This window comes from Falco biarmicus, chromosome 10 (genome assembly GCF_023638135.1).
Source record: "Falco biarmicus isolate bFalBia1 chromosome 10, bFalBia1.pri, whole genome shotgun sequence".
Classification (NCBI taxonomy): Eukaryota; Metazoa; Chordata; class Aves; order Falconiformes; family Falconidae; genus Falco; species Falco biarmicus.
In genome coordinates, this window is record NC_079297.1 from 22,816,716 (window position 1) to 22,947,997 (window position 131,282).

The 131,282-nt window shown below is 39.5% G+C and overlaps 2 protein-coding genes across 7 annotated transcripts; one reads left to right on the top strand and one right to left on the bottom strand.

The window, feature by feature from the left end:
* Positions 1-12,461: 12,461 nt before the first annotated feature.
* On the top strand, positions 12,462-110,726 carry GAS2 (growth arrest specific 2). 6 transcript variants are annotated; one of them, XM_056354550.1, is made up of 8 exons: positions 12,462-12,745; positions 22,539-22,707; positions 30,776-30,900; positions 51,032-51,173; positions 61,303-61,366; positions 66,041-66,185; positions 69,515-69,622; positions 71,523-73,006. In XM_056354550.1, exons 2-8 carry the CDS (start codon positions 22,566-22,568, stop codon positions 71,613-71,615), a joined length of 819 nt encoding a protein of 272 aa, XP_056210525.1. In that variant the 5' UTR covers positions 12,462-12,745; positions 22,539-22,565; the 3' UTR covers positions 71,616-73,006. The 6 variants fall into 6 exon arrangements, with proteins under 6 accessions (XP_056210525.1, XP_056210523.1, XP_056210520.1 ...); XM_056354548.1 differs by lacking the exon at positions 71,523-73,006 and adding an exon at positions 109,328-110,726 and having other exon boundaries at positions 12,467-12,745; positions 22,546-22,707; XM_056354545.1 differs by lacking the exon at positions 71,523-73,006 and adding an exon at positions 109,328-110,726 and having other exon boundaries at positions 12,468-12,745.
* A 4,621-nt stretch (positions 110,727-115,347) lies between these two features.
* On the bottom strand, positions 115,348-120,876 carry SVIP (small VCP interacting protein). Its single transcript, XM_056354770.1, has 4 exons — positions 120,716-120,876; positions 119,949-119,999; positions 117,368-117,481; positions 115,348-116,546 (listed from the first exon to the last, which is right to left on the bottom strand). The coding sequence occupies exons 1-4, from the start codon at positions 120,776-120,778 to the stop codon at positions 116,532-116,534; spliced, it is 243 nt and encodes an 80-aa protein (XP_056210745.1). The 5' UTR covers positions 120,779-120,876; the 3' UTR covers positions 115,348-116,531.
* Between the last annotated feature and the right edge of the window lie 10,406 nt (positions 120,877-131,282).

Below are 131,282 nucleotides of genomic sequence, written 5' to 3' on the forward strand. Positions count from 1 at the left end.
AAAAAAAATCAGATAAATGGCTGAATCAAGCAAATGTTAATACACAACTTTAAAGGAATTTTTCTTCCTTTAAAAAAAAAATTAAGGGTTTTTTTGCTTGTTTATTTATGTAAACACATGTAAAAACACTAGTTTGTTATCTACAGTCATAACATCCCCTGAAAGGAGATAATTAAAACTGCTATACCTGCTTATAGGATCAATAGCACAGTAAAATAATTTCAGTTTCTATTGAAGGCTGCTTGATAGTCAGTTGTGTACCTGTCTCTGGGAAATGCTTCTGGCAGGTTTTGGTAGGACCTTCCTGACAGTAAGCTTCTCGTATCACAGAAACCACTACCATAACTGTGATACTGTCCTGATATTGATAATTTCTGCAGAAGGGACAGGCCAAGTAAATGCAGACTTAATCTTTTTTCCTATCTCCATAGTTTCTAACTTGATGGTGTTCTTTAAGAGGTTTTCCCCACATTTTATAGAAAATACGGGTATTTAATTAGACAAATGGCCAGAAAACAAAATATTTTGATCTACTGTTGCAGTTTTCCACAGCAGTTGGGATTTGTGTATTTCGTATCAATTCCATGTTATTTTGGTTGTCTAACTTTGTTCCTGGCCCAGTGCTGAACTATTTGTATAATGGCAAAGGTTGGAGAATTTGTGTATATCCAAAAGGCATCACAATATGGGTGATATATGGATTAGAATATGCTATTTCATACCTGAACCTGAGACGTTGCCACTGGTTTTCTCAATAAGACAGGAAAATAGCAGTACTAAACCAATGAATTGTATTTGCAGAAAAGTATAGCAATTTTATTTTATTTTTTTTAAAAAGCAACAGATATGAGATTCTAGCACAAAGGATATTTGCATAAATCTAAAAGCCAGCAGGAAAAAAATTCTTTATAATTCATATGTTTGGATGGGATGAAGGTGATGGGTCAAGATGAATTCCTAGAATTAAGGCAAAAGTCTGAAAGGCAGGTCTTCTTTAGTAAAGGTCCCTTTTCTTTTCTTTTTCTTTTTTTTTTCTTTTTTTTTTTTTTTTTTTGGTAAGAAGAAGGTAATGAACACCCAGTATTAAACCTGGAAATAATCAATTTCATATTAATTTTTTTTCAGCAAAACCACTGTTCTTAGCTGAAACCACTGCTGCAAACATCCTCATATTTATTGATATTACAATAGATACCCTTAGTTTGAGAGAAATACATTTGTAACTGCATCAAGGAATAATTATGCTCTAATGAATGTATTGGAGTTTTGTGCTCTGCATGGAGAAAATAACACTTGTGAAACAATGGAAATTTATTGTTTGTGTTTGTTTTTCTTTCTGTGAAATGCTGATTCTCACCAGCATTAGAAAATATGTGAAGATCTGTTAACTGATAACTTATGACCCTTGAGGTCTGGAGTTTGTTCCCTTGCTTTTTGTAGGAAGAGTTGGATCTAACAGTTCTTAGAAGAGGGACAATACAGATCAAATCTTCCACACAAAACTTGCCTATGATTGACTGTTCAAAAACACCTAAGGGAGTTAGGCGCCTTGCCACAATAGCAAGTCAATGGGAACCAGATGCCTAAGGGTCTTAAGAGCTCTCAAAAATCTGTGTATTTGCAGAGATGATTGTGTCCAAGTTAGGGATCCTCATCCATCTAGCAAAAGCATTCTGTGCATCTGGCAATAGTCATGATTGAAGGTTTACACTGGAAACTTAACAGTTTATAATCTGGGTGTAACTTGCTTAAATACTGCAGTCCTAGTGGATAGCTGCTCTGAACTATAGTATAGAAATTGTTTATCCAAGAGAATAGTCCAGAGAATTTCCATGGGAGTAATCAGAGCCATTTTTAAAATCTTGAAATTAAATTTGCTTCTATTTTTTTTGATCTTTGCTATCAGTGATTTCACTATGAATGAGGGGTTAGAATTTTATACTGAATTAAGTTTCAAATAAAATGACTTGGGATAATTAAAAATGTTACTTTAGATAAAATCTGTATGGTTTGTATATTTTGACTCAAGTGAATATTTTTGAATTAAATTATTTTAAAAATTAAAAAATGAAACATTTGTTTAAAAAAAATGTTGAGGAAGGGGAGTTTCTTTCACCCCGACAGGTTATTACTCTAAGCGGAGAATTTCTTTGGGAGGTTTGACTTCAAGGGTCTTTCCAGCCTTCCATTGAAATATTTTGAACCTTCTCTTACTAGTTTGAATGGATGTTCACTGGTTTGCGCTGCTTTTCCCAGACTGGATCTATTCAAAGCACTTGGAAAAAAAGAAAGGGTCTTGTGAGTCTCTGTCCTATTGACAAGATAGAGATACATGGCCTGGTTCAAAATTACCCTTTCTCTTGTTGGTGTGGGAAGAGCTGCAGGAGACAAAGAACTGGAAATGTAGTGGCTGCCTGGTAGGATGCAGTTGTTTCTCAAACAGTAGGCTTAACATGATGGGTCGATATCCAAATGGAAATCTTTCTGCTTTTGCTTACATTATATTGTTTTCTTGTTTGTTTCTCTGAATATATAACTGTTTCTCGTAGCATTTAATTCTTCCTGGTTTCCAAGTCCTTTTCTTTTACATTTTTTGCAAAGTTTTCACATTGGCATGATTTCAGCATGTGTGTTTGTTTCATAGTAAACATGTAAAGTTCATAGTTATGCAGAGTGCATTGGCTCCAGGTGATTTGTCCTGCAAATAGGCACCTTTTACCAAACTTGCTACTATGGCTAATCCATCGCTATCTCAGGTAATCTGGATTAACTAGTTTAGTGGGAGGTACTGACTTAGATATTGGTCAAAAATCATGTTATTTCAAATGATGTTATTTCAAGAATTATGCTTTTTCAATTTTTTTTATTTTTACATGTTGTTTTAATTAGTAAATTGCAAACAGTGACTTTGGTCCCATTTTGAGTATTCCTCCAGTTACAATACTAGCAGACATAATAGTAGTTTAGTCCATCAGTTTTGGTCACAGATTGCCCATTACATTGGTCCCCAAAGTGATTCAGCATCCCAGTTCTTAACAGCTCACTGAATTTTCCTGCTCAGTTGTAACTGGTCTGTATACGAATTACTGCCATGTTCAGCAAAATCCATGGAATTTTTCCAGATTGTTGGGGAGAATTTTGTTAAACTTTGCAAAACCGGGAGTTTTGTGAGATTTTATTTTATTTTTCAAGGAGACATATTTCAGACTTTTTTTTCCTAAAACGTACCCTTTGTGGGCCTGGCGTTCTTTGTACTTGCTCCACTTACACAGTAGTGTAAAACTCTTGGCTTAGTTAGTGTTTCTCCTGATTTCTGTCTTGTATAGCATTTCATGAAAAAGCAGCCAGTGAACTCTGTTTACCCACATGATGTGAAGTATGACTATCTGTTCTACTTAGGCTACCATATTTATTATTAGGTTAATAATCTAAGTTTTATTACTAGAGTAATAAAATTTACAGTTACCCAAATAAAGTTATAATTTTTATCTACGTCCAGTAAGGCTTAGTGTATGCTACAGCAGCAGATGTGTATCACCATTTACGCCTTGGTAGATCACTACGTATTTTTGTTGACTTTTTTTTTTTCCTACAAAGCAAAATTTCACATGCATAGCTACTGGAAATAATAAGTTCCTTATGATGGATTTAGACCCTAACTCTGGCATATATTAAAACTGAAATATTTCATATTACTGTCTTTCTCATCTTGTTTTTTGTTGAATGAAGCCTGAGGGCCACAGATAGACAGTACAGTATTTGGTAGTGAATTCCATATAAAATTACTAGCATCCAAATATCTCGTGCTATCATGTTATTCAGATAACTGATCTGAATATTCAGTCTTAGTTCCTTGGCCTACTTTGTTCCTAATTCTTCTCACTTATCAGGCCTATGATATTTTGCAAAAGAATTTTTTCAGATTTGTTGAATTATTTCTTAATTTCACTGTCCTGTGGGCTCTTGTGACTTGTGACAGATGAGGAAAAAGCAGCATACTAAATTAAAGGTCACAGAAAATTATTTTTAATACTGGAATTCTGACTTTGCTTTTATAGCAAGCATGGCTATAATGTTCACAAGGTTAAAAAACTAGCTTTCTATCTATAGCTTTCTCTCTTCATTGTTGGTTTTGGGCATCTGGTTTCAAGGTTGGTCTGAAATTTGATCTTACTCAAATTCTCTCAATGCCTTTCAGCAACATATGTCATTAACGAAGGGAGCTGGGTCTCACCATTGTTTGCAATTTAGCCTATGACAGGCAGCAGGAAAGCAGAACAGTTTTGGCCAGCCCCAATTAGCAAAACATGCCCAAGGCATAGGCTATAGCATAAACAGAGGTATGTCAGGCTTCTCCCTAGAAGGAAACCAATGGTGTACACTTGGCAATGATGCTTTGTTTTTATTCTGAACAAGAAACCTGTTGGACAAAATCAACTCCTTATTTTGACATTGGTATGGTTAACAGCAAGGATAAAGAATCATTCCCAATGAAGAAGGAAGATAAACGAAAAGGATGATCTGTGGGTTGCAGGTGCTGAAGAAACATTTACACAAAATAATCACTTTCTAAATAAAAAATGTACAGAACTACAGAAGCATTTTTTAGTCTGAAAAAAACATACTAAAAAAATAAAGACTTTGTCTTTTGCCAGCAATTAGATATTACTTTATCGTGTTTCAGATTGTAATGCTATGAACTGGGAAGATTCTTCTGAAGGAAACTGCCATTCCACAACATGCCTTTGCATGAAGAATTATGTCACAGAGATGATTCTGGAATTGAGCAACTTCTTCACAGCAAGAGGAATGCTTGCAAAAGAGGTAATACATTAAAGTAATATTTATCATTTCTGTTGACTCCTCAGTCTGTGACATCAAAATGTTTAATAGCTGCCTCTTACTTCACAACCCTCATGAGATACACTTAATAATCATCTTATGTATTGGAAGTCTGAAGCATCTAGAAGATTAAGTAACTTTCCCAAGATCACACACAGATTTCTTGTTTTGTTATGACAGCAAGTGATAACCAGAGCCAAGAATATTCCCAAAACACCTTACTTCCCCTCTCTAATAGCATATTACCAGATATGTGGTTTGCAGGATAAGGAAGAAGGAAAGAGAGAGAAGGGAAGTATATGCAGGACTGTTCTATAAATTGAATTATTAAACCAAGCCCATCTTTATATAGTTCTCGCTGCCCACTAACGTCAGAATACTTTACAAGACAAAGTTTTTATGAATATGCCTATTCTACAGATGGGAAATCTGAAATAAAAAGTGATTCGACAAAACTCATGTGACAGATACATTTGCAGGGCTGGGAAAAGGAATGGAGTCTCCCAACCCCCTCGAGACAGGAATAACTTATAGTCATTAAATGTGCTGGCATTCATCCTGTTTCATTTGGCAGTGTAATACAGTGTGAAGGGAATGGTGTTCTTTCCATTAGGAATGCTTCGATGATGCCACTTTAGTAGAAGAATGAAAAGGAATGCTGGACTTGAAGCATTCCCTAAGGTGTAAGACTGACTGTTTGAACTAAGCAGCTGGAGAAAGAAACCCAGGAAAATAGAAATAGAAATAGTATCTCAACTATACCTTCGGAGGAAAATTAATTTGTAAAGTCAGTGGAGGGTAAGGTTGATGCATAAATGCTGAAGAGTGGTGTCAGAAACACCAGGACAGAGGCTGGGAGAAATGTGAGGGTAGTGTGGAAAGAAAATTAAACTCACAGAAATGCAAATGAACACCTAGTTTTTCCTGTAAGGACCCATCTATGTCACTTCCATTATGTTGCTGGCCAGGCAGTGAAGCTCTTGAATTTCATTGTTACAAAGGCAGGTTTATTACAAGTTACTTGTTTTGTAAACGTGCGTCACTTCAAATGGTGTAGAATTAATTATCTGCCATTTTTTACTACATGGACAGAGAACGTGAGAAAAGAAGTGAACTTGTGAGACAGCCAAAGAATCTGCTGCTTTATGGAGTTTTCATATGGAAACAGGGTCCTAAATTGCCGTGCAGAAGTTGTTCCAGTGACTAGGCTGGAGTATCTCTATGAAATGGCTATATTTTCACTAGGTAGCCAGTAGGGAAGTAAGAAGACGTATTTGTCTTCCAGAGGCCTGTACAGAGATACCTCTGTATGTTTCAAACCAGACTTGCTTCTGATTTGAGCTTAGCATTTCCATTTAGGTGTATCAGATCGTTAGCTAGCCTTTTGAAATACATTTTTCCCCATTCAATAAAATATAGTGATAATGTCTTTAAGAAGTATGGACCGGGGTAGTGTGGGAAAGTATTGGTGCGGATATGATGAGCTTATGAAGACCTGGAGAGGGGTCCATAGGGCTGTTAAGAAAAGATTCAAAGCTATATGTATCTACAGTTCTCTCACATTTGGAATCACTGCTGATAATTTAGTTCTTATAAACTAGGTACAAAAACCACCTCATCTGATTTCATTAACATTAAAAGGAATTTTACTGTAGGTAATATTAGGGACAGAATTGGGCCTTGGTTTATGCTAAATAGGAAGTCAACAAAATATTTTCATACAAAGGCCACTAACAAAGGGAATAAGTTAATAGGAAGGGAAATTCAAACAAAGAATATTAAGGATTTTAAGAGAAACCTAGGTATGTGTCAGGAGAAGGACTGCATTGAAAGACAAAAAGAGGGAAGGCAGGATGGTTTTGACCAGCCAACGTGGTCAGATGTCACTACACTGTTAGAACATTTTCTTGTTTAAAAGAATTTTTCAGTTCTTGAATAATGAATTGGTCTGCTCGTATTCATGGTCTGGAAAATTTGTGACTTGTGAGAAACTGTGACGTGGACATCTGGACTGCTTGTAAATTGCCTCCCAAAGCCAGTGTTCATCTGTTTATTCCTATGAAAATTAGTTTGTGTATTTGAGTCAGCTGCTACAAGAAGCTGATAAAATGATTCCAGAACACCTGTGATACAAGAAGACAATGTTGCTGTGGTAGGTGTTGGCCTCCTTAGATACTCTTTTTCTCATTGCTGTTTTTGTGCCTTTGGTACTTACAATCTGATGCTTCTATGTGACCTTAGCACCTTATTTTTAGTGACTTTTCCATCCCAAGTAGGAACCAACCACAAAATCTGGCTTTCTTGTAAAATATAAGGAACAGAGATCAAATGAGCATTTCCCCATCACTTCATTTACCTGTGAGCTAGTTCTGATAGGAATTTGAGTTGGTTTCAGTCGCTATATTGTCTCCTGAGTCACTTCCAATTGCTACGTTGTCTGGTAGGGATCACAGTGCAGTATGAGCTGTAGTTGGACAACGTTTCAGTTCTGTATGTGAGTTGCTTTCACTTCAAGGAAGGTGTTAGGAGGCCTGTCTAATCTATCTAGTCATTTAAATGATCTCTATCCATTTAGTATCTGAGATCCTTGTATTTAAGAAGGAAAAAATAATAACAGTCTGTCTTGTTAATGTTTAACTCGCTGGTTTAGAGACAGATCGTTGCACTTTAGTTGTCAGACACAACACAGAATCTGGCCTGGTAATCACTGTGTTAACCCCAGTGGTTTTTTGGCACATCAACTGCATGCTCGGTACCCATGAATAAACTATTATGACACTTGGCTGAAAACCAGCTTTCTATATAAATGTGAATTGTGATGTCTTCATGACAGTGGTGCATATTCCACAATGTATGTTGCAGTGATGCATGTATTATACACCTGTAGCTTTTGAGCAGTTTATATATGCTGGTCATATGTCACAGTATGTCAATTCAAGTATGTGCACTCCATGATGACAGAAAACTGTCTGTTATTGGGTCAAATTTCATTGAGGTGTTTTCCTTAACATTGGTGAATATTATTCTGAAAGATTAGAAGCAGGTGTGTTGTAGTAAATATGATGCAGAGGAGACAGTAAACTTGATTTTAGGCTTACAATGACCAAAACTTGTTCTTACATTACAGCAGTCAGTTGCGCATTTAAGATTTAAAAAAAAAAAAAAAAAAAAAAAAAGAAAGAAAATTGTAATTAAGTCACGTATAATAAATAGAAAGTACATCTCTTGCAGAGTAAGTTTGTGAGATGGAAGAATAGAACATACTATATTTATGGTGAAGGAATTTTTTTGCAGTTTATTCGTAGACCTTTAAAATGAATATTCTACCACAGGTTTGAAGAAAGTTCAATTGATTACAAAGTCTGTGTGTGTTGAACTGAATTATCAGAGGATGAAATTAACTTACAGCATGCCTTATTTTCATGATAATTAAAATGAAAAATCATGTGTAACTGAATTAATATTAAGTTTTACCTATTCATGTTTTCTCCACATGTTCTTCAAATTGCCAAATACTAAATACATTTTAAGTAGGACTTACATAATATAATCCAACAGTTTTAGGAAAAAATGTAAAATTAAAAGGTACCTGGTACCAGTTAGTACAATATATTTCAGTGAGTTCCACAAGGAGATATTTATTGATCACAGGCCAGCAAGGTCACTGACTACTCTGCCTTTTTTAAAAGTCAATTCTTTTAATTTTTTTTTTTTATTTTTTTTTTTGCCAAGCACTATAACATTGGGACAATGCTTGGTCGTTTATGAAACATTCTGTGCTCATTGTGGCTGCTCATACTCTAGCAAGCTGACTCAAGTATTGGCAGTTTTGAATCACCTCTGACTCCACATCTTTTGAATTTTAATTTCTGTGGTATATAATGAAAGAAAGAACAGAGTAAATATATTTCTGTCTTCCAGATCTGCGTGAATTTCAGTTAAATAGTTTAATTGTTCAGTCCCTTTAGCAGCAAGAAATCAACAGGTATTACATTCTCTACTCAATATACATTTTATTCATAGTTTCTGCTACTCACCCCAGTTGCTGTCTCCCATCCATGTCTTCTTAGCTGACCAAGGCATGTCCTGTTTAATGGCTGTGTGTGCTTTAAGAGTTGATACAGAATTGGGATGCCGATCATAAATTACATAGTAATCATTATATTTGACTGACATTACACTGGTCAGTTAGGACACTAAGTACATAATGAAGCAGGAGTATTTGGGAAATTTGCAAGGTCACTAGGAAAGCGTGATCTAGAGATATGCCAAACCAGATGCCTGTATGTCTTCTCCTACTAAGAACTACATCCTTCTCTCTACATTCTCTCTCTCCTGCTCTGTTTTCTTCCTCCTGCTCAGTGGCTACTCCTTCAGCCCCCTGTGCATTGATAACCCTTTGATCTAGGTAATTTTCCCATTTATAAGTGACCTGCAAGGTACATTCTTAAGAAAATCCGCACGATGATATAACATCCACAGGTCACCAGAGATGGTTATTATAAGTCAGTTTTAGAAAAGGGCTGAGGAATTTAATGGCTTAAAATGGGCCATTGTGATCATCTTTGCTGACCTCATATTCCCAAATTTGATCTCTAATTATCTATGCATCAAGATTTATAATGTGCAACCAAATTAGATTAAATACTGCAGAATCTTTAATCCTGAATTTTTGTCCCAAATCATAGAAAGTTTATGACATCTTTAGATAGAATTTGCTGCAACTCAGCCAATTATCCACATCTTCTATCTCTTTTGAGAGTTAATATTCCCTTTCTACTGTTAAAATTATCTAAATGACAATGTGTAGAACCATTTTGTCTTAGTCATGGTGGTAATTTTGCTCAGATTTCCTTCATGTGCATATGACTACCAAATGAGCTTTACCTTCCACAGTCAATGCACGTTCTCCTGCTCCCTCTCTCCCCTCTCTTTCCTATGTCTGTCTTCAAATGATCATTTATTCATATGCCTGATCATTGTGTTGTCTGTTTGGAAGAAGACTGTGTCAAAAATATTGTTGGAACCTGTAGACACTGTAAGTTGCAAGTGTGGGGAGCTAAGATTGTTCATGTAGAGAAGCGGCGAAGAAAATAATAGCATTTCAGAAGGAAACTTTGAGTTCTTCCTCAAAGGTTAGTGAGTATATTATTGAAATAGCCTTATGTAGAAAATAGAAGTGTACTGTGGCTTCAAAGTTATTGTGCCAAATTTGAAAACTAAATTCTAATGCTTAAGTGCAAAACAGAGAAGTTGTAGTCCTTGCGTTCGTAGCTGCGGTGTCACTGCTGGAACTTCCATACTTCTATACATTTCAGATGATATTTGGCATTGTGCTCCTCTCAGTCTTGCTTGTATAAGACTTGATCTGACCTTCAGGTTTTTTTATTTTGCTTAACTGCTGTACTGGGTGTTGCACATTGCTCGTTCAGATACATTCTTTATGAAACGATGGTAAGAAACTAATAACTGAAATAAAAAGAGGTAGGAGAAGATCCATAGGTTGTGTATCTATGAATGTATGCGATTTTACTACCACCTGATTTTAGATTATTCTTTGGTACAAACTGACCATATCAGGAAGCGCATAACCAATTTTGGCTTCAAAATCTTACAACTGCTTTTTCAGCCCTTCCCACTGGTACATATGCAAATTCACACACAAGATTTATTGCATGACGTCTGGAAAAGCCTTGGCTTAACTCCCTGCATAGAATTGCTCCTAAAATTGATAGAAATCTTGTAACTTCAGAGTACACATGAACCTTGAGAAGCTTTTACTGGCGACACAACTGCTGCTTAGGGGAGGGGAGCATTTTCCAACTTCTCTATAAAGTGACAGGATTTTTAAGTATAGAGGACACCTTAACAGAATTGGTCTCATCTCAAGCTGGTTTTTATATTGAGGTGACACATAAATTGGATTTAAATTGTTGCTAATTATTTAGAAAAAATCTTTCTGAAGGTCAGATAAAACCTCTGTAAGATAATTAAGTGCATACAGGAATCTGCTCATCAGCTCAACATCTGTTCCACCCCAGTGCATTTTTGGGATGTCTGAGGACATTTTTCTTACCTCTGCGCACAACCCCCCCCCACCCCCCCACCCCCCTTCTTTCCCTGACCAAGAAATTGGATGAGCCAAAGAAAACAGTCATGGCCAGGGACATCCAGATTTATCTAAACAAAACAAAACTAGGATTTCATTTAATTCTGGGCTGTTACGCACATAGTACCTGGCTAGAGCTCACCATAGCTAAATACATCAGCACACTGATGAATGCTCTCATTTAAGTAGCACTCATCACAGCAGTTAATAGTCCATCAGAACGGCATCATACGAGTATAGGAATATAATAAATAACGAAAGATGTGTGTATTCTGATTGGCTAGCAATGAACATCTGCTGCTCAGAGAAAAGGAATTTGCTTACAGTGCAATTATTGAAAAATAGCCCGGCATTAATTGTGCAAATCATGTTTTCCCAGCAGATCAGAGTACAAAGAAATGAATGTAACTAAAAATTAAGGGTCAGCTTGATGTGCTTTTCAGCAATCAGGTTAAAACAATTCTTTGAGTATAATTATACGTAATGTGCTTTTCCTAGAACAACTTAATTATTTTAATTTATATATATTGATAAAATAAGTGGGTATACCACTGTGAAAGAAAAATAAATGTGCTGTTTGACTGGAGCACTCCTATGGAAAGTGATAACATGATACCATGAGGAAACTGAACAAGACAATCTACATCCATGCATTAAGAGATGCAGGAGTCTGAACATCTGTTTCCCGCTATTGAATTCACAAAAGGGGCTTCTCTGGGCAGGGAATGAGTGAATAAACAGCAGTTGGAGAAGGTTATCCCTGACATTTAACAAAATGTTGAAATTTCACGAAAATGATATAAGGTGAGAACGAAATGACTGAAATAAAGGTGTGCTAAGAGTTAGCTTGGCAATCAAAGCGCAGGCATACAAGAAGAAGCAAAACCCTTACCCATCACTGTGCTTAAAGTGTAATTTAAGAATGATTGATGTATGAACGGCATACGTTTTTTGTTCAAAAGAGACTACCAGGTAGCATGTAATTGTTTTGGTGAAATGTACAATGAAACAGTTCCCCAAGATGTTCCTTTAGCTGGGGGTGGAGGAGTGACAATTAAAAGAGGTGCTACTAAGTGTTAAAAAATTCCAGACACAACCAGTAAAATTAAAGAAAAGGAGAGTTTTATTTTGGATGTGAAATTTTCCTTTCTCCTTCCACCCTTCATTCTTTTTCCACAATAAATAGTCTTGGAAAGAGAGTAATAATAATAATAAAAGAGAAACGGACCCAAGCACCAACTCACTGCCAAAGGCTGTAATAGAATATCTCAGCATTTCAAGGGTAAAATCAGTGTGAACTGCGTTTGCCGTCCGTCTGAAAAAAAGTAAGTTTGTAACTTCCGTTCAGTCTGTGTGGACTGCTGGAGTATAGGAAATCGGTTTCGGAGAGGGAAAAAAAAAAAAAAAACCAACAAAAAACAAAAAGGGGGAAGGGAGAAAAAAAAAAAAAAAAAAAAAAAAAAAGGTTTCCCAACGAGAGCGCGGAGCGGACAGAAGTATGAAGAGCGGCAGCGCGGCTGTTGCCGGTCTGCGCTGCTCAGCTCGGGGGCACGGCGGCGGCTGGAGGCGGGGGGCAGCGAGTGCAGCCCCGGGGGCGGCGGGGGGAGCCCTGCCTGCCCGCCAGCCCGCCCGCCCCGGCAGCGAGCACCGTGTCTGCCCCGGCGGCGGGGGCTCGCCCGGCCGGCCCCACAGCTGAGCCCGCAGCCCAGGTTCCTTTAAATCGAGGGCGTTTCGTGCACTTCGCCGGCTGCCTTCGAGTTTAAGGAGCAAGGGCCCGGGGAACCAGGCGGCAAGGTGAGCTTCGCCTGGCGGTTGTGGAGTAGGTGCTGTCGTTTCTTTGTCACCCGCCGCGTCCCGGGCTGGCCGCGGGGGTCCGCTGGGGAAGTGGCAGGGCTCGGCGCCGGGCCCCGCACGGCCTGCGCGCTGGGGGCTTCCTTCTGTTTGGGGGGTCTGTGGTTTTGCTGTAGGTTTGGGGTTTTAGTTTGTTGTTGGTTTTGTTTTGGTGGTTGGGGGGTTTTTGTTATTGTTACTGTTTTTCCCGCTCTCTGGCTGTCCGGCGTTTGAACGCATTGCGGGGGTGGAATGAGAGCGGCCGTGGGCGTCGCGGGGAGCCCGGAGCGGCTCAGCCGGGGCTGGCTGCGGCTGGCCCGGGGGCTGCTGGCGGGCCGCCCCGGGCATCCCGCGGAGGGTCGGGGGCTGCGGCGGGTTTGCTTGGTCCTGCCCCCGAGGGGCAGAGCTGGAAGCAGCGCTTCTAGCACTCATGGCAAAGCCATTAGCTCAACCTTACTGCGGAGGGGCCCCGAGGAGGACAAACGCATCCCGGCGCGGCGCGGAGCCGGGCTCCCCAGCGGGTGAGCGCGGGGGGGCGGCCGCCGGGCGAAACGCGCGGGCGGCGATGGGGTCTTCGCGTCTCGGCTGGCTGTCGCCCGCCGTGCGCGCCCCTCCGCGCCCCATGGTGGGTCTTTGGGGAGGCTCCGGGTAACCCCGGGTTGCTGGTGGCGCGGGGAGGGGGTGCGGGAGGACGGGGAACGCGAGCCCCGGGGTTGCGGCAAGTGTCGGGTGGGAGGCGGCCAAGTCCGGCTGCGGTGCGGGTGGCTGCGCCCGGCCGGCCCCCTCCGCTGCCCCGAAGGCCAGGCGGGATGAGACCCTTCTCATGCCGACAGCCGGCCTTCCAGCTTCTGGCTTGCCTCCTCAGCTTCTGCATTCAAACCTCGAGAGGGCAGAGACTGACTTTAAGAGGGCTGTGTTTTTCGCTGGTGCTTAATGTGTAAGAAACGAAGGTTGCTGGTTGCCTTACCTAGGGTTGCCATCAGCATCCCACTGCTTTGGTGTGTGCCAGCCGAGCCCGCTGGCTTGCTTTTGGGGTGCTGGGAAGGATGCATTGCAGTCTCCCCAGCGCACTTCCAGCACGCTTCTGACATTGCTTTGAAATTAAAATGGAACAGAAAAAATATTCTTTGCTTTCCATCTACATTAAATTATGAACGGTTCCTTCATGGTGGAGTAGAAGCTGTTCCAAGTGTAGTGGTTTTATGATGGTTTTGTGATGTGGATTGTGATTTAATAGGAAATTAGCTGACAGTCACAAATTCGTATCATATGGCACCATAGGCCATCTGATCAGCATTATAGCGTGGTACCCGTGTTGGAACCACAGCCAAACCTAGATGGAGGTGGTGAGGTGAGGAAGAGTCAGTACTGTCCTTAAGTTCTAGATCTTACTTATTTTAAGCTACTAACCTATTTGGTTATTTCATGTATTTTACTTACAGCCTTATTTAAATTTGCACGCTCACTATGCTAAGTACAACTTCAGCTCCCCTTTACACTTCTTAGTTAGGCTTCACACTAATTGTAGGATGGGATTTAGAAATAGAACTTCATAATTAAAACCAAAGCTGATAATTGAGACACAGCTTGTAATACTGTCTGCATGGTGTGCTTGCAGCAAGAGTCATGTTTATACTCCTTGGAAGATGTGATATGTCTGTTTAAAAGTGTACTTCCTTTTCTAGTTGGTGGTGCTTGAAACTTCTTTTGTACTAATTTTTAATGGCTGTTTTGCTTCGATGAGCAGAAAAACGTAATCGTAAGAGCCAGGCAAAGAGAAGTCAACTTGAGAGTTTTTGGACCATGTTAGGAATCGGGCTCAGTGTCCAGAAGTTGTAATTTTATGAGCAAGTAGATATTGAACATTCTTTAAGTTTTGTTTTGGTCTATGTGAGAAGGACTTTTTGCTTTCCTTTTGGTAGAGGAGACATTATCAAGGCAACAAAGTTGTTTCTACTAGGCATAGTCCTGAAAACATTTAGGCTTCCAATGATTAGCTCAGATTTTTAAGTGCGGTTAACTTCATTTTGGTCTGGCTTCAGACCAAAGGCCTTACAGGTCCAAAATATTGGTAAGCTGTTGTGCCAGGTTCCTCATCCTCGGCTCAAAGCACTGCACACATTTGTAACACATATATTCATAATGTAAAGGACAAAGGCTTCTTGTGATTAAAGTTTACTTTATCAGTGTAGATCACATTTTGATGTAAGCCCTTAAAAATTCTAATTGATTAATGAGTTTCAGATGGTGGTTCCCCTCCAGTGCCCCTCCCCCTGCTCCTAACATGTACAGTATGCTCCAAGTTAATCTGGGAAAGCTCCAGAAACCTTGGGCTAAATTGGTTGTGGTATAGTTTATAAGGATAATAAAATAACTAGAAAAATTGCATTTCCTTACAAAATATGCTTGCTGCATTTGTGAGCTTATGTTTTATCTGCTTGTTTATGGTAGTGAGAAAAGTAAGGTTACACATATATGTATTTAGGATGATGTAGACAGTGACTTGTGTCTTACAGAAGGGAAAGCTCTGCAGCAGCTCTTGAAGAGGAGCTATGCGATGTAGTAGCAGAATCACTTTAAAACTGACTCTGCTTGCTTTTACGTTTGTAAAAGGACACAGTGAGAGTGATTACTATTCTGTAGTAAACTGGAAATTGCAGGTGGTAAAGATCGACTGAGTAACATCTATCAGTGAGTGACAGGTCTCTGTGCTTTTCCCTACTGCTTCTTTTAGTCCATTTCAAGGATTTCAAGTGGGGGAGCTTTTAACTTTTCACTTAGGGAAATTATTCCACTGTCTAGCAGATCTCACCATAGGGAACAGTTTCCTAACATTAAAAATATCAATTACAGAAGCTGTTAGTTACCTCTGTGGCTCTCAAAGGAAGGCATTCATGTATCTTCCCCCCTGCCCTTTCTGCATATATGTGTGTGTATACACATAGGTATGTATATGGGTGAGAGGGTGGAAAAGCAAGAGCAGCCTTTAGTTTGTGGACTGATGATCTACTCTCCAAATGTGAAAAATATGCCAACATTGAGACAGAAAAACTGAAACAGTTCTCAAGTGTGAACGCCTTTATGCTTGGATGTGCTGCATGTGTAAAACTGGCACTTGTTTATGTGAAAGCGGTGACTGCAACTGTGGGTCCCAAATCGTGGGCAGCCTCGTTTCTGCTTGCACAAATGTGCGCTGCAACTTCATCTGTTTATGAACATGGAATCTCTTTATTTAAGCCTCTTTTGTACCCAGCTTGCAGTTACAGTAAGTGCATGCTTCACACAGTCCACTTAAGCACTAGCAAAGTTTCAAAAGTTCTGTTCTTTTCCATCTGTTTGAGGTGATTAGAACTAGCAGGGAGATCCAGCAGAAACCCTTGCCAGATACTCATGAGCTCTGTTCTGGCTTTTGATCGCCTGTCTCCTCTCTTTCCAGGATGGCAGCTTTCCAATAGCATTACCTTCTCTCTAAGACAGCAGGAGATTGTCTGCAGTTATAGCCGATACCCCTCTGTCAAAGCCAATGTGCAGTCTAGTGCTCAAGTTCCAGTTCCTTCAGAGAAAAACTGTTGCTGCTCTTGTCTAGGTTGCTGTCTGCTTTCTCAGCCACTGACTGTAAAGCTATTGCACAGTTGCATGCATGATGTTTTGTTTCTTCTACAACTGATAGCTACTGCGCTTCCTCAATCATATTACAACAGACCTTATTTCACAAACTTAAAGCCTGCAAATATAATTCTATGAAGACTTTTTAATTGCTTCTTTGAACCCAGCGTCCGAGTAGAGTCATGCCATCTCCTGTTCCAGTTGTTCCGGCTTTGTCGAGTTACTAGGCCACTGAATTGGCGTATGTGCCAATCTTTGGTCCTGGATAAGTCTGGTTTAGCTGTCAACTAAACAGAGCCAGTCGATTGGCTTGCCTGCTAGGTGGTAGTGCCGGGGTGGGCCAAAACAACATCTGTGGCACAGTGTCTCAGTCACGCTGGTATGGTGCAACGGGCACATCATGTAGGGCCTTTGCGTAGGGCCTTTGCATCAGAGATGATTGGATCGATCTCTATACAGAGTTCTACATTTGCTTTATGACTTATTTCTGCCTTCCCCCCCCCCCCCCCCCCCCCCGGTGTAACTTGTAAAATCTTTTTATTCTTTTCTAACTGAATAGAGATACAAAGAAAAATGCTTGTTTTGCTGGATACTTAATTTCTATGCTAATGCTTAAACCAAGTCGTAAAGATCAAGTGGTTCGGCAAGACTTCATCCCTCACCTGGAAGATTTGTGCCTACTAGGAAGTGAAAAGGAGTGATTCAAGCTTCCTTTTGTTTGGGGACTAATGCGCATGTTGCAATTAGGAACCAGGCTGAGGCAACAGTGAAACTCACTCAATACAGAGAGCACACCATGTAGCCAGCAGCTACTTAGTGTAAGCCATTATGTGTGTATGATGCAGATAGATGGGTAATTTGGAGTAAAAACTTATTGTGTTGTATGATTAACTCACAGCATGGACAACATGTATTTTCTCTGTATGTATATCTATGCATACATGCACACATATATATACATTTTCACTATGCAGAATAATTCCCCCCCCCCCCCCCCCCCCAATTGTACAGTTGAAGAGTACTATTATTACCACAATTTTGCAGGTAAGGAAAGTGGTTGGAATAGGAGATGTAAGTGAATCCAGGGATCTGCAACGGTGAGTGCCTAACTGTGCAGCCAATTTTACTTTTTGAATTAAACAGTCTTTGCCTCCTGTGTGTTTTGAGTAGAGTGTATCATTCTTGAATCCTTTTGTTCTACCGGTTAACCCCAACAAAAGCCAGTGGAATTACAGAAGATTACTCATTTGATTCTCATTGCTTTGACTTGATGATCACTGACAATAATCAGCAGATAGTGTAAGTTACACTGCTGGCAAAATACAGTGAGCTGCAATACACAGAAAACTAAATGTACTACTGTAAAGCAAAATAAAAACTTCACTGTGTGGTAGAAGCAACTGGAGCGAAGTATAACCTTTCAGTGTGTTGAATCTGTTACATGTCACTGGGTGTACTGTAAACTATCCCACACTGAATTCTTCAGCTAGACAATAAGTCTTAAGAATTTGAGATGTCCTCCTCTTATTGACAGAGGTGGAAAAAAAGGCTATGCTGCATAAATATAACGTGTAACAAAACAGAATGAAGAGTAGTTGAAGACCTTTCCTTGTCTGCTTTCAGAATAGTAGGGGGAAGAAGTTGCTTTTTGAGGAACAAAGCAGTTAAGAGGTGAGTTTTGAAAAATGCTTCTACATATCACATCAGCCTCAACAGTTCATAAAGAAGTGTTACATTCTGTAAAATATTTGATGTGTTTGTGTTGGCTAGTATTAGAGAGCTGTATATATGACTATTTGATGTTGTTGTTAGAAAGTAGTGAGATTAGGAAAACCAATATTTTTTGGCTACTTTGTTCACACCTTATGTCTGCCAAAACAAAAGATGAAGTAGTTGTTGGAGCCCAAGAGGCTTGCCTCAGCTTTGGTGATCTATCCTTGCGTGCTACTGTCTACCTCTGTGGCAAGTTGGTCCATTTCTTTGACCAGACTGCTCACTATTAAATTGCCCATCAACTTTTCTCCAGTTCACAAGAAAACAAGTATGTTAAGATGTTTTAAGGAGGTGATGTGGTGGTACCCGAGTGAAGAATCAAGAGCCTGGCCTTGGCTGCAGATAGAGTCTTCAAAGGGGTCTTGAAGGAGCTCAGGACCCCCTGCTGTCACCTTCACCTGACTCACTCAGTTGAGTGGCTTCACATATCCTAGCTAGCATGTGATGAAGTTTTAATAGTTAATGTATGGGCTATTACAGTTGATGAAGCAGATGAACATTTTAATGGAGCACTTAAGTATTGTGGAGGCTTAAGTTAAACTTAGTTCTAAGTTCAGTAGTAATCAGTGTTTGCATAAAGAATAATTAAGGGTCTGATAGGTTCTGATGCTTGCAGTTTGATAACTGACCCACAATATCACTTGTGACCACACAGAATATGTGACAAGAGTTACAAGGGACAAATTGCACTTTGCTCCTTGAAGGCTGATTTTTATTTACTTTAAAAATCCAAAGTAGGAGTTTTGTTGTTTTGATTCTAACAAGAAGGTATTTTATTGAAGGATATGGTAGGCTTTCAGACAAGTAGCTGGAAGGGGAAAATTCATTTTTTTTCAGAAATGGAATTAAGGAAAACTTACACAGAGGTAAGGTCGGTTTGTGATTCATCTGTGATTCTTCAGGGTTCTTCTCAGTGGATACTCTTCATTAGTGTTCCTTGCTTTGCATGCCTGCTTTCATGTATTAACATTATTGTGAATTCAGGGCCACTACGTCAAGCAGAACTAGTCCCAGTACAGAGATGCCTGAATCATTTTCAGCTTCTAGAGGATTTTGTCATCTGCCTTTTGTCATCTCTCCTAGTTTCCTGCCCTGAGAACCCATGTCCCATTAAAACAACCTTAAACTCAGAATACCCTTCTTGTCTCTGGATCTTCTCTCTTCTTACTACCACAGTGACTATGAAGCTCAAGCACCCGAGACTCCTCTGAAATCAGAGCTTTTTGTTCTCCTGCTCTTCTTCCTTCAGTGAGTCTCAAAAGTTCCTTGAGACCTTTACACAGCCTGGTTGCTGGGTTTTATGAAATCAGAGGTAGGTCAGCATGAGATAGATTTGAAGACTGCCCTGTATTTTAGAGACAAACTGAAGTAACATCTCAAATTCCATGCTCTGCATCTCTGCAGAGGTCAGCCTGAAGCATAAACAGACTGCAGTGCTTGTTTTACAGGCTGATGGCAAAACCCAAACTGCCTCCATGTAGCTGCTCCAGAATCCTTCCCTGTCTTTTTTTCTAGTCTTAAAGAATTGCAGCTTTCAGACCTTAGAATTACTTCAGCCCCACCAGTGGCAACAGCCTGTATTGTATCTGGCTGGCTGTCAGGTATATTATCATGATGTTGGTTATTAATTAGCTCCAGATTTCACAGGGTACTTATGCATGGTCTTGCAAGTGATAAGGTAGGTGGACCTTTCATGAGATGAAGGAAAAGGATCTTGCCTCTATAGTTTTCTTCTTAAGACAGTCCAACTCGGCATGTGTGTCATGTGTTATACTCCTAGCAGGGCAGACCCTGCCTCAGGTTCCATGATGAATATTGCTGTGTGCATCCTTGAAATACAATATTTTAGAATAATTTAGGTTGGAAGGGACCTCCAGGAGTCACAGAGTTTAGCCCTCTCCTCAAAGTATATAGGAACTGGGAAATTGTTTCCAGTGAAGAGGTGCAGTGTCTTACTGGCTCCTTTAGTACAATGATGCTTCTTTTTTTCAGGTGTATTTTCCTATCTGTATGTCAAAAGAAACAAATTGCAGGAGTTTGTTTCCTAAACATTTAGACACGTAGGTGTTAATAAACTGAAGAAATTGTGCCAAAAATGAGGTGTTTTTATTTGGCTGTATTTGTGTATTGTATATGAAGTGAACATTCAGGAATGAGAAAAAATTTTAATTACTTTTTACTGATAACATTTCAGAGGTGATTCAAGAGAATAAACTAGTTTCAGTTCTGGTTCTCACAGTATCAATGGAGTTTGTAGACTCCAGAAGTCAGTAAAAAGAAATTATTTTAAGACTTTTTTTTTTTTTTTTTTCTGGAAAGAAAGTATATGGCAGAAGTATTTACACTTGTCTTCAAAGGTTATATGGGAAAAATCAAGGTGGTGCCAGTTACTCATCTTGCCTCTGTGTCCATCCAAAATGAAGCAGTGATTTGAAGCACTAAATTGTGTAGTCCTGAGTGACAAAGAACAACTTTAAATATACTGTCATCATAGTTTGTTAGCTGTTAGTATCATCTAGTCTGAAGGAATCTGAGAGTGATTTTCTGCAGAGCTAACAGGCTGAATCTTATCCCTCCGCTCCCTTGCACCCCACCCCAAATGAGCAGGTATGATTTGCATTTAACCAGGAAACCATAAATCCAAGCGGACATTTTTACACAGTCAGTTTTCAGAGTGGAGCTTTGCTTAAATTATATACCTCAGTCTGCCTTAAACTCTGCTTTCAAAGGAACTTTGATGTATATGGTATTTTTGTTAGAAAAAACTTAAAATCTACTGATAATTCAAAATGTGTATTTATACAGGGGAATAAAGACTTTGTAATGTTTATTTCGCCCCCTACCCAACTGAGAAAATTGTCTAATTTCAGTAAGGAATATCTTCATAGTGAAAGTTGCATCTATCTCAAGGGCAAGCCAGGCTTCAAGATTTGGGGTGAGGTACCCTCAACAAGAGCTTAAGTAGAGGTTGTTGTGAACAAGTAGTTTAGTTAACCAGGGTATGGTTTAAAAATGCTGGAGTATTTTAATGTAAGCATTAAAATACGCCACATAGCATTTCATGTATTTGGAAATGTCGGTTACAACACAGTTTTATGGAAAGGCGTTTGCTTTTTACATTCAGTAAACGTTTTCCTTCTTTTGGCAAAATAATTATTTTCAGTATTGTTATTCCAGGCCCCAATGAAATAGTATAATAAATGTTCTTTTTTGTTGTTGTTTTTGAAGTCGCAGATACCTCTTACCTGACTCCAAAGGTATGCAAAGGGCAGACAGAAGCTATTTGCAGAGTATCATAAGCTGAAGCCAGCTGAGTTGTGCAATCACAGTGGGCACAGATCAGCCAGGTGACAGTAGGCAAAGAACTAGTCCTTGTGGACCTCCCACCCCCATTAATGTCTGTCTAGTGCCACCTGTTTAACACCTTGTGACTGCTAGCTGGTGGGACTGGGCTTTCAGCAGGCTACAGCCTACCAGGCAAGGCACTATCTCAGGTCACTGCTCTGAGCATCAGGGTCCAGGTCTGAGTTTCTTTTTAGAGAGAAAAATAACCTTGTTCCCTTAGCACGCTTCTGCCGCAGGTGAGGGAATTAGTCTTTCAGGAGCAGAGGTACAGGTCCAGTGGGTCTAATGTCTCTGGCTGCTGCAAGCCTTGCAACACCTAACTAATATTTATCGCATGACGTAATGCCTTACCTGGAAGTGAAGTTTCAGTAAGTTGTCAGTGAAGCCGAGGAGCACATGTATAAAAAGTGGAAGTGAGAGGCATGGGTGGCCAGCACTAGCTGTTGTGCTGCTTTCTGATGGAATTACGCTGTTCACTAACTGTCTTTGGTGTGGGGTTTGTTTTTCAATTCTTCTGAAGCTGTGGAACAGACTGATTCCTTTTGGTTACAGCATTTGTTAATTGTTAATAACTTTGCTGTAGTAGTGTAACTCAGTTGTTCCCATGTTTTTGTTGGGTCTGATCCAAAAAGTCTCTGAAGCTTTCCATTTATTTTGAATGGATATTGGATCAGGCACCATAGTGAGTTGTTAGCTTTGTGTAAAATGTTTATTTTGATTTGACTTTAATCATTCCTTGCAGACTATTTGGTTATGTCTTGGCAACGTGTGTAGCTTGGTGAGTACAAATGAAGTTGATGTTTATCTGTGTGGTTTAATCACTTGCCATGTGATAGATTAACAAAACAAAACTTCAGTCATCGGTATTGTATTTATGTGTTAGATCCACATCTGTCTGTCTGATATCTAATTTCTTAGAATTATAGCTACTGTTACAGAGTACAATTCTAAAAACAGAACCCACAAAACTTTAGTTGGTATAATAAAGTACTTTCCCCCCCCCCCCCTTCTTTTTTTTTTTCTTTAATATAAGAAAACAGGTACAGCAAGTGGATAAGCAATGTGCACTGCTCTGAGCCCGAAGGCACGTGGCCCTGGCCTCTCAGATATGCATCAATACAGTCAGTGGCTTGCAAGTCGACATGAGGCCAACTTGTTGCCAATGAAAGAGGATTTGGCCCTGTGGCTCACAAACCTACTGGGTAAGATACAATAAGGTGGAATGCGGATACTGGGCAGTAAGAGAACTCTACATCCTGTTAACTGGGAAGTCAGTCCTTCACACTGTTGCATTTCAAAAATAAATGTAGTTCGGATGAGGTAGCTACCTCCACACAGTACAACTGTTAACAAGCTAAAAAAAAAAAATAATAAAGCTGATGAGTTATTTACCTCCACGGTGTTTCTGTGAGTAGCATAACAGAACTGTATTATTAATTTCATCTTTATTTTTCCTCAAATTTCCTTTCAAATGTTCTTTTGCACGTGTTTTCTGTATTAATATCATTAAGCTGAAGGGTGCTAACTACTGCCATCACCATCTTCCATTTTTTTTGGTAGGCCTCCTAAAGAGTATGGGTGTACTGATTGTATTGAACAGAAAGAGCCATTAAATAGTTCTTTGCTGACCAAGCAGTCCAGTGATTGATAACTGCAGCCCAAGGCAATGCATGCTAAGACTTGTGGAAGCTTGTGTGTAGAGGGGTCTGACCTAGTGGCTGCAGCTGGGACCTGGGTATTTACTGGTTGCAGCTGTACATTGTAGTGTGTGAAGCCAAATGATGAAAGAGGATGCAAAAGCCAAGAAAAAAATCAGGTACACATGAGGAGAAGCAAATGAGAATATGTCCCTGGCAGGAAGGAGAGAGACAGCTCTTTGGGATATACGACTCATTCAAGAAGGTGGAATTTAACAGCTATGAGCCAGGAAATAGCTTGTTGTTTGTTAGAATGTTCAGGGGAAAGTGGCTTTTGTGTGATGACTTGCACAATACCCTATCCTAAGGGAAACGTGCCAGCAGTTCCTCTCATTTGAACAAAGAGGAGAAAATATTTCAGAGGAGATGATGTTTACATGAAGCTTTCTTTGACGTTATTTTGGAGGAGAGGTTGGATGAGCATTTTTAAACTATTGTGTATGGTTTTGGGGGTTTTTGGTTTTGTGGTTTTTTTTTGTTTGTTTGTTTTTTTGCTGGTTTTTATAGTGTGGTGTGTTTTGTTTTTTTTTTTTTCCTTGGAAGTCTGTTCTGGTGAGACATCGGCAGTGTCTTGTCTTGGCAAATGCCGTAGCTGAACCGCCTCAGTGATATACAATAATAGAGTATGCCTAGCACCTTTCATTGTATGTTCCACATGGCTGTATTTCCTCTTTTTAAGAGGAAGGGAAATATCACTATGTTATGAGAGGTGTAGTCAGTAAATACAGTGTTAGTAGAATGCAAGAACGTGGTATTTTGCAGGTAGGAGCTACCCTTCTTAGAGCTGGAATAGTTAATTCAGAACTTCAGTAGTGGACTTGTTTTAAATTACGTCTTTGTGTGGTACTTGCATTTAAATTAATGAGTTTTGAGGATGAAATTGTCTAGGCAATGCCAGAACAAAATCTAGAAATCCTGACTTTCGTTCCAATTGCCACAAGACAGCAATCCAAAAGGCTGTTTTTTGAATTAGAAAAACCACATTCCATTAAGGTTTTAATGTATTGTTTAAACGATTTAGACAATGAAGTTTTAGTGAACCATGCTAAAACAAATAGAAGCTTGTTTGCAGTTCATAACAGAGTTCTCACAGTGACATGTTTAGGAATGGGGTCACTTTTTTTAGCAAGAAAGTAGCAACCAGCAGGAGGTTCCGAAGTGCCAACTATAATTAAAAATCTGATTTTTCATATGGAAACGAAATTTGGCACTGCAGAACTAAATGGGCACAACCTTCTCTTAATTAAGCAGCATACAGAGTTCATTCGCTTAATGCGTTCTCCTGCACCTTCTCCCACCAAGCCCTTCTTTTCTCAGAGTTTGTCCTGAAGAACTGAAATTATAGCGATTTGTTAAAATGCTTTGAATTCCTGTATAGACATTGTTATTCAAATTAATAATTCAATTAGGTTAAAATTCATATTCAAAATAAATTAAGTGTAACTGAATTAAAGTAATTAATATTCATATAGATATATTAACTCAGAATTTAAATTTGGTTTAATTACTGTATAATTTAGGTTAACTATAATGAGAGGAAGGACGCATGAGCACGTTGCTGTACGATAAAATAGGTACAAATTTATAGCATGCCATTGCCTAGTGGTAAAAACTTGTTTATACTCTGTCGCTTTCAAGCATTCAAAAGGATAAAATGATAAAGAAGATTTTGGTTTGTTCTGGTTTTTATTTCCTCCGTGGGAGAAATAATGTAATTTGCGTTAATGGTCAGTAGATTTTTCACATGCATGGATATGCAGGTAATATTCTGTGTATCCACACCCTAGTTTGCTCTGCACTGTAACTTGTGTGGCCTCAATGTGTCTTTATGCCAGTTTTAATGCAGTAGGATTTCTCAGTTCATAAAGAAAATGAATAGACATTTCAATTAGTCTTTGCCATGTTGATTCACGTTTCATCTCTATTTGGTTCAGTCATTGGTACTGTGACTCAACAAGGACACATAATCTTTTCAAATAAATGTAGATTAAAAAAAAAAAGTACTTTAGGCAGGAGTAGGGCTGAACCTCTGAGGTAGTTTGATCAGTTGGTGGTATTTTTGGAAATTTTTGTGGAGAGGCAAATAGGTTCTACATAGTGTTTCTGGAAGCTAAAATGGTGACAGTTTTGCAGCAGCAAAGCCTGGTGTGGATTTGAAATTGCAAACTGGAAAACGCTAGAAGGATATTGCACTTAACGATACAAATGCAAGGTTTTGCTATTAGATGGAAATTATGCATAGCTGGAATTTGATCTAGCCTGAGTGATAAACTGGAAGACTGAGATACATGGCGCAGCTCAAAAATAACACTGTAAGAATTCTTAACCCTGAGACTTTGGACGTTTTATTTTCATTTAGCATGGACACTGTTGTGGATTTATTTAGTAATTGTTAGTACTTTTGTACACATTTTGCTAATTATTTTTGGAACCATGTCAGAGAAACTCAGAGCTTCTGAGAGGATCGTTTGTCATTAAAGCTCCATTGCTGAATAGATTTTAGCTGTCTGTACTCTGGGGGCTGGAAAAAGGACATTGCAGTTGAAATCAATGTGTCAGATGGGATTAACTCATGCAATATTGTACGTTACGGTGTTCTCAAAGCAGGGCATGCCAGTGTTGCAGGGCTTGGGGTTTGCAGGCTGGGGAAGAAGACTGGAGCTGTGGATGTTGTGCCTCTTAATTTCCTTTCCCTTTGCTGAGAGCTGGTGGCTCAGTAGAGAGATTCTTGCAGTGACAAAGTTATGGAGATGTGTCTACCCAACCATCTTGAAAATCATGATTATCTCTCAGCCTTGTTTTTATTAGGTTTAGAGCTTGTGAAGCACTCGGCAATGCTTTCACTGCTGACACAGTCCAAATCTGTTACGCGATGTAAATATTGATTAGAATGCTCTTGTGGATACTGAAAACTACTGTTCCACCTTGAGCAAGCTTCATGTGGGAATTAACACAGTTGGGCCATGGTAATCTAGCAGAGGCAAGATGGTAATTTGAAAGCAAACTGGGTTTGCTTGCCTGCTGTACTCTCCGGTACTGTCTTGTTTTGTCTTGTGTGTCTGCAGAAGTGAAAGGGCTGACATCAGGGGCAGTGAGCCTCATCACCAGTCTGTAGTTGGGGACAGGTACAGAGGAATAGTTTCTGTTTCCCCTTTGGCTGTTGTGTAGAGCTCTGATAGTTTTTCCCATTCCCAGAGTCCATTTACCAGCTGCAGAGGGTTATATTGTCACTTAATCCATCCAGTTTCATTTAGCACATGGGACCATGAAACAGACCTGTACGATGCGCTCTGGGCACATGCCTGGCCTCCAAGGTTTCAGTACTGAGGCCTCTTCCTCGGAGACCTTTCTGGGCTTCAGGACCTCATAGGTAATGCTGAGGAATTGGACATGTAAATGTTGGATGTTGTATGAGGCATATAAAGGTTGCTTGCGTGCAAAGTGAAGTCGGCATGGAGAAAAGGAACAGAGAGGTGAGGATGCTGGGAGAGGCACTGAGCTGTAGACCAGGCTTGGAATTTAAAGGTGTGTTGAAGGAGGCAGAAAGTTTGGAGTATAAAGCATGCTAAGTCTTCTGCAAGAAAACTGTCTTTTGATTCTTAATAAAAGCAAAACCAACTTCATCTCGGTGATCTTGCTTGGTTTTTTTATCTTAAGAGGATGCTGTAGCAGTACCTTAATTTTCAACATTGGCAGGTTCAGCTCAAGGCAGTGGGAAATGCAGGTTTTGAATATCTGAATGTCAAGACATATCATAATACTGATACTGCATCAGTGCCAGCAGAACTACTACAAGTTTATTTAGTTGAGTAACTTTACAATTTTCTTGAATATCAACATGCCTTAGGGATTGTTTATATGTCCCATTTCAGGTAATGCTGCAGTGCTATCAAGACTGTTCCTCCTGCTGTCAGCTATTGTACGAAACAGAGTAGCGTTGTCAGAAGAGAACCAGTTTTGCATGTGCATAAAATTATTTGCCTTTGTTTTCTTTATTTTTATTGTTTTCTGCTATGTTGGGTTCAAATGCCACAGAATTGAGAGGGTCAGGAGGAGCTGTTCCACTGATCTTCAGTATCGTAGAAGCTCTTCCTACCAATGCGTTTCAGAGATTCACCCAAGTGAAACATTACTATTTGTAAACTACTGGTTTTGTCTTACCACGGAAGCATAGGATTGAAAAAGTCAATCAGCTAGTTGTGAGGCTGGAGTCAGTGTCTTGCATTATAGCTGTTAAACTAAGGTATTACACCAACCGACTAGATTTTGGTACTTTGTTCTAGTCTTTGAGTCCCTCCACCTTCTTCTGAAAGCTCTGGTTGTCTGAGATGGCCCTTAGGGAATGTTTGATTTTCGACCTCTTGGGCACACGCCTTTGGCGTGGGCTCTTCTTAGTTATTCTTTCACAGACCTCCCAGTCTGGTTGCATTAGGACCCCCAGGACTGGGTGGCCTTACAGATAGCTGCCCACTGTTTCCAAGTGGTAGGTGTTCAGGTGTAACAGTTCGTCTTTTTACAGGGGCATCTGGTGATTGCGGTAAAAGAGAGGGTAAGCAGTGCTTGCAAAGTTCGAGAAAGCTTTCATATTCCTGGCTATGTTGGTTTTTTTTGTTTTTTTTTTTATACTTTCAGTATTGTTTTTTTATTATACTTAATGTTATTACCATTCTGTAAAAACATTGCAACTGCTTTCTTGTAATTATAGGGGGAGTTATACATTTTTAATGGAGTTTAATGTTTTTTCCATACAAACATATAGAGCCATTTTATTCCTCAGGCTATGAACATTACTCTGATTTGAATCAATACATTTCAACTGTTAAATATGTCAGAGTGTCTGTTTTAGCAAAGAAATGCCACCTTTTGGAGCCATAAAATACAGTGAATTGAAAGCTGACACCTAATATATTTTTCATTGGATACAGATGTTCAATGCAAAACTCATTCTTTCAGCTTTCATAAAAGGGGACAGAACTAAAATCCTCCAGCTTAGCATACAATGTGCAGTGACCAAACTGCTAATGCAATTCAGCATTTATAATAGTATAAAAGTATTGTTAAATAGCAGAAGAAGCTAGAAGAATTTTCCCATGTCTGTGTAAAGAGAAAATACGTCTAAAGAGGTTGTAGGTTTGTTAATGCTTGACCAGTGAAATAATAAACTTGCAGATTGTAGGACAGAAAAGTTACGTAGAATGTGGTTTTTTTAACTGTGTGAAAAAATTACGCTTTCCAAAATAAAATAAAAATATTGAGTAGGTTCAAAACATTTGAAATAAAGGTTGTTTGTGTTTTTTTAGAAGAAAATGAGTCTGTTTTGAATGGCAATACTCTATATTAGAGTACCTATAACATAGACAGTTTTCAAATCTAGCTTTATACCTCTTGCCAAAAACGCTGATGGGTCAAATGGGAGAAATATTTAGCCTGGAATGGTGATGAAGGCTTTTGAGGTGCAGCGATGTTAGATTTTTGTGTCTGTGGGCTATTGTATTTTTGGTCTAGCTTCAGCTGAGCTGGGGGCCCTGCTAAAATGTTGTCAGTTATGCACAGGCTACCAATGAACGTCTGCAGAGCTGCTACTGCTCTTCTGCCGGGAGAAGTCATGTCGCTATACAGGAGCTATGAAGTGGGCTGTGTGACAGAGGGGATAAAGGGGGAATAAAAAGGGGAAAAAAACTTCACAGTAAACATATATTTCTGAAGTAAAATGTGTTAGAAAAAACAAGTTTAACTTCAACCAAAAATATGTCTACTGTTGTATCTGAAGATGATTTGCTGCAAAGGCCCTTATGTCTTTGATTTTAACTGACCAAGCTGAAAAGACTGATAGTATTTTGCCCAAAGGATGTGAAGTTTTCAGGGAAGGACCTAGAGAAATCAGCTTTCCTTTAACAGTTCTGTGATCATATTTATATGATTTTATAATGCTACTATCTTCAGTGCTGTACGTCATATTGGCTGTCAGATTACAACGTACCAGCAATATACTGCAGGAGTAAAATATCAATTTTTGATCATCTATTTTTTTACTATTGAATGTTAGTTTTCTCCTCTTTTCTGAGTGAAAAGATGTAGCAAAGCTTTACTTCTTTTTTGTAAACCTGCTTTTCCTATGTTTTTTTGACCAAAATGATGTTATGAGCCTGTAACATTTTCAGCTTCTAGATATCTCATGGAAAATAGATTTCCCCAAACTAGAAAAACAAAAAAAAACCCTCGTTTAGTCAAGGAGCTGCTTGTTGGTCAAAAATCTGTTGACAGCCCCCCCCCAACCGGCAGCGAGCAGACTGCTAGCCATTGTCCTGCTTGCAAACAAGCTGGTTTTGAGAAGCAGGAGTGGATCTGGATGGGATGAGGAACCACGCTCACTTCAGTTTAAGGGTTTTTTATTATTTTTTTTAGCAGAGTAGACTATTTTTACTGGTGATCACTGTGCAATAGCCTGTGAAAAATGAATTGATAGTGTTATTCCTGTTCCCAAATGACATATGTAAATATCACCAAGAAGAAATAAACCCTGTCTTAATAGGAAGAGCAAGAATTATGCCTTGATGCTCTCTTGATATTTGTAGGAGTTAAGAGGGCTAAAAAATACAGCTGGTATTTTTTGGTCGAAAAAAAAGTGTCCAAACAGAAGGCAAATTTTCCAGCAGAAATGTGAAAATTGAAAACCTTTGATAAGAAACAGGAATGTTTTTACCGGGAAATGATGTTAAGATCCTGGACGTTTCATCCAGGCTGGTAAATGATTCCCTTCTCATCTGGCCAGTCCAGCCTTGTCAGAATGCACATCTTGTCATGGGACTCTTGTCATCTCCTCCACCAGGAGCAATTATGGTGTAACGGAAGGTCATCTGGTCTGCTGTAACCAGGGAGGACAATCTGTGGCAACTGAAGGACAGCGTCATCTGGCATGATAATAATTGATATATTTTGAAATCAGAGTATTTAGGCTTTGTACTTTGGGTGAAAATGTTAATGTGTGTCAAGTGTTATATAACGTGAAATGTCTCTGTCTCTCCTTTTTTTTAAAATGTACTCGAGTTCTGAAAAAGCTCTTTTAAAGGAGTGTTGCCATCACAAGTATTATGTTGTCAATTTTTTGCGAACTGAAGTCTTAAAGTCTTTTTTAAAAAATACAGTCCTTCTTGACATGGTTTTGTACTTTTCTTACAATATCAACTGCAGTAGCGTTAGCAGCTCTTAATCTATAGCTACCCGTGCACACTGGTGTAAAGCAATTGTCTCCTGTACTCTGGTTTTAAAAACACGATGTTAAAAGCACTGGGATTTCATGAGTAAAATGAGGTATGTGGAGTCTGATATGCTAGAGTTGTTTTTCAAATAGCACGTGCCTTCCCAAAGAAAGCATGTTATTTTTGTATAATTTTCTGTATATCTACCAGGAAAGTAGTAGTGAGGTTATTGGCTAAATATTTGAAATAATGCAAGTTTTATAGTTAAAGCATATTTCAAATTGTTAAGATTTCTATTTCTTTCTCTTTTTACACATGTGCAGTCTATACTATTGCATGCTTTCTGCCATGTTAACTTTCTGTTTGCTGTTCAGGTAGAGAAATAACAGCAGAAACCTTTATGGAGAAATTGGATAATGGTGCCTTACTTTGTCGGTTAGCTGAGACCCTGCAGGAGAAATTTAAAGAAAACAGCTTTGATGCAAACAAGCCTGGCAAAGTAAGTGTCCGTAAATGTTCTAGCATGCCTTATCAGTATCTGAGGTGTCTGACTGTTTTGGGACTGAAATTTTTTGTGCAATTAACAGATTTCATTTGTGGGAGCTCTGCAAATGGGCAGGCAGGTAATTGGTCTGCGTAGAAAAATTACAATACAAAATTGGGCGAATAAATACTTCAGGGGTGATGATAAAGGTAGCTATGAGAGGTGTTTACTCAAAAATGACTTGTAACATGTGGGGGATAAGACAGAACAAGCTCTAGCATTGTGATGTGGTAGCTAATGGAGAAAATGTGACCCTCGTATTTATTTGCAAGGAGAATATTAAGTAGCTGTGGGAGGTGCCATTTCTTCCATAAACGGTTCTAGCGAGACCAATAATCAAATTCTGTAGTTAGTTTTGGTGCCGTGAGTTTAAAGGTCCTGTTGGTGTACTGGAAGGGGCTCAGTAAAGAATTGAAAGAATGATGTGGAAAATCTGAACCTTCAGAAGATGCTGAAGAACTTTGTGAAGATGAGGTTGCAGGCAAGCAAGATCTTAACCTTCCTTTTATTTAAATTATTTTCGTAGGACAATCTTATTGGGAGAAATTCAAAGGTGTAGCAAGTTTCTTTCTGGGAGAATTTAAATGGCTGACATACTACTGCATTTACTGTGAAACTGCTTTTATTTTTGTTGAATTCAGATACGTCTTCCTTGAAAGCTAAAACAGGCAAATACACATCAAGTAAAAAAGAGCCCAAGAGCAGAAATAGCATAATGCATCTTCTATTCTTGACTTGTTTTCATTACTTGTCTGTAGCAGAAATTGAGGCATGGCATAACATTTGTCAGCAGTTCTGAGGACTGACAGCCTTGTGTCAGCTGCAGCTGTTTAAGTTGTTTTTCTTGGTTCCAAGCTCGTAATTGTGTTGCAGAAGAAAATGGACTAAGGCAGGTTTTATTTATTTATTTATTTTATTATTTTTGAACTTTCTGTGGGGGGTGTAGGGGGTGTTGTTTTTTGCTTGCTTTGGATTTTTCTTTCTAAAGAAAAAGGATGAGGTAGCTGGGAAGAAAGATAAGAACTAAAATAGAGCGGGAAGGAAGCCTTCCTTCACAAAGGAGGAAAAGCCAGCTGGAACTCATATTTTATATTTCAAATTATAAGCATCAGTACTGGATGACTTCCGATTTCCTCTTTATGATAAGGTCCAGCTTGTCTTCACCTAACTGGTGGCCTGTTAGCATCATGGTAGCTCCGAAGCTGAGAAAGCACTTCTGGCAGTCTTTTTGGCTAAGCCTAGGAACTGGCTGGGCAAAAAGAGGAGTTACTTGTTGTCTTGTTTTTTTCGCTTACCAAACAAGCAAGCAAAAGGTACCATTCTTGACAAAAATGACCAAAAGCTTCAGTGAATACGCAAAAGGTAAACTTGGTGACATTGTTCTAAAACATTCCCTTTTCATATCTTGCTCGGCTAGTGTACTAGAAAATGAATTAAATTATAAAATGTTAGTCTGTAAAAGAATGCTTTACAACTCAGAAAGCCATGTCTATTTAATATAAAAATCTCAAGAAAAATAATAGTCATAAATTCCATTACAAAGTCCTAGGGAATATTCAGAAATTCCAAGAATATGTTTTTGTTAGGTATCTAACTATTGCTTTGGGGGGTTTTGGTTGTTTTGTTGGTTTGGATTTTGGGTTGTTTTGTTTTGGGGTGTTTGGTTTGTTTTTTTTTTTTGTATCATCAGACTTTTGTCAGATGGTGGCTCATTTGAAGAGAGCTGCCATTTGGAAAGATGTCCCAGAAATGTGCCAATGTTTGGTACTTCTGGGTTTTGCCACTGAAAAGAGGTACGCCTCCTTTCTTTCATTAACGTCCTCAGCTGAGACTATGGCCTGCCTGACATCAGTTAGCCGAATCCCTTTTTTTGAACCTAAGTTACATTCAAAGCCAGTTAGACTTTTGTAATCCCGTGTGTTGTAATTAACTGAGGTTTCTTGGTCTTTACAAGGTCAAACTGATATAATGGGCAATGCAGTTACAGGGGAAATTTCTGCTCTGCTGCTATCTCCTCAATGTATGTTATTTCATGCTTAGTATAGTAAGAATTCAAAGAAATGGCGGAGTAATAGATTTGTGTCATTGTAGACTATTAGGGAGCTATTCATCCTTTCAGATTTTAATTGCCTGTGTAGCAGTCCTAGGCAATAGTACTAGTCTACACATTGGAAAATCTGACTTGTAGTGCCAAGGAAACTTACAAGATGATTATACTGTATGAAATTTAGCATAGTAAGAATTCCACAATCCTCCCCTGAATCATTATTGTGCTCTCTGTTAATAATACATGCGGAATTTTGAAGCCATTTGGCCATTTCTCTGTGCACAGGAAAAGGGAATCGTTATGGTCTTTCACCCAGGTGCCCTGGTGACTTCACTGGCAGCTGGAAGAAGCTGCTGACTTCTGTAGACTTTGGTCTCTGTCAAAATAGATAACATGCTTTTCTATCCATATATGTAACTTCAAATTTTATTTTTTTTTAGACAGAAGCAGACTGATATGAGTGGCTGCCAGAAGGATCAGCTTGCACGCAGCACCAGGTTGCAGCTGAGGGAGGGAGACAGGATAAGGCTATAGATAATGGGGGGCTGTGTCTGTCTGTAATCTTGCGAAGTCCCTCCCCAAGCCTGAAGGTTTAGTCTGCTTCATAAGTGAAGTTTTTCCTTGCTTGTAAACGACTTCCTAGATGCCAAAGCTCCATGAAATATTTTGGTTTTGGTTTTGTCTTGGAAGATGATGATATAATGTGTTCTACTTGATGTATATGTACCGCTGATCATGAATTCACTTGTGCAGCTCTTTGGGGCTGTCTGGCCAGTTTAGCAGCTACAGGCAACACATGTATGAAGACATCAGAAACTAATATTGCGTGCAATGACTCATCAGTTGTTTGCCATAATTCCTTAAGTTCATATTGCAATACTGTACAGAATGGCGGAGGTGCAGTCCCCTTGCTTGTGGGTGAACGGCTTGTGCAGTATGTTTCTAGTCATAGTCAGTTATGCAGTTTGTTTCTTAACAAAACTGTATCGTGCTCTTTCTCACTAGGGAGCACTGAACTTCAGCTTTCAGGGACCCCCTAGGTCAGAATCAACCTTTTTGAGTGTAGAATAAATTGGGAAGGCGTAAACCAAAAAAGTCGTGCCTCCCAAAATAACATGTTCCAGATCTGGAAGGAAGATGGTGGTATTGATACAAAAACTTCTTTTTTGTGTCATGTGGAGGCACTTTTGGATATGGGGGACCTTTTACAAAAGTTAGGAAAGTACTAGTGGCATGATTTGGGAATACAGCTTTAACAAACTGGAAAGGAAATTAGATGTGCAATGCAAAAGTGAAGTCTTCTTTCCGTAGGAGTGAAGGCAATGAAGGAGTAACTTTTTATAAGTTGAGGAGATCGATGGAGTAGCTTTCTATGTGTGACTGAGGAGGTTAGTATTCTTCGGTACAGAAAGAGAACATGGGGGCATACGATGGAACCTGCAAAACCAGGAATGGCATGGTAGGCGTTCAGTCTTTTATATACAGAAAATGTGGGACATTGAATGAAGCTAGTAGGTGCCAAACAAATGCAAGGGAGGCCTTGTTGAGGAACTGGCTGGAAATTTCTTGCCAGTAAGTGTTAAAGTTTACCTGGGTTCAAGAAGATACTCGAAGTAATGGAAGAGACACCTCTTGGAAGGCTGCATATACAGGAACCCCATCTAGACAAGGAAGTCCCCACAGCTGAAATTGGTTCGAGCTTGAGAAAGTATTGAGAGGCGTAACGTGTTTGCTATGGCCAGCCTGCATCTGTGTTAGATGAACCTTTAGCTGACTCAGGAGGGTCACTCTTGTGTTCTGTACATTATTGTGTCTTGGGGCTGAATGCCTTGCTGGTTGTGCAGGTAGATGTGGGCAAATCTATCCTTTCACAAGGGTCAAACTTCAAAGAAATGTTTTTAAATTCAGGTCGTTACTTGTTGTTTCTCTGTAAAGACGCCTCTTAAGGACTGAATCCCTGCAACTAAAAATAGCACCTAAATCACCCTCCGCTTTGGTATCTGTTATCCAGAGGAGTTATGTGTGATTGAGAGCACTGGAGTACGGCATCCTCCGATGCCATTTACACAGTCTGTGCTCTTTGCCCTTCTGATCTTAATGCCCTAACAGGCACTTCTGGGTATCATAAGAAATACTCTGAATGTGTCCTCCACGAGTCTAGCTCCCTAACCTTGTGGTGTTTGATTTGTTAATCATTCGGTAATAACTTAAAAGCATTTTGGTTTCTAAAGATGAGGCATTTAACAGTTGTTCATTTCAAAGGATGTTAGGCGTTAGGTTCTTTTGCAAATCCCAGAAGACAGTCGTCTTCATTGTTAAGCAGCAAAACCGTGCTTCAAAACCTGATGATTCTGAAAACATAGATGTTGTATCTGATCCTTTGCTTCAGACAAAAAAAACAACTTTGAGTTTTAAATGAAAATGGAAATTTTTATTAAGGAGGGTAGTACTAGACTGGTGTGACTGTATGATATATTTTCAAAGAAGTCATTTTTCCCACTTTTTGGAGATTTTACAGTCATAAATGAATCCAATCATGTAACTTCATAAAATGACAAGGAGGTGACTGATACCAGTCTTTTTAAGAGCTAAAAGTTTCTATGGTAGTGAGTTGTTGGAACTACCTACCACTGCTGCTGCTAATGATCTACTGTTTGTAAACTACAGACTTACTATTTATAGCAGGTGTTATTCTGTAGCAGTGATTTGTGTCACAGGATGCCATTTTGTAATTTTCTCCCATTGGCTTGGATTTCATCTCCATGCTCTCCTGGCAGTATTTCACTTTTCCTGACAGACAGTTAATTTGAGAATTTCCCAGCTGTACAAACAAATTCAGAGCATCAAGGCATGTGCAGTATGCACAGAGCCCACATTTGTTTGGGCTTAGTTTAGTAAGCCCATTAATTAAGACTTAAAAATAAACATAAATAAATTGTGTTAACAGTTATCGCCCTTTTAATAGGCAGAGCATAGTAGTCTGCCCACCATCCTTGAAGCTGCCTATATATTTATGAACGTTCCACTGAAAGCTACATTTTCATGGCAAATGAATGAAAACAGGTTGAGGTGGAATCATCCTTTTTCTCTGAGTTCTCATGGGTTAATCAGATAGATCTCAAGTCAAGTCTCTTTCAGAAGTACTTGTGAATAATCAATCAGAATCTAAAATTCAACCTCATATTTAGGAAGCGGAGATCTAGATTTGATTTGGCCTATTAAAGAAATAAAGTAAGTGCAGAAGAAATCCAAATGCAAATATTTAATTCAAGTACGCATTGGATTTTATCCTTCCAATGGGAGCTGGTTTAGTGAGATTAAACTGAATGTGCACTGAAATAAAGCTGTTGTGTAAAAAACGGTGAGTAAATTTTGCCCTAGGATGTGTACGTGCACTTCACTTAAAACAGTCTATGAAACAATAATTTCTACACGCAGACATTCATGTCTTTCCTAACATTGATTCTGTCCACCTCTTACCCATAATCCTAGTATCTGAAGTGTGCTTTGCAGTTGTCCCACATCTAAAGCTTTCACTTACTCCTGGGAAATTTATTTAGCAAATCTGTTAGTTGATGTTCGCTCTGTGACAGCATTGGCTTCTCAGGGTCAGGCAGGTTTGCGTCAAGTGACATTTTTGGCCTAGTGAGAGAACTTTGAGAGTTACAATTAAGAGATCTAAACCGCTACTTGGGATTGAAGTTTTTTTGCCCGTAATGAAGTTCCAATATTGAAGTTGGATCCAAGAGGTGAAACAATTCAGCAGTTTCACAGCTGAAAACTCAGTTTGTTTTAAATTTCAAGATGGTTATTTTTCTGAGGAGTGTATCTGTGGAAGCAGAATCCTGTAAACTGAACTACTTGAAAAGCCAGGGAATTGACTTTAATCCTGTCAATATTGAAAGAAGGGGCTTGTGGCAAAAGAACAAGATTATAAACTGGAGGCCCAGTTAATTTTCCATCTCACCTGTAGGCTTATTGTTTGCTTTTGGGAGAATACATGCCTGGGCTTTCATTTTCCCCATCTGTAACTTGGGAATACTGGTCTCTGTGAAACAGGGGCTTGGTCTGTGAACACTGTAAAGTGCTTTGAGCGCTTGGAGTATTGCTGCCCCGTCTGGTGGTCTGTGATTAGTGTTAGGTAGTACCCATTATGAAAATAAATTTATATTTGACTCTGCTCATTTACAAGACACGTGGAAACTTATGGTTCTCTAAATGTAGATAGGAGACAAACCTTTGCTTATGAATTTACTGCTTGAAAGAGCTTTGTGTCTGCTCTCCTATGGGACTGCAAGCAAATGTAGGGAACCTAGTCCTCCTGAATTAGAGAATCTGAACTAATGACTTTAGCATTTGCCTCATCTCCCAAACCAGTGAGAGTCAGGATTGAGTAACAGCTCTGAGTTGGCTCTAACAATTTATGAGAAAAAAAAAAAATTGTTTATCCTAGTTCTATGTTTTCAATTATTCCTTTGCATAAAGGGAATTAAGCAAATGGAGAAATTCTCAGAATCCCGGAGGTTCACGAGGAGTAACAAATGCTTCTGAGTCTGCAAGGCACACATCATCAAAGAAAGCAAAGTGTCTGGCAGCAGTTTAGAAATGAGGAAATTTGAGTTTAGAAATTTTTTGTATGTTCCTATTCAAGTATTATCACATCAGTTAAATAAGAAATGAATATGTTATTGTAACTCTCATTTGTAAGTCATCCAGGAAGATATGTTCAAGTCTTGGATAAGGTGAGACACTTGTACAGATACTGTCAGGTGAAATTGTGGGGTTTTTTTTGTTTACAGAAGGCGGTACATATCTGACAAATTGTAGAAGGTCTAATAGGTCATGTTAGTATATTTTCACTTAAACTGACCGAATAACAAACCAGGAAGAGAACTAGGAAAATATTTAATAATTTCCCAAGGCAGCTAACTTGGCTGGTAGACAGGAGGCAGGCTGTGCTTGGCAGAATTCAAAGACTTAGTAGGTGGTTTAAGATCCAACTAAACCTGAATCGAGTAGTAAAGACCACAGTATTTTTGAAAGGCTCTTAAAAATGAGGTGGCTAGTAAAAAATTATTTGGGCTAGATATTGTAGTTTATAAAGCCAACACCTAAGCTGTTTGAGCTTCCCTTACTGGAGTTGTCAAAGAGTGGGTGTGCATTAAAATTATTCAGGATATTAAAATGCAAAAAATAGGGCAAACCATAATTTTATTTTCCCTTTTCAAGTAGAAGAGGCCCTTCCCTAAGGAAACCTTCCTTACAAGAAATAATTGAGGTGCTGTGCAATGACAATTCATAAACTTATGATTTTCTTTCAATTGGTCTTTTTGAAATAATATGTTTTGAACTTACTGTTCAAAATAGGTTCTTAATAAGAACAAAACAGATTTCTAAACAGAATTATGTGAGATTGCTATGAGAACATCCGTAGATACAATACAGAGAATTGCTTAGATGGTTTTTTATTTTGGAAAGGGTATAAATTTTCATGCCCAAAGGTGTAATTTAAGTTCAGATGGAAAGGACTAAGAATAAATTTTCTCTTTGGACACTCTTTCCTCTTTTTTTTGTCTGATTTGAAGTATCTTCCTCTGAAGTATGTGGATCTTGCTATTCTTGGACCCTGGATGACCAAGCTGAAAGTCCGATCTAAACATGTGGTGGTTTTATTTTCACTGTCGGTTTCAGTTTCTCAATGTTATCTGTGTCCTGTAGATGGGATGGATTCCCAGCAAATAGAGTATTCTGTAAGCTTGGTGCCTTGAGCGTGTTTGCCCAGTGCAAAGAGTCTTTAGCTATAGCAGAGCCATGTTCAGGTGCTCTAAGTTATAAATCTGACTCTCCAGTTGGGAACTGCATGAATGTGGTTAGGCTATGAACAGATTCTTTGTGGTCTGGGTCAGCAGTTTGCTTGTCTGCACACTTGTACTTGCTGGCGACTTTTGTTTTGCAGTTAAAAGCTTGTGGAGCCAATTTCTAATCATATAAAATATAGATACGGCCCTCGGTTACTTGAGGGAGGGGGGAAAAAGTACAGCACTGTCTTTTTGTGTATTAATCTTTCTAGCGTCAGACTAGTGTGGATATGAGAGGAAAAGAATAATCTTCAGAAATGACTCACAAGTGCTAATCCATCTGGAAGGAATCATTTCCACAAGACTGTAAAGCTGTTTGTTAGAGAATTCCTTGTACCTTTCTCAGACATGTCCATAGCTTGCTGAGCTCGTGTTCAACTGGATTGGTACCAGGTTTCTTGCAGATACTGTAAGATTTGCCTGAAACAGGTCATGTGGACAAACCCTATATGCTGCAGTAAATAACTCTTACAACTAAAGCTTTTCTGCTTGCATGAGGCTTACATGGTAGGGTAGAGTTCTGTTTTCCACCAGACCATAACAAGAGATTTCTGAAGAAATTTAGGATATTATGTAGTTGCCTGATTGGCACCTGAAAGTGGTGCCATCATTGGGGAACTTCTTATAAGCTTGTAGGTGTGCTTTAAGCCATGCCCTATGCTGGGGGCAGAGCTGCACTATCCTGGAAGGAGCACCAAGACTTCATGGCTCTTCAGATTGTTCCTCCCACTAATTCTTGTTTTCCTTGGGAAAACATGGCTTCTTGCCTTGTTTGACTGAAGCACAATTAATCCGTGTGTGAACTGGCCTTGCTCTTCTCAGTAATGTAGAAATGAGGTAGGGATTCTCCCTCCGCTCCTATTTGACATTGTGGAAATCATCAGAATGTGCATCAAGGTAATGGTCCTGGAAAAAGCAGTGCAAATTTAACCTGTTAACTGCCTGTTAGCTCCAGCTTTGGAAAATATAATGATTCAGATGGCAAATCAGGTCAAGAGGAGAAGGAAACTTGGATTTCTGATACCACTGAACTAGAAAACATCTCAAGTTTTTTTTCCAGAGATAGTTCATTACAATTGCTTTTGTTTGGAATACTAATACTGACATACTTCACAAAATCTGCATTAAACCTGGAAGTTTTTTATATCGTTTTTACTTCAGTCCAGGCATTGCAAACAGAGGTGGCATATTTTTGGAGAGAAATACGTAAGCAACCATTTATATATTTGCTGGATTTTGCCTCTTATGTGAAATGCATTGTATCATTCCTATTTATTTTGTTAAGTCTTTTAAATCAAACTGTAAAAATCTTTGCAACAGATCTTTCTATGGATCTTTTTATTTAGACTGTTAGAATTGTCTGGAACAGAAATATGAGGGATTTGAATAGAAATTAGTGAATATTTCTAAAAGCTTGAGAAAATGTAATTTAGACCAACTATCTTCAGCTGAACTGTGTTATTCTTAGGGCAAACTTAGTGTTAGTTTTTGGTGAATTAATAAGTAAGAACTACAGAATTTGGTCCATTTACCAATAGTGAGTCTTGAACTTAAAATGATAAGCCAAAATTTCTGAAGTAACGGAAACAGTGAACATACAGCTATAAGAAGCAACTGCAATGCAGAAGGAGAAAACAGAAGTCACTGAATCATAGACACCAATTTATAGGTATCATAATTGGGTTTAATCTGTTGGTTTAAATAAACATGTATTCCTATTTGGGCTTGTATTTGTAAATTGGCCCAAATTGCTTCAAGTATACAATAAAGTTTTGTTTGCAACTTTAGAAGCTGATTTAAAGATAGTTTGGAAGTTTGGCTGTATAGATTAATGTTCCAACATGTTTTTCAAATCAGGGCCATTTTTAAATTCTATGCCAGCTTAGAATTCCCAGGGCTCTAGCAGTTTCCTTGTGGGTTCTAATTGGAAAGCTCACAGGAAATCACATTGTTTATCATGAAGGCAAAGATGCTTTTCTTTAAAATGGACATACAGAGCTTTAGAGAATCAGACTTACCTGCAGTGACCTACATGTGAAATTTTTTCTGGGCATTTTCAGCATCTGCATAAAAACTGTATCTTAAACATCTGGAAATCCAAAAAGTGAACAGATGAAGCATCTGTAAAAATTCTGTCTTCCTGTAGACTGTGTAGATTTCTATCACACTCTTCCTTGACACTTGGCTCATGTTAGGTAAAGCACCATTTGGAACTAATCTTACTGAAAAAGCTGGGACCCCCACCCCCCAGCCCTGCCTCGCACTTCAGAAGGTCACAAAGCGTGAGATTGATCACTGAGAGAAAAACTGGAGGAAAGGGAAGAAGAGGGATGACTGTAACACAGCAGTATACCCAGCACTGTAATTATTAAATGAAGGAATTTGAATGGCTTCTGACACTTGTTATTCAGACTTCTCGTTGAAGGTTATCCACAAATTCCAAAGAAATATGTTGGCTATTTGAACTATATTGCTCCACACTGGAAATGGACATATAGAAACATCTTTTGGTATGAAATCTTAGGATCTATAATGTGTTACGGTGGACTTTCAGCTGTTCAGACTGAAATTTTCTAAGCGTTGTCCTTAGCTTGAGTTCTCCTCGAATGATTAAGGGGAAAAAGTGATTTTGAAATTTCTGTGTCTCAAATGGGTTGTTTTTGCCAAAATTTTTTATTTGTCATATTTAACTTGATTTTGAGAGAATCATATCCCCTTAAAGGACATGATGTTTGATAAGACATGGTTGTGGGTTAAGATGCTTTTTGAAATGTGCCCTAAGAAAATCCACTGAGTATTGATCGGTTTGTATCTTGTGGAATAATTGCTACTTGTGGATGTAGTTGCCATGCTCATTCAGAGGTTGTGCTGTGTGACAATGAAATAGCCACAAACAACTTTGTCAAAGGTAATGCTTTTCTCATGTTCAGTGTTTTTCTCATTAAGTTACAACATAAATGAGGAAAATGTAGAAACTAAGATTCTTCAACCTCTTCAGCTAAGTCTACATTAATTCAACTCTGGCTTCTGTGGTTGTGGTGGGGAGAAGCTCACAACCATGTATTAAAGATAAGATGTAATTGTCCTCTGAAAGAGCAACTGTGAGAATTGCCCCATTCTGTTCTAATAACGTTATTTAAGAAACCTATTAGGAGGTGCTAATTTTAAAAAAACACCTTTAAACATAAATTCTGAAAACCAGAGGTCTAAGGAGAAAGTATGGAGCTTTTAATGAATGGAAATGAGCTATTGAATCCCAGGCTTTGGCTCTTGCATTTTTATTATTTTTTTTTTTTTTCAGGAACACTGAAAGGAGATCTCTGTCATGCCATGCCATGCTATGACTTACCTTAATGTCTCTGTCTTAGTTTCTCTGTTTATAAAATTTTAAATAAATGTGTTAGTTTTTGTTTTGTTTTTTTTTTTTTTTTTAATAATTACAGTCTCTTGCTTTACTGGTAGTCTTTCTCTTTAACACTATTACCACGTTAGATAAAAAACCACAACCAAACAACAAACCATCTTTTGATTTTTGCATTTGGCCTGCTAGCATTTTCAGATTGTAGGTAAGTAGAACTAATGGCTTTTAATTTGTGGTGCACACCTGCCTGGAATTTAAGTTACTCAGACAAGGTCTTTGAAAGACTATTAATAAAAGTGAACTTGTCAGTAGGCCAAGATATGTTATAGAGTTAGATGTCTGGAAGTTTTGAAAGTCAATTTATAGATTTCTCCAAGACTTTGGACTGTAGTGACTTAATCCCATCCTCAATCACACAAATTGAGTGGACAGGAAAAGGGTCTGACATCTGTTTAAATGGGCTCTTTGTTGTCAGCTTCTATTCGTTGTGCGTCACTTGCTCTCCAATGGAAGGTTCCTGGCTGTTGATCTCGGTGTGTTATCCAGCTGCCCACTAGTCAGCCTCTCAGGGGTGGCCGCCTGATTCTGGCAGATGTTGTGATTTTGTCTCCTTATGCTGAAATGGGCATGCCCCTTGGCTGCATTTAAACTAGTTATTAGTCAGTCAATCAAATGTGCTTAAGTTGGTGAATGAAGCTTTAGTCTTGCCAATTTTTGACATGATTTACAACTGGGTATCCCAGTTGTCAGGTGCCTTATACATGAACTGAATCATCTCTTGGATTCCTTGGTTTTCTAACGCACTCCTGGAAATAGGAGTTGCAGTGTTTCTGTTAAATTAGGGTTTTGTAATTATTTATTAACCCAAACTTTTTTGGAATTATAAACAACATATTCATCTTTTGCTGTGTGACCAGTAAGCTGTGTCCGGGACAGAACACTGAGAATAACAAAGCCATGAAGAAAATCTTAACTTTTAAAACTACATCGTCGTTAATTTAAATTTCTTCTCCATCTATGCTTACTCTTAAGAAGCTGAAGCTAATACTACGTAGAAGAAGTGGGAAAATGTATTCTAGCATGGCCAGCAGGTCAAAGGAGGTGATTCTCCCCCTCTGCTCTGCTGGAGTACTCCATCTGGAGTGCTGCGTTCAGCTCTGGAGCCCCAGCATAAGAAGGACATGGACCTGTTGGAGTGAGTCGAAAGGAGGTCCACAAAGACGATCAGAGGACTGGAGAACCTCTCCTATGAAAACAGGCTGGGAATTGTGGTTGTTAAGCCTGGCGAAGAGAAGGCTCCAGAGAGACCTTGTAGCACCTTTCCAGTACCTAAAGGGAGCTTATAAATGGGGTCAGACTTTTTAGTAAGGCCTGTAGTGACAGCAGAAGAGCATAATGGTTTTAAACTAAGAGGGCAATCTAGATTGGATATGAGGACGAAATTCTTTATGATGAGGGTGGTGAGGCACTGGCACAGGTTGCCCAGAGAAGTTGTGGATCCCTGGCAGTGTTCAAGGCCAGGCTGGACGGGGCTTGGACCAGCCTGGTTTAAGGTGTCCCTGCCTGTGGCAGAGGGGTTGGGGGTTGGAACTAGGTGATCTTTGAGGTCTCTTCCAACCCAAACCATTCTATGATTTGGTACATTGACACTAATAGCATAGCTGAACCGTTCACTTAGTTTTGTATTTATTTTAACGTTGTAGTCTGTATGTTGATGTAAAGCATTGGTGAAGTTCATTATTTTTATTGGCATATTCTAAATCTGTTAGATATTTCAAAGCGATCACAAATGCTTTCTTAGCATCTAGGAAGTTGACAATGAGTGATTTTTGGCTTTTGATGATCTTTGCGGTGTTTGCATAGGGTAAAAATCTGGTCAGCACATGATTTTGAAACCGTAAATCCAACCTGCTGTTCCATTAAAATGACATCTATCTACAGTACTTAATATGACAGTGCAAAGACTGTATTTCAGAGAAGGACAATGTTTTGCCAGTTGTTAAGTGAATTACTTAGGGGTGCTTTCTTGGTTGTAAGTGCAATGTCTTTTTCATTAATCTGGAAGCTGTTCCTGGTTCCATGTCTGCTGAAGAGTTTGGCAATTTTTATTGATTTCTCCTAAGCCTTCAAAATTTTCATGCTAAGTTTTTGTTTTTTAAATTTTCCTGGATTTTAACTTTTATTGTGGCCTTGGGAAGGGTGGGTGGTTTTGGGTTTTTTTTCTTACATTTTATTTTTTGCAGTGGGAGATGCTTGATTTTAAATTCTATATATGTATCTCCATGTTTGGAATTCCTTCTGTTCATTCTGAATATGCGTTTAACACATTCTTTTGATTGTTGGTCCAGTCATTATATTTGGGAAGTGTTCTCTCCCGTAGTAAACAGGGGAGGGGGAAATCAAAACTGCTGCCCTTCCCTCTCCTCCCTGCCCACCACCCCCCCCCTCTTCCCCGCCAAGGAGCATTTATTTGGCCTTGTAGGTGTTACAGTTTTATTTATTTAATACCTAGTTCATACTTGTTCTTAGAATGGTTATTCACTAAACCTGAATTTTGGCACTGCAAAGCAGTCTAATGTAAACTTAATTTTTCCTTTGCTGAAATGAGTGTCTGGGACACCACTTCTGTGATTTATAAATGGGCTCCGAAATATTTTAGGTTTGAGTTCTTGAAGAATTAATGATAGCGACTAAATCAGTGTTGGTTGGCTAAGGATATTGTCCCTTAGTGGTGAGGTGAATTTTAACAGCTCAATAGGAGTAAGTTCCTGTAGCAGTGCGTGTCAGTTCACTTAGGCTTAACAAATGAATAAAAGATGAGGAGCAAAATCATATTTACAGAGAAGATTGTAGCAGCACTTCTTTTCTGTGTGCTAATGAGCTAAATCAGATTTTATAAGGGGGAGGAGGGCTTTGCTAAGAATAGCTGAACAAAATGAGAGGAGAATTTAAGAAGAAAAATAGCTCTGTGGCTAGTAGCAAAGTTAAAGGCAAAATTGTAAAGAGTTCTGAAACAGGTACATGTTCTGTCTGATATAGTTGCATGTCAATGTGAATTTATGCTCACATAACACTAAATAGCCCTATGAAAGGCACCACTGCAGCCAGATACCGCAATCTCCATACTGTAATTTCCTCCCCATTTTGGTTAATGTAGGTTATCTGTCAATAAAAGCAATTTTTACCGCTGAGTGCTTAGCTAACTGTAACCCTCCTCCATATCAAACAAAATTGCTAATCTTTTTTCTTTTATTCAGATGTGAGTGACAGTTCAAAAAGTTGTGAAATTATCTATTCGAAGAACAAAGTATGAGTAGGAATCTTCAGCGTGGCTCAAGTCTACTATAAAAAGATGGGATATGTAACACACTGTTGTGGACCCTCGTTCTGGAAAATCAGTACAAAAAATACATTTTTCCATGTGATTTCAGAGCATTGGTGTAAGAGAGTCCCTTTTGGGTTTAGAAGTTAACCTGAGAGCATTTTTCCAGGATTGCATCATATGTTTCACTCACACTTTCACATCCTGCATTAAACCACATGCATGCACATCAACAAGACAAGATTGTAAAAGGAGTGTAACTGGGGAATTGTTTTCATGATATTTGGTAGGAGTAATTGCGGCCACTGCTGTTTCAAAGCAACTGCGGTTATATTATACTATGTCAACAAAAGTCACTTTTGCCAGATGGAAACCTAATTACTTCAGAATGATCTGTTAGAAAGCACTTTTGAGATAGTCAGGCCATTTATACGAATCAGTAAAAAAACATTTGTGCATGAAACCTTTCTTAAATAAGAGCTTTCATGCGTTACAGGTTGAACATTACAGTGATACTTTTGGAAATATTAAAAAAGGAGACTTCTATTTAAAAGGTGGTAGGGAAATTTATTAGGTGATAAGAAAATACGAGTATTACCCTGTGATTTTTGTGATAAAGCTGATTGTGCTATTGTTGAATAGAGCAGAGGGGTGGTTTTGCTGTTCTCTTTGGCCAGACCCTAATATTGTGGGAGGTGGGATGAGATACAGAATGTACATTTCAGTGAGGTCATGTGATGCCACGGATATTTATTTGTGTAGTATTTGTTCCATAAAATGACTTAAAGCTTCTTTTTTTTGCCTTTTTTTTTTTTTTTTTTCCTTTCAATAATATAGGGTTTTTTCCCTTCTGTAGCCCAGGACATGGCTTCTTTTTACATTTGGGTGTTGGTCCCTTTGAGTTTCTTAGGGCACCCATTAAACAGACATTTTTTCTGTCACTGTTAAACCAGGATGTCACAAGTTGGGTTTAAGTGTGATAGTTCTGTACCTAGACTCAGTATTTGCTGTCGTAGCTTTTACCACCAAAGTATTTTTCTAAAAGACACTGTAATCTCTATAATTGTAAAAGAAATGTTGCAAGCTCTGTGGATGTCTGAGCTTCGTAGTGAAGCTAGGTTGACTGATGTGTGTAAAGGTCTGTCTTAGTTGTCAAGGTATAGTAATTTATGGATAGTCTGTCAGGTACATGATGTTTTAGATGGTGTATTTGCTGACTCTTAACTGCATAGATTTCTGACACATAAACCATCTCTTCTGAATTGCTTTCCTTGAAAGTCATTACGATCTACCTAAATCAGAAGACATAAAACATGTAGAACCAGATTTATTCACATGTTGTTAGTACCGGGGAGCAGTGGTGACCCAGGGGAATGCTAAAGTTTTCAGCATTCCTGCCTGGCATTGCAGTGCCTTCCCAACAGCCCCTTGAAAGAAAGGCACTGCAGATTCTCCTGGCTATCTCTTCACTTGTAGCTCCTTTTGTACTGCTGAGGGCATCTGTGCCAAGGAGCAGCTCCTGGTCTCCAGGACCAGTGCTGCAGACTTGCTCATGCCCTGTGGGCTCAGGGCCAAGTAGAGCAGATGGGTTCTGCCTGCGCTGGGCCCAAGTTTCCTGTAATTGCCAGAAGGCAGCCACCAGCCACATAGCACACTTTTTTTTTTTTTTTTTTTTTTGGTGGCTCTTCTACTAGTTCAGATTTCCTGAAATAATACGAGGGGTTTATCATAGATTTCCAGAACTGCATCTAATACCCTCTAGCACACCATGAAAGAATATAGGCTGGTTAGCAGGGAATGTGGCAGGACAAAGTAGTTTCGAGGCACGGAATCGTCTGGGCTGAGTTAGGGAACTGAGTGGAATGGAAGGAAACAAACCTGGTATGATTTCACCTGTTCTGGGCTGTTCCTGGGGTTATAAACCGGTTTGGTCTTGGAGAAGACTTCCTAGCTTTCTGCAAAGGAGACCCTGAGGGCAAAGTAATGTACAGGCACTGTGGAAGATCCAGAGGTGAGAACTGAAGAGTGAACTGGGAGGTGACATGATTTGACACTGCAGGTCTGCTTTCACACGGAAAGTAACTGTAGCTTTATCTCCTTTTCATGCTCTCTGAAGTAGCTTATGCAAGTGCCAGGAATATTGGAGCTGGCTTCTTGTCAACTTGTTCTTGTCGCTGCTGCTAACCACTTACAAGGTCATCCAGGATTTGTGCTCTAAATTAGACGTAATCATTCAAAAATTCCAAAAAGTATAGTTTTGTCAGGTATAATATGTTTGGTCTCTTGACTGTTGGCTTGTTAAGTCAGTTGGTTCCACATCTATGTATCCATGTTAGCACTTTGCATACTCTAGTCCAAGCAGAGGTATTATGGGAAAAGAAATTCACTCCATTTGATTTAAATGGTGTTAAATTTGATTCTGTGAGAACATGATAAAACGTTGTATGTACAGTGGATTTTTTATGTAATTAGACTAAGATATAATACTATGAAATGGCACCTCTTTGAATCTACTGACAAGATAGCATTGAGTATCAACTACCTATGTATTTCCAAAGGGTTTAATTGTGCAGAAACACTAAAAACTGCAAAATAATTTCTACCAGGACCTGAGGGAACCAAAATACCTGAGCAGTCATGAGCAGCCTCACCTGGGGCCTCAACCTCACCCTCTGCCCATGGCCCAGGAGCTCGCTTTCACCTCAACCCCACTTCTTGGCTGAGCCGTGCTGTGGCCAGACCATCTCCAGCCTGGCTTCCCGCTGGCTGGGCTTTGTGGCTGGAACCTCACATCTGCTGTAGCCTTGTGTCCAGCCCTGTCTTGTCTTCTGCTGTTTCTGACTTGTCTTGCTAGACAGTAGACCTGACCTGTTGCCCCATTTTGTCATGGGACGGTTGGCTAAGGTTGGTATGTCACCAGCACTGCCGTACTTGGGTGCTGTGGGACTGCACTGCTGCCCGTGAGGGCTGCCACCCCTGTGCTGGGGTCACCCTTGGCTCCTGGCTTGTCCTCCCCTCTTGGAGCAGCCCAACTCTTGCTGCTCCCTACCTGTTTCCCATCTTTCCCTGTGCTGCGGTTGGTAAGTCAAACATCCCTGCCCATGCTGCTTGTTCCTTTTCTGCACTGGAGGAGGTAAGGTCAGGTTAGACCTTTGCTGGGGAAATTATTTTGAAGTGGGAACTTCTTTAAGGTTTTTACAATGTTTTGTGTAAGTTTTTAGTAGAAAATCACGAAGCCAAAGGCTTGTTTTGACAGCTTTTCTCCAAATGCAGACTGGACCAGTTGACCTTGCTCCAGCAGGCTGCCAGAGTTTTGTGTGACTCCTTGTAACAGAAGCGGGTGCTCTTTTAAGGTTATTAGACTTGTCCAATTAAAATTTCCTGAGAAAGGATGCAGCAGGGGCAGAGATGGGTGAATGCTGCATTACTACTTCCTAGAGACTGTAAGTCACAGGGGGAAACTGAAGGTGTGAAGAAGTCTGTAGAGGATAATGAGAACTTGCCTCGGGGTACAGATGCTTATTGCTTCTTTGAAGAAATTAGTGTAATGCGAAAGGGGTGCTAGTTTAGAAATGCATCTAGTGATAACAGTTAGGTTTTTTTTTTGTGTTTTTTTTTTTGTTTGTTTGTTTTTTGTTTTTGTTTTTTTTTTTCTCTCTTAAGAAAAGAAGAAAATAAAAGCCCTGGTCTGTGAGAAACAGCACTTCTTCTTTTTTTTTTTTTTTCCCTTGTTTTCTCCCCAGAATAATGTGAAGGGATTTCAAACAATAGTTAACGACTTCCTTGTGCTCTGATCTGTAAGGTTTTTCCATATCTAGAGCCCCTTGGAAGAACTCATGTTTCATTGTTTTTATTTATTCTGGATTTAGTGAATAAATGTCTTTATTTCCCTCCTTCCTTCCTCCTTCCCCTCCCTTGTTCCAGGATGGTCCAGGAGGTGATGTTGTTCTGTGACACAAGGTTTGCTTGGATTTTGCTTTAAAATATATAAAACTGGTCAGTGTTTTCTGCTAATACAGTATAGAAAAGTAGTAGTATTTTCTTGTAAATACTTTGAAACATAAGCATAACTTTTTGAAAACAAGGAAATGTAAAAGAGTACAATTGGAATAAAAATAATAGGGGAATGAGAGCTAGGTGGCTAGGAACAGGTCTAAATATTTACAAGGCATGTGTGTAAGTCTGAAACAACTTATAAGATTCCATTGACATACTGGTAAAAGAAGTAGGATGGTGTTTATTATTGTAGCCATTCTAATTGCAGTTTATTTGGTTTACCAGGTATACAAAGGTGAGTAGTTCTGTGCTTGTAGATCTGTTATGACAGCAGCAATGTACTTGCAGATGTCTAATATAAAATCATATATAAAGTCTTTCTAAACTGCCTTTAAATACTGACATTGGTATGCTACCAGCAGCTGTGGCAAGGGGACGCCTGTTCCTGTGTCATCTTTTTTTTTCCTCTTTCCACGTTTCCAAGAATTATTTTGGACTGTTAAACCCAGAATTTTGGACATAGATCTAGGAACTAGTAGAGTCACCATTTCCAGTTTTCTACCTCTTAGCTCACTTTGGCATTGAGGAGCTACAGGTTCCTGAACAGAAGCAAATATTTCATAAATCAGCATTAGAAAACCAGCACATTCAAATCAACATAGGGGTATGAATTCCTCCATGGGTTAGAGATTTCTAAAGTTACATAGTAACAATATTTCATTTTTTTTCATTTTGCTGAGGATGATGCCTATTTTTCGTTTGAGGAAAAAAAAACTTAAATGAGAACTAAATGCTGAAGTATTCTTTCTATGTGTCTCAGTAAATGTACCAATACAAACAAAAAACTTGCTGTGGTAATCTATTCTGTTTGGCTCAGCTATATCAGTAACATCTCTTCTGATAATGAAATCATGTAAATGGAACTACTCTGATACAATGAAAGCCTGACTCTGTGGTAGACCTTGATCTTGTAGCTACTAGATTACGTTTCTGTGTTGTGGAAAGGGGGCTTCCCTGTATTGTTAAATGGCAGACAGTGGGCTTTCTGAAATATTTACAGTCTTTAGGGCTTAAGACCTATTGCTTTATACTATGTATCCTTTCTAATGTAGATCTGAATTCACCCTTAATTTTGGGAAACTTCAGTTCCTACTTTAAAATCTGTCTTTATTATTTTCTTAATTTTTATTCAGTGAACTGGACCCAAAATCCCGAAATTGTAGTTGCTAATCTTCCCAAGAAGTTGCTAGTATTGATTTAGCTCTGAATTTCAAAACACATAGTGTGTCGTGAGGCTGTGAAAGAACTTTGTGGTTGACAACTTCATGCTGTTAAATTTACTTCTTTTTCTTCTTCTTCTTCTTCTTTGCTTGGAATTTTTAATGGACAAGGAAATGTGTCAGTGGCAGTCACCTATCTATGCAAAATCTGCATGTTGATTTCATAGTATTTCAGGATAATGCTAGCATGTATCACTCATTTAGAAAATTTCTGTTTTTCAGACCTTGCCAGTACGGAAGATTCCATGCAAAGCCAATGCTCCTTCAGGGTCTTTTTTTGCACGGGACAACACAGCAAATTTCTTGTCCTGGTGCCGAGATGTAGGGGTAGATGATACTTGCCTGTTTGAATCCGAAGGCTTGGGTAAGTGTTTATTTATATAACATTTGGCAATTGTAAATAACTTTTCTTCTGTGTTTTGCCTTGAGAGATGGAATAGTGCTCTCAACAGATCCTGACTCCAAATCTGACCTGTCTGACTCTGTTAATTCTGCCCCTTATCTGAAGCATGAACAAATAAAGTAGGCAGTACTTAAAATTCACTCAATTTTAAGAGGAGCTTAAATGAGAGAAAAATCTTGCTATGATTTCTTGCACGCAGATGATTTTTTCATCTTATTTGATCGTGGAACGTTTGTTGTATAAGGTGGTGCTTTTCTGTTTCAGGGGAGTAGGATGCAAGTGCATGCCGTTTGGGCTGTAGACATTTAGCTGTTTGTGCAGATTCAATGGATTGTGCCAGAGGCCAGAAAATATGATTTATTTTTTTTCTTTGCTTCCTGTACTGACCTTTTCTCCAGCTTATTGTCTTGTGCAGCTCTGGACCAAAGCTGTGCGACACTAGTGCTTCAGGGTGTTTCATCATAAAAATTGGACTGCTCAGGAAATCACTGTTCTAATACTACATATTCTTCATTATTTTAACTCTTCTCTCTTCAAAGGAAAACTTAGGAATCTTATCTCGAGAGTCCTTCAGCCAAATATCGTGAAATGAAGGGAATCAAATGTTTGTTGGTTATCTGAACTCAGATAAAAGTGTAAAGCAGTTGTGATGATAGACAGCTCAGTGTCTGTGGAAGACAAATGAACACTGTCCTGAATCAAGAGGCTTCTTTGTTCTGTTGCTCAAAAGGTCTTTGACTGCCTACTTGAAGTTCTTATCTGTGTTGCAACTGATCTATTCCCCTTCTTTTATAGTTTTGCTCTTCTAGCACAACTATTCGTGAAGCGATGTTTTTCCCCACAGGAAAAAAGAACAGACAAATAGTGAGGGTTTTTTTTATAATGAAAACAAATTATTTTGTATCTCCAGGAGAAAATGCTTGACAGAGAAGAAATCAGTATCACAAAGGTGATGCATCATAAGGAGGATATATATGTATTGGCTCTGTTTTTCTATTCAAATCCTTAAGATGAAATTTTTTGGGGGTGTGGTATATCATATGCAAGGTGAACAGTAATTGTATTTCCAAATCTTTGGAATGATGGAGAGGTTGATCGTTGCCTAGGACCAAGAAATGTGCAAACACAAGGAGGAAGGAGACACAGACCTCCAATGTCTGAGATTGGTTAATCAAAAAATTAAATGGATTTAGGCTTTATACTGCTATGGTAAACCCAGCAGTTTACCGGTGTTCCAGTAATAAGTTAACTGTGTAATTGAAAGCATGTTTTTAAGGAGTTTTTTCGTGCATTTTTAGGAAACCAGATCTTGTTTAGAGATTGAATTGTCATAGCTGAAATCCTGTCATTCCCTGGAGAAGTTAATTTTTACACATAGGCAGTGCTTTGCCTGCTACAGTATAACATTGAGTGTAAATGCACCTGGAAGGTTGATGTTCTCAGTGACTTCATCTCTCAGAAAAGTGAAGTGAAACATGCCCATATATACAGTGCACAAACCTGTACTGTATTGATTTGTTGGATTAGTGACTGATTTTCTTCACTGATTGAAAACTAGGTTCTGTTGTTTTCCTTTTCTGAGTGTTACTACTTATAGAAAGTACTTGTTTAAAAGACTTACGGTGCTGGAAATAAGATGAGGACTTGGTAATATTTTGACCTATTTTTCTGAACTTGAGAAAGGGGTAGTGGCCGTGGCATTTGTAAAAAAGCAAACCAAAAACCCAACCAAAACCTAACAAAAAAACAACCAACCAAAAAACAACCAACCAAAAAAACCCACAAAACCACACCAAAAGCCCCACAACCAAATAGCACCGAAGGGAAAAAAAACAACCCACCCAGAAACTATCATTCTCCCTGGCTTGGAGCTAGAATTCTTTAAAATTTTGGTTTCAGTTGAGGTTTCTCTAATGCATTAGAAATGGTGATGACTCATAGTAGCTGCCAATCTAAAGCTTTGATGTTCCTCTCTCTCCAACAAATCACTTCTCCGCTGCTTGGGAAATAAAAACTCAGCAAAGGTAAGTAATATCAAGGATTCTCCTCAAAGTGGTGAGAAACATGTATGAGTGACATCTAAGCATTCCCACTGCCTTATGGAATTCTGCTGTATTTTTGATAAGTAATTGCGGTGAAGGTATGGTTGCGGAGGTAACTGGGTTTTGTGTTTTTTTGTGGGTTTTCCCCATGGCTAATAGACTGTACTGATGTGTAAATTGCTAGTGATGAAGCAACTGTTTCTGTCTACACTGAGGAACCTTATGGTGTTAATGTTCCTGACTGACTTGATGCTTATCCTCCTTTTTTACTCTATTCTGCCTGCCTTATGGTATGTAAATACTGTATTATGTAATTGAATGCACATAGTGATATTCTCTTCATGCCGTTGTATCACATAAAATGTTTGAGGCCTTTTTTTGGTGAATTTGTATTCTGACATAGTAAATCTTCAAAATCATTCTTACAGCACTGAAAGATTTGAATGATGGATTTGTGATGCTACAGATTTCAAAAAAAAAAAAGTCCCTAGTCTATCCAGAGATCAGCAAGTTTAGTTAAATACTAGGTAAGAAACTATTAATTGCTAAATTAAATAACTAAAATTAATAACATTTCTCATTACTTAAAAATATGTTCTCATCCTGATGAGTTCTGTAGCCTTTAAAGTCGTGCAAGTATAACTGCACGCAAACACACCCGACACTCCCGGTTTCTTAGCGCTCAGACTGAAGTCATGTGAAGGTATTCCTCATGGGAATGGAATGGTGTCAGACAGATGCTATAGCAGATAGGTGCAGTCTGTGCCTGAGGAGCTCGCGGGCGATCTTGAGTGTCCCTAAAGGCTTGGTGCTGCAAAGTTTTAACATTCTAGGGCTGATCCAAGCAAGTAGGTGAGTAGACCTACTCATGTCACTTGGTGCCCTTGTCCATCACATGTGCACTGATATAGTGTCTGTTTAGTTAAAGTTAGGCAAGGGTTGAAATGCTTTGTTGGATTTAGCTAAGCTAAACAGGAAACAGGATCAAAGTCTTCAAAGCAAATAAAGGGGGGGGGGGGGGGGGGGGAGGCGGGGAAGTGGTGTTTGTTTTGCTGGTAGATATGATTATGCTTCCTAATCAGTAGAGTTACTTGAACATATTTTTGAAAGAGATCAGTACAGAGCTCAAAAGTTTGAAAACAATGCACTTGCATAATATGATGCATTTTACCTTTTTGAAGTTGAATCTAAAGCATCTGAACTATGCTTTAACATATTTCAAAATACAAACAAATGGGACATAGTTTTCTGTAAAGATTTATGATACAGCCAGAGCTGACTGGTAGCAATCTCTATATATATTGCCCTTTGAACTTACTTTCTTGCCACGTCTCTGCATTAAAATATCAGAGTTAATGCCTTTGCAAAAGAAAAGGCGGATGGCATACCTGTCTTGTATAAGCAGCAGAAAAGACATTAGCATCTGCAACAAATATAGCAACACGGTACGTGGGGATAGTCTTGAATGCTGCAAAATAGGGGGAGGCTCTGCATGCTCGCTGTGCTCGTTGATCGATTTAGTGTAGTCAGCGTCTTCAAAGAAGAAGAAATTAGCTTTGTTAGTGAAAAAACCTATCATCCAGAGTCCAGACTTTCATCATCTGGGCAAATCTTGAGATACCCTGTCTTTGAACAGTGTTCTTAAATGTATCAGAGGTCAAAATTTGTCCTGTATCTAGGACTTGGAATGTCATGCATTAACTCTTCGCAGCCTAAGAAAAGTAATACTGTCTGTAACTCCTCTGTTCCCATAATGTATATATTTTTTAAGTTCCCCTTTGTAGTTTTTAGGGCAGCAGATCCACACAGCTGTGGTAATTCAATTTATGGAAGCATTCTAGGTGGAGATATTTGTAAGTATGGTGCTCAAGCCTGAAGAGTGTAATACTTGAAGAAAACTCTTGGCCGAATAGTAAGAATGGTAAGATTTTCTATGTTTGCTTTTGTTAAGTGAACTTAAAGCCTAATTTGTGAACTCTTTTGTTGGTAATGTAGTGTTGTTGGATGATTGTAGGATTTGGAATCGACGAATAGTCCACACCTCTTCTATGATAGAGTCTACCCGGCAAGAAAAGGGTTTGCCACCGAGTGTACCAGCATGCCCATGTGTGTTGTCTGTTTTGGGAGTTGTTGGATGATATTGTTGCATTTTTGTTTTGTGCTTGTATGTTATGTAACTCTGTGTGTGTGTGTACATGCAACATGGGACATGGGCTTCTTTTGATGCAACGTAGTGATTAGAGTTTAATTGATTGTTTCCCTAAAAAAAAGCATCTAGTGTTTTAGTGGAAGTAATAGACTCAAACACAAACACCTCTGATATTTATTCTAATGATTTTTTTGAATTTACATAGGAAAAAAACACTCAAACATCGATAGCTTAAAAATATTATGCGTGGGGTAAATGATTTTTTTTTTTTTAAACTAATACTCCAGTTTATCTAATTTCATATTACAAGATGGAAGTATTTTGGCTGTTCTTTCACAGTGACTCATTTACAGCTTGTAACGCATGTTACATTTTAATACATTTAGTTGCATCAGAATAAGACTTTGTCATATCTTTCATAATATTTTACCAAACAACTCATAATATTGTTGAATGTGTCTCATTCTGAGGACTATAGAAGCATCCTGGACACTGTGTTATTACCATTGGATTTTCATTTTAAATTAATGAATTCCAACAAATGATTAGTGCTTAGATGTTCTTTATATTCATTCTAGATCAGTTATTTACTATCCCTATATCTACTGTGTTTGAAACCTTAACTTTTTTTGAGACTTCCATAAGTGACAGGGCTGAACTCCTTGATTTAAGTATGTCATAGTGCAACTGATGCAGAAGCAAGGATACATGTGGAGTTAGTTGAACAAAGTAAGTGTTATCAAAGCAATGTTAAAAAAAATAAAACACCAACAAAAACTACCATAGTATCAGAAGAAAAAGTATTAAAGGAGAAAGTGACAGACAGTAGGAAGAAGGATGAAAGGATCAAGCTTTTAAAAAACTTTTCCTAAATGTGTGTGAATTCTGATAGCAATTGGAAGCCTATGATAGTAAATACTAAGCCCCTTTGGAAAATCCCTTTGCTTCTAGTGAGCTAAAAATTGGTTTAGAAGCAGAAATAATACTCACTTGTTTGATTCAGCTATGCCTGAGATGTTTAAAAAAAAAAAAACGTGACTCCACTGAAATGGTTTATGAAAATGTTAGGAGCCAAGGCTTGAAATTTGGCAGGGAGGTGTAAGAACTTTGCTCCTGTGTCGTGGTTGGGCTTTCTGCTAATTGCTAATTCTGCTAAAAACAAAACAAAAATCCCCAACCAACCAGAAACAAGAAATTTCTTGTTGGTTATTATGAACACTCCTGGTTTAAATATGTGCAGCAAAGACATGATATCCATGTGCAGGGTGTGTTCTGTCTCCTTACAGCCCCAGGGTCTGATCAGCACTGAAAGCAGAGGCTGTTCCTTCTTTGCTTTCTCCGCTTCTCCTGGTAGCATCCAGGCACTGCAGAAGGGAGCGATGAAGGCTGCAGAAGTGTGGTGAGCAGTGAGTAGGAAAGAAATGAGGTACAAGGAAGGAGAACACTGGGTGAGTGATCATGAGAGCAGGACCAGTGAAAGGAGAAAGAGCCAGCAACAAGATGGAAGCAGTGTGGAGCAAGCAGTTATAGCCAGAGAGGAACAGGGATAAAAGCTTGCTAGGAGCTGAAAAGGAAGAATTGTTAAAGAAGAGTGGCTGGAAGTAGCTTGAAAAGATGCAAGCAATGAGGACAGCAGGTGAGGATTTGAAATAAATGAGATGGCAAGCAATAGAGCCTGTAACAGTCAGGACACCTAAAATAAGCTGGACTTGTATGTGCTAGTTCTAAATCTTCACATTGCTTTTATGTTAAGCAAATATCATCAGTTAGATTCTCTGGCAAGGTGAATATTTCCATTCCTCTTATGCAGTAGATCGGCATAGTGCTCATGTCTTCTACATTTACAAATTGCCATTTGCTTACAGTCACTTGCTTGGGCAGTTCATCTTGCTAATGTTTGGTAGGGGAGGATTAGCTACTGGTTCTCCAGGAATATTATTTTCTTCCAATATATAAGCTTGAACAATTACAGGAAATTGCATTAAAAAATTGTGTTATTGATGCAAAGTGAAGTGCTTGGGCTACAGTTAAGGCTGACTGTACTACATTAGTTAAACTATTTAATTATTTTGACCAGCCTTTCATGTGGTCATGGGCTATTTTTTTCCCCAGAGAGCTGTGTTCTTTTTAGAACAGCCCGTGCTCTGCCAACATCTTGGTATCATATGGTTCATGAAGTGAAAGAAACTCTTAGTGGTGTGTTATTTTCTCCTTGCATGCCTTATTTGTTGGAAAAAATCTGAAGATGTTTGGAGAGTGATGCAGGATGCTGAAAGATGATATTTTGCTGTTGCTACTGAACAGCATCAGAAGAAGGGACTAGATAGCACCTACATGCAGTGGGAGGATCCATTTTGGACTTTGTAATGGGATCACTAGTTGTGTTGGCTTGGATTTCATACAAAATGTAGGATTAGGAAACTCAACAGTACCCTGGAGATCAGGCAGGACGTATTTCAGAATAGCACCTAGATAAGTGTGTGCTTTTCTTGTATCTAATACCTGTACCTTTATTCCATGTATAAGATAGGAATAGTGCTACTACTTAACTCATAGAAGTCTTAGAGGAATCTTAATTTTTGCTTTTTCTTTGAATACTTCACAGCATACAGTAGCTTTGTTGTGGAAATGAATTGTTGACTGTAAACTTTAAACGATGCGCAGTGAATTGCGTATGTGGCCATAGACAGAATGAAGGTGGTTTCTCAAAATAATTTTTTGGCTTCCAGTGTTTACTCTGTCCTAACTGCACATAAATTTTGACAATTACAGAAAATGTGTTGCTTAACAAATGTCTGTTTGCCATATAGGATATCTGGGGTTAAGTGATCAGATCAAAAAGTGGAGGTGGTGCCTCTGACTGAAATGCCACTATTAATATAGATGATAGTAAGTAATTCATAAAATCGTAGATGTAGTTCCCCCAGGAGCAACAGAATACCATGGGTACAGGTGTTCCATTTCAACCTCAGCTTCCGAATGAATTGCCTGTAGTCCTCAACTGATAGTAATTATTACCATTTGAAAATGTAATTATATGTATATATAAAACTGTGTACATATATGTAGTATATTTAGCGATAAACTGAAGTACGATCAGAATTTAAATGAAAATTCAAATTAACAGTACAGTGAGCATTTATATGTGAAATATTAGGATTTCTACAGATTGGGGGGTTTAGTGGCATACTTGTTATAATTAATGAAATAATGATTTTGATGCTGTGTAGTGCCTCTGAAATAGTTTTTGCCATATCTTTTATCAGATGTCTCAAACTGCTTAGAAAATAGCAACTCAACTTCTATAAGTAAACTAAGAAAGGAAGTGTAAGAAATGTTTCTCTTTCTGTTCCATGTATGGAAAAAAGCATAAAGGTAGCTTTTTCTTTCAGGCGAAAAGTATCTCAAAATAAGTACTCAGAAATCAAGGCACTCGAAAGTGCTACTTGCTCACTCAAGGTTCTAGTGAGGGTCCAAGATAGGTGTGGAAACACAGACTCGTGTCTCTGTGGCTTTGGCTGTGACTCCTTCCCAGTCTCTTGTGAGCTAGTAGCCCATTAAGCAGCTCTGCTTTTGGGAAAAAATGAAAATTTGGGTTTGAGTATCTAAATTATTTCCAGTGGGTATTGCAGTATACAAAATAACATTTGTTTGTCTCTGAAGTTCCTGAATACATATGCTGGTATAGTCCTCAGGAATGCCAACATTTTCTTGGTAGAAGTGCTGTGTCACCGTCTTCTCATCGGATGAACAGATGTTTGTTTTTTCTGGTCAGTAATTGCCTGCACAGCTCTTCATCCTCTAACAATGATTTCACTATGTGTTCGATGTGAAATGCATGAAATATCTCTGGATTATGTTGGGTCAGATTTGCTAAAGGACTTTGAATTTTGTTTGGGTAGAAGAGCTTTAAGCATTGACAGGAAAACATTTTACCTTTCTGAATCAAATCTTCTTCTAGTTCCATTTATGGATCTCTTCACAAATGATAAAACTTGAGCCTCATTTTTTTTCTTCTCCCTTACAAAGTCCTTCATATTTGCATATGTTTGAATTGCATTTCAGAAATATTGAACTCCTTTTGACTGTTCCAAGACTGGTTTATTGCATTTGTATTTTGTGGTATGCCTTATTTCTTAAAATCAGTTTTACTTTGTGGCAGTCCCAACTGGTTTAAAACCAAAGCAGCGCAATACATTTTTAGGGTCATGGATGTAACACTTTAAAAATACTGATTGCTAGTAAAGGTAGATGTTTCATAAAACTACTGTGTTGTGGCAAGGAAGAATATTGAGAATATCTGAAAATCCAAGCCTGCATCTTTTATGTTCTTGATAACAGATGGCTGAAAGATAAAAATACTTCTCCTAGTGCAGTGCCCTTTTAGTATTCGTGCTCTGCAGTTTCAGTTCTGGAAATGTATTTGGATGAGATTAGCAAGGAAGAATGCATACATCTCAAAGTCCTACATGTACACTAATAAAAGATACTGGGATGAGCGTTCAGCTTCCGCAAACTACCATATATTTATTCAAGTCCGCGAAGCTGGAAGTTGAAGAAGCTGAAGATCTGCCCCAGGGCATTTAGAGGTGTTTACGTCTGTGGATGCCTGTTCTGGGTCTCATGCGTACAATATAGGACAAAGTAATAACTTTTAGAGCTTTAACTAGACATTGAAATATCTTTTTCAGGCATGGTATTTTTTTCTTCATGCATTTGAGTTAGGTGAGTGTTTAGATAACCAAAATGCTTATACAGCAGATGTCTTGACCTTACCTCATAAAAAAAAAAAATCAGTTTTGATGCTGTTTCTTCTGATTAGTATGAATATTCACACACCAATCTGAACTATACAGTACAAATCTTTCAATTATTGTGGAAATTTCTAAAACCTGAATTTTAGCTGCAACATGAGGGTTTTACTGCAACAAGTATTTCTGGAGAGAAGTTGACCACGTACTCATAATTCCTTTTTTGTTGTTGTTGGTTTTTTTCCCCCTCTTCCTTCTTTATTCCTTTCTTCTTTCTGGACGTTTGGGGAGTGGATTATGCAAACAGCCACAGGCATTTCCTCAGTTACTGATTTTGGATTTTGTTATTATATTTTGCTGGACTTCTCTACAGAACATAACCTACAAAATGGGGGGTGGGGAGGGGGGGAAGGAATTATCTTGGATGATGGTGGTATTTCTTAAAGAGAAGTTAGTGCTGTGTTACAGCTGCTTTTGAAGCTTAAAACCTTGTTTCTTCTGTAGAATCCAGGCATGAAAATGTGCATAGATGTGTGTAAATAAACAGAGGGGTTTTTTGTTTGGTTTTGGGTTTTTTTATTTTATGATGAGCTGAATTCTTCAAGTATTCCAGTTTCATATTTGCTCTAAGAGTAGATGTATAATGAATTCAGGGCTTAGTTTGTAATGAAATATGTCTGTCTTAATACAATTTCATTACTTCTGTGTTTTAAATAATCTAAGAAAAATAGTGATCTAAAGGATAGAAATTCTTTTAGTTTGTGAGAAAAGTATTACTTCCATTTATTTTTGACATTCTACAAATTGTAGTGTTCTGCCAGAGCTCTTGATTATTTTCAAAATTGTTATGAATGGCTTGCATGTTACCAAATAGCCCAAATAATTACTCAGCGATTTAGATTTAGAATGGTGTTTTCAAAGGAAGTAAAGGATTATGAAGTGGGAACTGCCTAAATCGTCTGCACTCTGAGAACCACTCCTCAGTCCCATCCTTTTTATTCCAGTAAAAATCCACTGCAAGCCAAAGAAAACCAAATTTTTTCTGAGACAAGAGTTAGAGAAGTTGACAGTTAGGTTCTATTAATCACTAAGATCTTTAAAACAAATTTTATTTATAAATGTGTTCCATCTTCATTTTGCTTTTCCAGTTCTCCACAAGCAGCCAAGAGAAGTGTGCCTTTGTTTGTTGGAACTTGGAAGGATTGCAGCAAGGTAGGTGAAAATATTTAAAGAATGAAGAAATATTTGCATTCTTCACAGCAGTGGCTATTGAGAGACTTACCAAATCAGCACATCTCAAGCAAACTTTTATTGTCATTAAGTTCAAGGAGAATGCTTGTCTTGGTGTCACTCAAGATTAGCTTGTGGGCAGTTGTTAACAAATATAATGAAATCTCTGTCCCATCACCTCGATGAAGGTATTTGTTGGCTGACTTATTAAGAGAGGAAAGAGTTAAGAATTTTTTTCTAAATAAAGCTTTGAGCTGTTTCTTCTTCTGACAGTCAGATCTCTCTCTAGACAATTGCGATTTCATTAACTTCACTGATAATAAGTTGATCTTCACATAACCAAAATCTGACCTAAGCAACACTGACTCTTATTTAAATAAACTTAGATCTGATTTTCACCAACAGAAGCAATACGAGAACTGAGTTAACAGTCTGCATTCTATCACTGTCAGATGCTTCTAGCCAGACTGGCCCTTCAGTACATCGTAGTATTATCTTTGATGTCAAGGCAAGTGACTTTCGCTAGACAATCAAAATGACAGTAATGAGAATGTGATTTTTGCTTTTTTGCAGATGCAGATTTAACAAGCACAGTGCATAAGATTTGCTGAAACATACATGGACAGCAGTGTTGCTGCCCAGCCTTGCAAGTAAATTGCAGTTGCATTCATGCATGTGTATCAAATTGGACTGCCTTGCCATACAAATAGTTGCATTAATTTCAGAAGAATTTCTTGTGGTTACAATCAAGGCGAAGGAGATGCCTGTTTATTTCTAGCTTAAGAACTAGCATTTTCACATTAAAATTGCGTTATGAGCATTCCTGTTTTGTGAATGCAACTTGCTTGGGAAGCTGCTTAACTAGTAATTTGTCTCTTGGTGAAGTTTCAGAAAAGCCCTCTGTGCCAGTGGAAGCTTGCATAGGAATTGTGTTGACCAGAAAAGGTTGATTTCCACGTTGCAAGATTTTTCTTATCTCTAAAGCTTAGATCCAGTCAAAAAAAAAAAAAAAAATTAACTTTCCATGGATAAGGAAGTGTTGTGATCTGTAGGTGCTCAATGAAATTGATATTCATGAATCTTAATTCATGAGCAAGAAACTGTGCTTGCAAGATCCTCAGCTTGGAGGTAGACCTTCCAGCATTCAGAGACCGTATGCCCAGGGCATAGCTGTCAGAAATGGCTGCCATGGGTTGATTACTTGATAGTATCCAGCTTCCTCAGAGAATGCAGGCCAGTGTTTAGACAGCTTTCTATTTTGCTAAAGTCGGTTGAGTTAGATAAATCTCATTGCGAAATGAAATTAGATTTCTGAACAGATTTACAAGGGTCTTAAGATAGAATCTTACCCTTTATATTTGCCTTTTGTCTCAAGCTTCCGTGTCTCACATTCTCTGTTCCAGGCATGAAAACAAATATTGAATCAATCAGTGTTTTCATTTATTATGTGTATCTATCCATTTGCCTTTGAGATATCTTTTTTATTTATAATACATGTATATTGTCACATGCCACTGATTTATTGTATATATTATATTTATGTTACTGTATTTCATTTTTGTTTATAGCTTAGACGACTAATAACGTATGTGTCTCTACTTGTTCCTGCTCTAATATCTCTGAAAACAAACAAAACCCCATTTATAATCTCGTGAGTTTCCAAGGTGCACAGAAACTTTTGAAGGGGAACATGAGGTTAATAAAATTGAAAAGCACATATGTGATGCCAATTTTGCCTGAGCTGTGTGGTAAACTAGAACTATATGGAAAAGGAGAATGGATAGTTGCCTCCACTAAGCGTAGGAAAGAGCACAATAAACTGACGTTGTGCCGCTTTACACAGGAGAGAAGCAGGGTGCATGCTTGCCAAATTTGTAAGGCAAACTGGGTCACTTGACAGTCTTAGGAGTCTGCTTTCCAGTGCAGGAGCTGCAGAGATCTTGGAAAAGGTGCCTCAGTATGTTTTTAAAGAATGAAAATAGTAAGAGATGCTGAATAACTTCTTTCTTTTCTCTTCCTTTTCTGTTTTAGAAGCAGAAAGATGTTCATTGTGGCTTCTTCATCACAAGGAGCCAGCTCCTAGCACTTTGCCGAGCTAGATTACTGTTAGTCTTTAGGGTCTAGTATTCCTATAAATCATCTTAGGCCCTTCTTCTTAATGAAAATAACCTCGGGATTGAGGCACATGTGAGCAGGAATGGGGATTGTTTGAGGAGGAGGTAGAGTTGAGCTCTGTTCTGCTAAACTTGAACCCAATCCACAGATACTCTGCGGATGAGGAGACAGCTGATAACTGCCCTATGCTTTAGCAGTGCTTTTAGCATGTTCTTTCATAGTGTCCGATTAGCCAAATTAGAGACGTGGGCTGGCTGGCTGGACTATGCAGTGAGTGGAAAACTGTGTGACCACTTGGCTCACAGTGTGGCAGTTCATATCTAGGTACCAATAAAAATAACATCACCTCATAAACTATCCTGGATTCCAGTTGTTTATGAAAACGAAACTCTGAGGTTATCTGTGAAATTTCAATAGCTAAAATGGGCCATTTTATGCACCGGCAGATACTTTGTGGGTAGAGAACTTCCCATGAGAGAGGGAAGTGTCCCACAGGGTGTAAGCGAGCATTGACAATACATGGGACTATTGCAGTGGGTTGCACAGGTCCAACTTTATCCCAAATTATTTTCAAGTCAGAGATGATACAATGGAAAACAGCTAAATTATCTTTTCTGCAGAAAGAATGAAGTTCTTGGGTAACTAGGGGGCTTGGTGTGTGTGTTAAACAATACCCACAGGTCTTTTGAAATTACTGTTGAGCAATTTCAAGACCTTTTTGCTATTGTATTCAGTTTTTCCTTGGTAAAAGTGGGAAGTGGTGCTCTAAGAAGTCTGTTGGAGATCACATTACAGTCGAATGTTGCTGCATTTGGAGTTATGAGAAGGCAGGCTAGGAAAGAGCAGAAAAGGAAATTCTCATAGTACCTTCCAGAACAGAATTTGCACCTCTACCCCTCCCAGAAAAGATGCGGGTTTTACCATTTCAGCTTTCCAGCAACTTTTCCGCAGGTTGATACAATGTCTGGGAAAAAATGTGTGTGTGTATATTTGTTCGTTGGTTTCATTTTTCAACTCATCACCAGAGGAATTCAGAATATTGGAAGTACAGGGAACTTTAAAACTCAGTAATTATGACAAAAATTGGAAATTATGGGAAGCAGTAGAAAGAAAGAAGCAGCATTGCTTGGAGTGTAGGAGTTTTATTTGATGAGTAAGGCTGCATGCAGGTGTAGGTTTAGAGCCTAGTGGGAATTTTAAGATTTACAGCCTGTCGGCATCTGCAGGCAGACAGGAAGTAAATGGATTGTATATAAGTGCTTGCTTCAGTGTTGGCTGGCTTTTCATTAGGCAGACCGCACCAGTTAGAAGCCAATACAAGCACAGATTTGGTTCTTGATTTTCTTTGTATTAATTTCTAGGCAGTAGTGTAACTAAATTAAAAGCTATCAGGAAAATGCAAAAGATTATATATGCACTTACGCCCTTTCTTGGCACACTTTTAACATTATTAAGGTATTTAGCTGAGATTTTCATAAAACGTTTGTTACTGCTAAACATTTTAGTGTCCAGATCTTTACCTAGATAAACCAGCCTATTTCTGCATCTAGGCTGTGGATTTTTCTGCTACAGAAGAAAATATTTTTCACTTATGCAAGTGGTTTGCTGTGAGAAGCCTACCTGGCATGATTACTTTTCCAAGCTGAAGTCCTCCTCTGAAAAAGGAAATCTTTCTATTTTTCTGGATTTTGTTCAGTGTTGGCAAAATAAAAACAAAACAAACCAGAGAGGAATTATCAGTGATTAGGAAAATGAGATGGGCTTTTAGACTTCTGTCCAAGCTCTGCTTCTTGCTGTGAGATACTGGTTTAATCACTTGCGTGACACTTCCAAAAGCAGAGGTTGTTTTAAAGAACTTACTTTCCAAGTGCCGTGTTTGAGATGCTCCATGCCGAAGTTGCATGTATTTTGTTTTAGTTGGAGGTACAAGTGTTCTGCCACTGTAAACAGAGATCTGAAGATTACCTGTCCAAAATCAGTTAGAAAAAGCATTAGCCACTTCTGAAAAATAGGGGCCATGTCTCAATGTATTTATCTATAAATTCAGTGCAATATTTGAGACAAGGATAACTTTTAATCCCTTTTCATCTGGATTTCTTTGAAAAATACAAACACAAAATATAAATTGTTGAGCAATTTGAAAGGTGGTTGTTTGGAGGGGAAAAAAAAAAGTGGGGGGGAAAAAAGACAAAAATGTACTGAACTTGAATCTGTCTTACATGGCATAATGATTTTTAAGGCCTTTTGTTGGTCATAAATTAGTCATTCACCAATATATATGTTATCAGACAGAAAAGTTGGAAATAACCTGTATTTCCTGTCAATTTGATCAACTGAGAGGTTCCATCTAAATTAATTTTTGTATTAATTGGGAATGATGGCATTAATATTAGATAAACTTTATACATGTTTACTAGTGTGTGTAGCATTCTGTTATTGCACAGTAGGGCAATATAGAAGGTATAAATTCTTTTCACCATTTTGTTTTAAAATACGTAATACTTTATAAGGACTAGTAATTTGTTTGCATGTTTCCAAAAGGTTTGGCGTGGAGCCTCCTGGATTAATAAAGCTGGAAAAAGAAATTGAACAAGAGGAAACACTTTCAGCCCCTCTTCCGTCTCCTTCACCGTCACCAACAAAGTCTCCTGGGAAAAAGAGCACAGGGAAACTGTTGGATGATGCTGTAAGTTGTGGGAGGAAGCTTCTTCCTATCTGACCCGTTCTGGTATGCGCTTACTCGCAAGGCACACAGAAGGCTGAGTTTAACATCTGACTGGATTTTAAAGATTTGCAGACTGATAGAGTTAATTTATTTTTGACCACAATTATTTATGCCTGAAGATTGGAAAAAATGTCACACTGTGTAGGAGATCTGCAGTTCAGGCTAGCTTTGTGCTTAGGGCCAAGTTCCCTTCTTATTACTCCGTTTTCTTTCTCTGTTCAATTCTTATTCATCAACTCCCACTTCGTGTTTTGTCTGAAAAAGGACTGAGTCAGGACTAGGAGATTTGGCCCATACTGACTTCTACTGAATGTTAACAAACACTTCTAAGTTATCTCAGCCTAATTTTTATGCTGCTGTTCTGTATGTTTCTCACGTGGTAAAAAAACAAGCTTTTTTTTGCCTCGTTGGGAAGAAAGAATCTTGCTTTGAATTTTGTTAAAGTCTTTGCACTACAATGCAGTGTTCATTTCTCTGATACAAACCCTAGAGGGGTTCACTTGAAGTAGCTGGAATTAGATGAAAAGGATACATTTTGAGACCATGAAAAGGTTAAACTTGAAAAGTACAAATATATTCCATAAAAAGAAGCAGTTACTATAGTAACTGCTATATTACAAGGTAGATGTGCCACCTGGGAGTTACAGAGCACTTCTTGAAAAATCCATGTGCCACTTTTTTGTTACAAAGAACAGATGGAATATTATGGTCATCCATTTTATTGAAATACTTTGTACTGTTTGATGCAAATAATTACCTTTAATGTTTTTTTAGATTTTGTATTTCTTCCTCAATTTTGCAAAAGCACTTGCTTAAGTTTCAACAGAATTCAGAACAGTTATGTGTAGAGGGAGGGTGGAGACCGTGTATCTTATAGGAACAGAACAGAGTGTGAAGGTTGTCTCCAACCACCTCCTTTAATTTAGAAAGCAGTAGGGATAGAAACAGCGTGGAATTCATCCAGCTAGATTCCTGACCTGCTCTGCCCCAGACACTCACACCATAAAATAGCAGCAGTGCTCATACAGTCCAGACACAAAATAAAATAGGATATAATTCTTCCCTCTGCTTCCTTATTTGATTTCCAAATTCCACTCAATAATACTTCTGTGTCCTTCGGGATAGTAATGTAATGGAAGCCTCAATAGCAGGATCAGCAGTGAAGGGCTCATTATCTTCTGTTTTACACCAGTATAAATCTGTTGGCTTCCATTCTCTACCGGCCAGAGATGGCTCTATTTTGCTTACACAGTTCAAAACAACCTTGGACATATTCCGTCTGGCTGTTCTGGGTTTTTGTTTGATGAACCCTGGTAAAAACAGCTCTTAAGGCATAGTTCACGCTATCCATTTTCAGTTTCCAAATCAGAGAGGTGTTAAATACCATAAGGTATTATGTCAGAAATCGCTAATTATTGGGCAGCGTTCAGAGGGCTGTTGCCAAACAGTCCTGTAGGCACAGTCCCAGTCTTGGTACCACTTTCCAAGCGATACAGGAATGCAACTTTTGCATCCTCAGCAGCCTGCGCTTGGATTTAAGTCATCAACCACTGACTTTGTGTAAGTTACCCTATTGTATACTGACTGCCTAAATAGTTTGATTCTCCAGAAATGGAGCCTGACACTCACCCATGTTGATGAAAATCAGTGGAATAATAAATCATAAAATAGTTGAGTGATTGTACATTCAAATTGAGGACAGCTCATCTGATACTTGAGAAACACTTGTGTGTGTGTTCTTCTGCTAAGCGTTAATTTGGAATGAAATTTTTTACAAAAATATTATGCTCTGATTTAAAAAAAAATTATGTAAGGATAATGATGATAAAATACTCCACAAAGTAATAAAGTTAGTCAAATAACAACATTGAACAATTTCAGAAATAAATGGAAAGCCTTTAAATTGGTCAACAGGGCTAGTTTCAAAAGTGTTTTTGTTCTCTATTGTAGTATAGAAACAATAATTGGTTAACCTTTAATTTCATTCTGGTGTATTTAACATACTATAACTTTATTCTAAAAGCAGATCTGAAAAACATTTGCTGTAGTTCAGAAGCTTTTCTGTTCGTTTATTCAAGATAACCAAAACACCTATTACAGTGCCGTAGCTTTGCCCTGATTCCTTTTTTTTTTTTCTCTTCTGAATCAGTTTAAGACTATAATTTGTTAGCTATTCTAAGAATATCCTTTCTCAGACCTCAGACCACTTTTACAGGCCTCAGTTTACAAACTGGATTTGAAGAGGTCTTTGAAATATTATTTGAAGTGGTCAAAAACTCTAGGAAGTTCCTCTGGCATTTTGTATTGTCTGACACTGACATACTAGGTCAGCACTCATCCAAGAAAACTGCAGCGTATGAAAATGCTGCACTTGTTATCGCTGTTCCTATGCAGCAGTGCAATTTAAATGTCAAATAAGAGTTTCTCAACTAGATCTGCTATTTTGGCATTGATAGTTCTGCTGCTTTCAAATCACCGAAAAGTCCAAAATACACCTCTACGAAATATTAATGCCTTTGGTAGCACGTGCAGGGTCAAGTTTTCACAACAGGCAGAAGTCCAGCTGATGCAACTAATAAAAAGCAGGAAAGTGGTTTTCATCTGTCTTTTCTCAGCCCCTGTTGTTGGGGCTATATAGTTAGGTTTGGCAGTGATAGAATATTCTTGAGAGGGCTTTAAATTGCCCTTGATTGCACTAATGCCCTAAGGCAGAGATCATCAAAAGGTAGTTAACAACACTAGGGAGCATCTTGGCATAGCTTTGTGATTATGTCACAGTATTATTCTCTGTATACTTTTTTTTTTAACGTTAGGGCACTGTTTGAAAGTGCCAAGAGAAGGTATTGGGCAGCACCTTTTATTGATAAGCAAGATGCTTCTGTATTATATTTATTTATAAGGGAAAATACTCTGTTAGGACAGCTTCGTTTTGCCTGTCAGCTATGTTAGCACTGTGACAGTTGAGCTGATTAATCACAAAATACTGAGAACACACCTACAAAATTTTGTTGCTGAACTCAAATTAACAGTCTGACTTCAGTTAAACAGTGCAAATTTCATGTTGAACTGTGTGATACTGGTCTCTGTTTTTACCTCATCACAGCTACGAAATCGTTCTTGATATTGGAAGCACCCTAGCCTGGGATTACAGAAATATTAAGAAAAAGTAATAAAATATCATCAATGGAGACTTAGATTAGTGATACTGTGTTATGGCAAATGCCCCCTTGAATGTTTTGCTACATGTCCTATTTTAAGTGGTTTCTATTAATTACCTCTGGGTTTTTCAGGTTAAACACATTTCTGAAGATCCACCTTGTAAGTGCCCTAATAAGTTCTGTGTGGAGCGTCTTTCACAAGGAAGATACAGAGTTGGAGAGAAGATCCTCTTTATTAGGGTAAAGATTTTACTTTTTATTTTGCAGTGAATTGCTAGTATCTGCTGCCTTGCACTTTGCAAATGATATCACTGATTGGGAGGAGAAAATATTTTTTGGCTTACCAGCACCACCTTATTTTTATGATGCTGTTGGGGAATAAATAAATTACAGTGGGTTAACTGACCCAAGGAATTAGTAGCATGTGGTAGTTCCTTCTAACTTCAGGTCATTGAATTTGCTCTGTCTTTGATCAGTGGCAACCAAAAGTCTTCAGAAATGGAGCTGATAACTTCCTCTCAGTTTGGTTGGAAAGAACATCCACTGCATTAAAATAGCCTTTCTCCTGTTTTGTGTTGAGTGATACTATTTGACGGGTCAGGAAACAGATCAAAGACTTCACGATGACTGAATTGCCAAGTCATGACTAAGACCTATTGCCGAACTGGGCTGAGGAAACCATTAATGTCCGTAGTACTTAATTTGATTAACAGATATTTCCAATCCCCGTGTTGTGTTTCTGATTTCATATGTAATATATTAACTCCCAAAGCACGAAGTTAATCATCAATATAAATACTTGCTAGCATTAGTATCTGGGTGAGTTTAGCAGGAGTGTACTATCCAAACTTAATTTTTATTCTCTTCTCTGTATATGCTTATGGTAATAATAATGAAAATATGCTAATCATATCAATTTGCAGTAGTAGGTTATGACTCTGATGCTATGCTTCTTCCCATTTTCCCTTTTCCTCTCCACATGTACTATCCTTGAGTAATGAATTGACAAAATGGTAGCTCTTGCTTTCAAATAACTGTTATTCCTATCTTGCTAAAGGCACACAACTGTGACCTGATAAAACTGAGGATTTAGCACTTGTGAGAACAAAAGAAGTCAGAGGGACTCCTTCCCATCTGTAGAAGTCAAGTTCCTAGTTCAACAAAACACCAGAGCGCTTGTTCTGTCATTAACTTATGCTTAACTTAAGATGAAGTCAAATTTAGATAAGGATTTAGGTTTTCTCATGTGTATGAAGTTGAGAACACGTTTAAGTACTGTGCTGAATAGGGATTGAGAACTTGAAATTAATTCAGTAGTACCTCAGAAAGAGGAAGAAATACAGGATTTGTCACAGACAGTTTGAGACTGCACATACTGGTGTAAAGGATTAATAGATTTTCTGTTTTGTAGCCAGTGAGACTTTTTTAAATTCTGCAGTATTTTTAGATACAGGCTTTTTTACTAGCTTCAAACGACTTTGAAGAAGGTAATGATCATTCACCAAAGATCCCAGTAATCTGGCACAGTTTTAACACTCACGTTTTCTTCCTTTGGATTTAAATTTCAAATAACAATATAAAAGTATTTTTAATCTTTTAGTTTTGAGAAACTTGTTTTTCTGCCAGAATGGTGAGTGTCAAATTCCCTTTTGCTGGCTTCTTTATTGTGCAATCTAGTCCAAGTCAGATTCCATTCCAAGTTTGCAAACAAAGCACCCTTTTCATATCACGCTACTGCATTCCAAGTTGAATTCTGCCAAAAAATAACAGTAATATAGATTAGACATTAAACTGCAGTATTAGAGATCATTCCTACAAAACTGACACCAATGGAAACTTGCCATGAACTTCAATGGGAGCAAGTCCATATTCCTAGGTTTTAGGTCAGTTGTCTTTTGGTTTTGGTTGGTTTGAACCTCAGTTTGGAACGCTTCACTGGATCACAGTAAGTTTTTACTCTTCATTCTACATGTTCCTATTATGTATATAAGTAGATTTATTAGCTTTTCTTTTGAATTCTTTGGACACTTGTTAGAAAACACATTTAAGATGTGTAGCCGACACTTAATCTTGTTGATATTTGGCACTCAATTTGATGTCGCTGATGTAGTTTCTCCTGTGTTCTATGTTCTTTACACAGCCTGACCTGGCCTTTACACAGCCAGAAAGATGCCATTTGTTTATAACCCAACATGTTCCAGTTGAATGGAGACTGAAAGTTTCATTGTTTTAAGTTGGCTTAGACTACCCATTACCGTCTCTGTTCACTTTCTCCAGTAACCTGTACAGGACTTAAAACCTATTTGGTTTCAGGGATGCTACAAGTACATCATGTGATAAAACATTATAAGAGCTAAGTTAAAAGTGGAGTTAACACCTTTTCAGTGAAGGTTAAGGTTTATTTTTTTTCATAAAATATTTAATAATATTATATGCATAACAAATTTATTTGATTCTGAAAGTCCTGTTAAAAAAAAAAAAAAGGAAAAATTGTCCCAGTCCCTCATTTTGTTACTTTATATCTGTGTATGAAACAACTGAAAAAGGAACAGCAAAGAAAAATAAAACCTGGCAGAACATAGAACCCATGCAAAAAAGCACACCAAAAAACTACACATGAATCTAAAGTGATTTTAAGGGAAAAAAAAAAAATAATCTTTGGAATGTGCAGCAAAATGCAGGGGGGGACAGTCCTTCAAAATTTTTCTTGTACTGTAGTAACTTAAGGTAATGGTCCCATTAAAATTACTTGAATAAAGATTATTTTTTGTTAATATTGAAAAATGTTTAAATTTGAGATGAAAATAAACAATGGAAATGATGAAAACACATGAAAACATTAAAAAGCTTAAGTCTGCTGATAATAATGAGTGTCACAAAAGTAGTTTTTTATGCATGAAATAATTCCGTAATGCATAAACTGAACACGATCGCCATAATGCTGTGGTGACTTAGATGCTAAAAGTTTGTTTTCAATAAAAATTTATTTGCTTGTGAATTATTTTTCCTTCCTGCCTATAAGGCATGAAAGAGTCTAAATTCCCCTTCCAAAGAAATGATGGAAGACATGTTTTACAGTAACAGATTATATTAATAACTTGAAGTAAATGAAATGTCTAGTTTATTTGAAACAGAAACATTGGTTTAGAATTAGTGTGATCTCTATACGTGTGCCATATACAGTCAATTATTTGCCTGTTCACTCTTAATCCTAGTCTTATGCTATGAAGTGGTTTAGAGAACAAGCCTTAATTTTTCAAAGTAGAACCAGACCATTTAAAAAAAAAAAAACAAGTCATGAAAAAACATGCATTTGTGCAAGGTAAGTTATATCTTGGAAAAAAGCGTCACCGATTTTGAAGTGTTTACCTCTTGCAGAAGGCAGTAAAGGAGTTTAGATTAATAGATTTTATAGTAAGAAATGTCTGTCAGGCCTTAAAAAAGGGTGATTGTTTTTAAACAGTTTTCGTGGCAAATATTCTTATTTTGAGTTAGCTTGTGTTTGTTACATTGTGTGCACGTATTGCTGTACACACCAGGAAGCTTCTCTCAGAAAGATCTGTCCTGTTGGTCTGGACCCGTAATAGCATTCAAACTATTGGGTTCTGCATGATGGAAAAATTATTTCTTTGTGCAACAGGAGTCTAAAGCCAGAACACTTTATATCATCTAATTTAAGCCTATCGTTTTTCTTAGAACTTGTAGGTGTTCTCTGCCTCGCACACCAGAGAAGCATGTGATTGCTCTTACACTTTTTGACCTTGTACTTTAAATCATTAGTATTGCTTAGCATTATTTTGCTGTAGTAGTAATAAAATGTTTGCTTAATGCTAGCTTCTTCTAAACCCCAGGAAATGAAAGGCATTGTTTGCCTGATACAGCTCCTCTGCAGAACTTTATTTTGAGATTTGCTGTCAAAATGTATGTGGGGTGTGTGTGTAATATTGGTGTGTATATATATATGTAAAATCACTCTTCAGACAGTTTGATGTACATGATTGCCTCTTCCTGGTGGGGAAAATGTGCTCATATATAAACACGGACGCCCGCTTTACTCCAAACGATCCAGGTGGGAATGATATACCATCTAAGAACTGGAAGTACAAATGGAAAGCAGATTGATCATACAGTTATCAAGACTCAAATGTCTAGTTCTGCTTTCCCAAACCAAATACATAAGTCATACTCACAACTTTTGCTTGGTGTGTTTCTGTGTGGTGTTTTTTTTTTTTTTTTCAGCATCATTTACCTAACTTGTATTGTCTTCCTTATTCCAAGGATTTTAACAGTTGTTCTGCTTTCCCCAGGCCCTTTCACTTCTAGTCTACCACACAGGTCACCTTTTCAGCACTGAAATTGCTTCCCTAGAGCTTTATCCATATCAAATACATTTCAAGGATATGTTTCCAATGTCAAAAACATAGGTAGATCAGGAGTTTTAATTGAACTGACTCTAAAGGAGGTGATGTGGGAAGCCTGGGAGTCATCTTGTGAGGGAATTATGAAAACACACCTTGGGCTTCAGGGCAGTGACTGTCACTGGCCTCTTCTTCTCTTCTTCGGGCTTCTGATCTCAGTCTCTTCATGCTTACAGACAAACATACTAATTATGAACACCAGGTGGCAAAAGACCCAGGGGAAAAGCATGTCTAAGTCCAGTCCTAATTTATGTCCCAGGTAAGGTGTTTTTAGTCGTCTTCCAGCAGTGGGTGGCTGAACACTTTTTTTACTATGTGCCTATTCCTCTCCAATGGCTTTATGCTCATGGAGTAGTTAGCACATTTCAGTCTGTCTTGTGTTAGTGAAGGTGGAATTCTTCTCAACCTTCTCAGGTTTTGTTTTTTTAAAAAGAGTCTTTAAAGGGCTGGTAAAATTCAGTCCACGAGACTCAAAAGCTCTTGGACAAGATGACACTGCATGTATCCATGGGGTGACAGGAGTCCAGTGCTGCCAATAGGACAGTCAGGAAATCTATTTTCATCTTTACTCTGCCATTAATCTATTGATTGACGTTAGGCAGACCCCTGCCCTCCCCCACCTGAATTTACAGTTTGATTGTTCTCATAGTTACATTTTCTCTTCTGCTTTTGCCTTTTTTACTTGGGTTTTTTCCTTCTTGCTTCCTTGAGCCTTTCTTACTGAGGCCTAGCAGCCTTCGTGGAGCCACAAGCCCATGGACATCTCTCTTGTTGACTTTATCCTTGTGTTTGCGCTGAACACAAGAGCAGCTACAGTTGCACTATCTGGTTCTGTGAAGCCTAGACATTTTTAGTTAAATGCTTGACAGACTTTCACTACTACTACAGTACTACAAATAATTTTATTTTTTTTTTACCCCACTGCTTGATTTTATTTCTTGTAATTTTTATTCTACACACAGGGTTTGCGTGGCCATTCATGTAAATTTAGTGTCTCAACTTGCATGTGTTGGAGATAGTTTGGAATGTGTAAAGATGCTTTGAAAGGATTCATTGTAAACTTCTTTACAAAACAGCTGTGTAAGTCAAATTGTTAGCTACTAATTTAATGCAACAGTGATGGAGTTACTCCTTTTCACTTTCACCCAAATGGTGTTTCTGTTACATTCTGTCAAAGCATTTTCAACCAAAACTATCTGTGATGCAGTACGCTGATTCCATGGAACAGGCAGGCTATGCAGTAGCTTAGCAGTCTTCCTCACTAACTTAGGCCTGTTTGCCTTGGTGACCTCCTTCTGTGGGTAATTAAATACTGTGTCATCTGTAATTCCCAGTGTCTCCCCCTATGCCGTGTTGTACAATGAGATTTCCACTTGGGTGCTTGAAAAATCTTTAGCAAATCATCTTGTGCTTTTCTAAGACATAATGCGTCTTCAACAAGTGTCACATGCTAGTTCTTGAAATTACTAATACACCTGCAGTAATTTCCTGCCAAGGTATTTATAATTTGGGCTCCTAGAGTCAAAGTTACAACAATATTAGGCTCCCTGTATTCAGTGGAAAGAGTTCTCCCTCGGGAGGTGGCCTAGAACAGGAGGCCCGTGTAGGGTTTTCTGAAGCTGTGTGTGTAAATGTCTTTAAAAGCACCAGCCAGAAATTCAGCTGAGTTCCTTTGCCAGGAGATTCAGGCTTAGGAGGAAGTTGGTTGGATCTTAAGGCGGCCAGTCCTGCAGGGGTGACAGGTGGCACCACAAGACCTCCCTGGGTGCCAGTGTCCCCTCTGGCAGGAACAAGCCAGGGTCCAGTTGCCCCGCACACCCTGATCAGCAGTGCTTTTTGTGTGGTACTTCATTACACAAAAAAATTCTCAATACTTTAAAGATAAAGATGAGTAACAAAGCTGGATAAATATGTATTACAAATCTCATTATTTCCGGCTTTCCCCTCCCCCCTAGAATGCTGAGAATACAAAAATAGACAAATTAATAGACCTTCCTACCTGTTTTTCATTCCTCCACCCTCTGCCTTTTTTTTTTTTTTCTTTTCCCCTGTTCCTCTGACTGCTTTTATATGAAAGGTGCCGGATCAGCATCTGTGTATCCAAGAGCACAGACAGACTGCTAATCCACTGCACCAGTACGCTACAGACAAGAATTTACAGAATGAAAAAGCCTCTGTAGTTGATTGTTGAGAACCACAGATTGGGTCCCATAAGTTCATACTGAAAATGTTATTAGGGGAAAGTATTACCTTTTTCTTCAGTTATTTACTTGCTGTGGTTCTGTTGACTAGATCAATCGTTTCATAAGAATCCACTTAATGCTTTACTAGAGATTAATACATCTGAAATTAACAATGAAATGGCAGTTAATGCTCGTGGTTTGGAACTATGCCTGACACGTTAGAACTGAAGCTGCAGCTATTTCTGGTGTTGCCCTTCAAGAAGGATGGCACTGAGCTTTACATTGTCTTGTTTAAACTTCTTTCTTGATGAGGTGAAAAGGTCTTGTGTGACACTAATCTGATTAACATATTTAACACAGTCAAGGTAAGCTCATCTATTTTTTATAGGATGCTGCTGCAATATTTTATAGGGTGAATTAAATCAATCTTCTTCACTGTAGCATTATATAATTAGTATACAATGATCATCAAAATGAAAAAAAAAAAAAAACCCACCCTGCTTTGTTGCAAAATACTTGGTGTAGAGTATACACTTACACTTACAGTATAAACATAACTCTTGCTGCCATCTAGAGAGCTGACAATGAACGAGTTTTGTGTGATGGCATCAGTAAACCAAAGTTTCTGCACTGTTCATCACACGTCTTCATTGAACATAGAGCATTCATGTGTAAGAATGCATCTATTACCTATTGCAGTATTCTTTAGCTTTAGGGTAATACTCTTAATGAACTCATAGCTTACATGGGAATGTTCAGCTGGGCTTTGTATCTTGGCCCAGGAATGATGGTTCTGCATGAAACTAAACTGGCCTTGATTTAACAAAAAAGGTATGTGGGCTTTTTAAATATTTAATACAGTGTGGTTTGGCCTCCGCATTCCTGAAATAACAGGAAAAAGTTGAAGTGCATTTTAAAAAGTTTTTTATTTCTTTGTCATTATCTTAGCAGTGTGAAAGCAATGGTTCTTGCTCCTGCTGCATCCAGTTACACCTTGTATGCATTCATCTCGTTCGCTGAAAACTACTTATATCTACTGTATTTTATTTTGAAGCTCTACCACACCTCTGTGCCAATACGCAGGATGTACACAAAGTCCTTTTTACCGTAAAGAGAGGTGGCAAGAATTTATCCCATGTGTTTGTACTCTGTGCTGCCTTTTAATTCTGACGAGGAGAAAAGCCGTCAACACTGTATTTCCCGGTTTTCTTTATCATCTTGAAATGTAGACCATTGTATTTTAATGAGAATGTTCATGGTTTGCATACCAATTAATTTCTCAACCAGTCTGTTCCACTAGGATATTTTTTTTCTAGCAGAAGTTGTGAGATGCTCACTCTTCCTGAAGAGATGGGGGAAGCTGAGTTATTATTTTTGGTTTTTCTGCTTTTAAAAAATGAATATTGTTTTTAAGAGTCTGAGGGTTGCATTCATCTCACCTAGGTTTGATGCCTACAGGTTTCTTTCAGTGGAGAGGAACAAGCAATTCCTCTCTCTTTCTGTTATAGCTATTAACTGGATTGTTAATCAAATTAAAGAATTATATGATATTTAGTATTATTTAACTTTTACAAAGTAAACTGTCAGTTTGAGATACCTTCTGTTCTAAATTATGGGATTTTTTTTTTACATGGATTTCTTAAGTTTCTATACTGAGACGTTATGTTCCAGCTTTTAAAGAGATTAAAAAAAAAAACAAACAAACCGAAAAACCAAACCAAAAACCAACAAAAACTTCAGCTGCATCTGAGTCAGTAGCAATCGATTTCTCTTTCAAACCCCAAAATAAGTATTTATCGAGAATAAACTCTCATGGTAGAGAATGGATAAAACCATAAGACATTTATCCATAACAGTTATGTCCTTGATTATTTATTTATCTGTCTAGGAGCCAAAGACTAAGAAATAGTCATCATAAATTCCATGTATCTGTCTTTTATGTGCGATGGCATAGAAATAATACTTTTAGGTTATATTGTACAATTATTTTTAAGTGCAGGGTTTTAGATTTAATGTAACTACAATTTAATAAAATTTTCCTTTAAAATGTAGTTTGATGCTGCTAATTTAGCACAATATTAACAGTTATTTTTACTTCATATTTTAAATTTCATTTGCTAATTTAATTCTTCAAAAAACTGGTTGGCAAATATTCTTGCTTATGGTAAGAGACAATTAAGGAAAGATTTTAAGGTTCTGTGCATATATTTAATTGTATATTTTGTTTTCATATAATGACATCTTGCCCATTCAAGCTGTTTATGCTAAACACATATAAAATCTAGTTTATGGTAAAAAACCCCAGGTTAAAATACAGGTTTTACTAGTTCTCCATGGATAAGTCTCCGACCCTAGACTGCATTGGTTACTGTCTCTGCTTCTTGAATGTATGATCTCTTTGTGTGAAACAAATGGAAATAGTTATAGCAAATGACTGCGCTAGTTCTCAAGGGACCAAAATTATGCTTCCATGGCTCTTCCATCAACCAAGGTCAACGTTTGAGCCTGACTTTATTTTCTGTGTTTTTGTTAAATTTTTTCTTGGCATTAGAATTAGCATTTTTTGAGTCCAAGTCCACTTACAGGCTTTGTGCATCAAATAATGAATTTTCACAGACGTGATTTTCTACTTGGTTTTAAGCCTTTGGCGGTGGAACATGAAAAAGGCTATAATTACTTTCTTTTTGCTGTGATGAAAAGTTTTTTATTTATCACATGTATGCTACACAATAAGTGCTAAGTTAGACAGATTTAAGCTTGTAGACAAACACTGAAGTTAGTGGTAGTCCAGAAAAGCCAAGGGGTAAAACTTGTAGCTTATGAAATTCTGTTAAAATATGTACCCAATGCCATTAATTACCCTTTTCTGAAAACAACATTGTTTTCTGTACCCAAGTCCAGAAGTGATTTTTTTTTTTTTTTGATTGTCTTGTGGTAATGAGCTCTTTCATAGAGGGATAGCTGTATATGAGAACAGATTTTCCCATATATGTTGTTTTTAAAAATGGTGAATGTACAAATTTCTAAAATGTTTTTAAACCAGTTCTTCTAACATCAGCTTGTTTTACAAATCTCATTGAGACCTAATATATGTAAACCTGATCTTTTTAAATAATGTGTGTATTTTAATGGAAGTTTAGGGGCGTCTTTTCTGTTCTTGTCATTAATATTTGAAACTCAGAGCAAAACAAGAATGTTGCTGTAAGGAAGTATTAAATACAGAAAACATTTTCTTTGGCAAAGATGAGTAAACTCTGGAGGTCCCAGACTCAACTATTTATCTGAAGGGTATTTTCCAAAAAACAACTACTATTGAACTGAAGACCAGGTAGAGATTGTTCCCCAAGTCATACATCACCATCAGTTGATTCAGACTGCTTTGGCGTGTGCTGTCATGCCTTGTTTTCGACTTGCTAGAAATAGATTTACCTTAAGGTTTAAAAAACAACTCAAAAAAAAAACAAACCCACACCAAAAAATAAAAAAAGAAACCCACCATACTGGATTGTTAAAATTGTATTATTTTATCAAGTTAGTGTTTCAGTCATGGCGACAAGTGATGAAATGCTTTAGTTGTTATAAACACTCTGTTTAGATTACATGATGAAATCAGAACGGATTAGATAATTTCAAGTTTTGCAGTTAAAAATATGCCTTTTGCCTGCCCATCTATTTGCACTTTTTTAAAAGTCAAAAGAGAGCCAGAACCATTGCCCTGAACGTGCCATTTACTGTTAGTTATTAGGTTGGGATTGTTTCTGTAAACAATGCTGAAATAACATAAGTGATTTTTTAATTTGCTTTAAGATCATCTTTTAAACTCTACCACAATACAGCATAGGGCAAACCAGCTGCTTCCTCTGCTGTATTTGCTACTGAAAGCCTGTGAAAGTTGGGCTTTTCTCATATCATCTTAAACGCGTGACTTTCTCAACTTCACATGAAAATTACTGTATTAAGAGTAATTATTCATTCATAAGGAGACGTGTTTGTAACTACTTGACAAATGCACAGCCATAATAAATTCCTGTCTCAATTGAAGGAAGATTTAACAATCTCAAAAACTTTCTCAATGTAAAAAGCAGTTTTGTGCCTGAAGCTCAAAGTTTTACACGTTAGTCTACCCATGCTTCATGTAAAAACTGATTTCTACCTCATCTGTGTCCTGCCCCAGCAGCCCCCATCTGAAACCTTTCCTTGCCCTACATACTTAATTTTTCTTTTGGGATGAGATGGAGGTGTAATTTGGACAGCGACAATCTGTAATGTTTCCATTAGAGCACCAATGTATTGCAGTAAGTGTACTGGCTGCAAACGGTTCTGGGGTGGCAGGGAGGCCTGAGGACATGGCACATGGGCAAGGGGCTTCCAGCTCAGCAGCTGACAGTCTCCTGGTCCCCTTCTACTGGTGTTATTTTACACGGAGCATATTAATAGATCACTTAAAGATGACCCAGCTAAGTCTTGTGTTTTTTTTTTAACTGACACAGATCAGATCTTTTTGATACTATTTTACTCTAACGCTTTGCTTTCCATGGAAGACATTTGAGCTCAACTTAACTGATATGGCATATGGTATCACTTTGGGTCCCAAACCCTCTCCTTGTTTCCTTCAAGGGAACTCATTCAAAAAAGCTTAATTTTTAGTAGTTTTTCTTTTTACAGCTCGGGTTTCTCATTCAGTATTGGACCTGGGAAACATTTTGCCATTAGCCAGCCTGTTACCCAGCCAGTTAAGCTAACATAGCTCACTTAGTTTCAGACACTGTAGTTGGTCATAATATTTGAATAGTGTTTTGAAAAGTGAACTGAATTCTTTTAACTATATGATAGGATTTTAAAGTTTCTAACCTAGAAAGTTTCCCGGCCCAAAATACCCGAAGTTTATCTTGCTGCCACTCCTTTTAGTTTTTATTATCTGATCATCAGAGCAATGATCTGTAATGTTTCATTTCTTCATCTGTCTTCACTGTATTGGACAAGATAGTTTTTATTTTTATTTTTTAAACACCAATGAGCCAATTTTTTTGCAGAACCTGGCAGGCTTGCTGAGGATCTGATTCATAATGCTTCCAACTGTTTCCCTTTCAGACAGTCTCACAAAACTACTGCTGTTTTCCTATTCTGTTTCCTGGCTTTGGTTTGGGTCCCATCCTCCGTATATTTAAACCTTGTTTTAAATCCCAGGAAGGAGTATCGTAGCAAAACAGTCATGAACAGTAGTGCTTTAGTGAAGCTGACCCTTCGTAAAGTTGCATACACAAGCAAAACAAATCACTTGCTTCCCTGGATATTCAAAGTCAGGTGGAGAATCAACTGGAGACCACAACAAAATCATTCACAGTTAGTTTTATTGCAATTTCCTTGTCATTCTAGGTTAGTAAGCACTTTACAACATTAAGATGGACGTTGCTGAGATCCCACAGTTATGGTGTAAGGATCAGCAGGCAGGTAAACCAAAATTAGAGGAAAGAACTAACACATTAGGAAGTTTTGCAACTTCATCATAAATTAGATCAGTAGAATTCAGTATTGAAAGCATGGACAAAACGAGTCCACAAAAGGTACTTATGGGGGGGAGGGGAAGTGAAATCCAGCATAAATTCATTATGATGAGCAGTATTCCCGGTCTGATACTGTGTTAGCTGGCTGAGATTTATCAAGGAAGTAGGGAAGGTAAATATTAATCTGGAATCTTTTAGTTAGGCAAAAGTTAACATAAAGTGAACAAAAGAAACTCCCTTTTTTTGCTTTTTGTTAGTATGAAATATTCAAACTGTTTTGTTTAGCTTTTTAACGTGGTTCTTTTCCTGGTGTGTGGAAAATTTTCAGGTGGAAACCAAAACAGATATCTGCTAAACTTGTTGCAGAGATCGTGTCAGTGGATTTTTCTAACCAAACATTGTGATTAGACCATCTTAAATTTCATAATCTAGTTTTGCTGTACGTGGCAAAGCATAGCAAAAATTAGTAAGTGCAACATGTTGCCTCTGGGCTGCTGAATTGTCCCTGGCTGCTATGCAGCAGCCTGTTAAATGCCAACAGGTTATAATTTTCCTGTGTAAACAAGGTCATTTTCTTTCTCTTGGCATAATTGAAATGGTGTCCATTTTCTGCATTCAACCAACTGTATTTCCAGCTTGTTCCGTGTTGAAATGCACAAAAAAAAAAAAATTATGTACTGAAAGCAAATGGGATCTGCGAGTGAGAATTAAAATCAATGCCTAAAGAGTAACCTCTAAGCCAGTTTACAGCTTGAGCTAAAAAAACCCAAACACACCCCCCACTCCTGATGTCAGGGCATGGTTACTATTATGATTACTTCTCTGTATATGTCTAAAACATAGACATCTATTACAAAGAACATAAGGAGAATCCTGGCTGCCTAAAAAAAACCTTCTTTGCAAAAAGTATGTATTTTAGACTTCAATATTCTGTTGTGTCTAAGGTGTAGAACCACAGCAGCATTCAGCATTCTGTGTAAAACCTTCTAACCAGAGTCACATAAATCAGGTAAAATGACAGGCTGGCATTTTACTTAAACCAGGTTTTCAGGAATGACTTTGCTGTTTGTGCTAATTTCTTGGTTCATGTTACTTAACTACTTCCCCATGATTTACTGAGGGGCAAGAGGGAGAAGGAGTCATTTGGAATTTCATAAAGGTACAAAGAACCCTGTTTCTGTTTCCTTCCCTCCTCCCCACCCCAGACTCTCGAAGTATATATATTAGCAAGCCAAAGAATGATATCATGGCGCTTTCAAGCTGAAAGTGTACATTGTTCTCAAGTCTCCCTCCTTCTCTTTAGTCTGCATGGGTAGAGTGGTGGGATTTTTGTAAATTTTTTTTAAAAATTAAATGTTTGCAAAGATGCTATAGATAGTCCTGCTTAAGACAACTCTGAGCCTAAGCCTTGATTTTGAAGGATATAATAAAAGCCTGGCCTGCATGTATTGATTTTATATTTTATTATCTTACAAATTTGAGTATAATGTAGCTAATTTGCTCAGGGTTACTGTCTTACTGGCTTAATTTTAGAACACATTTTCCAGTAAGAGAAATTAATATCAAAGGGGAGGGGTGTGTGTGGATTTTTTATATATATATTCATGTAATTTAAGTGTTCAGTCTTGACCTAGCCCTGATTCCCTTGTAAGCAGTGCAAAAAGAAAATCTCTCTGTGGAGTTAAGTTGGTTCTCAGTGCTTCAGCAAATCCCCCCAGTACAAAAAAGCTAATAGGGATAAGTAAAATGCTGGTGGGTTAGGAGTACCTGAGTATGTATGGAACAGGAGGGGAAAGACCTTTTGCTAAATGTGCCAAGCATCCCAGATCCTTTCTTTCCACTAGTGGAAAGCTTTGCAAAATGCTCTGAACTGACTAGGCTTGTGATCCCACTTTTCTAACACCTGTCTTTTCTCTCCCGTAGTTTCAATTTTGTCCAAAAAGCTGCCTTGAGGGTTAAGCCAGACGAGATGCCTTCAAGCTCAAAGCTTTATACTCTGTGATATTGTGTCTCTGGTATGAAATCTTTGCTGTAGGAAATGTGGAGGTCAGGTGTCTGGCAACATATCTACTTTTGTATAAAAGGTTGGTCAGTGACTTCTTCTGGGAAGCCAAGAGTCTGGCTGTATTTGGTTTAAAGCCATCAAGTAATTTTTTGCAGATTCTAGTGAATATTAATGTATTGGCATTTAATACTTCAGGAATTGTTACATAATATCCCCATTTTGCTAATACTGAAGTGGAGTCCAATACAAAAATCAGGCTATACTGATGATAAAAGACAATACTGATGTGATTACATTTTTACACTGTCATCTTCACAAAAGGAGTTACTTCATCTTTCTTAGCTGTTAAAAATTCATAATGGCTGCTTAGGTGATGTTTTGAGCAGAAAATAATCTGGGCAGAATTTCTCAGAACTCATGCTTAGCATCAGCAGTGCTAGTCTGAGAGGAATGTCTCTGTGGCTTTGTCCCTGTCTGGAGCTATTGTTCGGTGTTATCCATGACCAGGTAAAAAGTTAACACTAACAGTCTTACCCTAACGATCAGTTTCCACTGTGAAGATTAACATAAAACTGTTTTAAAAGCAAAGTCTGTTAGAATGAAAGCTAAAGCAAGCTTAATAGTTTCTCCAGTCTGAAGAAGCTTTGTTTTACAACACAGAATTCTTTGGCCTGAGTCATAATACAGAAGTGGAAAAAAATGTTATGAAAATACATGAACCAGTTGACCTTCCAACTAAATACATATGTTTGCATTTAGGAACACTTGTCTGCCTTATACACAGTGTTACCTGGCCACAGGGTACTTTGCGTATTTTATGTGAGGGTATGCATGTGTACACAGCACACATGCCACACTTCTATCAGTGAAACTGTAGTCCTGTGACTAAAGTTAATATGGTGTCAGTTCAAAACACATCAAAGAACTGTAGTATCCAGCTGGTAGCTTGATTTGCTGAACAATGACTGCAGTTCAGATCAAAGCATAGGGTAGACACTGATCTGGAATTGCATATCAGACTACAGCTTTACTTATATGTGCTTATACGTGCTCCCAGGTGCGATTCCTGTGTCAGCTGGGTGGTTATGTGTTTCTGTTCTGAGCTCTACTTTTTTTGGTAGCAAAGTCTGTGGGGCCAGTCGTGAGCTTTGTCAGACACAGGACAAGAAGATAAATCAGTTCAAATCTAGAAGTACTCTCCTGACTTTCCTTGGTGCTTGGAATTCACCACTCCTTCTCCAATGTTTACCATTGACTTTTAATTGTACCCCCAATCTCCAAAGCTTAGATACTGTCCTTCTGAGAAGTAGCTCTTGACCTATCCTAAAGGCATGCTTACTGCCCTGACTACTCCACAAAACGCCTGTGGGTTCCAGCAACTTGAAGCTAGCCGACCCTCTCCTTCAACGCACAAGTTGATTACCTCAATGCGCTGACTGACCTGAGCATCCCCCCCTCCTCTTGGGGTCACCTCACCCTGCCAGATGCCCGCCTTGAAGAGAAACCTGTGAAATTACATGCTTTGATTTTTATTTTTTCTCTCCCTCAATATGCCTTTTTAAGTCTTTTACAATATTCAAGGACAGTTGTACTCAATCCGCTTTTCTTGGTTTTTTGGGTCATATATTATCGGGATGTTTGTTAGACACCCAGGGTGAATAAAGGGAGAACTGCGCCCTTTAAATATTTTAAATCTAAGAAGGGAACATTGATTAAATCTTCTCTGTTTTGGCCCTGAAACAGATATATTTATGTCTATATGCCACTTTCTAATCTAGTCAAACTGTTTTGCAGAACATATACACTGTAGTAACAAGAATCAATTAAAACAGAGCTTGGTGAGAGGTGCTGTGAAGACAAAGATCAGCGCACAAGGGTTCGGTAGAAATTCATCTCCCCAGTGCCAGCTGGGAAGCTGTTTTCTCAAACAGTACCCTGGAAGTAAGACCTGATTTTTCCCATGAGATGCCTGCCTTTAGGATCTCCTTTCAAGCAGATATGGCATAGTAAAGGTATCTAACGTGTTATCCAGTCGCAGTGGATTTCTTTGCAGGAGTCTGGACCTGAAGACTTTGGCCTTTAGCATCTCATTTGTAAGGATCCACTTAATTTTGCTGTTTAAACTCAATGCGTTACATTTGTAGAAATTCAGTGTGTGATTTCAAGGAGGCAAGAATTGTCGTGCTTCATGCTTAGATTATATATATATATATATTTTTAATCATAATTTATTCACTGTGGATGGAAAAAGGGATTATAATAAGGCTTTAGGGATTTAACAGACCTGTAGATTCTACTAAGGCTTTTCAGAACTGCAACAGTAGTTCCTTCTAATCAGCTCTGGCAATGTTTAGATTATGAAGTAGGTGGAACTTTGGATACGGGGAGTTTCTTGAATGTCCAGATGGGGTATGTAGCTAGAGCTGTTGTGGCTTCTTTGCTGTGGAAACCTGAAAGCAAGAGGAGAGATAAGGTTAAAAAAAGAGTCTTGTTTTCTCATGGATTGAAATGTGGCAGGGCACACCACACACATGTGGAACATAGGAAGTGCTTTCTACCCCACAGTTCAGACGTAGCACAGTGAATGAGAGAGAAGATTTGAGAAGGCTTTTCAGCCAAGAATGTTTCTGTAGCTTTTTCAGCCTCTACTGGAGCATCACCTTAACAGAAAGAAAGAAAAAACCCAAACCCTCAAAACTCATCTCCCATCATACAAGTAAATGTCAGCATTATGCAAGGTCATCTTGTAAACATCCATTAAATTATCTATTGGTGCATTATCAAAGGAAAATCAATTTATACTCAGAGTAAGCAAAAAGCACTTCTCTGAAGCGGTGAAATCTAAGGATGAAGTACTGATGTATGTAAGTATCCTTGCATACTGGGCTTGTCAAAAGGCAGTTCTTCCTTTTGTTAGGAAGACTTTCCTTTTTTCTCTTTCTTTTTTTTTTTTTTTTTTTTTAATGACTTTTCCATAGTTCCTGCTATTGAAATCATGGTTAAAAAGCATACATGCAATAGAAGTACTGTTTCTGTCCCTGTTGTCTGTCTCCACTCTATCTCCTGCAATGTAAGGCTAAATGGTATAAAATTTAGTTGTGCTTCCAAGTAAATGAAAACTACTTTTTGTACTGTACGACAGCAGAGCCACATATACGCATATGTGTATATACATAATGACTATACACAAACGAGCAGTGAGGAAAACACCTTTGCCAGGAGAGTCAGTTCTAAATCAGAAACAAGTTTACATATTAAAAGGGAAAAGATAGAAACTCCAGGCTACTCTGTTACAGTAATCAGTGCCTTTTTGGCAACTAGCACATTTTCCCATTCCAAGATCTTTGCCAGAACCTAAAAAGATCTTTCTTCTGGTATTTGCGGGAAGATATAAAACTGATGAGTGCAAAGAGATCCAACATACTAGAATATATACAACAGGGGATTTCCATGTGACTAAATCTAAGTGCGGTCAGGTTGCAGCTGGCAGCTATCAAAACTAAACTAAATTACTAATACTAACTTTAAATAATTCATTCCTCTGTCGAGAGAGTTATCGGAGTCTTAAAATTATTAAATTTCCCAAAGAAAAAGAACAGTACATGAAAATTCTGTGCGCTGTTGAAGTCTGGTTTCTTCTCCCCTTGACCCCATCAGTTCTTTATCTCCACTTCCACACCAAGGCAGCAGCTTTTTTCGGTAGCATTCAGAGCACTTCCATGGATTTCAGGGCCCTGCACCTGGTCAGCCCCTCACAAGCGTCATGGAAGTACAGTACAGTAAACTGTCCTGGAACACATTCCACAGATAAAGCTGGAATTCTACAGAACAAAAGTGATAGCATTACCATGATTTTTCCTGGAGCAGTCCCATGGAAAAGTGAGGATTAGGCACAAAGTTAATATCAGATGTGCTGTCAAAGTAGAGCTGAGGAGAACAAAAACATCAGTATTTTCTCTTTTCTTCCCAAATTTACCAAACTGGTAAATCTTGGCAGTTTCACGTTTATGCAAAATGTATAGTCTTGTGTCAAAACAATTAAAAAATCAACATTAAACATAAAGCTAGAAGAGACTGTAATTTCAGCTGAATTTGACTTTGGGCTAAACTGTTTTAAAAGAAATGCTTGATTAAAAAAAACAAACCTCAGATGATTCATATATGTATGAACATTAGCAAGGTTTATTAATGTTCCTGAGAACTGAAACCACTTTAATTTGTATGTTCGGTATAGATGGAGTAATAGCGTAAGACTATATATGAGGTGGTGGTGAGGAGGTCCAAAGGTGGGTGTAATGACTGTGACAAAGTATTTCTGTGTGTGAAATGAAATGGTCAACTTCAGTATGTAAAACTCATGCATTTTGTAAGTTGAAATGCAGATCCTTCTTTTCTCTGTGGTGCTGTAATTTCTGATTAAACCCGTTTTAGGTATCAAGTGCATTGGCAGTTTGATTCATGATGATTGCAAGTGCTAATGTGATCCCAGAAAGAAAGGAAAAAAGTAGAGCAAGAGAAGTTGGTAATAGAGAAATACCATGCAGCCATGTCGTCATGTGTTAATTTGTGCTTATTCTACCCTCATCAGTACAATCAAATTACCTCTGATTTGCGTTTGGATGACTGTCTTTTAGAAGCTGGGAGAGTGACCAGATGTGGATTTCCTCCTTTCACAGGAGTGACATTACCAGGAGTAATTTTATCCACTTAACATGCTAGCTTAAATTCTCCACCATTTGCATTCTTCTCCAGTTGTTGTACCTGGGATGTAATTTCCAGTATTATTTATACTTCGACCAAATTTGGCCCAAAGACTTGAATCCAAGCTGCAGTCACTTCAGTCACTTGAGCTATGGTGCATTTGAATTTAGGTAATAGACTACAGATTGCACTTGACTAGATTTGGCTCTGTAGCTGTATATATGTATATTTATATATGTTTGGATCTATAGTCAAGAGTGCTTGCAGTCTCAGATAAATAATTTCTTGTCTGTAATTTTCTTCAAAGGTGTTTATTCCATTCAGATTGTTTTCACAATTTTTTAACACGTTAGTATAGCTTTGGTTCATTACTTACAATGTTGCTTTCATAGATTTGCAGTGACATAATTTCATTCCAACATCGTAACATCATACCCCATAGACTCACACTGACATAACTCCAAAAACTTTGAGAGGATGCTTTGTACTATTTAAAGGAAATTAAGCCTAAGTATAAACATTATTGAAATTATGCTATGCTTGTTCCCTCCTCGTTACCCCAGTATAAATTAGGACGTTTTAATGAAACCAGTGGAGTTAAATGAGTATATTTTGGGGGTGTTTACTGAAAAGAATAATCTCTAGTCTTAATTCAAGCAAGATCTGATAAAATAATCTGTCTCTAGATACTTTCCAAATGTAATTTTCTTGGTTGTGCATGTAGATCTGATGATTTAAAAAACAGAGGATGGAGGTGGGAGGCAGTTTCCACATCTCTGCATCTTATTTTGGGATATCTGTGACTGTTTTCGTAATTTTGGTGTTGCCCTGAACTGTTCATATATAAGACTGTGAAAGACAAATCTCAAGACTTTTGTGTTCGTTGTCTGTTAGACATTATCTAAAAGCACATGGACTAAGGTTTCCAGCATAAGTAGGAATCGCAAAACAAGTAATCTGAAGCGCTCTGTATAGGCACCCACCCAGTATCATAGGCTGTTTGTGTTTTGCACAGGTTTTCTGAAGTATCTTAGAGAGTCCTAACAGTTCTGAAGAAAATCAGTCAGTGGTGGCTGCGGGGATGTTATCTAAATATAGAGTCAGCTCACTCATATTTTTGCCCCAAGCCCTTTATCTCTATTATAGGTGCTAGTAACCAAAAGATTCTTCCCTGAGAAAATTTTACCGTAACAGCTATAGCTGTGCCGCTTCCAGTCGTAGGTCAATCTAAGCATTTGTACTGCAGGATGGAGTTGGCAGTGTACTTCCTTCTTGCGACCTTAGGTTTCTTAGATAATGTTTATTCTCTTATTGTGTTACTTGATTCTGATTTACATGAAACTAAAAATTGTTTCTATTTGCCTGTACATATGTGGTACAGTCTAAATGGAGCTGGAATTTGACAACACTGAGGACATAATGTTGCTAAAAGAGATAAGGGTCACATTTTTTTGTGAATTTACATTGGAGTGAGGCCATAGGACAGTTAAAGCGCAGAGACTTGCTGGAACTGAGGACTGAGATGGAGAGATACTGTGGGAAAAAAAAATACATACAAAAAATGCATCTTTCAAAGGCAACTGCTGTACAAGTAAAAAAGCTCATATAAACCTGGACTAAAATGAATCAAAAATAGCTGCTAGAGTGAGTGTAGATGAGAATTGAGTATTGTTAAATATCAATTGTTGACTACTATCTGTTCACCAGATACACGACAAATAATAGAGATCTAGATATATGCATGTCATGACCTTTAATCTTCAGTGTGGATCTGCTCATGCTTTTAACCTTGCCATACTCTGCCTAGAGCAGGGGTCCTCAAACTACAGCCCGTGGGCTGGATAGGGCCCCCCAGGGTCCTCAATCCAGCCCCCGGTATTTACAGAACCCCCCTGCCCCGCCCCGCCGGGGGTTGAAGGGGAAACCAAGCAGCCGCAGATGACTGCCTGCCACTTCATCTGCGCGCCGGCCCCCTGGTTAAAAAGTTTGAGGACCCCTGGCATAGAGGGTTTATGAATGCAGGAGAATATTTTTCAAAAGAGGAAAAGGACACCTAGTTGAACAGAACTGTAGAGGTGGAACTGTATACATATGGATAATAATAAAGAAGTCTTTTTCTCTTCTTAACTATTCTGTCCACGTACCCTTCTTTATGCACACGACGTACCATGGATGAGGCATGAGTGGCCTTGGCCTACTGCCCAGAGTTCCATGCTGCTTACAATAAGTAGCAAAGGGTGTAAGGTGCTTAATGGGATGTGGTGCTTTCCTGGAACTCATCAAGGGAAGGAGGTGAAGTCTGGAGTGGTGGAAACATTCCTGCCAGAGAGAGCAAGCGTGAGTGGGGAGTGGGAGGAGATGGGATTGCAGCTCCTGCTGCTCTACACCGTGGGGGGAAGCAATTGGAGGCCAAGCTTTTACTCCATGGTCCAGAACTTTTTGGAAGAGAGTCAGACCAGAAGATCTGTTTCAGTATATTGGGAATTAATTTACATCTCTGTAGAGCTAAGATTATGCTACTTAAGTTTTTGGGCAAATTCACCAAGTTACTTTTAGGTGTGAGTGAGCAGCGTGTCAAGTACTCCACAACAAGTGTTCACATGCAATCTTTCACCTGAAGGTAAATGTCAAGCAATAGTCCCTGCTGGTCTGGTGCTAAAATTATATTGCACCTATTTGAGAAATATTCCAGCTTGAGCATACTGGAGAGCTAGAAGCCTGGAGTGAGAACAGTTCCTGCTTTCTCCTCCCTGCCATCCTGGAGTACTTCATTGCCATGGGGCACTTGTAGGCCATGGGGCTTGCGCTCTTCTCTGTTTCTGTACTTGTTCCTTTGTGCTTCCATTCTTTGGCAGGGTTTAATTTTCTGTCACCTTTATTAATGCAGAGAGCAGATTTCCCTAAAGTTTGTTGGTTGTGAAAATTCAAGGAAAAAACCGTCTTGTAGAGGAAAGATGGAGAAAAAATAGATGGATGATATTGTGGAAGTGTACCTCATCCTTAAACATGATAAATGTACCTCAGTGGTGGTTACTAATTCCTGTTGCTATTAGAAGAGATTTTATAAGCAGTATCCTCAGTGTAGCCACATTTTAATGAGTCTTTTTCATAGAGGATTGTATAAAGGAACAGTTTCCTTCTAACAGACCATATTGTTAAATATATTTAAGGATAAGACTAGATAATAGCATGTAACCTTTTGAATAAGTTAGAGTAAAGGTCCAATGAATGTCTTTACATCTCTGTTCTAGGATCACTAAGCAACCAAGGACAAATGGCTTTGTGTCTGGCTGGTGTATTGTATTGCTTTTAAAAGCTTTTTGAAAGAAATTTAGTTCTTTGGCATAGGAATAAATGGATCGTAAGCATATTAAAGCTCCTCTTGTATAATTTCTGGGGTTTGGCACATGATCTCCCTGGGCCCATGTAGTCACATGGCTGGGGGCTTGCCTAGTTTTAAATTTCCTACTGCAATTTAATTTCATAACTGTTATGATTGCAATGCATCATATTGGTGTTGTACTTCTGTGTTTGTCAGCTTTATTTATTTATTTATTATAAGGTGCAGTCACAGTGAGATACGGCCCAGCACACGCTGGAATTGCGCGCTACAGTTGCTGCACCCCCAGGCGCGTGTGGGCAGCTCCATAGTTATAAGCACAGACCAATTTCATCTGCAGACATTCAGTGAGGAGTCATGACAATGCATGTGTTAGTCATAAAAACTGCTTTTGATTTCAACCGTAAGTACCCTGTCATTGGTTTACATCAGTTATTTGAAACTGTACCTTCTACTGTTGCCGTTTTATCCACATATATGCAAAGATCCTGTCTTTCACTAGCCAGAAAGCCAGTACACAGAAGAAATGGAAAAAATAAGTCTTGTTATGCCCAGCCTAGAGACTTGGAGTATAGAATTACAGTGTACTTACTTGCTGAAGGTCATGCAAAAAGTATGTCTTAGGGCTTATAATTAAACCTACATCTCTCTCATAAATTTGAGGAAGTGAAATTGTGTTACAGTCGTCGTATATTATTTACTCTGATGGGTTGGATCAGACACCCCAGCACTTTGCCAGTCCCGAAAGTAATGCCATGAAGAGGTAAAAAGTCAAAGTAATAAAGGCACTACTGAATGTTTCATAAAAAACATTTCAGGCAACCACTGCACCTAAAAATGTGAAGGTTACTCTGAAAATGTCCAGAAGAATACAAATCTTACTGGCTTCTTTTGTTGGGGCCCCACTGCAGGATGCTTCTGTAGGGTTTTTGTTTGAGTGTTATTACTGCTCTACTGGAAAAAGACGTAATGAAATAACTTTCTATGTAAATTCCAAAGGCAATCTCTTCTCAATATAGCACAGCTTGAAGGCGATGCAGGGATGCTGCGAGGTGCAGCGGTGGACATAACGGTTGTGAGAACTTCCCTTGGCACAGCAGCAAGCTTTTCATGGTGGATTTCTAAGCCCAGACACACAGCAGGAGTTCTTGCCATCAGCTTCCAGTTCAGTATAACACTTTTTCTGTGGTGCCTTTGGAAAGAAGTCAGCTTGTGGAAGTCAAATATGTGGATATAGGAAGAGAGAAAAAAAATCTTTTTCAAAAATCTCTGCAAGTTAAAGGTAAGCCTGACTGGAAATGGAAAATAGGGACATGCCCACCCTTTGAGGTATCTGTGCTTGAAACAGTGGGTCTGTGCTCTGGCTCAAACCCAGAGACAAGACTTCCCGATGTCTCCAATGGTCGAACAGAAATTACATCTTCAGTTCCATCCTAGGAGCGTATGGTCTTTGCGGTCGCTATCTGACGGCTCAGATACGCGGCTTGTTCCCTTTGGGCAGCCTCCTTTCTCCAGCCTGTGAGACACCTCGGACTATTGTCTTTCCTTGCACTTAACCTGATAGTGTCGAACCAAATGAGGCAAGTACCAATACCAAATGAGCTCATAGACTGCAGAAAAATATCTAAAGCCAAGGTACTGGTTATGCTGATCTGCACAGAAAATCTCTCCAGTGTCAAATATTTTTTAGTTCTTCACAAAAAATACTCTGAAAGTATACAGTACATGGTATTCAGTTCCTTGTAATCTGCTTAAGGTGTCTGGAGACTTAAAGTTTCTGTTAGTTTTCGTTACACAAGCAAGTGAAAAAGTTCTAACTATCCTTTGTGAGATCTTCACTTCTGAACATCCTTTTTTGGTTCCTTTTTCTGATGCATTTAATTGATTGTGGTATTTGTCTGCCTCCTTGTGATTTTCTTCATAATTGCAATTCTGGTGTGTTTGGTGGGTTTGGTTTTGTTTGGGTTTTTGGGGGTTTTTCAGTTGTTTCGCACAGGCCCTGCTAAGTGATTGCATTGCATTGTGAGGACTGTAGACATGCCGTTTTTTATTTATCTCTTAGAAATGCATAAGAGCGATGCCCTTGAGAGACTCATTGATGAACGGATGAGTGTTATCCCATACTTTGTCATCATTTTTTTTATTCATGTAAGTGATAGCTGATGCTATCATACCTTCCCAATGCTGACTTGTGTGACTCAGTAAGACATCACACTATCCTAAAAGTGATTTCATTTTGAGCATGGCTTTTTGCTACTCCAGGCAGCAACAGTTTCTGTTTTAAGTAGTATTAATTTGTAGCATGGGATGCACAGCTATGCAAAGTAGCTGTTTCACTACAAAAGAGATGCAAATAAAATGGTTGGAAACAGATCCAACTGTAAGAAATCCCAAATTGTAGGAATTCTGAATAAACGTTCTGGTATATGTCTGTTTGTTTAAAGGTTAGGACAGGGTGTTGATGGTTTTGCAAATCTTTGGTATGCAGCATAATAAAATAGGGTGGTTCTGGTTTATGACTTCTTTAACGTTGTGTTCTGGTTTTATGGTGCAGTGGTCTGCAGGACCTAACCAAGATCAGGCTACTCATGTTAGACATTGTAAAAACTCATACTAAAAGCTGATTCCGTTTAGCTTTTCAGATGATCAGACTAGACAAAGTGGAAGGGTAGTGAAAGTAAAAAGAGTGCGTTCATGGAACTAATTTCTTAAGGTCATGGAGAAGGTCAGTCATAAAGACTGGAATAATGGCCGATCGCACATCCAGTTCTTGATCCGTCCTGTCCTACTGACTTGCTTGGACCTGAGGTCTGTAGTACCTCAGAAAGTCAGCTTGGAAAAATGTTTAAAAGCACCAGTTGTTGGAGTTATGCTTGAATGTGGGGGGTTGTGATTTGTTTTGTTGGTTTTTTGGTGGTTTTTTTTTCCCAAAGTCTTATGACTTTGGACTTTACACGTTAAACTGAAATACTAACAGCCGACTTGAGGACGTTGCTATACCTTTCTCGATGCAAGTTAGTTTTAAACGTTGGGTAAATCAAAATACCTTAAACATAATTTTAAAATTTATGGGTCATGATTTTTACCACTAAGGGCTGGCAGCATCTTTATTTCAATAGGAGGCAAAAGATGGATATATTACTTTTCAACACAACATGGTTTCAACTGGAAGAAGACCCAGACATGTAAGCAGGGAAGGAATGAGGGGACCAGAATTATGGGGAGCAGTGTGAACAGCCTTTAGATGCTGGTGGTCTAAAACAGCCGCTAGTGAATCAGAGACTGTGAAATGGAGTTGGAACTCCCCTTGTTTGAGGTAAGGTAAGAGATTTCACCTTCTGGCTCCGAGCAATTTGTGTTCGTGAATGCTTTAGATCAGTACCTCTGTGTGATAGGAAAAATATAATTACAGATACTGAAAGCTTTATTTTGGCAAAAATATTTTCAGCTACTTTACTAAAATGTTTTTTCTACTCAGGGATTTTCCAATCTCTACAACGTGTTTGATTGTCATATGCTCTAGGTGGAATGAATGACTTCTGATAATGCAATTTCCCTTCTTTTTCCTCTACGTTTGTCAGAAACGGCCTTTGACTTGGTTGCGTTTATGTACATAGGGTGAGCTCCTGCTGTGAACACTGCTGCTGAAAGCATCCTTTTAGGTTTATTGTCTACAGAGGTCAGAGCCTGTCTTGTCCATGGAGGAAAATAGTGGTTTGGGGAAAATGGCCTGCAGTCACTTTTGTGATTATAGTTGTGACTGTAATTGTGATTACAACGATCACAGCTGCAGGGAAGTTATTGCTGGGTCTGCTATACTGGTGTCCCCGAGGATGTGGATGCACAATGAAGGAAGCACACTGAACGTTTTAACTCCAGTGTCTGCGTTAATGTTGCATATACTTGGAAGTAGCTGCTTGAAGCAATTTGGAACGTTAAAAAGAAAAAAAAAAAACCTCAGGCAGAGTCAGGGAAACACACAGGTTGCTGCTGTTGGATGCATGTGATAGATTACATCAGTCTCTGCTAGACTTAGAACATGTCTGTGTCACTTGTCACATGCACATCATTTCCATAGGCAGGCTGTTAGAAGATTTCTATAGCTGAAGGTGTGGGGGTTTTTATTTGGTTGTGGGAAATATTTTCTTTCATTTGACTGTTTTGAGGCTGTTATTCAGGAAATTGGGAGGGACGGAATAAGTCTTGAGAAATAGCTAGAAAACAGATGGCACGTCAGGGTTCAAAAGAACATTTTCATGTACTTCTGCAGGGCTGTAACACGAGTGTGTTCACATGCAACCCACGCACGTTTGCATGGTGAAATCCTAGTTTCGCTGAATTCAGTGGCAAAATCTAAATGGACGATCACTCTGTGCACGAATACACTCTGTAAATGACTGAATATCCTTAAAGGAATGTCAGTTAGGACAATCTTGATAGTCTGGGCAAACTTAATTCCTTTTGTACTTAGAGAGGTTTCTGTTTTAAATTTGTACATTGTTCATGAGCCGAACTCATATCTTTATTTCTCATCAGGTTTTTGTCTCTTTACCTCATTCTGAGTAGTATTTCGCTGCTCCAATATATGATTTCAGTGGTACTCCTTGAGAGGTAAAAACATACTGAACTTTAGAAAGTGAGACAGAAATGTCCCCTTAGCTATTTGTTTTTAAGAGAGACTTTCCAAGGCTCCAAATGCTGATTGAAACATTAACTGTCTAATATTAAGAAATTCAACTCTGTTTTTTACTTCTGTTTTTTTCAAAGGTAAGAGTAAAGGCTTTTTCTTCTTTTTGAGCAATCACTCCTAGATTTATTTTGGCTGCTTCATGCTTATGCTTTTGAAATATTTTTTTTTTTCTGAAGGACAGTCTTCCCCTGCCCCCATGATTCGATCTCAGTACATCTGGTTTTCCATGCCTCCGTCCAGAGACAGCATTTGCCAGTTTACGCTTTCTCTTTCGCTTAACCTCATAAACTCTGTCTGATTTCTTTTTCTGTATTTTAATCTGTTTGCCATATCATCTCTTCTGCTGAGCATTGCATAAAATGTTTCTTATGAGTCGGTGCTGTAGCTAGAAGTAACGAGGCCCCCGTTATATATCCCACATTTTCGGTTGGTAGGGAATAAGTCTTTGTGGCTGACCCACACATTGATGTCTGGAGGGAAAGCAACAAGAAAGCATCACCCTTGTTGCCCTCACAGCCACCGAGTGCAGGGTCTCACCCAGAGTACTTGGAAATGCTCAGTGCCATTACCTACCGATGCCATTCTAAACCCGACTCCTACATCTAATTAATTTTCCTTGATGCTATTCCTCCTTGTCCAAGAAATAAAAGCCTGCGCTTGTCAGAAATCCACTTGTCTTTTAATGAATAGACAAATGTGTTTACTTATGTCTGCCTCTGAGTAATTTCTCACACACAAAGTGCTCGCCTCCGCAGGATACTTTTTTCAAGCAGCAACCAAGGTCTAGTGTTAATTAGACACCAAATGTGTATTATTCCCAAACTGTATAAAATTGTGTCAGACAAAAACTGAAAGTAAGGTTTGAGGGAAAGTTTAATCAAGAGTAAGAATCCCAAATGTCCAAACTGTCATGCTGTTTATATCAGAACAGAACGAAAGATATATCTGGATTTCAGTTACTTGGGCAGGAATACTTGGATTAATTATTTCAATGACTCTGGTATATTCTGAAAACAGAAATAAAGACTTTTTTTTCATTAAGTGCAACATTTATGCTATAGAAAATACTTTAACTTGATGCTCCCCAGTGCTTTCCCTTTGTCACAATGTTCTGTGCAACTTTGCCTTTTCTTTAACCTCCAGAGGTCAATAGGCTGGTGACCTTAAGGTGTCTGTCATGCTGGGGTTTCCCCCTTTAAGCCAATTCCTGGCTTCAGGTACATGAAAGGTGGCTAAACTCCTGTGCATTAGTGTTTTATGCCATTATACCAAGCACATGTCACCTCATCTCGTGGCAAGAACAAGCAGAGAGAGGAGGTTAAGGTTTTGCAAGGTGAAAGGGGAAAAAATCCACTTTACTCGCTTGATTATTTCTTTTGCAGAAGGCGAGATGTTATTTCATGGGTTCTAAGTATCTTTAATGGTGGAATGACCGTGGAAATGCTGCTCAAGCTCGGACCTCCATGCTAATCAACTGATTGTTCCTCAGTGCCTCAGGCTTAATGAGGTTTTTCCATTCACTTCACTGTTCAAGTGGACCTTTCTTCTTTGCTACCCTATCCCTGTAAAATTCCCAGTTCCCCAGACACCACCTTCCACATGTGGCTTTGTACGTATCTCAGGCCCTGATGTCAGGTATCGCGTGCAATTCTCTCGATCGTTGCTCCATAATTTGGTCTCTTCCATCTCTTCAGATGACTGGGTGTCAGCTAGAAATCATCTCTGTGCTAGATGCCATAATTTATGGGACAGTGTTGTCAGTCACACTTCCAGTTTGTTCTTTGAGTCTTTAAATTGTCTTTAAATACTTCCAGTGACTGCTGTTAATTGCTCTGAGATCTTGCTCTCCATCCTGCAATATTCCCTGTCTCGCATCAGGTCAGGGTTTCAGTGTACTGCTTGAGCCTTGCTTACGGTTAGATGCCTGCTGAAAAGAAACTTTCTTTCCCCAGGCCTTTAAGTCCTACTGTCTCCAGTGTTTCACTGGGTGTTTTGGGTCACGCATTTGTTGCCTTCACGCTCATCCCCGCATCCTGGGACACCCTGTTTTCTACTCCACCATTCTGGCTCTACCCTGCTGGTACTGTACTGCTGATAAATCCACAAATGCTGATCTTCATTGCTACCAATATATGCTGCTAGATTAGATTTACAGGCGCATTGTTTTCAGTAATTGCTGTTGCCCCTTTTGGGAGGCTGGGTGCTGTGCTAGTATCATCTGCTGCTGAAATATCACATGGAAAAATCTGGCACATCATGCCTCGTACCAGTGCAAACATGCCATCTGGCTGTTCCCAGACTGCTTTGAGATCATGGTCCTAGTTATCCTCCGATATTTCCTTTGCAATGTATGAGGCTTTAGTCATCTAGCATGCTATTAATTGTTTTCTTAGACACCCTGTGTCTTCATGCTCAAATATATGTTTCCTGGCTTCTTTCAGACCTTCGTAAACTGCCCACTTGGAGCAGCTGTTTGTTACAAACGCGGGTGTAACTAAGAAGCCATCTTGACTTTTCCACATAGGTACCTCTGCTGAGGGAAAGCTCTAGGAACAATTAATCAACTTTTTCCCCTTGGTACTGGGTTTCTCACCTGATTACATGCTAGTTTGCTGAGCTGTGACTAAATCTGAATGAATTTTTGTTTTCATTTCACGTTGCTGTGATGCTTGGTGAGAAGGACTTGCCTCCTGACTAAACAATAACAGAGGAGCAGGACTTAGCTCGGTGTAAAGGTGGAAGACTTGAGATACTTGCTAGCACTGTCCCCAGATTTGTAAAGCGTTATACAAGCTCCACATGCCTTCCTGCTGGAGGGGGGAGGTGGAACTTCAGCAGGTGTCCAGGTAATATAGGTCAAACCAACAAGGTATCTTAATATACGAAGCCTTTGTTCTTGCGCTACAGCAGTCTGATTTCAGTGGAATCACTAGACACTTATTTCTGTGCCTCTCTTGTCTTAGCAGGATACAGATGTCTTTAGTTGCATTGTCAGCCCTGTGCTGAAAAAGTGACATCTTCAAATAGTATTTCATAAGCACTATAAAGAAAGAGTTTAGACTGATACGGTAGTTTAACAACTTGGATGAGTATTCGGAAAATAAATTGGAAAGTTGTGAGGTGCAAATCTCAAATGAGATCCAAAGATCCTCTAGCAGGAATGTGCAAATGGAATAAAGAAGGTTTGAAAAGAGAGAGAGTCCCAAGAGGCAAAGGCGTTCTCATTTTAGGTCAGCTTTACTTACCCTCCTTTTGCTTAAGTTTTTCACGGAAAGGAGCATTTTTGCAAGTGAAAGCGCTTGCCAAATGGACAGTTGATGAATGGACCGTAATGTCAGCCTAGAAAAAGGAGAAATTAATATGCATGCAAAATGACTGACTGATCAGTTCTGTAAGGATGAGTTGGGTGAAAGCAATTCACTTCATCTTCAGCATGAAGAGACCTCTCTGCAGTGTCATTTAGTGAAGCAACAAAGTTGATGTTGTTAGGCATCGTTTCATAGAATTATCTGTGTGGTGAAAAGGAGAATGAGAGGGCTGCTTTGTAAGGAGTGGATTTAATTAACAAAGGACATGGTGGATACGGTTTTAAAGCTGTTATCCTTGGGGCTTTTTCAGAAAAGAAAAAAATAAAATACTTACTTTAGCAAAAGGGTCAGGTTAAGATTTCAGAAAAACATGACCCAAAATACATTTTGATCAACTGGATAAATTCCCATTGACTTCACCTAGATGAGTCACTTAATGAAAATGTTGTGTAACTGGTCTCATTTGGTTTTATTAGATTTTGTTAAGTTTCCTCTGAGACCTTTTGGTGCGTATGTTAGTTAATCTGTTAGGAGACCAGGAGTTAACTTACGTACCTCACGGCGATCATTTTAATATTGATGTTGAAGTATTTTGAAGCTTGCAAGCATTATGCTGTAAGGATTGTTAGTGAGCCTCCTGGTTTTGTGGCAAAGTGATAACGCTTCATCATGTGCCGTAGACCTCACCCTTGGCCACTTAAAGATTGGCGTTTTCACGTGGCTGCAAAACCATCTTAAGTCAACTTCTGTTGTCACAGAAAAGCCTGTGAGCAAGGGAGGATACACAAATAACACGGTCAAATAACTTCTTACCTGTAATGGCCACGTTTACTACACAGTGTTGAAGAACAACAATAGGATACAACTCTGGCTTCCGAAACTTCCCCCGTCAGACTGGCAAAGGCATAAACTGGAAGCAGCATTTTGAGGAATAAGAGTTCAGACAAGAAGAGTTGAGGCTAGCCGAGTCTCTCTAATCTTTTCAGTAACATTGTCAAAAAGAAGTCATGATTTACAGCTGAGCAAGGGCTCGCAGCTTTGAGACCAGCCGTTTTACAAAACACATAATGACCTTTCAGGTCAGATTTGAATAAGCAAAGTAAAAGTAAGAAAATCTCCAGGTGCTGTCTACCCAAATTCACTACATTCTGTGCCAAGTTTTCAGTTTATTAATTACCAGTTTAATCCTTAAAAATCCCCTTAATCAGAGAGAGGCATCAATTTCATTGATATTAAACTTTTTTTCTTATTGGGGCTTGGTTTGGTTTGGCTTTTTTGTCAATGACAAATGGAAACACATAGCAAGCACTACTAATTTTGGAGAAGGGGTAGGAGATGAAAGTGTATCTGTTATTGAGTAGGCTTCCAAAATTTGGAGAGTGGGTCTTCACTTTATTTATATATTGAAACGTTTCCATTTCTACTGTATTGCAAAATCTGTTAATAGATTTAAGTGTGAAACAATAGGTAATACCTATTTAATACTATACTACAATAACATTATATAATAATAATATAATAGATAATATTATCCTGTGTAATAATAATACTACAAGCTGCTATCACTTTACAAATCCTGAAGAATTTCTACCTCAATTTTGAGGTTCAACTATGTAATAGAAAACTGAAAAAAGTCTGGGGAAGGAAGACAAGTCAACGAAAACACAATTTTAATTCAAACATTTTTCCCTTCATAGAATAGTGACCGTTTAAGGTGTCTGTTGATCTCCCACTAAACCTTATGAGTGTCTCGTTATGTCTTAATTTATCTGAAGATAGGTGGCTTGTTTTGTTGTTGTTTTTTTTTTTTTAGGATCAAGTCTTTTTTGAAGATACAACAGGATCTGTGATAGAGGACATTATTAATTAATACTACTATCTCATTCTTACTGCTGAAAGAAACCTCCTCACCATTAATGTATCTGAAGCAGTTAGGAACTGAACATGGAAAATGGTACCAAAATATGTCATTGTATCCTAAATGCTTCTTTGTTGTGTGATGCTGCCTTTGGGCAGCAGGCACAGGTCCGGGATCTTGCCATAGTAAAAGGCAGCCTTTGCCTTAAAGATGTCACTGTATATAATATACTACACACCTAACATTCCTTCTTTTATCTTTAGTAGTCTCGTAATGACAGTTCCTGCCTAGGAGGATGTGTGAACATTAGTACTCGGTTCAGTTTTGCAGAAAGCCTCACTTAGTGGTTTTTAACTTCAAAAGACATAAGGATGAGCTTAAAAACACTTTAAAAACCTGTCTTAACTGTGGCTGACCTCCTAAATGAAAGTCCTGTCTGCAGAGATAAATCTGTAGTCCTCTAATGAATTTTGTTTGACTGAGTGACAAGAAAAGCAGATATTTATACCTGCCAGTTTTTGTTTCATACTTCTCATGCTTAAATTACCTTTTCGGTTTTTACGTGTGCAGATGGTCATTTAGGTATTCTTTTATTATTATTTGCATACACAAAGCCTGCTTGTTCTTTTGGTCTGAGGCAAACTGGAAAAAAAAGACTCAATGAATTGTAGGCGGCTTCTGATCGATATGTAGTGTAAGGTCTGGTCTATATATGCTTTAAAAGGTCTATAGTTGCAAACCTCTATTGCTGCCTCACCTGAAAAATCTGTCAGGCTTCAGTGTATGAGCATTTTTTGTATCACCTACTTAAGTCAATACTTCTTTCAGTTCCCCCCACCCCATGTGTCAGTCAATAGACACAGAGAATGTAAGCGTGGTGGCGTTGCTGGAGTGGCTGGGAACTTTATTAGGTTCTGCATGAAAGCTGAGCTCCTTGTTCAGTGAGAAATACCACTTGACGCAAAGCATTAAAGGTTATTCTGCCCCAAAATGGAGTTCTAGGGATTCTGATGGATGCCTCCATTCTGGTTTATTTTCCACCACATATATTTGAGACAAAACCAGGAAAGTTTGCATGTGATTTCTTTGGGGAATATAGACTTGAACCCGTGAAGCTTACGAATCGTTTATAAAGTATCATGCCATCCCATTCTTTTTTTATACAACATAGTGTAAGAGATTTTTTTGATAAACTGAGTGGGTACCTGTTAATGCCTTTGATACAGCTTGAGATAATGTTAAAATGCTTTATAATTAAGAAAGTGTGTTAGTTATAAACCCCAACTCTAGCACAGCTAGGAATATTGTGACAAGCACTTAGCGTATGCTCTTGACATCTTTTTTTTTTCAAGCTGAGCATCTTTATCATGCTTTTTCCAGCTAATTGAGATTCATTTAGTGTGATTTACTGCATATAAATCCCTGAAAATGAGAGGGCGATGTTAATCCAGCGAGCTGTCAGTTTTCCATGTCATTATCATGGTGTCTGCAGAGAGGGGAAGTGCAGGCTCCTTTATTGGGGTTGGAGAATGACAACAGAGGAACTCGGAGGAGGTCCCTAAACAAATCCATATGTAATGACTGGAGCGATACCAGTTGTATCATTTGGAACTTTTAAAACTAGTAGACATAATCCAAAACAGTTTTGTATAATCCTGTATCAAGAGAGGGGCGAGGCAAAATGCGACTTAACAAGGGATGACAAGGAAAAATGAGGAGTGCATTTTTCCTCTTTTTACAGTTGGGGAAAGATTTTATTAGTTTTGAGGGGTTTTCCTTAATTGGATCATAGGATAACTCAGGTTGGAAGGGACTAATATCTTGGTGCCTGTCAAAATACACATTAATATACTCTAAGTAGATTAATTCAGTGTGGATGAATAACTAATCTCTAGGATTGGGTACATAATTTGCTCTTTTTCAGATTTGCAGAGTTGAGGTTTAATTAGAATTCCTTAGATGTGCACTTATGCACATGAGTTCTTAAAAGTCTAAAATAAGCTTTATGTTTTACTTTGCTCTAAGAAGACCTCACACACAAATCCAATGACAAAAGGAGAATGAAAGCCAAGAAAAAAGAAGAGTTGGAGGGAAGCTTTCTAGCTTTCCAGCTGGAAGTTGGTTTTATTCCACATCCTCTTGGGAATTGCTCCTACAATCCCTTGTGTCCGTAAGGGTGAACCCTGTGTACGTAGCAGCAGCAATGCCTTTTATAAAATATGTGCTACAGTGGCTGTAAACTTTTTAAAATAGGAATGTATCTAAATCTAACCTGACTGGCGTTTTATCTGATAGTGGTGCAGGATTTGGCTATAAATTTTACCTTAAGTCTAGGGATGAAGTTGCGTAATCTCTGCTCACAAGGTGTTTTTAACATCTGTAATCGTGGCTTGTAGCAATGAATCAGGAGACTATTGCATGTTCTTGATGGTGTTTTCAGGTCACTGAATTCTCAGGGAAGTAGAAAAATTCCACTGCAGCACCAGTTACCCACAAGTTTCTGAAAATTCACTTCCCAAGTTGAATGTATTTAGACTTGGTGTAAATACTGCCTGCTACTGCATTTACTGCATGGGCATGGACTGGGAAATAAGTAAACTGTCATCATAATATGATAACATTAGTGGTTCCAGAGGCATGAGATGGCTAAACATCACGAGGAAGTGCTGCTTATCCGTGATGCACAGGGCAGCACTGCAGCTCCTTTTCTTTTGGCCGAGGCCCTTGGTGACATCAGGTCTCCTCAGACCCTCCGTGGAATGAGCAGGGGTCCCAACTCCAGCCTGCTGCAGGCTTGCCCCGGCAGAGCCCTGCCGCTCTCAATACATACTGCACATCTGTGAGGTTTCCCTCAATGTCTTTTTTAATTAAACCCATCTGCAGACTCATTGTCAGACCTTTATCAGACCAGTCGTCACGGCCCGCTGTGTCGTGTTCTCAGCGTCCTCTTCTTGGCCAGCGCCCTGTCATCACCGGTTTGAATGGGCTATTAACATCACCTGTTAACACGAACTTTTGTGTGTTTTGGTGATTGCTGGGGATGTTGAACTAATATCCCCCGAGCTTCTGTGAAGGCATGCGGCTAGACAGGCTTCTCTGCACATTGCCAGTCTTTGATGGAGTCTTTCCCAGGGCCTCACCAGGCTAGACCTGTCTCCACATTAAACAATAGATGTGAGAATTTCCAGTGGCCACGTGCAAGAGGACCTCGGAATTGCTGAAGATTTTGAGGACTGATTTTGCTAGCTTTAGAGCTTGACCATGAAAAGTTGTTGTCATGAAAAGGAATAAAATGTTGATGCTTGGTGACACGAGCCTTGTTCTCTGAAGCAATAGTGCCTCAAGTCCCCAGATAATATTTTTCCTCTTTGATATAGATGTGCATACCAGATTCCAAGAACTCTTCACCTTCTGTCAGCCACAAAGACAGCCACAGGCTGCAAGTTCTCTCCTAAGCTCTTCAGGTCCCAGCTAGGAAGATGCTGGGAGAGACCATAGTCTCTTGTATGGAAGAGATGTCCTACTCCATGAAAACATCCATGTCCCTGTGGAATAATTTGTCATTACTTGACAATACCATGTACTAGGTACAGGCCCAGGGACATACGGACAGCCCAGATAGGGATCTCATTCCTGGTTTGAGTTTTATGTCCTGCTGTCACATTTTATTAACTAAGAATGGTTCATGAATAATGCTGAGGTTTGAGAAAGCCTTTTTTTTTTTTTTTTTTTTTTTTGGATAGACAGGAGGGTAGGTCATCAACATAAATGGTACAGACAAGCTGGAGCAAAATGTTTACTAAATAGCATCACCCAGGTTTGAAGCAAAATCATAAAGTAGAGCTGCAATGTCAGAGCATGGCGTGTGGGAGCCTGTATGCACCTCGGGTCTCGAAGCTGGCAGAGGTGGTGGCAAGACCTTCCAGCTTGCTGTGGGGAGCGGGCTGATGCAGTAACCTGGGCAAGTCTTAACACCACTGGGATTCCTTTAGTGTTGGCCTCTGATGTGTCTGGGGTCATTGTGAAAATCTGTTCATCTAGAGGATGAATTCTAGATGAATGTAGAGAATGAAATCTAGATGAAGTGGGCTCTGAGAAACCCATTTCATGATGCAGTTCTCAACACCCTTCAAAGAAGGTCCTCTAAATGCTAAGATATGAGAAACAAGGGTTATATCTACTGATGACGATGAGCCTACGTGGCCCATATTCAGTCAAAAGTAATTGAAATGTGTTCCGTTCCCTTTCTCTTTTAAAATTTCACTTCTGTAGTGCAAAATTTGCTTTGTACTGCCACTGGTGTGATGCACAGTGTTATTTTTTTAAACACCTTTGGATTTCATAGTCAATATTCTCTTAGCATGTTGCTTACGTTGTTTCTGAAGTTGGTTTAAAATCACACCGATGCGCTCCAGGCCGTGATGTGCTTTAGGTTGCTGCCTTTGGCTCCCGGAGCCCAGCCCAAGGGCCTTTCGAGACGGTGGGACTCCTGCTGTTGGCTTTTGCAGGGCTTGGATCAGATCCGTGGTGTGTAATTCTTCCTCCCGCATCCCCTACCCCTGCCTGAAATGTTCTTTAGGAAAGTTATAATTTGAAGAATAACAATATTGGGCTAGATTTTTATTTCCTATAAAACAGAAGAGATTTTTTTTCAAGTCAGTAAAACTATGCTCATTTACATGAGCTTAAGATATTTACATACAGCCTCACATCTCTTTAATAAGCCATAAAGCGCTCTCAACTTCTGTAAAAACCAGAACCGTTTAGACTAAGGTTCTTTTTTGATGCCCAAAGTCCTAGGCAATGACAGCTTAGTTCACTGAACTTTGACTATTTTTCATGTTATCTCTTCATACAGCCTCAGCGCATACCCAAACAATCCAGAATTTCTCCCTCTGCAATGCTATTGTCTGGTCATCTGTTTTCTCATATGGTTGTTTCACCACAGACTCAATTTAAACACAGATTCTAGAAGGAACAGCTTTAGTGACAGCCCTGCCTCAGCCACAACTGAAATAATGAAGAGTTACAGCAATCGTAAACATATGTTTGATTTTGTTTTACAGAAAGGGTTTTCTCGGTTTCAACTGGCTGGATAGCAGTGTGAAAGTACATGTATGTCAGGAATTTATTTACATCGATAACTGACTAATAAACTTTATTATTGTAGAATCCAACTGTTTTGTTGTCAGCAATCTCGTGCAATGCAAAAGCTGAATTGGGTGGATCATAAAAGCTCAAAAGTTTCATCTTCAGCCGAAGGATGTCAGGGGGAAAACTGTCTTTTCAGTTATATCAGTTACAAAGTACAGCAAGTTTTTTCCCTTTTTTTTTTTTTCTTTTCTTTTGTTTTCTTGTCTTGGTGAGAAATCTTTTATACTTGAGTGAACCTGAAGCAATCCAGAATTCAGGATTAGTGCTGGTGTTCCTAACATCAAAATATGGCCGAAGAAGTAAAATGGTGCTTTTGTGGCACAGCACAGCATGAACAGACTATATTTAGGATGTAGGAAAACTCGGTCTCTACAGAAAAGCATTCAGTGATTTTTATAATAGTATTGTAATACTAAGAGAAAGAAAAAAAGAGGGGAAAGACAGAAGATGTACCTTTAACCTGAGCATCAGGAAATAACATACCAGCAGTAGGTTTTATTTGTCTGCACAGTAGTCCCTAAGGGAAACTGAGCCAAGTATACTTTCTGCTAACTTTCCATTCCTAACTCTTAATCAAAAGTCCAGATACTAACTGCTCTTGGAACATGAACCCCTCTGTGACAATATGTGGAAGCAGAAATTCAGCAACAGTTAAGTCCTTCCCACAGCAGCATCCCCTGTTGTAGTGGACCGGTTGGGCTTAAAATGTTTTCATGTGAAGTTTTTGGGGCATTGCTCAAATGCTTTTTTAGGCATTCAAAGGGGAGAAAGTTGCTAAATACCATTCTCGGTTGTCTCAAAGCTGTGTCACCGTTTGAACTGCAGTTTTAAAACTCGACGTACCAACCATTTGCTGCTTGCGTGATGTATTGCCCAGACTAAAGACATGATTCAAATCTCATCCCGCTGAAGGCTGATCATACCCTTGTCGGTTCAAAGTGAAGTCTTTGACTAAATACCTAAATACAAAGCTTGAGACAAAAAGCGTGATTGGTGAAGATGGGACTATGATTCTGCTTTCACACCCACGTAAATCTAGAGAAAAACCTCGCTCGTGTATAGCTAGGGCAGAGGCTAACGCTCCTACAACCCGTAGCAACAACACAATCTTAGTAGCTGGGAGGGGTTAATTAAAACAGAGTACCTGAGTGGCGTAAATCAGAAGCTGCTTGGGCGATGTGTTTCACATAAAACCCCAAATGCAGGGATAATAATTTACTTGCATTAAAATGTTCTAAATGAAAACTTTCAAACGATTTCATGTGCAGTTGCTTATTGAAATAAAGAGTTTGATTCCATGTAAACTTACCCTGATTTTCAAACTTTAGAAAGCTGAACAGCTTTCCGTGCTTTCTTCACCCCAGCTGTCTGTCTCCTCGTGTAACTAACAAGTCAATCAACATTATTTTTAGGCTGAGATGCAGTGTTTGTTGGTTGGGTGGTTTTTATTTAAGAGCTACATTTTTGCCTTTTATTATCTGTGATTTTGTTTGAGATTTTTTCTCCTTGTCTAGGCTATGTGCACTAATCTAAATTGTGCTATGTTACAAAAGGCTTATGTGCCACATAACTCTCAACTGCAGATACTGTTAGCCCTCGAGGGAGTTTTGGACACGTAGAAGACCCCATATGCACATCGCAGCCATAAATCCAAATGTTATTACCCAGACTATGTTAAACATCTTCTAGCATGCCTTTTACAGGGCCAATTTTTAATTTCTGGCACTACAGCTAAATGATGTTTAGCATTTCCTGAGCCATACTAATCAAAGCGCTTTTCAATGTGTGATTTACAATGTGGCTTCTATAGAATGTGCTGCTTTATGATACCTCGCTGGTATTTATTTGACTGTTCTGCATGGGAAACCAGAGGAAAACAGTGGAATTGCCAGCTGAGCTCACAGGCTCAGACATGGGCGAAGCTACGTTTGTTCTCGGGGAAAAAGTTTATTTGAGTTTAGGCAAAAAATGAGCATGGATCTGGATGACGTACATCAGAGATAGGTACCTCATTTGGCACTTGGATACTCCTCGCAACCTGAGATTCCTTTGGAGGTCAAGCCCCGGTGGCTCTGGAATGAAGGCAGCAAGCGCTGAGCCGGCCCGCTAGTAAGAGCCTGGGCACTTGACTTGTATTTTTTTCCCCAAGTCAGCATAAATTCAGGTATCTCCAAACAGTTCCAGATACGTTATTTCTGATGTCCCTCATTAGACTAATGTAATGACAACATTAGACTAGTTTAGTTAGAAGGTATGTCAGCAATGCTAAATTGTTTCTTAAGTGACGATTTTTTTAATATATATTTTAGGAGATAGAGGAGATTGTTTTGGTTGTTCGCCCTTCGCTACATATAGATCACTATCCTATAAAGAAAAGACAGCTTCAAGATGTATAAAATGGTGGCTTTACTAACATATTTTAAAAAAATTCATCTGAAAACCATTCATGTTCCCTAACGTTTATAGTAAGCATATGAAGAACAGGATCGCTTGGTGCCACAGGACTAGAAAACCACGTAGCGTTGTTTAAATAAAATACGAAACTCTTCAGTTTTAACTACTATCTCATTTTCTTACAGTTGGTTTAATTTATTTATTAAAATAAAAACCATTCTACTATTTCTTTTCCTTTCCTTTTATTGTAAAGCAGACTAACATATGTCTGTGACTTTTAAAGTAAGCACAGTTTTTCCTAGTAGAAAAAAAGTGATTTCCAGTCAATAGTTCCCTCTCAAGAGTTTTTTGGTGTTTTGTTTTTTTTTTCTCCTTTATGTGTAATTTCAGATGCTGCACAACAAACACGTGATGGTTCGTGTTGGAGGAGGATGGGAGACATTTGCAGGTTACTTACTGAAGCATGACCCGTGCCGAATGTTGCAGATCTCCCGAGTGGATGGGAAAACCTCTCCAATCCAGAGCAAGAGTCCAACCCTCAGGGACATGAATCCAGACAATTATCTGGTTGTTTCTGCCCATTACAAAACCAAGAAGGAGATTAAGTGAAATAAGCTTCTCATGTGATTGGGACTCTATGTACTTAGGTCCAAATTACTTTCTCCAGTGTAGTAAATTTAGTTTATGCTTTAAAAGGACTTTGGAAAATTTAAGACAGACTGGAAATGGCAACCCATTTTGAAGATCTTTGAATTGTAGAACTATTTATTTCTAGTACTGTATCTTTTATAGCAAATTACCCTTGCTAGGCTAATTACTACAATCAGATAAGAAATAGACATATATTTTTAGCCAAATTATTACTCTTTAATATGTGAATGTATACTTAGAGTTACATAAAGGAGTGGTTCCTGTTAATGGAATAAAATACACAATACGTTATATTTGTATGAAAATCGTATTTCATTGAATCCTTGACTGTTAGACTAGTTGAAAAATATATATGCAGGTGGGAAATGAGTATTTGTGGAAATTATTTGGTATTGCCTCTGAAAATGAAATAAAAATTGACTATTTTTATGGGTTGCAAGATTTTCTTAACCAGTAGAACATAAAGACTTACTGCATGCCAAACGACTTCCCAAAGCAGTTACTTTTAAAACAAAATTTAAAAAGCCCAAGAACAACCACCACTCCCACCAACCCCCACCTTCTTTTCTTTCAAGCTAAAGACAATGCTAAGCGTTAGATCTGTGTGCAGACCCTTCCTGTTTTTTCCCGAGGTGCCTGATACAGAAGCACGGGGAAGCTGAGCGGTTGCCCCTTCCTCCTCCAGACCGCAGAGGTGGTCAGTGGGACTGGTGGGGTGCTGGGCTGCAGCCTGCCAAGGGAAGCCATAAAAAAAGATGCACAGCCCTTGGACCCAAGGAGGAGCTTCAGGAGATGCTAGTCCCTCCTAAGTCACAAATCACTATACTGTTCTCGAATCTGAGCTTTTCCTTCCCCCTATTTTTAATTTTGTTGGTCATGCCAAATGTGAGATATTCATTACGCTGTCAGTAGAGTGATTCACATTCTTGTAAATCCTTCATGCACCTCAAAAATAGCTAAAAGCATATGGGGGCTTAGTTCATTCTTTTGGCTACTTTTCTATGTTTATATTTGGTAATTTATGTGCCTTGTAACATCCTAGAAAAATCATTTTATAGGATTATTTCACTGACTGTATAAATTTGAGCAGAACTCAGTTGTTTCATTACAAATGAAATAAATTTTTTTAAAGTACTCATACATTTTGCAAGTCTTATTTGTAATCTGTGTTCTTTGTAGTATCACTTTGCTGCTACTGCCCGGATGCCTGCAACACCCAGCGCTGCTTGCTAACCTCATCATGAGCTGCACAGTGAACGGGGCAAGCACTTGCTTACTACGGATAGCACGGAAATACCCAGATTTTATTGAAAATTAATTTTACTTTGCAGGGAAAGAAAAAAATCAAAAGCATTCTTAAAGTTCCAACTGGTATTTTTCTGTATATTTTGATGTTTCCTTTTAAAACATAGAGTTATGATCTGCTGCTGTGGTCTTGCAGATTAACAGCAAAATATCTGCTGGCTAGAGAGGATCGAGACCTGCTTTTATGTTCCGTGCCTTATCAGAACCAGCACGTTGTCTGTCCCTTTGGTGGAACCGTTCTACCCCACCGCCTGAAAACATCTGCCACATATGAGCATTTCACAGTTGCTTGGTGCACCATGCGAAGTAACACAGCAAGTACCTAATTCCAAACATGTTTTTAGAAAGAAAAATTGCAGCCTTTGTGTTCTTATTTTGGGGTACTTTCTGGGAGGATGAAATGTATACTCAACCAGTAAATCTTTTGAAAAGCCATAGGAAGACCCAGTTCTCATACAAGGCTCTTGTGGGAGTGGAGAACAGGTCATAAGCAACATTATTAAAAGCAAAAATGCAGCACAGCTGAAAAAAATCATGATTTTAAAACATGCACTGAGAGATCTGTTTTTGAATGAACAGAGAAAGAAAAAAACCCCCAAACTTGTGAAAGTGTCAGATGTTTATTTTGAAATAATGGTTACTTTTTAAAACATCAAGAGATGTATTTCCGTCACCCAAAATTAAGTTGGCATTATTATTATATTCTTTCTTTAAAATATCTGAAGGTGTTTACATGTTAATAAATCAAATAGCTATTTTTAAAAGTATTCTTAGGTTTATTTTAAGATTAAGCTTCAACAAATAATCTTGGTAAATCCAAACCAAAATTTTAAATTAAACATGAACTGCTTTATGTGCTTGGACTGTAGCTATCAAAATAACCTTTTTTGATTCAGGCTAATCAAGCTTCTTAAAAAAAAAAAATCATCGCATTAACGCACTTCCTAACTTAACATTTCAATTTAGTTAATTCCAGAAAGGAAGGCCTATAAAGGACTTTTTAATGTATTGCCACTGCCACCTAATCTGTGTGAAAAGCTTGCAGGTGGGGTTCCTGCATGTGATGCACCTGGTGTGGGCGTGGGTAGCAGAGGAGGAAATTAGAGCAGGAGCATCAATAAAGCAAACAAATGATGTAGTAAGCTAGTTTCTTTTGGAGGAAGGGCTTGGGAGTACGTTATTTGCAAGGTTAGCGTGGTCAATGGTGGTTTTTGAGTGTATTAGGTCCTATAGCAACGTAGGAGTTGGGGAATTTGTTAAGAGCCTGAGGCTCAATTTACAAAGCTAAAGACAAGCAGCAAAATCTTGCTTGAAGACGTGTGGTTCTTGCTGCAGTGCTGGGGCAGAACAAACTTTGTGTAGAAAGTATCTGGGGAGGAAAAACCACCCTGTTGTTTGCCCAGGTATTGCGTATGATGCTCGAAGTTTCTATGCCAAAAGCTATGGGATTAACGTATCTAGTGTAGGTTTCTAGAAGGCTGAACTGAATTGTAGGGTACCACCTGGGAGTAGCTGCGGCAAATCCCTTGTCCTGGCGGTAGGGAGGCTCTGCTGAGGCTGTGGAATACTTGTGTGTTGGGCAGGCAGGAGATGAGGTGTTGCGATATTGGGCTGGTCGTGGATGGTGATGGTAAGGAAGAGTGCTGTGCAGTGATTTTAGCTTGGTCTGTCGCTGTGTGCCTCAGCTGAATGTGGGTGGTGAGGAGGCTGGAAGTCACAGAAAGTTGGACAGTCGTGAGCTGCAATGAAGCTGCTTCTCAAAGTCCTGGCTGGGTCATAGACCAGACCCCACGGGGTTTCCTGCTGACTGGGAATAAGTAACTGTGCTCAACTCAAGATGGCTAAATTATGTCAGATTACTTGTAAAACTTATTATTATTGTGTAATGTCAAAGGAATATCATCATGCTGGAAGTAATTCAGAATTAGTTTGGAAATGTAACATCTGTTACCGCTTGCTACAGGAGGTACCTTCTGTCACCTTGCTGTTTCACCTGGAATTTTTCTTCCAAGCAGGCTTATTTACGTAAGTGAGTGAGGATAGGGTTTTTTCTCATCTGTTACAGTGATAATTGTTCCTTCCTTTGCACTACCACCTTTTTTTCCAACTGCAGTTTAGAGTTGATAACTTAACATCTATGGAAGCTAGTTCAAGGCTGTTGGCAGGGGCGAGTGAAATGGGGAGGTGTCAATATATGTGTGTGGGAAGGCACAGCAAGTCTCTGATACCTTAAGAGACAACACTGAATGTATTATATGTGTTCATTTTAGATCAGGGAGAGGAGCTGTTTGCCACAGCCCAGTGTTAAGAAGCATCTGCTGGATATGTTGACAAGGGTCTGGTCCTGTTGGGGCTTGTGTCTTGTGGGCTGCTGAGAGGCACTACCTGAGAGGGGAGGAGGGAAGAGCGCTTTTTCTTTGCATCTCCTACTGGGTTTTTTTTAGCCTGTGGTATGTTAGGAATCTAGAGTAAGGTGAAACAGACACGTGGAATCACGCGAACGTTTATGAGGCTGGAGAGGTTTTTCCATCCCAGGCCAACTGCCGGCACCGTTTGTGCCTGATGAGCTGCGTCCCAGCGATTTGGTCTGTCGCTGTGCCAAATCCACATGCTGAAGGCATCTGTTTTCCTAAGGGCCCGCAGTGGTGCTATCCATCCCTGTGGAGATGCGGCTTCTGCGTCCTCCCAAGCCTCTGGACGTTCTGCCCCAAACACTCCCTCCCTGGCGTAACCCACATACTTTAGCAACAGGCGATAGCAGATGGTTTCGTTTTCGGTTGCCTCGAGGAAGATTATGCTATCGCGGTCACCGAGTCAGCCCTTTCATTGCAGCTCGTAAGCCCTGATCCCAACTGCCAGTTTTTCAAGTGAGCTATAAGAAAACTTTCAGAAGGTGGAGAAAAAAAGGTGTACTCGTAGGGCTGTGAATGGATGTGTTTTAACAGGCTCTAAGGGGAAGTAAACATCTAGGATTAGGGGAAGTAAGGACAGAATTCCTATTATGTTTCGTATTTATGTAGTGCAGCACTAAGTGGTAAGAAAGAGAGAGGTGTCTCCTTCTACAAGGATAGAGCAGCTCTCACCTATGGAGCTCTGAGCCGTGTCATTTAACGGGACACTTCAGGTAGCTATCAGTTGTATGCTACCCAACTGCACTATCATCTGCTTGCTTTCTCAACTGAAATTTATGTTACCAAGAATCTTATAACAACAAGAAGTGTCTTTATTTACCGAAGTAACTTCCTAGATTTTGTTCAGACTGGCCATCTGAACAGGGGTATGGTAGAGAAACCTCTTTAAAAATAGCTTTACTAGTTGGTGATCTGTAATCTGGAACTGTACACTCCCCTATCCTCTGATGTGTCTTGGCTGTAGGAATAAAATTGGTGTTCACAGGGGGGACTTTTAAACAGCACAGACATGTCTAGTTTTTACTTAAAGGGCAGACATACCTAGTTTTTACTTAAAGGATGGTGAGGGAGTGCAGTGTTTTCTTCTATGGTAGTTCTCAATTGCAAGGATCGTCTCTTCACTGACAGGCACCCTTGACCTGGGGCAACTCGGGCCTTCCAGCACAGCTGCCGGGCAGGCAGCCACAGGCAAGCCAGCTCTCTTAGCAGGACCAAGAGCTGGATAAAGAGCAGCGTGCATGTTGGGGACAGGGTGGTAATCCTCTACTTGAATGCTGAGCGTCCTTACTGGTGACAGACATTGCCTGGAGCAGAACAGGCTTGCCTTGGGCCGCCTAGCAAGGATGGGCAGCGCAGCAGTATGGCTGCTTCATGCTGTTGGCAGCGTTGGATTGCTGATGGGAACTGTGGGTTGTTTCATTAGGTTATTTCAGTGGCTTTATATGAAAGTCTTCATGATACTAATGCAAGCACAGACTCCTGTTCGGTCAGCGTGCGAGCTCCTTCCTACAGGGGCTTGGAGGAAAACAGACTGAGGGTTATTTTCTTCCCCTTAGGGTTTGTGGGGAGCGGTGTGACCAAGAATGAAGAGAAGAATGTATTAAGTCTGAAACATTCCAAGCAACCGACTAAGCTTAAGTGTGGCTTAAGTGTCTTTGTAGGACACCCACTGTGACAGATCTAAGACTGAAATTCACATTTCAAATTACGGTTCAGTGTATTTTATTATAACTCAATGCATTTTCATTAGAGTTTAAAAAAAAGCCAAAAATCACTATTACCAGTTAATACAAGGAAGAGAGCAATTGCCAGCAAAGGAAACTGAAGGTACCCATCTGCCAAGGACACAGCTTTCTAGCCCAGACACCATTATATTAATATTGAAAAAGTCTCCCTTCTTAATTCTTCAGGCTAAGCCAGGAAAGTCACCTGTTGGGACTGCACTCCTAAGACAGCATGAGACACTACTGGGGGAGGTAAAAGAAGAAACACTTAGTTCAAGGGGGGGGGGGGGGAGGGAAGAAAAAGCACTCCTCTATAGCCTAAACCAGGTCAAAAATGGGGTCAGTAAGATACTAAGGACAAGCCTACTGGTCTCTAGGGAAAATAAGAGCTAGATTCTTAATATTGATCATGCTGCAACAGACTTCCCTCCTCTATCAAAGCAGTGGCTGGGGACCACTAGCTCAAAAGCCTGGTTTTAACACCACAGTTTAAATAGCTCTAAATAATCAAAGGCAGCTTCACCTTTGGCAAAGGGACTACAGACATTGCTGAATACAGAATAAAAGTGACAGAGCTTTTGGCACCGAGCAAGCGTTACCACCCCGTAAGAAACCCATCTATAACGTACAGCAAGTTTAGGAAACAAACCGTCCAAGACAGGACACAGTGTAAGCCTTTTGCTTTTCAAAATCCTGAGAAGTGCAGCATTGCCCTCTTGTGGTAATAAAGGAGAACAACTAGTAACAATATTTATAATTTAATGTTTAACTTGCAGTATTCATTATAAATATTTAAACTCGAAATAAATCCACATCAGAAAACAAGGAGAACAGTTATTAGACTCATAATAAAACAACTTTCTTGCTATAGGCATACAGGGTTTATAAAGGTTTCTGTTTTTTTAACTGGTGACACAAAATGCTTCCATTTGTAAGGAACCACCATGAATCCACTTTCTTTCATGAAAAAGGCACTAAATCCCTAAGCAGTTGACAAGTCATTAGGAAACCGAAGAGAAATACTGTCACTGACATATTCAAATATATATATTTACGAACAATTTTCTACATGAGGACTTAAGAGAAAAGTTTAATTGTAGAGCTTGAAGTAAGCGTCAAAACCAACACATGGGCACCTGAGCTGCGCTTAAACCAGTCACACAGACATACATACATCAACTGACCAGACATCATACGCCTACTGTCAGACTGCAGGTAAGGAGGCTGCTTTCATGTAAGAAAACCCATCTCCCTCCCGTGACAGAGAAAGAATCAAACATGCACATAAAACAAACAAAAAAATTGGCCAAAACCTAGTGTTCAGAGTTAGTTCTTAAGTTTCTTAGTGTACGTTTCCACGTCTGTTCTCTGACGATGGCAAAGTACTGCTGAGTCTTCATATGCAAACAGCAAAGCCACATGATGAGTAAGTGCCACTCAGCCGCAGAAACTGGCAAGTTATTGGCAGTAAACATCAACCTTCTTGTGGGCAGTTGTACTTCATTATCCAACCTGCCACTGAAGAAGAAAACAAAACATAACACAGGCTTGTATGAATAGGGGAAAGGAAAAAATCTAGTGCCTCCCAACAACAACAACAAAACCCAACCACCACAAGATTGTCTAAATAAAGTAAATTCCCCATTCTAACACCTTTTATATCCAGCAGGTGAGGGACATGAAGCCCACCAGCAGCAGCTCATACAAACTCCAGTCCCCTGAGTCATCTAGAGCAATGAGAGGAAGAGCTGCAGGCTTAGGAAGTCTGTGTTTGAATAATTGATGCATTATTTGCCTTGGAGAGATTCTCATTCTTAGTTACATCTCTGCCTGGCCTTCTAAGACAAAGTTTACATTACAAAAGCAGTAGCAGCAGTCAAGTTCATCACTATCTACGCAAATGCTGCGTATTTCTTCTGTAAAGAGATAGATAATGAAACCCAAAGCTATTACCCTACTTAGTTCAACCATTTTCTATAAACTCTGAGGGAAGAGAGACCATCTCAACCAGGACTGAAAAGGGGCGGTGGTACAGGTCAGGTCAGTGAGGAGATCCCCAGTGCTGCAAGTACTGTAAAACTGACGCATCGTAGGTGCAGAAACTGGGGAAAAAGAGTTGGGGGGAAGGAAAAAGAAAAGCTCTCTGCCGTCGTTGTGTGTCCCAGAAATGAAGTCTCACTTAGAACACTGTGCGCAATAATGACACTTGCTTCCATTTCTATTCCATTTCCCTTCCTCTTGGCTCTTCCTCAAGTTATTCAATCTTGTAAACAACAACAAAACAGGATTTTCTCAGCGAATATATGGACAATTGCATCATGTTCTTTTTTTAAGCTTACTCTCAGTCCTCCTTCTCCTCCAGAACCCGAAGCCGCAATTCTTTTTTCCATTTCTTCCTGTTTCTTTTTCTTTTGCTCTACAGAGTAAGCGTTCTTAATACCTCGAGAGGAAGCCTGGGAGAAAACACATTTAGGTAAGACTAGTTAGCCATTTTTCTTTTGATAGAAACCAAACTGCAACTCTTGACAATGCAGTTTTATGGACTCTGGTTTGTGTGAAAAGACTGAAATGTTGATCAATGCTACTATTACATAAATGCAGACATTCTGGGACACTTCCGCATACTCTGAGCTCTTGATCCCATAGGTATATGAGAGTGGTTCTGTTTTACGTTATCACATCCAGGTGAATGTATTTAATGCAATTACATGTACCTGCTTTGCTTCTTAAGATGCAGGACCAGAACCTCCCTTGCCAAAAGTCCCGTAAATTTTTAGCCTGTGTTTCTCTCTGTCAGGGCCTATTCTTGCCCTCACAAACAGAATTAACTGGGCAGAGGTGACTTGGGCAGACGGAACTTGCAAGAGCTTTAGTTGTTTCATCACTCATTCACTTCTTCCATCTCTTTTTATTAGAAGGCTACTTAGAGATAAAATTGAGATGATGGAAATCATAATGACAGCTTCTATTCCAAAACTCAATAAGCAGACAGAGAAGGTCACAAGCTCTGTATAGCCGCTACAGAAATCGATGGGCAATTTACAAGCAGGGGAGGAAAAAGGTTGTGTTTGTAGTGCTAGCCCAGGCCCTAAGAAATCCATTTCTAAACTGCCATCTGTGAGAAACAACCTGTGAGACAGACTACCCTTCGAACTCCATAGGACATGCAGATAGCAGCTGTACACAGATGAGAAACCTGTTGACAACTACCTGCTTCACATCCTCATGGGGATGGTTTAATAAGGACCTAGCCTAGATGGCAGGAATAACAGAACTACAGTGAACACTCTAAATCTAAAAAGAAGATGTTTTAAACCTGATCGTTAGCTAAGTTTAGGGTTATGATGCTACAGCCTAAGAGATGGTAAAATCTACCAAGGGAAAAAAGCAATGTTCTCACCTGAAATTCAAGGCCCTGACGACAAGCTCAAATCTCAACGGGCTACTAAGGCACATGTTACCAACTCAGACGCTGTGAGTTCTAGCTTTTAGGCAACCAGCCTTCCAAGTGAGTTAGGTACCCAGACTGTCTCTACAACACCCCAAAAGGAAGAACACGTCACACCACCTCAGGCTGAACAATGAGCAGTTAAGCATGTACAGGAAAACACTAAGCAGAGAAGGACATCTGATCTGATCCCTTGTCCCTCACGAGGGGGAAACTGGATTAGGCTGCCTGCAAGACACCTCCATTACCTGACATTCAGAGGCTAAAATGCTCTTAAGATAGTCCTGACAAATCCTGGTAGAGCTGTTTTATCTCTTTCTTGTAAGAAAACAAAATGTAAGTGAGTGATATTTCCATTTTTCTATAGCAGCCTAATGGCTATCCCAAAACTTCAAAGCCATCCATAAGCCAAGTTGCTTCATTTCTCTTTCCTCCCAGGAAAAAGTTTTTTAGCAATTTAAGAGCTAGATGGGGACACCCCCCCCCCCCCCCCCCCGCCCTTTTACATCCTTCTCAAATGTATAGTTAAGTTAAACTTAAAAAAACCCTTTTTAAGATTACATATGAATTGCTTTTAGTATGTAGTCTGACACAAAATCAAGAAGTTTTAAAGAAGGACACTGAAGCATCAGTCAGCTGTTGCTTCAATTATTCACCGAACTCTCTTAAAATCAGGTCAACATGCTCCTCATCAATAATGGTCAATTTTTAATTCCACATGTAACGACACTAACAGTCATACAAATAACACATTCCTTTCTCTTCATAGTTCAGCTGTAGTGTCTAAGACACACGTGTTACTTATTGTAGATTTTGTATGGTGTATGTTATCAGCCTTTTTGAGAGCTGTGGGAAGGAAGAAACAGTTCTACTTCCACATCCTGCTAGAACATCTGCATCCTACTGCTTCTAGATTTAAGGATACTTAAGTAGTTAGAGCTTAGCAACCTTAAAAAAATACAAAAATAAGTTAATAACCCCTCCTTGCTAGAGTTTAGTGAGAAACATGCTCAGCTGTTGCCACACTGATGAACTCAACTTGCAAGAGCCCAGAACCTGTGTTTGTAAGGGAACTACAAGCACTGTACCGCTTGAAATTGCCACCACAATTGTTTGGCAACTCCGGGTTGAAATTTTTCTCACCCTCTTGTTTTCAGGTCCTATCATGAGGGAAAAAAATGAACTTGCTCTTTCAATTCTTAGGTTGTTTTTTCAACTCCTGCAAAACTTCTCCCATCCAAACAGGCTCACTTATCTTGCAGTGGTCTTTGAGCACCTGCTTGTGAAACTGGTCCATAAATATGTATCTGTAGTAAGTGTTAAGAAGGTAAAACATTAATACTACTATGAAAATATTTAATGACTTCCCACAATCCTGAGCCTGCTATCCAGTGTTCCCACAGAAGCCCTTGCTATTTTCCCCATAAACTGCTTACCTAAATTACTTTGAATAAATAGTTTTATCACATTACCTCCATCTGCCTCTTTTCAGCAGCTTCTGCCAGCTGTCTCCTCTTTATTTCCTACACAAAAGGCGAAAGACAGTGACATTCTATACCCGGACAAGCCGGCACTCCTCTGGAAGCCCCCAGCCCACCTCAGGTGTGTCCCGCGGGCTGCCAGGAGATGCCGGCCCGACCTCAGGGCGCATCGCCCTGCCAGGCCGCGCCAGGGAGGGCCGGGGCCGGCCGGCGGCGGCCGGCGGGGGGCAGAGGGCTGCCAGCCGGCCGGGGGGCGGCGGGGGAACCTCGGTAAGGCCCGGCCCAGCCCCGCCACCCGCCATCGCCCCACAGCGCTCGGGCCGCCCCCGAGGGCCGCGACGGCTCCTGGGGCTGGGGAGGGGGCGCTGCCCCTCGCTCCCGCCCGGGTCCCTCAGGCCGGGGGCGCCGCCGGCCCAGGGCCACCCCCCCGGGCCGGTTAAAGCGCAGCTCTCCCGGTGTCCGGTTCGGCCGCGGGTCCCCAGCGCTCGGCTGTGGGGTGCACCCCCTCCGCGCGTTGCCCCCCCCGGCCCCCCAAGCGCACAGGCCGCGGCTGCGGGCGGCCATGACGCTCCCCGCCGCCGAGGCCCCCCAGGGCCGGGCTTCCCCCCGCACGGCGAGGCCTCTCCCCGCGGCCCTACGACCCGGCCTCCATGTTGCGGGAAGCGGCCCGCTCCCTTCCCCCGCCCCGGCAGGGAGGGTCGGCGCCGCTGGGCGTCGCAGCCCGGCGGGAGGGAAACGGCCCGCGGCGCCGCACTCACCGGGTCGGGCGTCTCCACCACGTCCTTGACGGCGCCCCCCATGCAGGGCAGGCACAGCCCCATGGCGGGCCCCACCGCCGGCAGCGCCGGCCAGCGCGGGGGAGGCGGCGGCGAGCGACCAGGCGGCGGCGCCGCGCTCGGGCAGGGCCCGCCCCGTCATGGGGCCGGCGGGGGGCGGGCGGTGCGGGGAGGGCGGCGCTGGCTGCCCCGGCGGGCGAACCGGGCTGGCCCCGTTCTGCGGGGCACGGGGGGCGGCAGTGGGGTCTGCACTGGCCGGGGCAGTCCCGGCAGCGAGCCGCCCGCTCCGGTGCTGCCCTCGGCTGCGTTGAGGGGCGGGCGGCGGGGCCGCGCTGCCGGGCCTGGGGCGGTGGCGCCCCCCGGGCGGTTCGGTGTCCCCCGAGCGGTTCGGTGCCCGCGGGGGCTGAGGCGCCGCCGATGCCGTGGCAGGGCCCGAGCCCCAGGGGACGACCCCGGGCACTCCCCGCCTCAGGGCCGGCCCGCCGCCCAGCCGAGGCAGGCACCACCCGGCTGTCTGGGCTGATCACCGATGTTCAGCCCGAGGTGGATGTGATTATCCCCCGGCTTAATATTTTTAAATGCTCGTGTCATTTCGCAAGCCCCTCGGCCTCGGTGCGTTAACCGTTCAGTGCGGGTGCTGTTCCGTCCTTGTGGGAATGCTTTGCTGCGCCTCACAAGCAGGAGCGGCCCTGCAAGGATTTCTTCCTTCGCTGGTTAACTCAGTAAAAAGAGGAAACCGACAATCTTTCCCTCTTTTCTGGCTTTTCTGTTACAGCTCTTTCTTAAAAATTTGCCACCTTTTCTTCTAGTTATTGCCAGCAGACCCCAGCATTACCCTATTGAATGGCATTCCCGGAGTATGAGTGCTGGCCTACACGCCCATCCCCAAGGATTATGTGGAGAGTAAAATACCTATTCCTCATAAACACTGCAATGTTTACCCAGCTTCTTTTCTGCCTCTGTGATTTCGAACACAAATACATCTTTTTGCACCAATGTTCTTGTCCTGTGATTTATCCCACGAGCCTGTGATGCTGTCTGTTATTGTAAAGTACCAATTTAAGTACTTCTGCTTGTTCCGTGCACCTTAATTAGCCCTCAGAGAGGGTTACCGCCTCGCTGAAACCAGCGCTTCACATAAAGCACAGCACAGCAACCTGGGCTTTCTGAACTGGCCATCAGCAGTTGGGGTGGGAGCTATGGGAGCGTGCTGGGGCTGTGGGAGGGGGGCTGGGGGACAGTGGGGGCGTGCTGGGGCTGTGGGAGGGGGGCTGGGGCTGTGGGAGGGGGTGTGTGGAAGCAGTGGGAAAGTGCTGGGGCTGTGGGAGGGGGAGAGTGGGAGTGTGCTGGGGCTGTGGGAGGGGAGTGGTGGGAGCAATGGGAGCATGCTGGGGTGGTGGGAGGGGGCCGGTGGGAGCACACCTGTGGCCCATCTCATGCTGGTGGGGCTGGGGTGGTCTCCAGGAGCACACCAAAGCTCTAGCAGAGCAGCTGGGCTGGGTTGTGTTGTCCCAGGAGCTGCAGCTTCCCTGCTGTGTGGCGTGTTTAAGGTTTGACTTTCTGCTTTATAATGAAAGATATATATTTTTTTAATGATTGATTTTTTAAGTATCAAGATGCTATTGTTTTATGGTTGTGTGGATTAGTGTTTGTCAAGCTTCAGGTTGGAACTGAGGCGTTCCTGGCTGGTTGCCGGCCCCTGTTTGATCCAACAGATGATAATCCCGGAGGGTGTCTGAAATACATTTTGCTGCATCTAAAATAGTTAGAGGAAAATTGAAGCACGCTTGAACAGAACTGCACAGAGAAAGAGAGCCCAGCTTTCTGGCAGTATGAGCTGGTGAGACAGGTAACTGAAAAGGTGGGTGGTTCAAGCAAAATTTTGGTTCTTTTGAGGTGCCTTCATAAAGTAGGTAAAGTTGTTCATGGAGAAGTAGCCTGCAACAGGGTAACAACTTCTTGTTCTATAACAAAGGGTTTGTAGGTTTCTACTGAGGGTTTTCAAGGCTGATGTTTTCACTGCTGTAGTTTTAGGGATAAGCTTTCAGTTAGGTCACTTAAATTGTGGTCCTTTAACAAAAGGTTCTCGTTGAGATTTCCTGGAACGAGCTTGAAGAGATTCTGGGGGTATATAGTTTGAAATGAATTTCTCAAGGTAGTGTGTTCAGATACGCTGACAACCAGCGATAGCTGGGAAATTAGATGTAACTTCAGATTTTGGGCGTAATTTGGGCTCTGTATGAGCAAGGAGTTAGCCTCGCTGTGTTCTGAGAGCCGGGTGAGGATTGATAGCTCTCTGGCCTGTAGTGATACCGCTAGTAAAACACATCTGTCCCGTGGTTTTGGGCTCAATGAATCTGTGTTGCCTCGGGATGAGCATCTGAACACACGCAGCGGCAGTTACCCATCTCTGTTCTGAAGAGCCGTCTAACCTTTCCTGCTTGGTCTCTGCTTTTCATTCTCCTGGGAACTTACTCCCTGTGCTGGGTGTGAATAATGCAGCGCATCCCTCTCAGCTTTAGGGTTAAGCTCATCTTCTCAAACGCAGCAGTGATCGCTTGACAGAACGAAGTGTGCTCTTCACCATTACGGGTTGCAGTACTGTTTGATTAATTGCATGCCAAGTATTTCCTGATGCTGTGAGATGAGAGGTATTAGTGCCTGGTAGCTCAACAGTAACAGGTGATAGGGAGTTTTGGTTTGGTTGATTTAGTGCTCTGGGACTCTTTTTGTCCACTTCCCCACAGCCTGCCAAATAATACTGTAGTGGAATAACACATTAGTTATGTAATAAACTTTAAAAACAAACCACACACACACACTTTACACTGACATTAGTAGTAATGCCTTTAAGTGGGGCTGCTAGGCTGAGCAGTTTGAATTTTTTGATTTTTTGATATGTGACAAATTGCGTGTACTGAGTTTTGAGTGTCTGCTTTAGCAAGAAATACATACTGAAAATGTCAGTGACCTCTCTGCAGGTTTTTGGCAGCTGGCTGGAAGGTTTGGCAATTTGTTATTTATTGATTTGTAATGGTTTAGTTATGGTGTCGTTTGTGCAAGAACGGTATCAAACTGCGTCTTACTGACTTCTGTCAATGTTGACGTGTCTAGCTAGAGAGCTCCAAATCCAGCAGATGGTACTGTTAGCACAAAAATTTTCTGTATTTCCCAGCTCTGCAACCACACCTTCGATTTATTGTTTTGTTGTGATATTACAGGCAGTGTGGCTTTGAATAGGAATGAAGATGCTACTGTCTGCTCCATTTGTGGATGTGTCAGAAAGCTTTTCAGGATAACTGACAAGGACTGTGGGAAACAAAAGGCCGTTTTTACCCTGCACTATTGTGTGTTCAGGATAATGCAGGTAGAAGGGAAACTGCTTGAAGAACCCCAGCCAAGTGACTCACGGGTTGACGAGTTTCACTTTCAGGATGAAAATTAGTCTTCACACGTACTTGCTCTACCCCATAAATGTCTTTTTCAATACCTCTGTCTTCTGAAGCGCTTCACAGCATTATGCCACTACAAAAGAGAAAGTCTGGAGTAGGAGGTCGAAAGGGGCAGAGGTAGTGTTGACTTCTGAATGTAAGAGCTTACTGATAATGGAGGATTCCCGTTACTGGTACTGCACGTAATCTTAGAGAGAGAATCCGTTTCTGACTTCCCATCTGGAAAGTTGTCATGTTCATTGAATTACTTAAAAAGAAAAGTAGAACTAAACCAGTTCAGATTTAACTCGGGAATCTTACTTACCATACCTCTCTTCCAGCTAATAAAACCATGAATTTAAATTTTTAAATTTAGGAATCTTTCTTCAAGAAAGGACAAGTGGCTGTGGCTCAGCTGCAACTGGTTTGGGAATCAGCAGTACTTGCTTTCAGCATAGGCAGCTTTTAAAGCAACAAAGACGTTGGGGCCCTTTCCAGGAAAGGCATGGAACAGCTTGGTGCCGGGATGTCTACTGGAAAAGTAATTGCAGCATCTCTGGACATTTATATATGTCTTTGTGGCGTGTTTTTTAAAGAATGTAGCAAGGCTGGGTTGTTTTTTTTTGTGTTGGTTGGTTGTTTGTTTTTTAATTTATTATTCTAACCAGAGGTGAGCAAATATGGTGTAGGGCATAGTCATAGGTTACAGATGCAGATACTCAGTTTTCACTTCACAAGTTTTTTCTCAGATTTCTTTTTATATTTTAACTTAGGGTTTACTGTGAATGTCAGACTGCAGTCCAAGCTCTGTATGATCCCTGACGGTACAGCTTTTGTTGAGGTCCATGGAAGCTGAGCTTTTCTTAAGCTACAGCTTAACTTAGTTCACAGGTTTTGAGCTAATCATGGTAGTTTCCTTTCCTTCATTAGCAATGAATCCCTTTCCATTAGTTCCATGTCTGTCTTCATGGATTGTCATGATCTGCTCCGCAGTAGCAAGACAGATTTTCAGCTTTAAGGATGTTGCTAGCTGGTGACTAAAAACATGCATACTGCATACAAGCCTCCTGTCTATATGTTTTCCTTCTGTGCAAAACAAACGTATATATGAAGCACTGAAACTTTTCAGAGAATTTGGTGTACAACTCAGTAGCATCATATCCTTGCATAAAATCTGTAAAAGCATGTGGAAGTCGTGCTCGACTGACTGTCTGGCATGTAATGATAAAGTCTGCATCCTGGTAAAGCGCCTTCCGATTTCTTTGCTAGCTAAAACAAAGAATGCTTTTAGGTACTGTGCTGAGCGTGTTCATATGATGCATTTATCAGTCCAGAATACCTCAGTTAGACAGTAATTAGGGACTGCCAAAAGAACATCTGTTTACAGTCACCACTTCTAAGGATAAATTTGCATCATGAAGTAGCTTGTGCTTGAGTACAAGGGCAATTAAAACCGAGAAGGAAGATTTCGCTGCTTTTTAAGGTCAATTTGCACTCTGCTTGCCTTTGTACTGTTACACAGTTTGAAAAATCGCTGTGCAATAGACTCCTTTACAAGACATACAGCAATGCATATGCTTTCTCCCTCTAGCATGTTAGCGGAGATAGGCTTGGAGTTATTTGGCATGAAATAACTTCTAAAGCGAGTAAAATACAGACCGTTTTCCCACAATTAGGTAAGGATGGGAGCAGATGATTCTTGGCCTTTGTACGTTCTGCTTGGTTTCCGCAGGCACCCGATACTCTGTAGCCCTGCCTGGGGCACCAGTTTCACATCTTGGGTACAGAATGGAGTTAAGCTCTCACACATCTGGCTTCAGCATGTCAAATAAACCTCACCAGTTTGACAGAGGAGTTCACACTCTGTTCCCTGCCCTAGCATCTGTAGTCCCCGGAGACTGGTATAGCTTTAACGTACCCTTTTAAAAGATTATAATCTTGCTGAAATTTTGTTCTGCTCAAGATTGCCTTGATACATCTGCTCCAACACTTTGATGTTCGGGTCTTTCACAGGTCGACCACTCGCTGGTGTGGGTCCTGTTGTAGAGTTGCTTCTTCAGACTTGAGAAACACTTAGGCGCCTTGCAAAGAGGGTGGTGTGTAAAGAGCAGGAGCTTCTATGGGGCTATGGTATTTTCATGTGTAAGTGCACTCGTGCTGTTTGTGTCTGTGTTTGGTTTTCTTTTAAACACCTTGCATCATCTCAGTGGGGAACACTTGGATTCACTTACCCGTTTTAAATCAGTATCACAGGGGCAGGGGAAACCCCAAAGGTGAAGGACACAAACATGTATTTCTTCTTCTCTCATCCTGGAAATATGACTTAAAAATTAAGCCTTTGCCTTAAGAAAAAAGTAATATGTGCTTCCTGTACCAAAACGAAGCGTCAAAAATTGACATTTGCAGTCAGCAGGTGCTGGAGCATCTGACAGCATACTTGGCTGAAATCTATCTTTTTTCCTTCTTTTCCTTTTTGTGTAGAGTATCAAACTAGATCTTAAGGATAAAACTTTTAGTGATATGTAAATTATTATGTCACCAACACCCATGGGTGCATGTTCTGGCATGTATTTGCAATATTGATGTTTCATGGTCTCTTCAGTCACATGGCTGAATCAACTTGTCTGTGTGATTCCACGAATGCAGCAATATTTCTTTGCCTTAATTATCTCTGTGAAACAAGAGAAGAACACACCTAAAGTTTACCTAGACACATGGGCTATGTCTAGCAATAAATTAACAGGTAATGATTTTAGGACTTCATTTACAGTGTAGTGCCACATCATAGTCCAATAAATAGAAATTGGAAAACTAAAGGTAACAGTTGATAGGTAACAGTTGATAGGTAACACATTATAATGGAGTTCTAGGAAATTTTAATAATTAAACTTCTCAGAGCTATATGTAAAAAGAAGAACATTAGCCAGACTGTTAGCATAAATGTATATAATTCTAGTATGTTGCCTAACAATAAATGAACCATGTAATTTCTTTATTATTCCACTTGAAATAGTGTGTTTTGTGGGGAATAATACATAATGACCTTATAAATGTGTGCTTCCTGGTGTAGGTGACATTAATGAAGGCTCTAGGAATGACTCGGCAGAAATTGTTGTGCAGACCGCACAGGCTGCACCCCCATAACCACAGTGAAATTCAGGCAATAGTTGAGAGGTGGTAAACTCATAGAATTTTGCCTGTGTATTGTGTTGCCAACAAATCTTGTTGCAATAAATTGTCTTTATTCACTGGTGTTTCCAGAAATGGTTGCCGTAGTTTTCAGGACAGGTCAGTCTCTGGGACTGTTAATGTTTTAATCCCGTGCTAGAAGAGAATAGCAATGGGAAGAGGATTTCATGTTCCCAGCCCTTTACTGTCTTCTGATACGCATTCATGGTGAATCAAGCGTTTTCTTACTGATTACCAACTAAAAAGCAAAGCAGCGGGCCATGAGTCTTTCCAGGGAAGCACTTTTTCAACTAGAGCAGAAGCCTGTGCACGTGTGTATTTATAGACACACATAAATGCTTAATGGGCAAGAAGTGAGAGGTTTGCTTGGAGGGTAATGCGGGGATTTTTCACTGCTATAGACACGCTGAGAGTTTGCTTTGTCCCCGAGGTAGAAAGTTTGCTAGTTTGAAACGGGCTGGTTGGAGCACTGATGACAGCACTGACGACGTGCTGGGGAGCGGATGCCTTGGTGCTGTTGGCGAAGGGAACCGCGGTCCCTGCTGGAGGCGCTGACCACAGAGGAGGCGTGGGGCCACCTTGTCAGGGGAAGCCGATGTAGTAGTGCTGAATAACCTTGTTCCTTCCTCCTGTGACATTTTAACATTGATACTCCCATGTTTTGTGTCTCGCCAGCCTTTCAACTTCCACGTTCTTTTCTCTCAGCTGCTTATAATTTTCTAACTGCATTTGTCAGGGGTGATCTTGCAAAGCCCTCCGTCCATATACTGACCCCGCGGAAGAATACTGCATTTCTGCGAGTGCTTATTATAGACAGAAGTGGTTTTGTCACTCTGTTAAAGTTTCCTGACACTTATCATGACAGGATTTGGGTTTCGTCTTTTCCTCACACTGCCAAACTTGAGCTGCTTGGACTGAAATTCGTCATGTGGGTGTTTGCCTCGGGCCGCTTTTCTTTGAGGAGCTTCAGCAAAGAAGTTGAGCTGCTACGGGTAGTATTTGGGCTGCCCCAAGTCAGATGCTCAACGCAGACTGCCCTGAGACTTTTGTGTGCCAAAGCTCTTTAGCATGAAGGTCTTAACCCAGGTGTCAGGGGTGTGACTTGTGCTAGGATAAGATGTCAGCCCTCGGCAACTCTAGATATTGATCAACACTGGGAACACGTGGGAGTTTTGATGACTGATTGTGGAGAAAAAGCTGTGCAGGTGGAAGAGTAAGAGGAAAACAGAACTGCCTCATGCCGATTCTCACTTAAATATTCTTGACTGGACCTTCAGAAGCAGTGCTCGCTAACTGGCTGCAGCATTTAAAAAAAAATGCCATCTTTCTGTGAACTGTAGATCAAGTCTGAATCTCATTAGTGTAATGTTTCCATGGCAACATTTTGCCTGTTTATTCTGTACAATTGAACGTGGACTTTGGATTCAGCCAGACTTTGTTCCATGCAAGTAACAAGTTGTAATTTTAAAAACGGCATTAAAACAATTATGCACAGGTACTGTAGATCGAGATGTACTTTTCGGTGGGATATCAGTCTTAACACTGAATGCGAGTCACTTCCAACAGATAGTTGACTATAAATAAATGGGAATTACAATTTTCTCTAGGCTTGCCCAGTTATCAGTCAGACTTCCTTTATGAGCAACACTTCATACTACAAAAGAAATGTTTCTACAAATTACACGTATTCTGCTACAAGTCACAGTAATGGCATCTGTAGAAAAACATGCTTTGTAGAACAGCCCGGCTTCTCCTCCTTATCTTTTAAGACTCAAGCAATCTCAATGAAAACCAGGCTGTAAATTAATCATGAAGATACATTTTGCATGATTTCAGGTTCGAAGTTTATCCCAATATATTTTAAGCAGTGTATAAAATGAAGGTGCACAAAGTGTGAATCTGAAGTGCAACTGAAATAGTTGGCTGCATTATCAAAACCTCATACCAGATTACAGGAGCCATTGAACTGCAGCGGTGTGAGATACAGATGAGCATTACCAGAACAATCAAGCACTAATATGGCACTGTGGAAACTGTTAACGCTGCGGGTCTTTCTATTACTGCAGTGACTTGCTGAAAATAGACAAAATAACAAAGAAAGAACCGTAATAAGCACATTGTTGTGGATGAATTCAATGCATCTTTCTAACTGACTGTTGCAAAACATTTGTACTACTGACTTGCTGAGGTGTGTTTTCAATACTGCTATTATGCTTCCTATTTGTCTCTGGTTTTAGTTACTAACTTGTCAATGACTAATTTCAGCTTGTATTTAATATATCTGTTAGAAGGAAAAAATGCAATTGGATTGCCAGGGTGAGAGGTTTAACTTATAGCTGTATTTAAGAAATTTATAAAACCAGAGACCGATCTCACAGCTACGAACTGTACTCACAAGATGGTAGTTGTGCATCAGATAAATGAGACGTGTGCCTTGGTGTCTTTCAAGGCAGCGTTGTTGATATCTTGTATAAACTGAAAACGATTTTCCACAGCATTTTCAGCCTGGTGCCTTTTAACATACGTTACGTTTGGAATATATTTATATTTGGTACTTGAAATGGAAATGTATAAATCTTGTAAGGGAATCTATGCATCTTACTACCTCTCTCTTTCTCTGTGTATATATATACGTGCCCACACGCATGCACATGAGTGTCAAGTGTGATGTTATGACAAGCGCTATCATAGCGGCACATCTTCTGTTGGGTGCTGGTAAGAGCACAAATTACAGCAAATGAAGAGGGATGCTGGTAAGCACACTCCAGAAAGCCAAGACGTGACTTGGAAAAATACCAGTGGAAAATATCTTTCAACCATGAAAATATAAGCTGGTATGTAAGAAACAGAAGAGGAACAACACAGTACCATTAGATATCTGATTATCTGTGGAAGAATTCAATGGCAAGCAAATACTCAGTGTATCATTTGAGCACAGATGTTTCTGAGTGTCTCAGGAATTGCATTTAGATATTTGAAGAACGGCTTCTATCTCTGTTCTTAACATGTAATTCTAAAAGTCAGCAGTTGATTGTCTGGGCAAAAGAAAAGTTTGTAATGAACAAGACCCCAGAACTCTACTTGATGTTCCACAAAGTAAGCTGTCCTGGGGACTTCATGGTGTAAAACCTACTATTAAGTATGAACAGTAGCACAGAACACATATCGTTAAGGTAACCATTAAAGTAAACTTTATGTATTTTCTTACTTATTAATAATATCTGCTTGGTGGCTTTTTTTTTTCATTCTTGAATTTCCTGTGGCCTATTTATGCACTACAATTGCCAGAAACCAGTTTAGAACCTGAAGAACACACTTTCTGGCTCAAAACTGAGCAGATGAAAAACCTTGATGTCTTTCGTGGGGAAGATCTTGTCCTGTGGCCCAAGTGATATGACATGAAATGAGAAATTTCATGAAGCCCCAGTGAACTGTCAAATGCCATATTTCATGGTGGGGAGAAGATTTTGCAATTGTCTTTATGTTTAAGTTGCTGTTGCCCATGAGTTAGAGCATGGTTTTCTTCCAGTTAAGTCACACCATTTGCTCTTTCTTGATGTTATTAAATTTAGTTGCTTTTGGTGAAGAAATTCTATTTCGGTGAGATTTTAGTGTGTTCACGTACTCCCTAGTTCTACCAGAGCTTTCTTTTCCAATGAAGGAGAAGTGGGTAACGAGTCAAAGACACTTTGTTTGACTGCTGTTCTCCTAATGAAACACTGCAATGTATCCTCTCGAGCAAGATCTTTTTTGTCTTAACTGAAGTCCTGTAAGTAAAAATATCTCTTGACTAGTTCATGTAGCAAGATTTAAAAGCCCATACCTGCCTGATAATATCTGTGTTTTCTTCTGTTAACCACCTAAAATCTTCAAATACAAAGCTACGTGCTTTTTAAAGGCATTAATTCAGCAGTATTGAAGAGTCATTC

Excerpts from the sequence above, each read along its gene's own strand:
- GAS2 (XM_056354548.1), top strand. The coding sequence starts at position 22,566 with ATGTGCACTGCTCTGAGCCCGAAGGCACGTGGCCCTGGCCTCTCAGAT. Across the intron at positions 22,708-30,775 it reads GTGGCTCACAAACCTACTGG|GTAGAGAAATAACAGCAGAA; the intron begins GTAAGATACAAT and ends TTTGCTGTTCAG. Across the intron at positions 51,174-61,302 it reads GTTTGAATCCGAAGGCTTGG|TTCTCCACAAGCAGCCAAGA; the intron begins GTAAGTGTTTAT and ends TTGCTTTTCCAG.
- SVIP (XM_056354770.1), bottom strand. The coding sequence starts at position 120,778 with ATGGGGCTGTGCCTGCCCTGCATGGGGGGCGCCGTCAAGGACGTGGTG. Across the intron at positions 120,000-120,715 it reads TGGTGGAGACGCCCGACCCG|GAAATAAAGAGGAGACAGCT; the intron begins GTGAGTGCGGCG and ends CCTTTTGTGTAG. Across the intron at positions 117,482-119,948 it reads CTGAAAAGAGGCAGATGGAG|GCTTCCTCTCGAGGTATTAA; the intron begins GTAATGTGATAA and ends GTTTTCTCCCAG.